Genomic DNA, 143,877 nt, shown 5'->3' on the forward strand with positions numbered 1-143,877 from the left:
AAAGAATTCCCGGCGTTCCCGTCGCATCTCAAGAGGAGGCACTCTCAACAGGAAAGGCGAGAGGAACTCCATGGTCGTACCACCATTCCAAGAGTCCCCCAGATGTCTCAGTCCATTCCAGAGGAACCTCTTTGCCCTGCACTGGCTCATCTTTCACGCCGAGGATCGACTCACACCACGGTGGCACGTGGGACAGCCCTGTGGGAAAGCCTCGAGGGAAAGCCTCGAGGGAAAACCACAGATCCTTTGATCCACGCGACGGGAAGCGTGACATTGCTGCTACAGCCTGGAAGGAAAGTGCACGTGCATGCCCCCTCACGAAACGAGGCCTGTCTCCCCTGGCGAGACTCCAGAAGTATCCAAAGATCCATATCAGCCCCTGAGAGGAATCCTCGGTTCCGGCCCTGACTCCACACAAGGTTTTTGGCCCCGGTATCGACGGGAGAGGAATCCCGAGAGGCCCCCTAGCAACTCGCATGGGGACTGGCCTCTCCTGAGGCCACCAGGGCCGGTCCCTGAGGTCCCCGTCGTAACTCGAGAACACCTGCCGCAACTCGAGAAAATCCAGGAAGTTCTCCCTTCCAGGCGAGATGAGGCCTATTTCCGATGAGGCGTCTGGAGACTAATGACACCTAACCTCTGGAACTTCGAAAGGGTCTTTCACACCCTTGCTGCAACTCAAGAAGTTCACCACCATACCCGTCTCCACTCGAGAGGAAGCACGATGGTCCCGACAACATCCAAAGGAGCCCCGTTTCCCCCTCGTAGCTCGAGATGAGGGATCCTTTCCCTGCTTTCAACGGGAAAGAATTCCCTGCGTTCCCGTCGCATCTCAAGAGGAGGCACTCTCAACAGGAAAGGCGAGAGGAACTCCATGGTGGTACCACCATTCCAAGAGTCCCCCAGATGTCTCAGTCCATTCCAGAGGAACCTCTTTGCCCTGCACTGGCTCATCTTTCACGCCGAGGATCGACTCTCACCACGGTGGCACGTGGGACAGCCCTGTGGGAAAGCCTCGAGGGAAAGCCTCGAGGGAAAACCACAGATCCTTTGATCCACGCGACGGGAAGCGTGACATTGCTGCTACAGCCTGGAAGGAAAGCGCACGTACATGCCCCTACTCGAGACGAGGCCTGACTCCCCTGGGGAGACTCCAGGAGTACCCAAAGATCCATGTCAGCCCCTGAGAGGAATCCTCGGTTCCGGCCCTGACTTAACACAAGGTTTTTGGCCCCGGTATCGACGGGAGAGGAATCCCGAGAGGCCCCCTAGCAACTCGCATGGGGACTGGCCTCTCCTGAGGCCACCAGGGCGGGTCCCTGAGGTCCCCGTCGTAACTCGAGAACACCTGCCGCAACTCGAGAAAATCCAGGAAGTTCTCCCTTCCAGGCGAGATGAGGCCTATTTCCGATGAGGCCTCTGGAGACTAATGACACCAAACCTCTGGAACTTCGAAAGGGTCTTTCACACCCTTGCTGCAACTCAAGAAGTTCACCGCAATACCCGTCTCCACTCGAGAGGAAGCACGATGGTCCCGCCCACATCCAGAGGAGCCCCGTTTCCCCCTCGTAGCTCGAGATGAGGGATCCTTTCCCTGCTTTCAACGGGAAAGAATTCCCGGCGTTCCCGTCGCATCTCAAGAGGAGGCACTCTCAACAGGAAAGGCGAGAGGAACTTCATGGTCGTACCACCATTCCAAGAGTCCCCCAGATGTCTCAGTCCATTCCAGAGGAACCTCTTTGCCCTGCACTGGCTCATCTTTCACGCCGAGGATCGACTCACAACACGGTGGCACGTGGGACAGCCCTGTGGGAAAGCCTCGAGGGAAAGCCTCGAGGGAAAACCACAGATCCTTTGATCCACGCGACGGGAAGCGTGACATTGCTGCTACAGCCTGGAAGGAAAGCGCACGAGCATGCCCCCACTCGAGACGAGGCCTGACTCCCCTGGGGAGACTCCAGAAGTACCCAAAGATCCATGTCAGCCCCTGAGAGGAATCCTCGGTTCCGGCCCTGACTCCACACAAGCTTTTTGGCCCCGGTATCGACGGGAGAGGAATCCCGAGAGACACCCTAGCAACTCGCATGGGGACTGGCCTCTCCTGAGGCCACCAGGGCGGGTCCCTGAGGTCCCCGTCGTAACTCGAGAACACCTGCCCCAACTCGAGAAAATCCAGGAAGTTCTCCCTTCCAGGCGAGATGAGGCCTATTTCCGATGAGGCCTCTGGAGACTAATGACACCAAACCTCTGGAACTTCGAAAGGGTCTTTCACACCCTTGCTGCAACTCAAGAAGTTCACCGCCATACCCGTCTCCACTCGAGAGGAAGCACGATGGTCCCGCCCACATCCAGAGGAGCCCCGTTTCCCCCTCGGAGCTCGAGATGAGGGATCCTTTCCCTGCTTTCAACGGGAAAGAATTCCCGGCGTTCCAGTCGCATCTCAAGAGGAGGCACTCTCAACAGGAAAGGCGAGAGGAACTCCATGGTCGTACCACCATTCCAAGAGTCCCCCAGATGTCTCAGTCCATTCCAGAGAAACCTCTTTGCCCTGCACTGGCACATCTTTCACGCCGAGGATCGACTCACGCCACGGTGGCACGTGGGACAGCCCTGTGGGAAAGCCTCGAGCGAAAGCCTCGAGGGAAAACCACAGATCCTTTGATCCACGCGACGGGAAGCGTGACATTGCTGCTACAGCCTGGAAGGAAAGTGCACGTGCATGCCCCCTCACGAAACGAGGCCTGTCTCCCCTGGCGAGACTCCAGAAGTATCCAAAGATCCATATCAGCCCCTGAGAGGAATCCTCGGTTCCGGCCCTGACTCCACACAAGGTTTTTGGCCCCGGTATCGCCAGGAGAGGAATCCCGAGAGGCCCCCTAGCAACTCGCATGGGGACTGGCCTCTCCTGAGGCCACCAGGGCCGGTCCCTGAGGTCCCCGTCGTAACTCGAGAACACCTGCCGCAACTCGAGAAAATCCAGGAAGTTCTCCCTTCCAGGCGAGATGAGGCCTATTTCCGATGAGGCGTCTGGAGACTAATGACACCTAACCTCTGGAACTTCGAAAGGGTCTTTCACACCCTTGGTGCAACTCAAGAAGTTCACCACCATACCCGTCCCCACTCGAGAGGAAGCACGATGGTCCCGACCACATCCAAAGGAGCCCCGTTTCCCCCTCGTAGCTCGAGATGAGGGATCCTTTCCCTGCTTTCAACGGGAAAGAATTCCCTGCGTTCCCGTCGCATCTCAAGAGGAGGCACTCTCAACAGGAAAGGCGAGAGGAACTCCATGGTCGTACCACCATTCCAAGAGTCCCCCAGATGTCTCAGTCCATTCCAGAGGAACCTCTTTGCCCTGCACTGGCTCATCTTTCACGCCGAGGATCGACTCACACCACGGTGGCACGTGGGACAGCCCTGTGGGAAAGCCTCGAGGGAAAGCCTCGAGGGAAAACCACAGATCCTTTGATCCACGCGACGGGAAGCGTGACATTGCTGCTACAGCCTGGAAGGAAAGCGCACGTGCATGCCCCTACTCGAGACGAGGCCTGACTCCCCTGGGGAGACTCCAGAAGTACCCAATGATCCATGTCAGCCCCTGAGAGGAATCCTCGGTTCCGGCCCTGACTCCACACAAGGTTTTTGGCCCCGGTATCGACGGGAGAGGAATCCCGAGAGGCCCCCTAGCAACTCGCATGGGTACTGGCCTCTCCTGAGGCCACCAGGGCGGGTCCCTGAGGTCCCCGTCGTAACTCGAGAACACCTGCCGCAACTCGAGAAAATCCAGGAAGTTCTCCCTTCCAGGCGAGATGAGGCCTATTTCCGATGAGGCCTCTGGAGACTAATGACACCAAACCTCTGGAACTTCGAAAGGGTCTTTCACACACTTGCTGCAACTCAAGAAGTTCACCGCCATACCCGTCTCCACTCGAGAGGAAGCACGATGGTCCCGCCCACATCCAGAGGAGCCCCGTTTCCCCCTCGTAGCTCGAGATGAGGGATCCTTTCCCTGGTTTCAACGGGAAAGAATTCCCGACGTTCCCGTCGCATCTCAAGAGGAGGCACTCTCAACAGGAAAGGCGAGAGGAACTCCATGGTCGTACCACCATTCCAAGAGTCCCCCAGATGTCTCAGTCCATTCCAGAGGAACCTCTTTGCCCTGCACTGGCTCATCTTTCACGCCGAGGATCGACTCACAACACGGTGGCACGTGGGACAGCCCTGTGGGAAAGCCTCGAGGGAAAGCCTCGAGGGAAAACCACAGATCCTTTGATCCACGCGACGGGAAGCGTGACATTGCTGCTACAGCCTGGAAGGAAAGCGCACGAGCATGCCCCCACTCGAGACGAGGCCTGACTCCCCTGGGGAGACTCCAGAAGTACCCAAAGATCCATGTCAGCCCCTGAGAGGAATCCTCGGTTCCGGCCCTGACTCCACACAAGCTTTTTGGCCCCGGTATCGACGGGAGAGGAATCCCGAGAGACCCCCTAGCAACTCGCATGCGGACTGGCCTCTCCTGAGGCCACCAGGGCGGGTCCCTGAGGTCCCCGTCGTAACTCGAGAACACCTGCCGCAACTCGAGAAAATCCAGGAAGTTCTCCCTTCCAGGCGAGATGAGGCCTATTTCCGATGAGGCGTCTGGAGACTAATGACACCTAACCTCTGGAACTTCGAAATGGTCTTTCACACCCTTGCTGCAACTCAAGAAGTTCACCGCCATACCCGTCTCCACTCGAGAGGAAGCACGATGGTCCCGCCCACATCCAGAGGAGCCCCGTTTCCCCCTCGTAGCTCGAGATGAGGGATCCTTTCCCTGCTTTCAACGGGAAAGAATTCCCGGCGTTCCCGTCGCATCTCAAGAGGAGGCACTCTCAACAGGAAAGGCGAGAGGAACTCCATGGTCGTACCACCATTCCAAGAGTCCCCCAGATGTCTCAGTCCATTCCAGAGGTACCTCTTTGCCCTGCATTGGCTCATCTTTCACGCCGAGGATCGACTCACACCACGGTGGCACGTGGGACAGCCCTGTGGGAAAGCCTCGAGGGAAAGCCTCGAGGGAAAACCACAGATCCTTTGATCCACGTGACGGGAAGCGTGACATTGCTGCTACAGCCTGAAAGGAAAGCGCACGTGCATGCCCCCACTCGAGACGAGGCCTGACTCCACTGGGGAGACTCCAGAAGTACCCAAAGATCCATGTCAGCCCCTGAGAGGAATCCTCGGTTCCGGCCCTGACTCCACACAAGGTTTTTGGACCCGGTATCGACGGGAGAGGAATCCCGAGAGGCCCCCTAGCAACTCGCATGGGGACTGGCCTCTCCGGAGGCCACCAGGGCGGGTCCCTGAGGTCCCCGTCGTAATTCGAGAACACCTGCCGCAACTCGAGAAAATCCAGGAAGTTCTCCCTTCCAGGCGAGATGAGGCCTATTTCCGATGAGGCGTCTGGAGACTAATGACACCGAACCTCTGGAATTTCGAAAGGGTCTTTCACACCCTTGTTGCAACTCAAGAAGTTCACCGCCATACCCGTCTCCACTCGAGAGAAAGCACGATGGTCCCGCCCACATCCAGAGGAGCCCCGTTTCCCCCTCGTAGCTCGAGATGAGGGATCCTTTCCCTGCTTTCAACGGGAAAAAATTCCCGGCGTTCCCGTCGCATCTCAAGAGGAGGCACTCTCAACAGGAAAGGCGAGTAGAACTCCATGGTCGTACCACCATTCCAAGAGTCCCCCAGATGTCTCAGTCCATTCCAGAGGAACCTCTTTGCCCTGCACTGGCTCATCTTTCACGCCGAGGATCGACTCACACCACGGTGGCACGTGGGACAGCCCTGTGGGAAAGCCTCTAGGGAAAACCACACATCATTTGATCCACGCGACGGGAAGCGTGACATTGCTGCTACAGCCTGGAAGGAAAGTGCACGTCCATGCCCCCACTCGAGACGAGGCCTGACTCCCCTGGGGAGACTCCAGAAGTACCCAAAGATCCATGTCAGCCCCTGAGAGGAATCCTCGGTTCCGGCCCTGACTCCACACAAGGTTTTTGGCCCCGGTATCGACGGGAGAGGAATCCCGAGAGGCCCCCTAGCAACTCGCATAGGGACTGGCCTCTCCTGAGGCCACCAGGGCGGGTCCCTGAGGTCCCCGTCGTAAGTCGAGAACACCTGCCGCAACTCGAGAAAATCCAGGAAGTTCTCCCTTCCAGGCGAGATGAGGCCTATTTCCGATGAGGCGTCTGGAGACTAATGACACCTTACCTCTGGAACTTCGAAAGGGTCTTTCACAGCCTTGCTGCAACTCAAGAAGTTCACCACCATACCCGTCTCCACTCGAGAGGAAGCACGATGGTCCCGCCCACATCCAGAGGAGCCCCGTTTCCCCCTCGTAGCTCGAGATGAGGGATCCTTTCCCTGCTTTCAACGGGAAAGAATTCCCGGCGTTCCCGTCGCATCTCAAGAGGAGGCACTCTCAACAGGAAAGGCGAGAGGAACTCCATGGTCGTACCACCATTCCAAGAGTCCCCCAGATGTCTCAGTCCATTCCAGAGGAACCTCTTTGCCCTGCACTGGCTCATCTTTCACGCCGAGGATCGACTCACACCACGGTGGCACGTGGGACAGCCCTGTGGGAAAGCCTCGAGGGAAAGCCTCGAGGGAAAACCACAGATCCTTTGATCCACGCCACGGGAAGCGTGACATTGCTGCTACAGCCTGGAAGGAAAGCGCACGTGCATGCCCCCACTCGAGACGAGGCCTGACTCCCCTGGGGAGACTCCAGAAGTACCCAAAGATCCATGTCAGCCCCTGAGAGGAATCCTCGGTTCCGGCCCTGACTCCACACAAGGTTTTTCGCCCCGGTATCAACGGGAGAGGAATCCCGAGAGGCCCCCTAGCAACACGCCTAGGGACTGGCCTCTCCTGAGGCCACCAGGGCGGGTCCCTGAGGTCCCCGTCGTAACTCGAGAACACCTGCCGCAACTCGAGAAAATCCAGGAAGTTCTCCCTTCCAGGCGAGATGAGGCCTATTTCCGATGAGGCGTCTGGAGACTAATGACACCTAACCTCTGGAACTTCGAAAGGGTCTTTCACACCCTTGCTGCAACTCAAGAAGTTCACCGCCATACCCGTCTCCACTAGAGAGGAAGCACGATGGTCCCGCCCACATCCAGAGGAGCCCCGTTTCCCCCTCGGAGCTCGAGATGAGGGATCCTTTCCCTGGTTTCAACGGGAAAGAATTCCCGGCGTTCCCGTCGCATCTCAAGAGGAGGCACTCTCAACAGGAAAGGCGAGAGGAACTCCATGGTCGTACCACCATTCCAAGAGTCCCCCAGATGTCTCAGTCCATTCCAGAGGAACCTCTTTGCCCTCCATTGGCTCATCTTTCACGCCGAGGATCGACTCACACCACGGTGGCACGTGGGACAGCCCTGTGGGAAAGCCTCGAGGGAAAGCCTCGAGGGAAAACCACAGATCCTTTGATCCACGTGACGGGAAGCGTGACATTGCTGCTACAGCCTGAAAGGAAAGCGCACGTGCATGCCCCCACTCGAGACGAGGCCTGACTCCACTGGGGAGACTCCAGAAGTACCCAAAGATCCATGTCAGCCCCTGAGAGGAATCCTCGGTTCCGGCCCTGACTCCACACAAGCTTTTTGTCCCCGGTATCGACGGGAGAGGAATCCCGAGAGGCCCCCTAGCAACTCGCATGGGGACTGGCCTCTCCTGAGGCCACCAGGGCGGGTCCCTGAGGTCCCCGTCGTAACTCGAGAACACCTGCCTCAACTCGAGAAAATCCAGGAAGTTCTCCCTTCCAGGCGAGATGAGGCCTATTTCCGATGAGGCCTCTGGAGACTAATGACACCAAATCTCTGGAACTTCGAAAGGGTCTTTCACACCCTTGCTGCAACTCAAGAAGTTCACCGCCATACCCGTCTCCACTCGAGAGGAAGCACGATGGTCCCGCCCACATCCAGAGGAGCCCCGTTTCCCCCTCGTAGCTCGAGATGAGGGATCCTTTCCCTGCTTTCAACGGGAAAGTATTCCCGGCGTTCCCGTCGCATCTCAAGAGGAGGCACTCTCAACAGGAAAGGCGAGAGGAACTCCATGGTCGTACCACCATTCCAAGAGTCCCCCAGATGTCTCAGTCCATTCCAGAGGAACCTCTTTGCCCTGCACTGGCTCATCTTTCACGCCGAGGATCGACTCACAACACGGTGGCACGTGGGACAGCCCTGTGGGAAAGCCTCGAGGGAAAGCCTCGAGGGAAAACCACAGATCCTTTGATCCACGCGACGGGAAGCGTGACATTGCTGCTACAGCCTGGAAGGAAAGCGCACGTGCATGCCCCCACTCGAGACGAGGCCTGACTCCCCTGGGGAGACTCCAGAAGTACCCAAAGATCCATGTCAGCCCCTGAGAGGAATCCTCGGTTCCGGCCATGACTCCACACAAGCTTTTTGGCCCCGGTATCGACGGGAGAGGAATCCCGAGAGGCCCCCTAGCAACTCGCATGGGGACTGGCCTCTCCTGAGGTTACCAGGGCGGGTCCCTGAGGTCCCCGTCGAAACTCGAGAACACCTGCCGCAACTCGAGAAAATCCAGGAAGTTCTCCCTTCCAGGCGAGATGAGGCCTATTTCCGATGAGGCGTCTGGAGACTAATGACACCTAACCTCTGGAACTTCGAAAGGGTCTTTCACACCCTTGCTGCAACTCAAGAAGTTCACCGCCATACCCGTCTCCACTCGAGAGGAAGCACGATGGTCCCGCCCACATCCAGAGGAGCCCCGTTTCCCCCTCGTAGCTCGAGATGAGGGATCCTTTCCCTGCTTTCAACGGGAAAGAATTCCCGGCGTTCCCGTCGCATCTCAAGAGGAGGCACTCTCAACAGGAAAGGCGAGAGGAACTCCATGGTCGTACCACCATTCCAAGAGTCCCCCAGATGTCTCAGTCCATTCCAGAGGAACCTCTTTGCCCTGCACTGGCTCATCTTTCACGCCGAGGATCGACTCACACCACGGTGGCACGTGGGACAGCCCTGTGGGAAAGCCTCGAGGGAAAGCCTCGAGGGAAAACCACAGATCCTTTGATCCAAGCGACGGGAAGCGTGACATTGCTGCTAAAGCCTGGAAGGAAAGCGCACGCGCATGCCCCCACTCGAAGCGAGGCCTGACTCCCCTGGGGAGACTCCAGAAGTACCCAAAGATCCATGTCAGCCCCTGAGAGGAATCCTCGGTTCCGGCCCTGACTTCACACAAGGTTTTTGGCCCCAGTATCGACGGGAGAGGAATCCCGAGAGGCCCCCTAACAACTCGCATGGGGACTGGCCTCTCCTGAGGCCACCAGGGCGGGTCCCTGAGGTCCCCGTCGTAACTCGAGAACACCTGCCGCAACTCGAGAAAATCCAGGAAGTTCTCCCTTCCAGGCGAGATGAGGCCTATTTCCGATGAGGCGTCTGGAGACTAATGACACCTAACCTCTGGAACTTCGAAAGGGTCTTTCACACCCTTGCTGCAACTCAAGAAGTTCAACGCCATACCCGTCTCCACTCGAGAGGAAGCACGATGGTCCCGCCCACATCCAGAGGAGCCCCGTTTCCCCCTCGTAGCTCGAGATGAGGGATCCTTTCCCTGCTTTCAACGGGAAAGAATTCCCGGGGTTCCCGTCGCATCTCAAGAGGAGGCATTCTCAACAGGAAAGGCGAGAGGAACTCCATGGTCGTACCACCATTCCAAGAGTCCCCCAGATGTCTCAGTCCATTCCAGAGGAACCTCTTTGCCCTGCACTGGCTCATTTTTCACGCCGAGAATCGACTCACACCACGGTGTCACGTGGGACAGCCCTGTGGGAAAGCCTCGAGGGAAAGCCTCGAGGGAAAACCGCAGATCCTTTGATCCACGCGACGGGAAGCGTGACATTGCTACTACAGCCTGGAAGGAAAGTGCACGTGCATGCCCCCACACGAGACGAGGCCTGTCTCCCCTGGCGAGACTCCAGAAGTACCCAAAGATCCATATCAGTCCCTGAGAGGAATCCTCGGTTCCGGCCCTGACTCCACACAAGGTTTTTGGCCCCGGTATCGACGGGAAAGGAATCCCGACGGGCCCCCTAGCAACACGCCTAGGGACTGGCCTCTCCTGAGGCCACCAGGGCGGGTCCCTGAGGTCCCCGTCGTAACTCGAGAACACCTGCCGCAACTCGAGAAAATCCAGGAAGTTCTCCCTTCCAGGCGAGATGAGGCCTATTTCCGATGAGGCGTCTGGAGACTAATGACACCTAACCTCTGGAACTTCGAAAGGGTCTTTCACACCCTTGCTGCAACTCAAGAAGTTCACCGCCATACCCGTCTCCACTAGAGAGGAAGCACGATGGTCCCGCCCACATCCAGAGGAGCCCCGTTTCCCCCTCGGAGCTCGAGATGAGGGATCCTTTCCCTGGTTTCAACGGGAAAGAATTCCCGGCGTTCCCGTCGCATCTCAAGAGGAGGCACTCTCAACAGGAAAGGCGAGAGGAACTCCATGGTCGTACCACCATTCCAAGAGTCCCCCAGATGTCTCAGTCCATTCCAGAGGAAACTCTTTGCCCTCCATTGGCTCATCTTTCACGCCGAGGATCGACTCACACCACGGTGGCACGTGGGACAGCCCTGTGGGAAAGCCTCGAGGGAAAGCCTCGAGGGAAAACCACAGATCCTTTGATCCACGTGACGGGAAGCGTGACATTGCTGCTACAGCCTGAAAGGAAAGCGCACGTGCATGCCCCCACTCGAGACGAGGCCTGACTCCACTGGGGAGACTCCAGAAGTACCCAAAGATCCATGTCAGCCCCTGAGAGGAATCCTCGGTTCCGGCCCTGACTCCACACAAGGTTTTTGGCCCCAGTATCGACGGGAGAGGAATCCCGAGAGGCCCCCTAGCAACTCGCATGGGGACTGGCCTCTCCGGAGGCCATCAGGGCGGGTCCCTGAGGTCCCCGTCGTAATTTGAGGACACCTGCCGCAACTCGAGAAAATCCAGGAAGTTCTCCCTTCCAGGCGAGATGAGGCCTATTTCCGATGAGGCCTCTGGAGACTAATGACACCAAACCTCTGGAACTTCGAAAGGGTCTTTCACACCCTTGCTGCAACTCAAGAAGTTCACCGCCATACCCGCCTCCACTCGAGAGGAAGCACGATGGTCCCGCCCACATCCAGAGGAGCCCCGTTTCCCCCTCGTAGCTCGAGATGAGGGATCCTTTCCCTGGTTTCAACGGGAAAGAATTCCCGGCGTTCCCGTCGCATCTCAAGAGGAGGCACTCTCAACAGGAAAGGCGAGAGGAACTCCATGGTCGTACCACCATTCCAAGAGTCCCCAAGATGTCTCAGTCCATTCCAGAGGAACCTCTTTGCCCTGCACTGGCTCATCTTTCACGCCGAGGATCGACTCACAACACGGTGGCACTTGGGACAGCCCTGTGGGAAAGCCTCCAGGGAAAGCCTCGAGGGAAAACCACAGATCCTTTGATCCACGGGACGGGAAGCGTGACATTGCTGCTACAGCCTGGAAGGAAAGCGCACGTGCATGCCCCCACTCGAGACGAGGCCTGACTCCCCTGGGGAGACTCCAGAAGTACCCAAAGATCCATGTCAGCCCCTGAGAGGAATCCTCGGTTCCGGCCCTGACTCCACACAAGCTTTTTGTCCCCGGTATCGACGGGAGAGGAATCCCGAGAGGCCCCCTAGCAACTCGCATGGGGACTGGCCTCTTCTGAGGCCACCAGGGCGGGTCCCTGAGGTCCCCGTCGTAACTCGAGAACACCTGCCGCAACTCGAGAAAATCCAGGAAGTTCTCCCTTCCAGGCGAGATGAGGCCTATTTCCGATGAGGCCTCTGGAGACTAATGACACCAAACCTCTGGAACTTCGAAAGGGTCTTTCACACCCTTGCTGCAACTCAAGAAGTTCACCGCCATACCCGTCTCCACTCGAGAGGAAGCACGATGGTCCCGCCCACATCCAGAGGAGCCCCGTTTCCCCCTCGTAGCTCGAGATGAGGGATCCTTTCCCTGCTTTCAACGGGAAAGAATTCCCGGCGTTCCCGTCGCATCTCAAGAGGAGGCACTCTCAACAGGAAAGGCGAGAGGAACTCCATGGTCGTACCACCATTCCAAGAGTCCCCCAGATGTCTCAGTCCATTCCAGAGGAACCTCTTTGCCCTGCACTGGCTCATCTTTCACGCCGAGGATCGACTCACACCACGGTGGCACGTGGGACAGCCCTGTGGGAAAGCCTCGAGGGAAAGCCTCGAGGGAAAACCACAGATCCTTTGATCCACGCGACGGGAAGCGTGACATTGCTGCTACAGCCTGGAAGGAAAGCGCACGTGCATGCCCCCACTCGAGACGAGGCCTGACTCCCCTGGGGAGACTCCAGAAGTACCCAAAGATCCATGTCAGCCCCTGAGAGGAATCCTCGGTTCCGGCCCTGACTCCACACAAGGTTTTTGGCCCCGGTATCAACGGGAGAGGAATCCCGAGAGGCCCCCTAGCAACTCGCCTAGGGACTGGCCTTTCCTGAGGCCACCAGGGCGGGTCCCTGAGGTCCCCGTCGTAACTCGAGAACACCTGCCGCAACTCGAGAAAATCCAGGAAGTTCTCCCTTCCAGGCGAGATGAGGCCTATTTCCGATGAGGCCTCTGGAGACTAATGACACCTAACCTCTGGAAATTCGAAAGGGTCTTTCACACCCTTGCTGCAACTCAAGAAGTTCACCGCCATACCCGTCTCCACTCGAGAGGAAGCACGATGGTCCCGCCCACATCCAGAGGAGCCCCGTTTCCCCCTCGTAGCTCGAGATGAGGGATCCTTTCCCTGCTTTCAACGGGAAAGAATTCCCGGCGTTCCCGTCGCATCTCAAGAGGAGGCACTCTCAACAGGAAAGGCGAGAGGAACTCCATGGTCGTACCACCATTCCAAGAGTCCCCCAGATGTCTCAGTCCATTCCAGAGGAACCTCTTTGCCCTGCACTGGCTCATCTTTCACGCCGAGGATCGACTCACACCACGGTGGCACGTGGGACAGCCCTGTGGGAAAGCCTCGAGGGAAAGCCTCGAGGGAAAACCACAGATCCTTTGATCCACGTGACGGGAAGCGTGACATTGCTGCTACAGCCTGGAAGGAAAGCGCACGTGCATGCCCCCACTCGAGACGAGGCCTGACTCCCCTGGGGAGACTCCAGAAGTACCCAAAGATCCATGTCAGCCCCTGAGAGGAATCCTCGGTTCCGGCCCTGACTCCACACAAGGTTTTTGGCCCCGGTATCAACGGGAGAGGAATCCCGAGAGGCCCCCTAGCAACTCGCCTAGGGACTGGCCTTTCCTGAGGCCACCAGGGCGGGTCCCTGAGGTCCCCGTCGTAACTCGAGAACACCTGCCGCAACTCGAGAAAATCCAGGAAGTTCTCCCTTTCAGGCGAGATGAGGCCTATTTCCGATGAGGCCTCTGGAGACTAATGACACCTAACCTCTGGAACTTCGAAAGGGTCTTTCACACCCTTGCTGCAACTCAAGAAGTTCACCGCCATACCCGTCTCCACTCGAGAGGAAGCACGATGGTCCCGCCCACATCCAGAGGAGCCCCGTTTTCCCCTCGGTGCTCGAGATGAGGGATCCTTTCCCTGCTTTCAACGGGAAAGAATTCCCGGCGTTCCCGTCGCATCTCAATAGGAGGCACTCTCAACAGGAAAGGCGAGAGGATCTCCATGGTCGTACCACCATTCCAAGAGTCCCCCAGATGTCTCAGTCCATTCCAGAGGAACCTCTTTGCCCTGCACTGGCTCATCTTTCACGCCGAGGATCGACTCACACCACGGTGGCACGTGGGACAGCCCTGTGGGAAAGCCTCGAGGGAAAGCCTCGAGGGAAAACCACAGATCCTTTGATCCACGCCACGGGAAGCGTGACATTGCTGCTACAGCCTGGAAGGAAAGCGCACGTGCATGCCCCCACTCGAGACGAGGCCTGACTCCCCTGGGGAGACTCCACAAGTACCCAAAGATCCATGTCAGCCCCTGAGAGGAATCCTCGGTTCCGGCCCTGACTCCACACAAGGTTTTTGGCCCCGGTATCGACGGGAGAGGAATCCCGAGAGGCCCCCTAGCAACTCGCATGGGGACTGGCCTCTCCTGAGGCCACCAGGGCGGGTCCCTGAGGTCCCCGTCGTAACTCGAGAACACCTGCCGCAACTCGAGAAAATCCAGGAAGTTCTCCCTTCCAGGCGAGATGAGGCCTATTTCCGATGAGGCCTCTGGAGACTAATGACACCAAACCTCTGGAACTTCGAAAGGGTCTTTCACACCCTTGGTGCAACTCAAGAAGTTCACCGCCATACCCGTCTCCACTCGAGAGGAAGCACGATGGTCCCGCCCACATCCAGAGGAGCCCCGTTTCCCCCTCGTAGCTCGAGATGAGGGATCCTTTCCCTGCTTTCAATGGGAAAGAATTCCCGGCGTTCCCGTCGCATCTCAAGAGGAGGCACTCTAAACAGGAAAGGCGAGAGGAACTCCATGGTCGTACCACCATTCCAAGAGTCCCCCAGATGTCTCAGTCTATTCCAGAGGAACCTCTTTGCCCTGCACTGGCTCATCTTTCACGCCGAGGATCGACTCACACTACGGTGGCACGTGGGACAGCCCTGTGGGAAAGCCTCGAGGGAAAACCACAGATCCTTTGATCCACGCGACGGGAAGCGTGACATTGCTGCTACAGCCTGGAAGGAAAGTGCACGTGCATGCCCCCACTCGAGACGAGGCCTGACTCCCCTGGGGAGACTCCAGAAGTACCCAAAGATCCATGTCAGCCCCTGAGAGGAATCCTCGGTTCCGGCCCTGACTCCACACAAGGTTTTTGGCCCCGGTATCGACGGGAGAGGAATCCCGAGAGGCCCCCTAGCAACTCGCATGGGGACTGGCCTCTCCTGAGGCCACCAGGGCGGGTCCCTGAGGTCCCCGTCGTAACTCGAGAACACCTGCCGCAACTCGAGAAAATCCAGGAAGTTCTCCCTTCCAGGCGAGATGAGGCCTATTTCCGATGAGGCGTCTGGAGACTAATGACACCTAACCTCTGGAACTTCGAAAGGGTCTTTCACACCCTTGCTGCAACTCAAGAAGTTCACCGCCATACCCGTCTCCACTCGAGAGGAAGCACGATGGTCCCGCCCACATCCAGAGGAGCCCCGTTTCCCCCTCGTAGCTCGAGATGAGGGATCCTTTCCCTGCTTTCAACGGGAAAGAATTCCCGGCGTTCCCGTCGCATATCAAGAGGAGGCACTCTCAACAGGAAAGGCGAGAGGAACTCCATGGTCGTACCACCATTCCAAGAGTCCCCCAGATGTCTCAGTCCATTCCAGAGGAACCTCTTTGCCCTGCACTGGCTCATCTTTCACGCCGAGGATCGAATCACACCACGGTGGCACGTGGGACAGCCCTGTGGGAAAGCCTCGAGGGAAAGCCTCGAGGGAAAACCACAGATCCTTTGATCCACGTGACGGGAAGCGTGACATTGCTGCTACAGCCTGGAAGGAAAGCGCACGTGCATGCCCCCACTCGAGACGAGGCCTGACTCCCCTGGGGAGACTCCAGAAGTACCCAAAGATCCATGTCAGCCCCTGAGAGGAATCCTCGGTTCCGGCCCTGACTCCACTCAAGGTTTTTGGCCCCGGTATCGACGAGAGAGGAATCCCGAGAGGCCCCCTAGCAACTCGCATGGGGACTGGCCTCTCCTGAGGTCACCAGGGCGGGTCCCTGAGTTCCCCGTCGTAACTTAAGAACACCTGCCGCAACTCGAGAAAATCCAGGAAGTTCTCCCTTCCAGGCGAGATGAGGCCTATTTCCGATGAGGCGTCTGGAGACTAATGACACCTAACCTCTGGAACTTCGAAAGGGTCTTTCACAGCCTTGCTGCAACTCAAGAAGTTCACCACCATACCCGTCTCCACTAGAGAGGAAGCACGATGGTCCCGCCCACATCCAGAGGAGCCCCGTTTCCCCCTCGTAGCTCGAGATGAGGGATCCTTTCCCTGCTTTCAACGGGAAAGAATTCCCGGCGTTCCCGTCGCATCTCAAGAGGAGGCACTCTCAACAGGAAAGGCGAGAGGAACTCCATGGTCGTACCACCATTCCAAGAGTCCCCCAGATGTCTCAGTCCATTCCAGAGGAACCTCTTTGCCCTGCACTGGCTCATCTTTCACGCCGAGGATCGACTCACACCACGGTGGCACGTGGGACAGCCCTGTGGGAAAGCCTCGAGGGAAAGCCTCGAGGGAAAACCACAGATCCTTTGATCCACGCGACGGGAAGCGTGACATTGCTGCTACAGCCTGGAAGGAAAGCGCACGTGCATGCCCCCACTCGAGACGAGGCCTGACTCCCCTGGGGAGACTCCAGAAGTACCCAAAGATCCATGTCAGCCCCTGAGAGGAATCCTCGGTTCCGGCCCTGACTCCACACAAGGTTTTTGGCCCCGGTATCAACGGGAGAGGAATCCCGAGAGGCCCCCTAGCAACTCGCCTAGGGACTGGCCTTTCCTGAGGCCACCAGGGCGGGTCCCTGAGGTCCCCGTCGTAACTCGAGAACACCTGCCGCAACTCGAGAAAATCCAGGAAGTTCTCCCTTCCAGGCGAGATGAGGCCTATTTCCGATGAGGCCTCTGGAGACTAATGACACCTAACCTCTGGAACTTCGAAAGGGTCTTTCACACCCTTGCTGCAACTCAAGAAGTTCACCGCCATACCCGTCTCCACTCGAGAGGAAGCACGATGGTCCCGCCCACATCCAGAGGAGCCCCGTTTCCCCCTCGTAGCTCGAGATGAGGGATCCTTTCCCTGCTTTCAACGGGAAAGAATTCCCGGCGTTCCCGTCGCATATCAAGAGGAGGCACTCTCAACAGGAAAGGCGAGAGGAACTCCATGGTCGTACCACCATTCCAAGAGGCCCCCAGATGTCTCAGTCCATTCCAGAGGAACCTCTTTGCCCTGCACTGGCTCATCTTTCACGCCGAGGATTGACTCACACCACGGTGGCACGTGGGACAGCCCTGTGGGAAAGCCTCGAGGGAAAGCCTCGAGGGAAAACCACAGATCCTTTGATCCACGTGACGGGAAGCGTGACATTGCTGCTACAGCCTGGAAGGAAAGCGCACGTGCATGCCCCCACTCGAGACGAGGCCTGACTCCCCTGGGGAGACTCCAGAAGTACCCAAAGATCCATGTCAGCCCCTGAGAGGAATCCTCGGTTCCGGCCCTGACTCCACTCAAGGTTTTCGGCCCCGGTATCGACGAGAGAGGAATCCCGAGAGGCCCCCTAGCAACTCGCATGGGGACTGGCCTCTCCTGAGGTCACCAGGGCGGGTCCCTGAGTTCCCCGTCGAAACTTAAGAACACCTGCCGCAACTCGAGAAAATCCAGGAAGTTCTTCCTTCCAGGCGAGATGAGGCCTATTTCCGATGAGGCGTCTTGAGACTAATGACACCTAACCTCTGGAACTTCGAAAGGGTCTTTCACAGCCTTGCTGCAACTCAAGAAGTTCACCACCATACCCGTCTCCACTAGAGAGGAAGCACGATGGTCCCGCCCACATCCAGAGGAGCCCCGTTTCCCCCTCGTAGCTCGAGATGAGGGATCCTTTCCCTGGTTTCAACGGGAAAGAATTCCCGGTGTTCCCGTCGCATCTCAAGAGGAGGCACTCTCAACAGGAAAGGCGAGAGGAACTCCATGGTCGTACCACCATTCCAAGAGTCCCCCAGATGTCTCAGTCCATTCCAGAGGAACCTCTTTGCCCTGCACTGGCTCATCTTTCACGCCGAGGATCGACTCACACCACGGTGGCACGTGGGACAGCCCTGTGGGAAAGCCTCGAGGGAAAGCCTCGAGGGAAAACCACAGATCCTTTGATCCACGCGACGGGAAGCGTGACATTGCTGCTACAGCCTGGAAGGAAAGCGCACGTGCATGCCCCCACTCGAGACCAGGCCTGACTCCCCTGGGGAGACTCCAGAAGTACCCAAAGATCCATGTCAGCCCCTGAGAGGAATCCTCGGTTCCGGCCCTGACTCCACACAAGGTTTTTGGCCCCGGTATCAACGGGAGAGGAATCCCGAGAGGCCCCCTAGCAACTCGCCTAGGGACTGGCCTTTCCTGAGGCCACCAGGGCGGGTCCCTGAGGTCCCCGTCGTAACTCGAGAACACCTGCCGCAACTCGAGAAAATCCAGGAAGTTCTCCCTTCCAGGCGAGATGAGGCCTATTTCCGATGAGGCCTCTGGAGACTAATGACACCTAACCTCTGGAACTTCGAAAGGGTCTTTCACACCCTTGCTGCAACTCAAGAAGTTCACCGCCATACCCGTCTCCACTCGAGAGGAAGCACGATGGTCCCGCCCACATCCAGAGGAGCCCCGTTTCCCCCTCGTAGCTCGAGATGAGGGATCCTTTCCCTGCTTTCAACGGGAAAGAATTCCCGGCGTTCCCGTCGCATCTCAAGAGGAGGCACTCTCAACAGGAAAGGCGAGAGGAACTCCATGGTCGTACCACCATTCCAAGAGTCCCCCAGATGTCTCAGTCCATTCCAGAGGAACCTCTTTGCCCTGCACTGGCTCATCTTTCACGCCGAGGATCGACTCACAACACGGTGGCACGTGGGACAGCCCTGTGGGAAAGCCTCGAGGGAAAGCCTCGAGGGAAAACCACAGATCCTTTGATCCACGTGACGGGAAGCGTGACATTGCTGCTACAGCCTGGAAGGAAAGCACACGTGCATGCCCCCACTCGAGACGAGGCCTGACTCCCCTGGGGAGACTCCAGAAGTACCCAAAGATCCATGTCAGCCCCTGAGAGGAATCCTCGGTTCCGGCCCTGACTCCACTCAAGGTTTTTGGCCCCGGTATCGACGAGAGAGGAATCCCGAGAGGCCCCCTAGCAACTCGCATGGGGACTGGCCTCTCCTGAGGTCACCAGGGCGGGTCCCTGAGTTCCCCGTCGTAACTTAAGAACACCTGCCGCAACTCGAGAAAATCCAGGAAGTTCTCCCTTCCAGGCGAGATGAGGCCTATTTCCGATGAGGCGTCTTGAGACTAATGACACCTAACCTCTGGAACTTCGAAAGGGTCTTTCACAGCCTTGCTGCAACTCAAGAAGTTCACCACCATACCCGTCTCCACTAGAGAGGAAGCACGATGGTCCCGCCCACATCCAGAGGAGCCCCGTTTCCCCCTCGTAGCTCGAGATGAGGGATCCTTTCCCTGGTTTCAACGGGAAAGAATTCCCGGCGTTCCCGTCGCATCTCAAGAGGAGGCACTCTCAACAGGAAAGGCGAGAGGAACTCCATGGTCGTACCACCATTCCAAGAGTCCCCCAGATGTCTCAGTCCATTCCAGAGGAACCTCTTTGCCCTGCACTGGCTCATCTTTCACGCCGAGGATCGACTCACACCACGGTGGCACGTGGGACAGCCCTGTGGGAAAGCCTCGAGGGAAAGCCTCGAGGGAAAACCACAGATCCTTTGATCCACGCGACGGGAAGCGTGACATTACTGCTACAGCCTGGAAGGAAAGCGCACGTGCATGCCCCCACTCGAGACGAGGCCTGACTCCCCTGGGGAGACTCCAGAAGTACCCAAAGATCCATGTCAGCCCCTGAGAGGAATCCTCGGTTCCGGCCCTGACTCCACACAAGGTTTTTGGCCCCGGTATCAACGGGAGAGGAATCCCGAGAGGCCCCCTAGCAACTCGCCTAGGGACTGGCCTTTCCTGAGGCCACCAGGGCGGGTCCCTGAGGTCCCCGTCGTAACTCGAGAACACCTGCCGCAACTCGAGAAAATCCAGGAAGTTCTCCCTTCCAGGCGAGATGAGGCCTATTTCCGATGAGGCCTCTGGAGACTAATGACACCTAACCTCTGGAACTTCGAAAGGGTCTTTCACACCCTTTCTGCAACTCAAGAAGTTCACCGCCATACCCGTCTCCACTCGAGAGGAAGCACGATGGTCCCGCCCACATCCAGAGGAGCCCCGTTTCCCCCTCGTAGCTCGAGATGAGGGATCCTTTCCCTGCTTTCAACGGGAAAGAATTCCCGGCGTTCCCGTCGCATCTCAAGAGGAGGCACTCTCAACAGGAAAGGCGAGAGGAACTCCATGGTCGTACCACCATTCCAAGAGTCCCCCAGATGTCTCAGTCCATTCCAGAGGAACCTCTTTGCCCTGCACTGGCTCATCTTTCACGCCGAGGATCGACTCACAACACGGTGGCACGTGGGACAGCCCTGTGGGAAAGCCTCGAGGGAAAGCCTCGAGGGAAAACCACAGATCCTTTGATCCACGTGACGGGAAGCGTGACATTGCTGCTACAGCCTGGAAGGAAAGCACACGTGCATGCCCCCACTCGAGACGAGGCCTGACTCCCCTGGGGAGACTCCAGAAGTACCCAAAGATCCATGTCAGCCCCTGAGAGGAATCCTCGGTTCCGGCCCTGACTCCACTCAAGGTTTTTGGCCCCGGTATCGACGGGAGAGGAATCCCGAGAGGCCCCCTAGCAACTCGCATGGGGACTGGCCAATCCTGAGGCCACCAGGGCGGGTCCCTGAGTTCCCCGTCGTAACTTAAGAACACCTGCCGCAACTCGAGAAAATCCAGGAAGTTCTCCCTTCCAGGCGAGATGAGGCCTATTTCCGATGAGGCGTCTTGAGACTAATGACACCTAACCTCTGGAACTTCGAAAGGGTCTTTCACAGCCTTGCTGCAACTCAAGAAGTTCACCACCATACCCGTCTCCACTAGAGAGGAAGCACGATGGTCCCGCCCACATCCAGAGGAGCCCCGTTTCCCCCTCGGAGCTCGAGATGAGGGATCCTTTCCCTGGTTTCAACGGGAAAGAATTCCCGGCGTTCCCGTCGCATCTCAAGAGGAGGCACTCTCAACAGGAAAGGCGAGAGGAACTCCATGGTCGTACCACCATTCCAAGAGTCCCCCAGATGTCTCAGTCCATTCCAGAGGAACCTCTTTGCCCTCCATTGGCTCATCTTTCACGCCGAGGATCGACTCACACCACGGTGGCACGTGGGACAGCCCTGTGGGAAAGCCTCGAGGGAAAGCCTCGAGGGAAAACCACAGATCCTTTGATCCACGTGACGGGAAGCGTGACATTGCTGCTACAGCCTGAAAGGAAAGCGCACGTGCATGCCCCCACTCGAGACGAGGCCTGACTCCACTGGGGAGACTCCAGAAGTACCCAAAGATCCATGTCAGCCCCTGAGAGGAATCCTCGGTTCCGGCCCTGACTCCACACAAGGTTTTTGGCCCCAGTATCGACGGGAGAGGAATCCCGAGAGGCCCCCTAGCAACTCGCATGGGGACTGGCCTCTCCGGAGGCCATCAGGGCGGGTCCCTGAGGTCCCCGTCGTAATTTGAGAACACCTGCCGCAATTCGAGAAAATCCAGGAAGTTCTCCCTTCCAGGCGAGATGAGGCCTATTTCCGATGAGGCGTCTGGAGACTAATGACACCTAACCTCTGGAACTTCGAAAGGGTCTTTCACACCCTTGCTGCAACTCAAGAAGTTCACCGCCATACCCGTCTCCACTCGAGAGGAAGCACGATGGTCCCGCCCACATCCAGAGGAGCCCCGTTTCCCCCTCGTAGCTCGAGATGAGGGATCCTTTCCCTGCTTTCAACGGGAAAGAATTCCCGGCGTTCCCGTCGCATCTCAAGAGGAGGCACTCTCAACAGGAAAGGCGAGAGGAACTCCATGGTCGTACCACCATTCCAAGAGTCCCCCAGATGTCTCAGTCCATTCCAGAGGAACCTCTTTGCCCTGCACTGGCTCATCTTTCACGCCGAGGATCGACTCACACCACGGTGCCACGTGGGACAGCCCTGTGGGAAAGCCTCGACGGAAAGCCTCGAGGGAAAACCACAGATCCTTTGATCCAAGCGACGGGAAGCGTGACATTGCTGCTAAAGCCTGGAAGGAAAGCGCACGCGCATGCCCCCACTCGAGACGAGGCCTGACTCCCCTGGGGAGACTCCAGAAGTACCCAAAGATCCATGTCAGCCCCTGAGAGGAATACTCGGTTCCGGCCCTGACTCCACACAAGGTTTTTGGCCCCAGTATCGACGGGAGAGGAATCTCGAGAGGCCCCCTAACAACTCGCATGGGGACTGGCCTCTCCTGAGGCCACCAGGGCGGGTCCCTGAGGTCCCCGTCATAACTCGAGAACACCTGCCGCAACTCGAGAAAATCCAGGAAGTTCTCCCTTCCAGGCGAGATGAGGCCTATTTCCGATGAGGCGTCTGGAGACTAATGACACCTAACCTCTGGAACTTCGAAAGGGTCTTTCACACCCTTGCTGCAACTCAAGAATTTCAACGCCATACCCGTCTCCACTCGAGAGGAAGCACGATGGTCCCGCCCACATCCAGAGGAGCCCCGTTTCCCCCTCGTAGCTCGAGATGAGGGATCCTTTCCCTGCTTTCAACGGGAAAGAATTCCCGGCGTTCCCGTCGCATCTCAAGAGGAGGCACTCTCAACAGGAAAGGCGAGAGGAACTCCATGGTCGTACCACCATTCCAAGAGTCCCCCAGATGTCTCAGTCCATTCCAGAGGAACCTCTTTGCCATGCACTGGCTCATTTTTCACGCCGAGAATCGACTCACACCACGGTGTCACGTGGGACAGCCCTGTGGGAAAGCCTCGAGGGAAAGCCTCGAGGGAAAACCGCAGATCCTTTGATCCACGCGACGGGAAGCGTGACATTGCTGCTACAGCCTGGAAGGAAAGTGCACGTGCATGCCCCCACACGAGACGAGGCCTGTCTCCCCTGGCGAGACTCCAGAAGTACCCAAAGATCCATATCAGTCCCTGAGAGGAATCCTCGGTTCCGGCCCTGACTCCACACAAGGTTTGTGGCCCCGGTATCGACAGGAAAGGAATCCCGACGGGTCCCCTAGCAACACGCATAGGGACTGGCCTCTCCTGAGGCCAACAGGGCGGGTCCCTGAGGTCCCCGTCGTAACTCGAGAACACCTGCCGCAACTCGAGAAAATCAAGGAAGTTCTCCCTTCCAGGCGAGATGAGGCCTATTTCCGATGAGGCGTCTGGAGACTAATGACACCTAACCTCTGGAACTTCGAAAGGGTCTTTCACACCCTTGCTGCAACTCAAGAAGTTCACCGCCATACCCGTCTCCACTCGAGAGAAAGCACGATGGTCCCGCCCACATCCAGAGGAGCCCCGTTTCCCCCTCGTAGCTCGAGATGAGGGATCCTTTCCCTGCTTTCAACGGGAAAAAATTCCCGGCGTTCCCGTCGCATCTCAAGAGGAGGCACTCTCAACAGGAAAGGCGAGAGGAACTCCATGGTCGTACCACCATTCCAAGAGTCCCCCAGATGTCTCAGTCCATTCCAGAGGAACCTCTTTGCCCTGCACTGGCTCATCTTTCACGCCGAGGATCGACTCACACCACGGTGGCACGTGGGACAGCCCTGTGGGAAAGCCTCGAGGGAAAACCACAGATCCTTTGATCCACGCGACGGGAAGCGTGACATTGCTGCTACAGCCTGGAAGGAAAGCGCACGTGCATGCCCCCACTCGAGACGAGGCCTGACTCCCCTGGGGAGACTCCAGAAGTACCCAAAGATCCATGTCAGCCCCTGAGAGGAATCCTCGGTTCCGGCCCTGACTCCACTCAAGGTTTTTGGCCCCGGTATCGACGGGAGAGGAATCCCGAGAGGCCCCCTAGCAACTCGCATGGGGACTGGCCTCTCCTGAGGCCACCAGGGCGGGTCCCTGAGTTCCCCGTCGTAACTTAAGAACACCTGCCGCAACTCGAGAAAATCCAGGAAGTTCTCCCTTCCAGGCGAGATGAGGCCTATTTCCGATGAGGCGTCTGGAGACTAATGACTCCTAACCTCTGGAACTTCGAAAGGGTCTTTCACAGCCTTGCTGCAACTCAAGAAGTTCACCACCATACCCGTCTCCACTAGAGAGGAAGCACGATGGTCCCGCCCACATCCAGAGGAGCCCCGTTTCCCCCTCGTAGCTCGAGATGAGGGATCCTTTCCCTGCTTTCAACGGGAAAGAATTCCCGGCGTTCCCGTCGCATCTCAAGAGGAGGCACTCTCAACAGGAAAGGCGAGAGGAACTCCATGGTCGTACCACCATTCCAAGAGTCCCCCAGATGTCTCAGTCCATTCCAGAGGAACTTCTTTGCCCTGCACTGGCTCATCTTTCACGCCGAGGATCGACTCACACCACGGTGGCACGTGGGACAGCCCTGTGGGAAAGCCTCGAGGGAAAGCCTCGAGGGAAAACCACAGATCCTTTGATCCAAGCGACGGGAAGCGTGACATTGCTGCTAAAGCCTGGAAGGAAAGCGCACGCGCATGCCCCCACTCGAGACGAGGCCTGACTCCCCTGGGGAGACTCCAGAAGTACCCAAAGATCCATGTCAGCCCCTGAGAGGAATCCTCGGTTGCGGCCCTGACTCCACACAAGCTTTTTGGCCCCGGTATTGACGGGAGAGGAATCCCGAGAGGCCCCCTAGCAACTCGCATGGGGACTGGCCTCTCCTGAGGCCACCAGGGCGGGTCCCTGAGGTCCCCGTCGTAACTCGAGAACACCTGCCGCAACTCGAGAAAATCCAGGAAGTTCTCCCTTCCAGGCGAGATGAGGCCTATTTCCGATGAGGCCTCTGGAGACTAATGACACCAAACCTCTGGAACTTCGAAAGGGTCTTTCACACCCTTGGTGCAACTCAAGAAGTTCACCGCCATACCCGTCTCCACTAGAGAGGAAGCACGATGGTCCCGCCCACATCGAGAGGAGCCCCGTTTCCCCCTCGTACCTCGAGATGAGGGATCCTTTCCCTGCTTTCAACGGGAAAGAATTCCCGGCGTTCCCGTCGCATCTCAAGAGGAGGCACTCTCAACAGGAAAGGCGAGAGGAACTCCATGGTCGTACCACCATTCCAAGAGTCCCCCAGATGTCTCAGTCCATTTCAGAGGAACCTATTTGCCCTGCACTGGCTCATCTTTCACTCCGAGGATCGACTCACAACACGGTGGCACGTGGGACAGCCCTGTGGGAAAGCCTCGAGGGAAAGCCTCGAGGGAAAACCACAGATCCTTTGATCCACGCGACGGGAAGCGTGACATTGCTGCTACAGCCTGGAAGGAAAGCGCACGTGCATGCCCCCACTCGAGACGAGGCCTGACTCACCTGGGGAGACTCCAGAAGTACCCAAAGTTCCATGTCAGCCCCTGAGAGGAATCCTCGGTTCCGGCCCTGACTCCACACAAGGTTTTTGGCCCCGGTATCAACGGGAGAGGAATCCCGAGAGGCCCCCTAGCAACTCGCCTAGGGACTGGCCTTTCCTGAGGCCACCAGGGCGGGTCCCTGAGGTCCCCGTCGTAACTCGAGAACACCTGCCGCAACTCGAGAAAATCCAGGAAGTTCTCCCTTCCAGGCGAGATGAGGCCTATTTCCGATGAGGCCTCTGGAGACTAATGACACCTAACCTCTGGAACTTCGAAAGGGTCTTTCACACCCTTGCTGCAACTCAAGAAGTTCACCGCCATACCCGTCTCCACTCGAGAGGAAGCACGATGGTCCCGCCCACATCCAGAGGAGCCCCGTTTCCCCCTCGTAGCTCGAGATGAGGGATCCTTTCCCTGCTTTCAACAGGAAAGAATTCCCGGCGTTCCCGTCGCATCTCAAGAGGAGGCACTCTCAACAGGAAAGGCGAGAGGAACTCCATGGTCGTACCACCATTCCAAGAGTCCCCCAGATGTCTCAGTCCATTCCAGAGGAACCTCTTTGCCCTGCACTGGCTCATCTTTCAAGCCGAGGATCGACTCACACCACGGTGGCACGTGGGACAGCCCTGTGGGAAAGCCTCGAGGGAAAGCCTCGAGGGAAAACCACAGATCCTTTGATCCAAGCGACGGGAAGCGTGACATTGCTGCTAAAGCCTGGAAGGAAAGCGCACGCGCATGCCCCCACTCGAGACGAGGCCTGACTCCCCTGGGGAGACTCCAGAAGTACCCAAAGATCCATGTCAGCCCCTGAGAGGAATCCTCGGTTCCGGCCCTGACTCCACACAAGCTTTTTGGCCCCGGTATCGACGGGAGAGGAATCCCGAGAGGCCCCCTAGCAACTCGCATGGGGACTGGCCTCTCCTGAGGCCACCAGGGCGGGTCCCTGAGTTCCTCGTCGTAACTTAAGAACACCTGCCGCAACTCGAGAAAATCCAGGAAGTTCTCCCTTCCAGGCGAGATGAGGCCTATTTCCGATGAGGCGTCTGGAGACTAATGACACCTAACCTCTGGAACTTTGAAAGGGTCTTTCACACCCTTGCTGCAACTCAAGAAGTTCTCCGCCATACCCGTCTCCACTCGAGAGGAAGCACGATGGTCCCGCCCACATCCAGAGGAGCCCCGTTTTCCCCTCGGTGCTCGAGATGAGGGAACCTTTCCCTGCTTTCAACGGGAAAGAATTCCCGGCGTTCCCGTCGCATCTCAAGAGGAGGCACTCTCAACAGGAAAGGCGAGAGGATCTCCATGGTCGTACCACCATTCCAAGAGTCCCCCAGATGTCTCAGTCCATTCCAGAGGAACCTCTTTGCCCTGCACTGGCTCATCTTTCACGCCGAGGATCGACTCACAACACGGTGGCACGTGGGACAGCCCTGTGGGAAAGCCTCGAGGGAAAGCCTCGAGGGAAAACCACAGATCCTTTGATCCACGCGACGGGAAGCGTGACATTGCTACTACAGCCTGGAAGGAAAGCGCACGTGCATGCCCCCACTCGAGACGAGGTCTGACTCCACTGGGGAGACTCCAGAAGTACCCAAAGATCCATGTCAGCCCCTGAGAGGAATCCTCGGTTCCGGCCCTGACTCCACACAAGGTTTTTGGCCCCGGTATCGACGGGAGAGGAATCCCGAGAGGCCCCCTAGCAACTCGCATGGGGACTGGCCTCTCCTGAGGCCACCAGGGCGGGTCCCTGAGGTCCCCGTCGTAACTCGAGAACACCTGCCGCAACTCGAGAAAATCCAGGAAGTTCTCCCTTCCAGGCGAGATGAGGCCTATTTCCGATGAGGCCTCTGGAGACTAATGACACCAAACCTCTGGAACTTCGAAAGGGTCTTTCACACCCTTGGTGCAACTCAAGAAGATCACCGCCATACCCGTCTCCACTCGAGAGGAAGCACGATGGTCCCGCCCACATCGAGAGGAGCCCCGTTTCCCCGTCGTAGCTCGAGATGAGGGATCCTTTCCCTGCTTTCAACGGGAAAGAATTCCCGGCGTTCCCGTCGCATCTCAAGAGGAGGCACTCTCAACAGGAAAGGCGAGAGGAACTCCATGGTCGTACCACCATTCCAAGAGTCCCCCAGATGTCTCAGTCCATTCCAGAGGAACCTCTTTGCCCTGCACTGGCTCATCTTTCACGCCGAGGATCGACTCACACCACGGTGGCACGTGGGACAGCCCTGTGGGAAAGCCTCGAGGGAAAGCCTCGAGGGAATACCACAGATAATTTGATCCAAGCGACGGGAAGCGTGACATTGCTGCTCAAGCCTGGAAGGAAAGCGCACGCGCATGCCCCCACTCGAGACGAGGCCTGACTCCCCTGGGGAGACTCCAGAAGTACCCAAAGATCCATGTCAGCCCCTGAGAGGAATCCTCGGTTCCGGCCCTGACTCCACACAAGCTTTTTGGCCCCGGTATCGACGGGAGAGGAATCCCGAGAGGCCCCCTAGCAACTCGCATGGGGACTGGCCTCTCCTGAGGCCACCAGGGCGGGTCCCTGAGGTCCCCGTCGTAACTCGAGAACACCTGCCGCAACTCGAGAAAATCCAGGAAGTTCTCCCTTCCAGGCGAGATGAGGCCTATTTCCGATGAGGCCTCTGGAGACTAATGACACCAAACCTCTGGAACTTCGAAAGGGTCTTTCACACCCTTGGTGCAACTCAAGAAGTTCACCGCCATACCCGTCTCCACTCGAGAGGAAGCACGATGGTCCCGCCCACATCGAGAGGAGCCCCGTTTCCCCCTCGTAGCTCGAGATGAGGGATCCTTTCCCTGCTTTCAACGGGAAAGAATTCCCGGCGTTCCCGTCGCATCTCAAGAGGAGGCACTCTCAACAGGAAAGGCGAGAGGAACTCCATGGTCGTACCACCATTTCAAGAGTCCCCCAGATGTCTCAGTCCATTTCAGAGGAACCTCTTTGCCCTGCACTGGCTCATCTTTCACTCCGAGGATCGACTCACAACACGGTGGCACGTGGGACAGCCCTGTGGGAAAGCCTCGAGGGAAAGCCTCGAGGGAAAACCACAGATCCTTTGATCCACGCGACGGGAAGCGTGACATTGCTGCTACAGCCTGGAAGGAAAGCGCACATGCATTCCCCACTCGAGACGAGGCCTGACTCCCCTGGGGAGACTCCAGAAGTACCCAAAGATCCATGTCAGCCCCTGAGAAGAATCCTCGGTTCCGGCCCTGACTCCACTCAAGCTTTTTGGCCCCGGTATCGACGGGAGAGGAATCCCGAGAGACCCCCTAGCAACTCGCATGGGGACTGGCCTCTCCTGAGGCCACCAGGGCGGGTCCCTGAGGTCCCCGTCGTAACTCGAGAACACCTGCCGCAACTCGAGAAAATCCAGGAAGTTCTCCCTTCCAGGCGAGATGAGGCCTATTTCCGATGAGGCCTCTGGAGACTATTGACACCAAACCTCTGGAACTTCGAAAGGGTCTTTCACACCCTTGCTGCAACTCAAGAAGTTCACCGCCATACCCGTCTCCACTCGAGAGGAAGCACGATGGTCCCGCCCACATCCAGAGGAGCCCCGTTTCCCCCTCGTAGCTCGAGATGAGGGATCCTTTCCCTGGTTTCAACGGGAAAGAATTCCCGGCGTTCCCGTCGCATCTCAAGAGGAGGCACTCTCAACAGGAAAGGCGAGAGGAACTCCATCGTCGTACCACCATTCCAAGAGTCCCCCAGATGTCTCAGTCCATTCCAGAGGAACCTCTTTGCCCTGCACTGGCTCATCTTTCACGCCGAGGATCGACTCACACCACGGTGACACGTGGGACAGCCCTGTGGGAAAGCCTCGAGGGAAAGCCTCGAGGGAAAACCACAGATCCTTTGATCCACGCGACGGGAAGCGTGACATTGCTGCTACAGCATGGAAGGAAAGCGCACGTGCATGCCCCCACTCGAGACGAGGCCTGACTCCCCTGGGGAGACTCCAGAAGTACCCAAAGATCCATGTCAGCCCCTGAGAGGAATCCTCGGTTCCGGCCCTGACTCCACACAAGCTTTTTGGCCCCGGTATCGACGGGAGAGGAATCCCGAGAGGCCCCCTAGCAACTCGCATGGGGACTGGCCTCTCCTGAGGCCACCAGGGCCGGTCCCTGAGGTCCCCGTCGTTACTCGAGAACACCTGCCACAACTCGAGAAAATCCAGGAAGTTCTCCCTTCCAGGCGAGATGAGGCTTATTTCCGATGAGGCGTCTGGAGACTAATGACACCTAACCTCTGGAACTTCGAAAGGGTCTTTCACACCCTTGCTGCAACTCAAGAAGTTCACCGCCATACCCGTCTCCACTCGAGAGGAAGCACGATGGTCCCGCCCACATCCAGAGGAGCCCCGTTTCCCCCTCGTAGCTCGAGATGAGGGATCCTTTCCCTGCTTTCAACGGGAAAGAATTCCCGGCGTTCCCGTCGCATCTCAAGAGGAGGCACTCTCAACAGGAAAGGCGAGAGGAACTCCATGGACGTACCACCATTCCAAGAGTCCCCCAGATGTCTCAGTCCATTCCAGAGGAAGCTCTTTGCCCTGCACTGGCTCATCTTTCACGCCGAGGATCGACTCACACCACGGTGGCACGTGGGACAGCCCTGTGGGAAAGCCTCGAGGGAAAGCCTCGAGGGAAAACCACAGATCCTTTGATCCAAGCGACGGGAAGCGTGACATTGCTGCTAAAGCCTGGAAGGAAAGCGCACGCGCATGCCCCCACTCGAGACGAGGCCTGACTCCCCTGGGGAGACTCCAGAAGTACCCAAAGATCCATGTCAGCCCCTGAGAGGAATCCTCGGTTCCGGCCCTGACTCCACACAAGGTTTTTGGCCCCGGTATCGACGGGAGAGGAATCCCGAGAGGCCCCCTAACAACTCGCATGGGGACTGGCCTCTCCTGAGGCCACCAGGGCGGGTCCCTGAGGTCCCCGTCGTAACTCGAGAACACCTGCCCCAAATCGAGAAAATCCAGGAAGTTCTCCCTTCCAGGCGAGATGAGGCCTATTTCCGATGAGGCGTCTGGAGACTAATGACACCTAACCTCTGGGACTTCGAAAGGGTCTTTCACACCCTTGCTGCAACTCAAGAAGTTCACCGCCATACCCGTGTCCACTCAAGAGGAAGCACGATGGTCCCGCCCACATCCAGAGGAGCCCCGTTTCCCCCTCGTAGCTCGAGATGAGGGATCCTTTCCCTGCTTTCAACGGGAAAGAATTCCCGGCGTTCCCGTCGCATCTCAAGAGGAGGCACTCTCAACAGGAAAGGCGAGAGGAACTCCATGGTCGTACCACCATTCCAAGAGTCCCCCAGCTGTCTCAGTCCATACCAGAGGAACCTCTTTGCCCTGCACTGGCTCATTTTTCACGCCGAGAATCGACTCACACCACGGTGTCACGTGGGACAGCCCTGTGGGAAAGCCTCGAGGGAAAGCCTCGAGGGAAAACCGCAGATCCTTTGATCCACGCGACGGGAAGCGTGACATTGCTGCTACAGCCTGGAAGGAAAGTGCACGTGCATGCCCCCACACGAGACGAGGCCTGTCTCCCCTGGCGAGTCTCCAGAGGTACCCAAAGATCCATATCAGTCCCTGAGAGGAATCCTCGGTTCCGGCCCTGACTCCACACAAGGTTTTTGGCCCCGGTATCGACGGGAGAGGAATCCCGAGGGGCCCCCTAGCAACACGCATAGGGACTGGCCTCTCCTGAGGCCAACAGGGCGGGTCCCTGAGGTCCCCGTCGTAACTCGAGAACACCTGCCGCAACTCGAGAAAATCAAGGAAGTTCTCCCTTCCAGGCGAGATGAGGCCTATTTCCGATGAGGCGTCTGGAGACTAATGACACCTAACCTCTGGAACTTCGAAAGGGTCTTTCACACCCTTGCTGCAACTCAAGAAGTTCACCGCCATACCCGTCTCCACTCGAGAGAAAGCACGATGGTCCCGCCCACATCCAGAGGTGCCCCGTTTCCCCCTCGTAGCTCGAGATGAGGGATCCTTTCCCTGCTTTCAACGGCAAAAAATTCCCGGCGTTCCCGTCGCATCTCAAGAGGAGGCACTCTCAACAGGAAAGGCGAGAGGAACTCCATGGTCGTACCACCATTCCAAGAGTCCCCCAGATGTCTCAGTCCATTCCAGAGGAACCTCTTTGCCCTGCACTGGCTCATCTTTCACGCCGAGGATCGACTCACACCACGGTGGCACGTGGGACAGCCCTGTGGGAAAGCCTCGAGGGAAAACCACACATCATTTGATCCACGCGACGGGAAGCGTGACATTGCTGCTACAGCCTGGAAGGAAAGTGCACGTGCATGCCCCCACTCGAGACGAGGCCTGACTCCCCTGGGGAGACTCCAGAAGTACCCAAAGATCCATGTCAGCCCCTGAGAGGAATCCTCGGTTCCGGCCCTGACTCCACACAAGGTTTTTGGCCCCGGTATCGACGGGAGAGGAATCCCGAGAGGCCCCCTAGCAACTCGCATAGGGACTGGCCTCTCCTGAGGCCACCAGGGCGGGTCCCTGAGGTCCCCGTCGTAACTCGAGAACACCTGCCGCAACTCGAGAAAATCCAGGAAGTTCTCCCTTCCAGGCGAAATGAGGCCTATTTCCGATGAGGCGTCTGGAGACTAATGACACCTTACCTCTGGAACTTCGAAAGGGTCTTTCACAGCCTTGCTGCAACTCAAGAAGTTCACCACCATACCCGTCTCCACTAGAGAGGAAGCACGATGGTCCCGCCCACATCCAGAGGAGCCCCGTTTCCCCCTCGTAGCTCGAGATGAGGGATCCTTTCCCTGCTTTAAACGGGAAAGAATTCCCGGCGTTCCCGTCGCATCTCAAGAGGAGGCACTCTCAACAGGAAAGGCGAGAGGAACTCCATGGTCGTACCACCATTCCAAGAGTCCCCCAGATGTCTCAGTCCATTCCAGAGGAACCTCTTTGCCCTGCACTGGCTCATCTTTCACGCCCAGGATTGACTCACACCACGGTGGCACGTGGGACAGCCCTGTGGGAAAGCCTCGAGGGAAAGCCTCGAGGGAAAACCACAGATCCTTTGATCCACGCGACGGGAAGCGTGACATTGCTGCTACAGCCTGGAAGGAAAGTGCACGTGCATGCCCCCACTCGAGACGAGGCCTGACTCCCCTGGGGAGACTCCAGAAGTACCCAAAGATCCATGTCAGCCCCTGAGAGGAATCCTCGGTTCCGGCCCTGACTCCACACAAGGTTTTTGGCCCCGGTATCGACGGGAGAGGAATCCCGAGAGGCCCCCTAGCAACTCGCATAGGGACTGGCCTCTCCTGAGGCCACCAGGGCGGGTCCCTGAGGTCCCCGTCGTAACTCGAGAACACCTGCCGCAACTCGAGAAAATCCAGGAAGTTCTCCCTTCCAGGCGAGATGAGGCCTATTTCCGATGAGGCCTCTGGAGACTAATGACACCTAACCTCTGGAACTTCGAAAGGGTCTTTCACACCCTTGCTGCAACTCAAGAAGTTCACCGCCATACCCGTCTCCACTAGAGAGGAAGCACGATGGTCCCGCCCACATCCAGAGGAGCCCCGTTTCCCCCTCGTAGCTCGAGATGAGGGATCCTTTCCCTGCTTTCCACGGGAAAGAATTCCCGGCGTTCCCGTCGCATCTCAAGAGGAGGCACTCTCAACAGGAAAGGCGAGAGGAACTCCATGGTCGTACCACCATTCCAAGAGTCCCCCAGATGTCTCAGTCCATTCCAGAGGAACCTCTTTGCCCTGCACTGGCTCATCTTTCACGCCGAGGATCGACTCACACCACGGTGGCACGTGGGACAGCCCTGTGGGAAAGCCTCGAGGGAAAACCACAGATCCTTTGATCCACGCGACGGGAAGCGTGACATTGCTGCTACAGCCTGGAAGGAAGGTGCACGTGCATGCCCCCACTCGAGACGAGGCCTGACTCCCCTGGGGAGACTCCAGAAGTACCCAAAGATCCATGTCAGCCCCTGAGAGGAATCCTCGGTTCCGGCCCTGACTCCACACAAGCTTTTTGGCCCCGGTATCGACGGGAGAGGAATTCCGAGAGGCCCCCTAGCAACTCGCATGGGGACTGGCCTCTCCTGAGGCCACCAGGGCGGGTCCCTGAGGTCCCCGTCGTAACTCGAGAACACCTGCCGCAACTCGAGAAAATCCAGGAAGTTCTCCCTTCCAGGCGAGATGAGGCCTATTTCCGATGAGGCGTCTGGAGACTAATGACACCTAACCTCTGGAACTTCGAAAGGGTCTTTCACACCCTTGCTGCAACTCAAGAAGTTCACCGCCATACCCGTCTCCACTAGAGAGGAAGCACGATGGTCCCGCCCACATCCAGAGGAGCCCCGTTTCCCCCTCGTAGCTCGAGATGAGGGATCCTTTCCCTGCTTTCAACGGGAAAGAATTCCCGGCGTTCCCGTCGCATATCAAGAGGAGGCACTCTCAACAGGAAAGGCGAGAGGAACTCCATGGTCGTACCACCATTCCAAGAGTCCCCCAGATGTCTCAGTCCATTCCAGAGGAACATCTTTGCCCTGCACTGGCTCATCTTTCACGCCGAGGATCGACTCACACCACGGTGGCACGTGGGACAGCCCTGTGGGAATGCCTCGAGGGAAAACCTCGAGGGAAAACCACAGATCCTTTGATCCACGCGACGGGAAGCGTGACATTGCTGCTACAGCCTGGAAGGAAAGCGCACGTGCATGCCCCCACTCGAGACGAGGCCTGACTCCCCTGGGGAGACTCCAGAAGTACCCAAAGATCCATGTCAGCCCCTGAGAAGAATCCTCGGTTCCGGCCCTGACTCCAGACAAGCTTTTTGGCCCCGGTAGCGACGGGAGAGGAATCCCGAGAGACCCCCTAGCAACTCGCATGGGGACTGGCCTCTCCTGAGGCCACCAGGGCGGGTCCCTGAGGTCCCCGTCGTAACTCGAGAACACCTGCCGCAACTCGAGAAAATCCAGGAAGTTCTCCCTTCCAGGCGAGATGAGGCCTATTTCCGATGAGGCCTCTGGAGACTATTGACACCAAACCTCTGGAACTTCGAAAGGGTCTTTCACACCCTTGCTGCAACTCAAGAAGTTCACCGCCATACCCGTCTCCACTCGAGAGGAAGCACGATGGTCCCGCCCACATCCAGAGTAGCCCCGTTTCCCCCTCGTAGCTCGAGATGAGGGATCCTTTCCCTGGTTTCAACGGGAAAGAATTCCCGGCGTTCCCGTCGCATCTCAAGAGGAGGCACTCTCAACAGGAAAGGCGAGAGGAACTCCATGGTCGTACCACCATTCCAAGAGTCCCCCAGATGTCTCAGTCCATTCCGGAGGAACCTCTTTGCCCTGCACTGGCTCATTTTTCACGCCGAGGATCGACTCACACCACGGTGGCACGTGGGACAGCCCTGTGGGAAAGCCTCGAGGGAAAGCCTCGAGGGAAAACCACAGATCCTTTGATCCACGCGACGGGAAGCGTGACATTGCTGCTACAGCCTGGAAGGAAAGCGCACGTGCATGCCCCCACTCGAGACGAGGCCTGACTCCCCTGGGGAGACTCCAGAAGTACCCAAAGATCCATGTCAGCCCCTGAGAGGAATCCTCGGTTCCGGCCCTGACTCCACACAAGCTTTTTGGCCCCGGTATCGACGGGAGAGGAATCCCGAGAGGCCCCCTAGCAACTCGCATGGGGACTGGCCTCTCCTGAGGCCACCAGGGCCGGTCCCTGAGGTCCCCGTCGTTACTCGAGAACACCTGCCACAACTCGATAAAATCCAGGAAGTTCTCCCTTCCAGGCGAGATGAGGCTTATTTCCGATGAGGCGTCTGGAGACTAATGACACCTAACCTCTGGAACTTCGAAAGGGTCTTTCACACCCTTGCTGCAACTCAAGAAGTTCACCACCATACCCGTCTCCACTCGAGAGGAAGCACGATGGTCCCGACCACATCCAAAGGAGCCCCGTTTCCCCCTCGTAGCTCGAGATGAGGGATCCTTTCCCTGCTTTCAACGGGAAAGAATTCCCTGCGTTCCCGTCGCATCTCAAGAGGAAGCACTCTCAACAGGAAATGCGAGAGGAACTCCATGGTCGTACCACCATTCCAAGAGTCCCCCAGATGTCTCAGTCCATTCCAGAGGAAGCTCTTTGCCCTGCACTGGCTCATCTTTCACGCCGAGGATCGACTCACACCACGGTGGCACGTGGGACAGCCCTGTGGGAAAGCCTCGAGGGAAAGCCTCGAGGGAAAACCACAGATCCTTTGATCCACGTGACGGGAAGCGTGACATTGCTGCTACAGCCTGGAAGGAAAGTGCACGTGCATGCCCCCACTCGAGACGAGGCCTGACTCCCCTGGGGAGACTCCAGAAGTAACCAAAGATCCATGTCAGCCCCTGAGAGGAATCCTCGGTTCCGGCCCTGACTCCACTCAAGGTTTTTGGCCCCGGTATCGACGGGAGAGGAATCCCGAGAGGCCCCCTAGCAACTCGCATGGGGACTGGCCTCTCCTGAGGCCACCAGGGCGGGTCCCTGAGTTCCCCGTCGTAACTTAAGAACACCTGCCGCAACTCGAGAAAATCCAGGAAGTTCTCCCTTCCAGGCGAGATGAGGCCTATTTCCGATGAGGCGTCTGGAGACTAATGACACCTAACCTCTGGAACTTCGAAAGGGTCTTTCACAGCCTTGCTGCAACTCAAGAAGTTCACCACCATACCCGTCTCCACTAGAGAGGAAGCACGATGGTCCCGCCCACATCCAGAGGAGCCCCGTTTCCCCCTCGTAGCTCGAGATGAGGGATCCTTTCCCTGCTTTCAACGGGAAAGAATTCCCGGCGTTCCCGTCGCATCTCAAGAGGAGGCACTCTCAACAGGAAAGGCGAGAGGAACTCCATGGTCGTACCACCATTCCAAGAGTCCCCCAGATGTCTCAGTCCATTCCAGAGGAACCTCTTTGCCCTGCACTGGCTCATCTTTCACGCCGAGGATCGACTCACACCACGGTGGCACGTGGGACAGCCCTGTGGGAAAGCCTCGAGGGAAAGCCTAGAGGGAAAACCACAGATCCTTTGATCCACGTGACGGGAAGCGTGACATTGCTGCTACAGCCTGGAAGGAAAGCGCACGTGCATGCCCCCACTCGAGACGAGGCCTGACTCCACTGGGGAGACTCCAGAAGTACCCAAAGATCCATGTCAGCCCCTGAGAGGAATCCTCGGTTCCGGCCCTGACTCCACACAAGCATTTTGGCCCCGGTATCGACGGGAGAGGAATCCCGAGAGGCCCCCTAGCAACTCGCATGGGGACTGGCCTCTCCTGAGGCCACCAGGGCGGGTCCCTGAGGTCCCCGTCGAAACTCGAGAACACCTGCCGCAACTCGAGAAAATCCAGGAAGTTCTCCCTTCCAGGCGAGATGAGGCCTATTTCCGATGAGGCGTCTGGAGACTAATGACACCTAACCTCTGGAACTGCGAAAAGGTCTTTCACACCCTTGCTGCAACTCAAGAAGTTCACCGCCATACCCGTCTCCACTCGAGAGGAAGCACGATGGTCCCGCCCACATCCAGAGGAGCCCCGTTTCCCCCTCGTAGCTCGAGATGAGGGATCCTTTCCCTGCTTTCAACGGGAACGAATTCCCGGCGTTCCCGTCGCATCTCAAGAGGAGGCACTCTCAACAGGAAAGGTGAGAGGAACTCCATGGTCGTACCACCATTCCAAGAGTCCCCCAGATGTCTCAGTCCATTCCAGAGGAACCTCTTTGCCCTGCACTGGCTCATTTTTCACGCCGAGAATCGACTCACACCACGGTGTCACGTGGGACAGCCCTGTGGGAAAGCCTCGAGGGAAAGCCTCGAGGGAAAACCGCAGATCCTTTGATCCACGCGACGGGAAGCGTGACATTGCTGCTACAGCCTGGAAGGAAAGTGCACGTGCATGCCCCCACACGAGACGAGACCTGTCTCCCCTGGCGAGACTCCAGAAGTACCCAAAGATCCATATCAGTCCCTGAGAGGAATCCTCGGTTCCGGCCCTGACTCCACACAAGGTTTTTGGCCCCGGTATCGACGGGAGAGGAATCCCGAGGGGCCCCCTAGCAACACGCATAGGGACTGGCCTCTCCTGAGGCCAACAGGGCGGGTCCCTGAGGTCCCCGTCGTAACTCGAGAACACCTGCCGCAACTCGAGAAAATCAAGGAAGTTCTCCCTTCCAGGCGAGATGAGGCCTATTTCCGATGAGGCGTCTGGAGACTAATGACACCTAACCTCTGGAACTTCGAAAGGGTCTTTCACACCCTTGCTGCAACTCAAGAAGTTCACCGCCATACCCGTCTCCACTCGAGAGAAAGCACGATGGTCCCGCCCACATCCAGAGGAGCCCCGTTTCCCCTCGTAGCTCGAGATGAGGGATCCTTTCCCTGCTTTCAACGGCAAAAAATTCCCGGCGTTCCCGTCGCATCTCAAGAGGAGGCACTCTCAACAGGAAAGGCGAGAGGAACTCCATGGTCGTACCACCATTCCAAGAGTCACCCAGATGTCTCAGTCCATTCCAGAGGAACCTCTTTGCCCTGCACTGGCTCATCTTTCACGCCGAGGATCGACTCACACCACGGTGGCACGTGGGACAGCCCTGTGGGAAAGCCTCGAGGGAAAACCACAGATCCTTTGATCCACGCGACGGGAAGCGTGACATTGCTGCTACAGCCTGGAAGGAAAGTGCACGTGCATGCCCCCACTCGAGACGAGGCCTGACTCCCCTGGGGAGACTCCAGAAGTACCCAAAGATCCATGTCAGCCCCTGAGAGGAATCCTCGGTTCCGGCCCTGACTCCACACAAGGTTTTTGGCCCCGGTATCGACGGGAGAGGAATCCCGAGAGGCCCCCTAGCAACTCGCATAGGGACTGGCCTCTCCTGAGGCCACCAGGGCGGGTCCCTGAGGTCCCCGTCGTAACTCGAGAACACCTGCCGCAACTCGAGAAAATCCAGGAAGTTCTCCCTTCCAGGCGAGATGAGGCCTATTTCCGATGAGGCGTCTGGAGACTAATGACACCTTACCTCTGGAACTTCGAAAGGGTCTTTCACACCCTTGGTGCAACTCAAGAAGTTCACCGCCATACCCGTCTCCACTCGAGAGGAAGCACGATGGTCCCGCCCACATCCAGAGGAGCCCCGTTTTCCCCTCGTAGCTCTAGATGAGGGATCCTTTCCCTGCTTTCAACGGGAAAGAATTCCCGGCGTTCCCGTCGCATCTCAAGAGGAGGCACTCTCAACAGGAAAGGCGAGAGGAACTCCATGGTCGTACCACCATTCCAAGAGTCCCCCAGATGTCTCAGTCCATTTCAGAGGAACCTCTTTGCCCTGCACTGGCTCATCTTTCACGCCGAGGATCGACTCACAACACGGTGGCACGTGGGACAGCCCTGTGGGAAAGCCTCGAGGGAAAGCCTCGAGGGAAAACCACAGATCCTTTGATCCACGCGACGGGAAGCGTGACATTGCTGCTACAGCCTGGAAGGAAAGCGCACATGCATGCCCCCACTCGAGACGAGGCCTGACTCCCCTGGGGAGACTCCAGAAGTACCCAAAGATCCTTGTCAGCCCCTGAGAAGAATCCTCGGTTCCGGCCCTGACTCCACACAAGCTTTTTGGCCCCGGTATCGACGGGAGAGGAATCCCGAGAGACCCCCTAGCAACTCGCATGGGAACTGGCCTCTCCTGAGGCCACCAGGGCGGGTCCCTGAGGTCCCCGTCGTAACTCGAGAACACCTGCCGCAACTGGAGAAAATCCAGGTAGTTCTCCCTTCCAGGCGAGATGAGGCCTATTTCCGATGAGGCCTCTGGAGACTATTGACACCAAACCTCTGGAACTTCGAAAGGGTCTTTCACACCCTTGCTGCAACTCAAGAAGTTCACCGCCATACCCGTCTCCACTCGAGAGGAAGCACGATGGTCCCGCCCACATCCAGAGGAGCCCCGTTTCCCCCTCGTAGCTCGAGATGAGGGATCCTTTCCCTGCTTTCAACGGGAAAGAATTCCCGGCGTTCCCGTCGCATCTCAAGAGGAGGCACTCTCAACAGGAAAGGCGAGAGGAACTCCATGGTCGTACCACCATTCCAAGAGTCCCCCAGATGTCTCAGTCCATTCCAGAGGAACCTCTTTGCCCTGCACTGGCTCATCTTTCACGCCGAGGATCGACTCACACCACGGTGGCACGTGGGACAGCCCTGTGGGAAAACCTCGAGGGAAAGCCTCGAGGGAAAACCACAGATCCTTTGATCCACGCGATGGGAAGCGTGACATTGCTGCTACAGCCTGGAAGGAAAGCGCTCGTGCATGCCCCCACTCGAGACGAGGCCTGACTCCCCTGGGGAGACTCCAGAAGTACCCAAAGATCCATGTCAGCCCCTGAGAGGAATCCTCGGTTCCGGCCCTGACTCCACACAAGCTTTTTGGCCCCGGTATCGACGGGAGAGGAATCCCGAGAGGCCCCCTAGCAACTCGCATGGGGACTGGCCTCTCCTGAGGCCACCAGGGCCGGTCCCTGAGGTCCCCGTCGTTACTCGAGAACACCTGCCACAACTCGAGAAAATCCAGGAAGTTCTCCCTTCCAGGCGAGATGAGGCTTATTTCCGATGAGGCGTCTGGAGACTAATGACACTTAACCTCTGGAACTTCGAAAGGGTCTTTCACACCCTTGCTGCAACTCAAGAAGTTCACCACCATACCCGTCTCCACTCGAGAGGAAGCACGATGGTCCCGACCACATCCAAAGGAGCCCCGTTTCCCCCTCGTAGCTCGAGATGAGGGATCCTTTCCCTGCTTTCAACGGGAAAGAATTCCCTGCGTTCCCGTCGCATCTCAAGAGGAGGCACTCTCAACAGGAAAGGCGAGAGGAACTCCATGGTCGTACCACCATTCCAAGAGTCCCCCAGATGTCTCAGTCCATTCCAGAGGAAGCTCTTTGCCCTGCACTGGCTCATCTTTCACGCCGAGGATCGACTCACACCACGGTGGCACGTGGGACAGCCCTGTGGGAAAGCCTCGAGGGAAAACCACACATCATTTGATCCACGCGACGGGAAGCGTGACATTGCTGCTACAGCCTGAAAGGAAAGCGCACGTGCATGCCCCCACTCGAGACGAGGCCTGACTCCACTGGGGAGACTCCAGAAGTACCCAAAGATCCATGTCAGCCCCTGAGAGGAATCCTCGGTTCCGGCCCTGACTCCACACAAGCTTTTTGGCCCCGGTATCGACGGGAGAGGAATCCCGAGAGGCCCCCTAGCAACTCGCATGGGGACTGGCCTCTCCTGAGGCCACCAGGGCGGGTTCCTGAGGTCCCCGTCGAAACTCGAGAACACCTGCCGCAACTCGAGAAAATCCAGGAAGTTCTCCCTTCCAGGCGAGATGAGGCCTATTTCCGATGAGGCGTCTGGAGTCTAATGACACCTAACCTCTGGAACTTCGAAAGGGTCTTTCACACCCTTGCTGCAACTCAAGAAGTTCACCGCCATACCCGTCTCCACTCGAGAGGAAGCACGATGGTCCCGCCCACATCCAGAGGAGCCCCGTTTCCCCCTCGTAGCTCGAGATGAGGGATCCTTTCCCTGCTTTCAACGGGAAAGAATTCCCGGCGTTCCCGTCGCATCTCAAGAGGAGGCACTCTCAACAGGAAAGGCGAGAGAAACTCCATGGTCGTACCACCATTCCAAGAGTCCCCCAGATGTCTCAGTCCATTCCTGAGGAACCTCTTTGCCCTGCACTGGCTCATCTTTCACGCCGAGGATCGACTCACACCACGGTGGCACGTGGGACAGCCCTGTGGGAAAGCCTCGAGGGAAAGCCTCGAGGGAAAACCACAGATCCATTGATACAAGCGACGGGAAGCGTGACATTGCTGCTAAAGCCTGGAAGGATGGCGCACGCGCATGCCCCCACTCGAGACGAGGCCTGACTCCCCTGGGGAGACTCCAGAAGTACCCAAAGATCCATGTCAGCCCCTGAGAGGAATCCTCGGTTCCGGCCCTGACTCCACACAAGGTTTTTGGCCCCGGTATCGACGGGAGAGGAATCCCGAGAGGGCCCCTAACAACTCGCATGGGGACTGGCCTCTCCTGAGGCCACCAGGGCGGGTCCCTGAGGTCCCCGTCGTAACTCGAGAACACCTGCCGCAAATCGAGAAAATCCAGGAAGTTCTCCCTTCCAGGCGAGATGAGGCCTATTTCCGATGAGGCGTCTGGAGACTAATGACACCTAACCTCTGGAACTTCGAAAGGGTCTTTCACACCCTTGCTGCAACTCAAGAAGTTCACCGCCATACCCGTGTCCACTCAAGAGGAAGCACGATGGTCCCGCCCACATCCAGAGGAGCCCCGTTTCCCCCTCGTAGCTCGAGATGAGGGATCCTTTCCCTGCTTTCAACGGGAAAGAATTCCCGGCGTTCCCGTCGCATCTCAAGAGGAGGCACTCTCAACAGGAAAGGCGAGAGGAACTCCATGGTCGTACCACCATTCCAAGAGTCCCCCAGATGTCTCAGTCCATTCCAGAGGAACCTCTTTGCCCTGCACTGGCTCATTTTTCACGCCGAGAATCGACTCACACCACGGTGTCACGTGGGACAGCACTGTGGGAAAGCCTCGAGGGAAAGCCTCGAGCAAAAACCGCAGATCCTTTGATCCACGCGACGGGAAGCCTGACATTGCTGCTACAGCCTGGAAGGAAAGTGCACGTGCATGCCCCCACACGAGACGAGGCCTGTCTCCCCTGGCGAGTCTCCAGAAGTACCCAAAGATCCATATCAGTCCCTGAGAGGAATCCTCGGTTCCGGCCCTGACTCCACACAAGGTTTTTGGCCCCGGTATCGACGGGAGAGGAATCCCGAGGGGCCCCCTAGCAACACGCATAGGGACTGGCCTCTCCTGAGGCCAACAGGGCGGGTCCCTGAGGTCCCCGTCGTAACTCGAGAACACCTGCCGCAACTCGAGAAAATCAAGGAAGTTCTCCCTTCCAGGCGAGATGAGGCCTATTTCCGATGAGGCGTCTGGAGACTAATGACACCTACCTCTGGAACTTCGAAAGGGTCTTTCACACCCTTGCTGCAACTCAAGAAGTTCACCGCCATACCCGTCTCCACTCGAGAGAAAGCACGATGGTCCCGCCCACATCCAGAGGAGCCCCGTTTCCCCCTCGTAGCTCGAGATGAGGGATCCTTTCCCTGCTTTCAACGGCAAAAAATTCCCGGCGTTCACGTCGCATCTCAAGAGGAGGCACTCTCAACAGGAAAGGCGAGAGGAACTCCATGGTCGTACCACCATTCCAAGAGTCCCCCAGATGTCTCAGTCCATTCCAGAGGAACCTCTTTGCCCTGCACTGGCTCATCTTTCACGCCGAGGATCGACTCACACCACGGTGGCACGTGGGACAGCCCTGTGGGAAAGCCTCGAGGGAAAACCACACATCATTTGATCCACGCGACGGGAAGCGTGACATTGCTGCTACAGCCTGGAAGGAAAGTGCACGTGCATGCCCCCACTCGAGACGAGGCCTGACTCCCCTGGGGAGACTCCAGAAGTACCCAAAGATCCATGTCAGCCCCTGAGAGGAATCCTCGGTTCCGGCACTGACTCCACACAAGTGTTTTGGCCCCGGTATCGACGGGAGAGGAATCCCGAGAGGCCCCCTAGCAACTCGCATAGGGACTGGCCTCTCCTGAGGCCACGAGGGCGGGTCCCTGAGGTCCCCGTCGTAACTCGAGAACACCTGCCGCAACTCGAAAAAATCCAGGAAGTTCTCCCTTCCAGGCGAAATGAGGCCTATTTCCGATGAGGCGTCTGGAGACTAATGACACCTTACCTCTGGAACTTCGAAAGGGTCTTTCACAGCCTTGCTGCAACTCAAGAAGTTCACCACCATACCCGTCTCCACTAAAGAGGAAGCACGATGGTTCCGCCCACATCCAGAGGAGCCCCGTTTCCCCCTCGTAGCTCGAGATGAGGGATCCTTTCCCTGCTTTAAACGGAAAAGAATTCCCGGCGTTCCCGTCGCATCTCAAGAGGAGGCACTCTCAACAGGAAAGGCGAGAGGAACTCCATGGTCGTACCACCATTCCAAGAGTCCCCCAGATGTCTCAGTCCATTCCAGAGGAACCTCTTTGCCCTGCACTGGCTCATCTTTCACGCCCAGGATTGACTCACACCACGGTGGCACGTGGGACAGCCCTGTGGGAAAGCCTCGAGGGAAAGCCTCGAGGGAAAACCACAGATCCTTTGATCCACGCGACGGGAAGCGTGACATTGCTGCTACAGCCTGGAAGGAAAGCGCACGTGCATGCCCCCACTCGAGACGAGGCCTGACTCCCCTGGGGAGACTCCAGAAGTACCCAAAGATCCATGTCAGCCCCTGAGAGGAATCCTCGGTTCCGGCCCTGACTCCACACAAGGTTTTTGGCCCCGGTATCAACGGGAGAGGAATCCGAGAGGCCCCCTAGCAACTCGCCTAGGGACTGGCCTCTCCTGAGGCCACCAGGGCGGGTCCCTGAGGTCCCCGTCGTAACTCGAGAACACCTGCCGCAACTCGAGAAAATCCAGGAAGTTCTCCCTTCCAGGCGAGATGAGGCCTATTTCCGATGAGGCCTCTGGAGACTAATGACACCTAACCTCTGGAAATTCGAAAGGGTCTTTCACACCCTTGCTGCAACTCAAGAAGTTCACCGCCATACCCGTCTCCACTCGAGAGGAAGCACGATGGTCCCGCCCACATCCAGAGGAGCCCCGTTTCCCCCTCGTAGCTCGAGATGAGGGATCCTTTCCCTGCTTTCAACGGGAAAGAATTCCCGGCGTTCCCGTCGCATCTCAAGAGGAGGCACTCTCAACAGGAAAGGCGAGAGGAACTCCATGGTCGTACCACCATTCTAAGAGTCCCCCAGATGTCTCAGTCCATTCCAGAGGAACCTCTTTGCCCTGCACTGGCTCATCTTTCACGCCGAGGATCGACTCACACCACGGTGGCACGTGGGACAGCCCTGTGGGAAAGCCTCGAGGGAAAACCACAGATCCTTTGATCCACGCGACGGGAAGCGTGACATTGCTGCTACAGCCTGGAAGGAAAGTGCACGTGCATTCCCCCACTGGAGACGAGGCCTGACTCCCCTGGGGAGACTCCAGAAGTACCCAAAGATCCATGTCAGCCCCTGAGAGGAATCCTCGGTTCCGGCCCTGACTCCACACAAGGTTTTTGGCCCCGGTATCGACGGGAGAGGAATCCCGAGAGGCCAACTAGCAACTCGCATGGGGACTGGCCTCTCCTGAGGCCACCAGGGCGGGTCCCTGAGGTCCCCGTCGTAACTCGAGAACACCTGCCGCAACTCGAGAAAATCCAGGAAGTTCTCCCTTCCAGGCGAGATGAGGCCTATTTCCGATGAGGCGTCTGGAGACTAATGACACCTAACCTCTGGAACTTCGAAAGGGTCTTTCACACCCTTGCTGCAACTCAAGAAGTTCACCGCCATACCCGTCTCCACTCGAGAGGAAGCACGATGGTCCCGCCCACATCCAGAGGAGCCCCGTTTCCCCCTCGTAGCTCGAGATGAGGGATCCTTTCCCTGCTTTCAACGGGAAAGAATTCCCGGCGTTCCCGTCGCATCTCAAGAGGAGGCACTCTCAACAGGAAAGGCGAGAGGAACTCCATGGTCGTACCACCATTCCAAGAGTCCCCCAGATGTCTCAGTCCATTCCAGAGGAAACTCTTTGCCCTGCACTGGCTCATCTTTCACGCCGAGGATCGACTCACACCACGGTGGCACGTGGGACAGCCCTGTGGGAAAGTCTCGAGGAAAAGCCTCGAGGGAAAACCACAGATCCTTTGATGCACGTGACGGGAAGCGTGACATTGCTGCTACAGCCTGGAAGGATAGCGCACGTGCATGCCCCCACTCGAGACGAGGCCTGACTCCCCTGGGGAGACTCCAGAAGTACCCAAAGATCCATGTCAGCCCCTGAGAGGAATCCTCGGTTCCGGCCCTGACTCCACTCAAGGTTTTTGGCCCCGGTATCGACGGGAGAGAAATCCCGAGAGGCCCCTTAGCAACTCGCATGGGGACTGGCCTCTCCTGAGGCCACCAGGGCGGGTCCCTGAGTTCCCCGTCGTAACTTTAGAACACCTGCCGCAACTCGAGAAAATCCAGGAAGTTCTCCCTTCCAGGCGAGATGAGGCCTATTTCCGATGAGGCGTCTGGAGACTAATGACACCTAACCTCTGGAACTTTGAAAGGGTCTTTCACACCCTTGCTGCAACTCAAGAAGTTCTCCGCCATACCCGTCTCCACTCGAGAGGAAGCACGATGGTCCCGCCCACATCCAGAGGAGCCCCGTTTTCCCCTCGGTGCTCGAGATGAGGGATCCTTTCCCTGCTTTCAACGGGAAAGAATTCCCGGTGTTCCCGTCGCATCTCAAGAGGAGGCACTCTCAACAGGAAAGGCGAGAGGAACTCCATGGTCGTACCACCATTCCAAGAGTCCCCCAGATGTCTCAGTCCATTCCTGAGGAACCTCTTTGCCCTGCACTGGCTCATCTTTCACGCCGAGGATCGACTCACACCACGGTGGCACGTGGGACAGCCCTGTGGGAAAGCCTCGAGGGAAAGCCTCGAGGGAAAACCACAGATCCTTTGATCCACGCGACGGGAAGCGTGACATTGCTGCTACAGCCTGGAAGGAAAGCGCACGTGCATGCCCCCACTCGAGACGAGGTCTGACTCCACTGGGGAGACTCCAGAAGTACCCAAAGATCCATGTCAGCCCCTGAGAGGAATCCTCGGTTCCGGCCCTGACTCCACACAAGCTTTTTGGCCCCGGTATCGACGGGAGAGGAATCCCGAGAGGCCCCCTAGCAACTCGCATGGGGACTGGCCTCTCCTGAGGCCACCAGGGCGGGTCCCTGAGGTCCCCGTCGTAACTCGAGAACACCTGCCGCAACTCGAGAAAATCCAGGAAGTTCTCCCTTCCAGGCGAGATGAGGCCTATTTCCGATGAGGCCTCTGGAGACTAATGACACCAAACCTCTGGAACTTCGAAAGGGTCTTTCACACCCTTGGTGCAACTCAAGAAGTTCACCGCCATACCCGTCTCCACTCGAGAGGAAGCACGATGGTCCCGCCCACATCCAGAGGAGCCCCGTTTCCCCCTCGTAGCTCGAGATGAGGGATCCTTTCCCTGCTTTCAACGGGAAAGAATTCCCGGCGTTCCCGTCGCATCTCAAGAGGAGGCACTCTCAACAGGAAAGGCGAGAGGAACTCCATGGTCGTACCACCATTCCAAGAGTCCCCCAGATGTCTCAGTCCATTCCAGAGGAACCTCTTTGCCCTGCACTGGCTCATCTTTCACGCCCAGGATTGACTCACACCACGGTGGCACGTGGGACAGCCCTGTGGGAAAGCCTCGAGGGAAAGCCTCGAGGGAAAACCACAGATCCTTTGATCCACGCGACGGGAAGCGTGACATTGCTGCTACAGCCTGGAAGGAAAGCGCACGTGCATGCCCCCACTCGAGACGAGGCCTGACTCCCCTGGGGAGACTCCAGAAGTACCCAAAGATCCATGTCAGCCCCTGAGAGGAATCCTCGGTTCCGGCCCTGACTCCACACAAGGTTTTTGGCCCCGGTATCAACGGGAGAGGAATCCCGAGAGGCCCCCTAGCAACTCGCTTAGGGACTGGCCTCTCCTGAGGCCACCAGGGCGGGTCCCTGAGGTCCCCGTCGTAACTCGAGAACACCTGCCGCAACTCGAAAAAATCCAGGAAGTTCTCCCTTCCAGGCGAGATGAGGCCTATTTCCGATGAGGCCTCTGGAGACTAATGACACCTAACCTCTGGAACTTCGAAAGGGTCTTTCACACCCTTGCTGCAACTCAAGAAGTTCACCGCCATACCCGTCTCCACTAGAGAGGAAGCACGATGGTCCCGCCCACATCCAGAGGAGCCCCGTTTCCCCCTCGTAGCTCGAGATGAGGGATCCTTTCCCTGCTTTCAACGGGAAAGAATTCCCGGCGTTCCTGTCGCATCTCAAGAGGAGGCACTCTCAACAGGAAAGGCGAGAGGAACTCCATGGTCGTACCACCATTCCAAGAGTCCCCCAGATGTCTCAGTCCATTCCAGAGGAAACTCTTTGCCCTGCACTGGCTCATCTTTCACGCCGAGGATCGACTCACACCACGGTGGCACGTGGGACAGCCCTGTGGGAAAGCCTCGAGGGAAAACCACAGATCCTTTGATCCACGCGACGGGAAGCGTGACATTGCTGCTACAGCCTGGAAGGAAAGTGCACGTGCATGCCCCCACTCGAGACGAGGCCTGACTCCCCTGGGGAGACTCCAGAAGTACCCAAAGATCCATGTCAGCCCCTGAGAGGAATCCTCGGTTCCGGCCCTGACTCCACACAAGGTTTTTGGCCCCGGTATCGACGGGAGAGGAATCCCGAGAGGCCCCTTAGCAACTCGCATTGGGACTGGCCTCTCCTGAGGCCACCAGGGCGGGTCCCTGAGGTCCCCGTCGTAACTCGAGAACACCTGCCGCAACTCGAGAAAATCCAGGAAGTTCTCCCTTCCAGGCGAGATGAGGCCTATTTCCGATGAGGCGTCTGGAGACTAATGACACCTAACCTCTGGAACTTTGAAAGGGTCTTTCACACCCTTGCTGCAACTCAAGAAGTTCTCCGCCATACCCGTCTCCACTCGAGAGGAAGCACGATGGTCCCGCCCACATCCAGAGGAGCCCCGTTTTCCCCTCGGTGCTCGAGATGAGGGATCCTTTCCCTGCTTTCAACGGGAAAGAATTCCCGGCGTTCCCGTCGCATCTCAAGAGGAGGCACTCTCAACAGGAAAGGCGAGAGGAACTCCATGGTCGTACCACCATTCCAAGAGTCCCCCAGATGTCTCAGTCCATTCCTGAGGAACCTCTTTGCCCTGCACTGGCTCATCTTTCACGCCGAGGATCGACTCACACCACGGTGGCACGTGGGACAGCCCTGTGGGAAAGCCTCGAGGGAAAGCCTCGAGGGAAAACCACAGATCCTTTGATCCACGCGACGGGAAGCGTGACATTGCTGCTACAGCCTGGAAGGAAAGCGCACGTGCATGCCCCCACTCGAGACGAGGTCTGACTCCACTGGGGAGACTCCAGAAGTACCCAAAGATCCATGTCAGCCCCTGAGAGGAATCCTCGGTTCCGGCCCTGACTCCACACAAGCTTTTTGGCCCCGGTATCGACGGGAGAGGAATCCCGAGAGGCCCCCTAGCAACTCGCATGGGGACTGGCCTCTCCTGAGGCCACCAGGGCGGGTCCCTGAGGTCCCCGTCGTAACTCGAGAACACCTGCCGCAACTCGAGAAAATCCAGGAAGTTCTCCCTTCCAGGCGAGATGAGGCCTATTTCCGATGAGGCCTCTGGAGACTAATGACACCAAACCTCTGGAACTTCGAAAGGGTCTTTCACACCCTTGGTGCAACTCAAGAAGTTCACCGCCATACCCGTCTCCACTCGAGAGGAAGCACGATGGTCCCGCCCACATCCAGAGGAGCCCCGTTTCCCCCTCGTAGCTCGAGATGAGGGATCCTTTCCCTGCTTTCAACGGGAAAGAATTCCCGGCGTTCCCGTCGCATCTCAAGAGGAGGCACTCTCAACAGGAAAGGCGAGAGGAACTCCATGGTCGTACCACCATTCCAAGAGTCCCCCAGATGTCTCAGTCCATTCCAGAGGAACCTCTTTGCCCTGCACTGGCTCATCTTTCACGCCCAGGATTGACTCACACCACGGTGGCACGTGGGACAGCCCTGTGGGAAAGCCTCGAGGGAAAGCCTCGAGGGAAAACCACAGATCCTTTGATCCACGCGACGGGAAGCGAGACATTGCTGCTACAGCCTGGAAGGAAAGCGCACGTGCATGCCCCCACTCGAGACGAGGCCTGACTCCCCTGGGGAGACTCCAGAAGTACCCAAAGATCCATGTCAGCCCCTGAGAGGAATCCTCGGTTCCGGCCCTGACTCCACACAAGGTTTTTGGCCCCGGTATCAACGGGAGAGGAATCCCGAGAGGCCCCCTAGCAACTCGCTTAGGGACTGGCCTCTCCTGAGGCCACCAGGGCGGGTCCCTGAGGTCCCCGTCGTAACTCGAGAACACCTGCCGCAACCCGAAAAAATCCAGGAAGTTCTCCCTTCCAGGCGAGATGAGGCCTATTTCCGATGAGGCCTCTGGAGACTAATGACACCTAACCTCTGGAACTTCGAAAGGGTCTTTCACACCCTTGCTGCAACTCAAGAAGTTCACCGCCATACCCGTCTCCACTAGAGAGGAAGCACGATGGTCCCGCCCACATCCAGAGGAGCCCCGTTTCCCCCTCGTAGCTCGAGATGAGGGATCCTTTCCCTGCTTTCAACGGGAAAGAATTCCCGGCGTTCCCGTCGCATCTCAAGAGGAGGCACTCTCAACAGGAAAGGCGAGAGGAACTCCATGGTCGTACCACCATTCCAAGAGTCCCCCAGATGTCTCAGTCCATTCCAGAGGAAACTCTTTGCCCTGCACTGGCTCATCTTTCACGCCGAGGATCGACTCACACCACGGTGGCACGTGGGACAGCCCTGTGGGAAAGCCTCGAGGGAAAACCACAGATCCTTTGATCCACGCGACGGGAAGCGTGACATTGCTGCTACAGCCTGGAAGGAAAGTGCACGTGCATGCCCCCACTCGAGACGAGGCCTGACTCCCCTGGGGAGACTCCAGAAGTACCCAAAGATCCATGTCAGCCCCTGAGAGGAATCCTCGGTTCCGGCCCTGACTCCACACAAGGTTTTTGGCCCCGGTATCGACGGGAGAGGAATCCCGAGAGGCCCCTTAGCAACTCGCATTGGGACTGGCCTCTCCTGAGGCCACCAGGGCGGGTCCCTGAGGTCCCCGTCGTAACTCGAGAACACCTGCCGCAACTCGAGAAAATCCAGGAAGTTCTCCCTTCCAGGCGAGATGAGGCCTATTTCCGATGAGGCGTCTGGAGACTAATGACACCTAACCTCTGGAACTTTGAAAGGGTCTTTCACACCCTTGCTGCAACTCAAGAAGTTCTCCGCCATACCCGTCTCCACTCGAGAGGAAGCACGATGGTCCCGCCCACATCCAGAGGAGTCCCGTTTTCCCCTCGGTGCTCGAGATGAGGGATCCTTTCCCTGCTTTCAACGGGAAAGAATTCCCGGCGTTCCCGTCGCATCTCAAGCGGAGGCACTCTCAACAGGAAAGGCGAGAGGATCTCCATGGTCGTACCACCATTCCAAGAGTCCCCCAGATGTCTCAGTCCATTCCAGAGGAAGCTCTTTGCCCTGCACTGGCTCATCTTTCACGCCGAGGATCGACTCACACCACGTTGGCACGTGGGACAGCCCTGTGGGAAAGCCTCGAGGGAAAGCCTCGAGGGAAAACCACAGATCCTTTGATCCACGCGACGGGAAGCGTGACATTGCTGCTACAGCATGGAAGGAAAGCGCACGTGCATGCCCCCACTCGAGACGAGGTCTGACTCCACTGGGGAGACTCCAGAAGTACCCAAAGATCCATGTCAGCCCCTGAGAGGAATCCTCGGTTCCGGCCCTGACTCCACACAAAGTTTTTGGCCCCGGTATCGAAGGGAGAGGAATCCCGAGAGGCCCCCTAGCAACTCGCATGGGGACTGGCCTCTCCTGAGGCCACCAGGGCGGGTCCCTGAGGTCCCCGTCGTAACTCGAGAACACCTGCCGCAACTCGAGAAAATCCAGGAAGTTCTCCCTTCCAGGCGAGATGAGGCCTATTTCCGATGAGGCGTCTGGAGACTAATGACACCTAACCTCTGGAACTTCGAAAGGGTCTTTCACACCCTTGCTGCAACTCAAGAAGTTCACCGCCATACCCGTCTCCACTCGAGAGGAAGCACGATGGTCCCGCCCACATCCAGAGGTGCCCCGTTTCCCCCTCGTAGCTCGAGATGAGGGATCCTTTCCCTGCTTTCAACGGGAAAGAATTCCCGGCGTTCCCGTCGCATCTCAAGAGGAGGCACTCTCAACAGGAAAGGCGAGAGGAACTCCATGGTCGTACCACCATTCCAAGAGTCCCCCAGATGTCTCAGTCCATTCCAGAGGAAACTCTTTGCCCTGCACTGGCTCATCTTTCACGCCGAGGATCGACTCACACCACGGTGGCACGTGGGACAGCCCTGTGGGAAAGCCTCGAGGGAAAGCCTCGAGGGAAAACCACAGATCCTTTGATGCACGTGACGGGAAGCGTGACATTGCTGCTACAGCCTGGAAGGAAAGCGCACGTGCATGCCCCCACTCGAGACGAGGTCTGACTCCCCTGGGGAGACTCCAGAAGTACCCAAAGATCCATGTCAGCCCCTGAGAGGAATCCTCTGTTCCGGCCCTGACTCCACTCAAGGTTTTTGGCCCCGGTATCGACGGGAGAGAAATCCCGAGAGGCCCCCTAGCAACTCGCATGGGGACTGGCCTCTCCTGAGGCCACCAGGGCGGGTCCCTGAGTTCCCCGTCGTAACTTTAGAACACCTGCCGCAACTCGAGAAAATCCAGGAAGTTCTCCCTTCCAGGCGAGATGAGGCCTATTTCCGATGAGGCGTCTGGAGACTAATGACACCTAACCTCTGGAACTTTGAAAGGGTCTTTCACACCCTTGCTGCAACTCAAGAAGTTCTCCGCCATACCCGTCTCCACTCGAGAGGAAGCACGATGGTCCCGCCCACATCCAGAGGAGCCCCGTTTTCCCCTCGGTGCTCGAGATGAGGGAACCTTTCCCTGCTTTCAACGGGAAAGAATTCCCGGCGTTCCCGTCGTATCTCAAGAGGAGGCACTCTCAACAGGAAAGGCGAGAGGAACTCCATGGTCGTACCACCATTCCAAGAGTCCCCCAGATGTCTCAGTCCATTCCTGAGGAACCTCTTTGCCCTGCACTGGCTCATCTTTCACGCCGAGGATCGACTCACACCACGGTGGCACGTGGGACAGCCCTGTGGGAAAGCCTCGAGGGAAAGCCTCGAGGGAAAACCACAGATCCTTTGATCCACGCGACGGGAAGCGTGACATTGCTGCTACAGCCTGGAAGGAAAGCGCACGTGCATGCCCCCACTCGAGACGAGGTCTGATTCCACTGGGGAGACTCCAGAAGTACCCAAAGATCCATGTCAGCCCCTGAGAGGAATCCTCGGTTCCGGCCCTGACTCCACACAAGGTTTTTGGCCCCGGTATCGACGGGAGAGGAATCCCGAGAGGCCCCCTAGCAACTCGCATGGGGACTGGCCTCTCCTGAGGCCACCAGGGCGGGTCCCTGAGGTCCCCGTCGTAACTCGAGAACACCTGCCGCAACTCGAGAAAATCCAGGAAGTTCTCCCTTCCAGGCGAGATGAGGCCTATTTCCGATGAGGCGTCTGGAGACTAATGACACCTAACCTCTGGAACTTCGAAAGGGTCTTTCACACCCTTGCTGCGACTCAAGAAGTTCACCGCCATACCCGTCTCCACTCGAGAGGAAGCACGATGGTCCCGCCCACATCCAGAGGAGCCCCGTTTCCCCCTCGTAGCTCGAGATGAGGGATCCTTTGCCTGCTTTCAACGGGAAAGAATTCCCGGCGTTCCCGTCGCATCTCAAGAGGAGGCACTCTCAACAGGAAAGGCGAGAGGAACTCCATGGTCGTACCACCATTCCAAGAGTCCCCCAGATGTCTCAGTCCATTCCAGAGGAAACTCTTTGCCCTGCACTGGCTCATCTTTCACGCCGAGGATCGACTCACACCACGGTGGCACGTGGGACAGCCCTGTGGGAAAGCCTCGAGGGAAAGCCTCGAGGGAAAACCACAGATCCTTTGATGCACGTGACGGGAAGCGTGACATTGCTGCTACAGCCTGGAAGGAAAGCGCACGTGCATGCCCCCACTCGAGACGAGGCCTGACTCCCCTGGGGAGACTCCAGAAGTACCCAAAGATCCATGTCAGCCCCTGAGAGGAATTCTCGGTTCCGGCCCTGACTCCACTCAAGGTTTTTGGCCCCGGTATCGACGGGAGAGAAATCCCGAGAGGCCCCCTAGCAACTCGCATGGGGACTGGCCTCTCCTGAGGCCACCAGGGCGGGTCCCTGAGTTCCCCGTCGTAACTTTAGAACACCTGCCGCAACTCGAGAAAATCCAGGAAGTTCTCCCTTCCAGGCGAGATGAGGCCTATTTCCGATGAGGCGTCTGGAGACTAATGACACCTAACCTCTGGAACTTTGAAAGGGTCTTTCACACCCTTGCTGCAACTCAAGAAGTTCTCCGCCATTCCCGTCTCCACTCGAGAGGAAGCACGATGGTCCCGCCCACATCCAGAGGAGCCCCGTTTTCCCCTCGGTGCTCGAGATGAGGGAACCTTTCCCTGCTTTCAACGGGAAAGAATTCCCGGCGTTCCCGTCGCATCTCAAGAGGAGGCACTCTCAACAGGAAAGGCGAGAGGAACTCCATGGTCGTACCACCATTCCAAGAGTCCCCCAGATGTCTCAGTCCATTCCTGAGGAACCTCTTTGCCCTGCACTGGCTCATCTTTCACGCCGAGGATCGACTCACACCACGGTGGCACGTGGGACAGCCCTGTGGGAAAGCCTCGAGGGAAAGCCTCGAGGGAAAACCACAGATCCTTTGATCCACGCGACGGGAAGCGTGACATTGCTGCTACAGCCTGGAAGGAAAGCGCACGTGCATGCCCCCACTCGAGACGAGGTCTGACTCCACTGGGGAGACTCCAGAAGTACCCAAAGATCCATGTCAGCCCCTGAGAGGAATCCTCGGTTCCGGCCCTGACTCCACACAAGGTTTTTGGCCCCGGTATCGACGGGAGAGGAATCCCGAGAGGCCCCGTAGCAACTCGCATGGGGACTGGCCTCTCCTGAGGCCACCAGGGCGGGTCCCTGAGGTCCCCGTCGTAACTCGAGAACACCAGCCGCAACTCGAGAAAATCCAGGAAGTTCTCCCTTCCAGGCGAGATGAGGCCTATTTCCGATGAGGCCTCTGGAGACTAATGACACCAAACCTCTGGAACTTCGAAAGGGTCTTTCACACCCTTGGTGCAACTCAAGAAGTTCACCGCCATACCCGTCTCCACTCGAGAGGAAGCACGATGGTCCCGCCCACATCCAGAGGAGCCCCGTTTCCCCCTCGTAGCTCGAGATGAGGGATCCTTTCCCTGCTTTCAACGGGAAAGAATTCCCGGCGTTCCCGTCGCATCTCAAGAGGAGGCACTCTCAACAGGAAAGGCGAGAGGAACTCCATGGTCGTACCACCATTCCAAGAGTCCCCCAGATGTCTCAGTCCATTTCAGAGGAACCTCTTTGCCCTGCACTGGCTCATCTTTCACGCCGAGGATCGACTCACAACACGGTGGCACGTGGGATAGCCCTGTGGGAAAGCCTCGAGGGAAAGCCTCGAGGGAAAACCACAGATCCTTTGATCCACGCGACGGGAAGCATGACATTGCTGCTACAGCCTGGAAGGAAAGCGCACATGCATGCCCCCACTCGAGACGAGGCCTGACTCCCCTGGGGAGACTCCAGAAGTACCCAAAGATCCATGTCAGCCCCTGAGAAGAATCCTCGGTTCCGGCCCTGACTCCACACAAGCTTTTTGGCCCCGGTATCGACGGGAGAGGAATCCCGAGAGACCCCCTAGCAACTCGCATGGGGACTGGCCTCTCCTGAGGCCACCAGGGCGGGTCCCTGAGGTCCCCGTCGTAACTCGAGAACACCTGCCGCAACTCGAGAAAATCCAGGAAGTTCTCCCTTCCAGGCGAGATGAGGCCTATTTCCGATGAGGCGTCTGGAGACTAATGACACCTAACCTCTGGAACTTCGAAAGGGTCTTTCACACCCTTGCTGCAACTCAAGAAGTTCACCACCATACCCGTTTCCACTCGAGAGGAAGCACGATGGTCCCGACCACATCCAAAGGAGCCCCGTTTCCCCCTCGTAGCTCGAGATGAGGGATCCCATCCCTGCTTTCAACGGGAAAGAATTCCCTGCGTTCCCGTCGCATCTCAAGAGGAGGCACTCTCAACAGGAAAGGCGAGAGGAACTCCATGGTCGTACCACCATTCCAAGAGTCCCGCAGATGTCTCAGTCCATTCCAGAGGAACCTCTTTGCCCTGCACTGGCTCATCTTTCACGCCGAGGATCGACTCACACCACGGTGGCACGTGGGACAGCCCTGTGGGAAAGCCTCGAGGGAAAGCCTCGAGGGAAAACCACAGATCCTTTGATCCAAGCGACGGGAAGCGTGACATTGCTGCTACAGCCTGGAAGGAAAGCGCACGTGCATGCCCCCACTCGAGACGAGGCCTGACTCCACTGGGGAGACTCCAGAAGTACCCAAAGATCCATGTCAGCCCCTGAGAGGAATCCTCGGTTTCGGCCCTGACTCCACACAAGGTTTTTGGCCCCGGTATCGACGGGAGAGGAATCCCGAGAGGCCCCCTAGCAACTCGCATGTGGACTGGCCTCTCCGGAGGCCACCAGGGCGGGTCCCTGAGGTCCCCGTCGTAACTCGAGAACACCTGCCGCAACTCGAGAAAATCCAGGAAGTTCTCCCTTCCAGGCGAGATGAGGCCTATTTCCGATGAGGCCTCTGGAGACTAATGACACCAAACCTCTGGAACTTCGAAAGGGTCTTTCACACCCTTGCTGCAACTCAAGAAGTTCACCGCCATACCCGTCTCCACTCGAGAGGAAGCACGGTGGTCCCGCCCACATCCAGAGGAGCCCCGTTTCCCCCTCGTAGCTCGAGATGAGGGATCCTTTCCCTGGTTTCAACGGGAAAGAATTCCCGGCGTTCCCGTCGCATCTCAAGAGGAGGCACTCTAAACAGGAAAGGCGAGAGGAACTCCATGGTCGTACCACCATTCCAAGAGTCCCCCAGATGTCTCAGTCCATTCCAGAGGAACCTCTTTGGCCTGCACTGGCTCAACTTTCACGCCGAGGATCGACTCACAACACGGTGGCACGTGGGACAGCCCTGTGGGAAAGCCTCGAGGGAAAGCCTCGAGGGAAAACCACAGATCCTTTGATCCACGCGACGGGAAGCGTGACATTGCTGCTACAGCCTGGAAGGAAAGCGCACGTGCATGCCCCCACTCGAGACGAGGTCTGACTCCACTGGGGAGACTCCAGAAGTACCCAAAGATCCATGTCAGCCCCTGAGAGGAATCCTCGGTTCCGGCCCTGACTCCACACAAGGTTTTTGGCCCCGGTATCGACGGGAGAGGAATCCCGAGAGGCCCCCTAGCAACTCGCATGGGGACTGGCCTCTCCTGAGGCCACCAGGGCGGGTCCCTGAGGTCCCCGTCGTAACTCGAGAACACCTGCCGCAACTCGAGAAAATCCAGGAAGTTCTCCCTTCCAGGCGAGATGAGGCCTATTTCCGATGAGGCCTCTGGAGACTAATGACACCAAACCTCTGGAACTTCGAAAGGGTCTTTCACACCCTTGGTGCAACTCAAGAAGTTCACCGCCATACCCGTCTCCACTCGAGAGGAAGCACGATGGTCCCGCCCACATCCAGAGGAGCCCCGTTTCCCCCTCGTAGCTCGAGATGAGGGATCCTTTCCCTGCTTTCAACGGGAAAGAATTCCCGGCGTTCCCGTCGCATCTCAAGAGGAGGCACTCTCAACAGGAAAGGCGAGAGGAACTCCATGGTCGTACCACCATTCCAAGAGTCCCCCAGATGTCTCAGTCCATTTCAGAGGAACCTCTTTGCCCTGCACTGGCTCATCTTTCACGCCGAGGATCGACTCACAACACGGTGGCACGTGGGATAGCCCTGTGGGAAAGCCTCGAGGGAAAGCCTCGAGGGAAAACCACAGATCCTTTGATCCACGCGACGGGAAGCATGACATTGCTGCTACAGCCTGGAAGGAAAGCGCACATGCATGCCCCCACTCGAGACGAGGCCTGACTCCCCTGGGGAGACTCCAGAAGTACCCAAAGATCCATGTCAGCCCCTGAGAAGAATCCTCGGTTCCGGCCCTGACTCCACACAAGCTTTTTGGCCCCGGTATCGACGGGAGAGGAATCCCGAGAGACCCCCTAGCAACTCGCATGGGGACTGGCCTCTCCTGAGGCCACCAGGGCGGGTCCCTGAGGTCCCCGTCGTAACTCGAGAACACCTGCCGCAACTCGAGAAAATCCAGGAAGTTCTCCCTTCCAGGCGAGATGAGGCCTATTTCCGATGAGGCGTCTGGAGACTAATGACACCTAACCTCTGGAACTTCGAAAGGGTCTTTCACACCCTTGCTGCAACTCAAGAAGTTCACCACCATACCCGTTTCCACTCGAGAGGAAGCACGATGGTCCCGACCACATCCAAAGGAGCCCCGTTTCCCCCTCGTAGCTCGAGATGAGGGATCCCATCCCTGCTTTCAACGGGAAAGAATTCCCTGCGTTCCCGTCGCATCTCAAGAGGAGGCACTCTCAACAGGAAAGGCGAGAGGAACTCCATGGTCGTACCACCATTCCAAGAGTCCCGCAGATGTCTCAGTCCATTCCAGAGGAACCTCTTTGCCCTGCACTGGCTCATCTTTCACGCCGAGGATCGACTCACACCACGGTGGCACGTGGGACAGCCCTGTGGGAAAGCCTCGAGGGAAAGCCTCGAGGGAAAACCACAGATCCTTTGATCCAAGCGACGGGAAGCGTGACATTGCTGCTACAGCCTGGAAGGAAAGCGCACGTGCATGCCCCCACTCGAGACGAGGCCTGACTCCACTGGGGAGACTCCAGAAGTACCCAAAGATCCATGTCAGCCCCTGAGAGGAATCCTCGGTTTCGGCCCTGACTCCACACAAGGTTTTTGGCCCCGGTATCGACGGGAGAGGAATCCCGAGAGGCCCCCTAGCAACTCGCATGTGGACTGGCCTCTCCGGAGGCCACCAGGGCGGGTCCCTGAGGTCCCCGTCGTAACTCGAGAACACCTGCCGCAACTCGAGAAAATCCAGGAAGTTCTCCCTTCCAGGCGAGATGAGGCCTATTTCCGATGAGGCCTCTGGAGACTAATGACACCAAACCTCTGGAACTTCGAAAGGGTCTTTCACACCCTTGCTGCAACTCAAGAAGTTCACCGCCATACCCGTCTCCACTCGAGAGGAAGCACGGTGGTCCCGCCCACATCCAGAGGAGCCCCGTTTCCCCCTCGTAGCTCGAGATGAGGGATCCTTTCCCTGGTTTCAACGGGAAAGAATTCCCGGCGTTCCCGTCGCATCTCAAGAGGAGGCACTCTAAACAGGAAAGGCGAGAGGAACTCCATGGTCGTACCACCATTCCAAGAGTCCCCCAGATGTCTCAGTCCATTCCAGAGGAACCTCTTTGGCCTGCACTGGCTCAACTTTCACGCCGAGGATCGACTCACAACACGGTGGCACGTGGGACAGCCCTGTGGGAAAGCCTCGAGGGAAAGCCTCGAGGGAAAACCACAGATCCTTTGATCCACGCGACGGGAAGCGTGACATTGCTGCTACAGCCTGGAAGGAAAGCGCACGTGCATGCCCCCACTCGAGACGAGGCCTGACTCCCCTGGGGAGACTCCAGAAGTACCCAAAGATCCATGTCAGCCCCTGAGAGGAATCCTCGGTTCCGGCCCTGACTCCACACAAGCTTTTTGGCCCCGGTATCGATGGGAGAGGAATCCCGAGAGGCCCCCTAGCAACTCGCATGGGGACTGGCCTCTCCTGAGGCCACCAGGGCGGGTCCCTGAGGTCCCCGTCGTAACTCGAGAACACCTGCCGCAACTCGAGAAAGTCCAGGAAGTTCTCCCTTCCAGGCGAGATGAGGCCTATTTCCAATGAGGCCTCTGGAGACTAATGACACCTAACCTCTGGAACTTCGAAAGGGTCTTTCACACCCTTGCTGCAACTCAAGAAGTTCACCGCCATACCCGTCTCCACTCGAGAGGAAGCACGATGGTCCCGCCCACATCCAGAGGAGCCCCGTTTCCCCCTCGTAGCTCGAGATGAGGGATCCTTTCCTTGCTTTCAACGGCAAAAAATTCCCGGCATTCCCGTCGCATCTCAAGAGGAGGCACTCTCAACAGGAAAGGCGAGAGGAACTCCATGGTCGTACCACCATTCCAAGAGTCCCCCAGATGTCTCAGTCCATTCCAGAGGAACCTCTTTGCCCTGCACTGGCTCATCTTTCACGCCGAGGATCGACTCACACCACGGTGGCACGTGGGACAGCCCTGTGGGAAAGCCTCGAGGGAAAGCCTCGAGGGAAAACCACAGATCCTTTGATCCAAGCGACGGGAAGCGTGACATTGCTGCTAAAGCCTGGAAGGAAAGCGCACGCGCATGCCCCCACTCAAGACGAGGCCTGACTCCCCTGGGGAGACTCCAGAAGTACCCAAAGATCCATGTCAGCCCCTGAGAGGAATCCTCGGTTCCGGCCCTGACTCCACACAAGGTTTTTGGCCCCGGTATCGACGGGAGAGGAATCCCGAGAGGCCCCCTAACAACTCGCATGGGGACTGGCCTCTCCTGAGGCCACCAGGGCGGGTCCCTGAGGTCCCCGTCGTAACTCGAGAACACCTGCCGCAAATCGAGAAAATCCAGGAAGTTCTCCCTTCCAGGCGAGATGAGGCCTATTTCCGATGAGGCGTCTGGAGACTAATGACACCTAACCTCTGGAACTTCGAAAGGGTCTTTCACACCCTTGCTGCAACTCAAGAAGTTCACCGCCATACCCGTGTCCACTCAAGAGGAAGCAGGATGGTCCCGCCCACATCCAGAGGAGCCCCGTTTCCCCCTCGTAGCTCGAGATGAGGGATCCTTTCCCTGCTTTCAACGGGAAAGAATTCCCGGCGTTCCCGTCGCATCTCAAGAGGAGGCACTCTCAACAGGAAAGGCGAGAGGAACTCCATGGTCGTACCACCATTCCAAGAGTCCCCCAGATGTCTCAGTCCATTCCAGAGGAACCTCTTTGCCCTGCACTGGCTCATTTTTCACGCCGAGAATCGACTCACACTACGGTGTCACGTGGGACAGCCCTGTGGGAAAGCCTCGAGGGAAAGCCTCGAGCGAAAACCACAGATCCTTTGATCCACGCGACGGGAAGCGTGACATTGCTGCTACAGCCTGGAAGGAAAGTGCACGTGCATGCCCCCACACGAGACGAGGCCTGTCTCCCCTGGCGACACTCCAGAAGTACCCAAAGATCCATATCAGTCCCTGAGAGGAATCCTCGGTTCCGGCCCTGACTCCACACAAGGTTTTTGGCCCCGGTATCGACGGGAGAGGAATCCCGAGGGGCCCCCTAGCAACACGCATAGGGACTGGCCTCTCCTGAGGCCACCAGGGCGGGTCCCTGAGGTCCCCGTCGTAACTCGAGAACACCTGCCGCAACTCGAGAAAATCCAGGAAGTTCTCCCTTCCAGGCGAGATGAGGCCTATTTCCGATGAGGCGTCTGGAGACTAATGACACCTAACCTCTGGAACTTTGAAAGGGTCTTTCACACCCTTGCTGCAACTCAAGAAGTTCTCCGCCATACCCGTCTCCACTCGAGAGGAAGCACGATGGTCCCGCCCACATCCAGAGGAGTCCCGTTTTCCCCTCGGTGCTCGAGATGAGGGATCCTTTCCCTGCTTTCAACGGGAAAGAATTCCCGGCGTTCCCGTCGCATCTCAAGCGGAGGCACTCTCAACAGGAAAGGCGAGAGGATCTCCATGGTCGTACCACCATTCCAAGAGTCCCCCAGATGTCTCAGTCCATTCCAGAGGAAGCTCTTTGCCCTGCACTGGCTCATCTTTCACGCCGAGGATCGACTCACACCACGTTGGCACGTGGGACAGCCCTGTGGGAAAGCCTCGAGGGAAAGCCTCGAGGGAAAACCACAGATCCTTTGATCCACGCGACGGGAAGCGTGACATTGCTGCTACAGCATGGAAGGAAAGCGCACGTGCATGCCCCCACTCGAGACGAGGTCTGACTCCACTGGGGAGACTCCAGAAGTACCCAAAGATCCATGTCAGCCCCTGAGAGGAATCCTCGGTTCCGGCCCTGACTCCACACAAGGTTTTTGGCCCCGGTATCGACGGGAGAGGAATCCCGAGAGGCCCCCTAGCAACTCGCATGGGGACTGGCCTCTCCTGAGGCCACCAGGGCGGGTCCCTGAGGTCCCCGTCGTAACTCGAGAACACCTGCCGCAACTCGAGAAAATCCAGGAAGTTCTCCCTTCCAGGCGAGATGAGGCCTATTTCCGATGAGGCGTCTGGAGACTAATGACACCTAACCTCTGGAACTTCGAAAGGGTCTTTCACACCCTTGCTGCAACTCAAGAAGTTCACCGCCATACCCGTCTCCACTCGAGAGGAAGCACGATGGTCCCGCCCACATCCAGAGGTGCCCCGTTTCCCCCTCGTAGCTCGAGATGAGGGATCCTTTCCCTGCTTTCAACGGGAAAGAATTCCCGGCGTTCCCGTCGCATCTCAAGAGGAGGCACTCTCAACAGGAAAGGCGAGAGGAACTCCATGGTCGTACCACCATTCCAAGAGTCCCCCAGATGACTCAGTCCATTCCAGAGGAAACTCTTTGCCCTGCACTGGCTCATCTTTCACGCCGAGGATCGACTCACACCACGGTGGCACGTGGGACAGCCCTGTGGGAAAGCCTCGAGGGAAAGCCTCGAGGGAAAACCACAGATCCTTTGATGCACGTGACGGGAAGCGTGACATTGCTGCTACAGCCTGGAAGGAAAGCGCACGTGCATGCCCCCACTCGAGACGAGGTCTGACTCCCCTGGGGAGACTCCAGAAGTACCCAAAGATCCATGTCAGCCCCTGAGAGGAATCCTCGGTTCCGGCCCTGACTCCACTCAAGGTTTTTGGCCCCGGTATCGACGGGAGAGAAATCCCGAGAGGCCCCCTAGCAACTCGCATGGGGACTGGCCTCTCCTGAGGCCACCAGGGCGGGTCCCTGAGTTCCCCGTCGTAACTTTAGAACACCTGCCGCAACTCGAGAAAATCCAGGAAGTTCTCCCTTCCAGGCGAGATGAGGCCTATTTCCGATGAGGCGTCTGGAGACTAATGACACCTAACCTCTGGAACTTTGAAAGGGTCTTTCACACCCTTGCTGCAACTCAAGAAGTTCTCCGCCATACCCGTCTCCACTCGAGAGGAAGCACGATGGTCCCGCCCACATCCAGAGGAGCCCCGTTTTCCCCTCGGTGCTCGAGATGAGGGAACCTTTCCCTGCTTTCAACGGGAAAGAATTCCCGGCGTTCCCGTCGTATCTCAAGAGGAGGCACTCTCAACAGGAAAGGCGAGAGGAACTCCATGGTCGTACCACCATTCCAAGAGTCCCCCAGATGTCTCAGTCCATTCCTGAGGAACCTCTTTGCCCTGCACTGGCTCATCTTTCACGCCGAGGATCGACTCACACCACGGTGGCACGTGGGACAGCCCTGTGGGAAAGCCTCGAGGGAAAGCCTCGAGGGAAAACCACAGATCCTTTGATCCACGCGACGGGAAGCGTGACATTGCTGCTACAGCCTGGAAGGAAAGCGCACGTGCATGCCCCCACTCGAGACGAGGTCTGATTCCACTGGGGAGACTCCAGAAGTACCCAAAGATCCATGTCAGCCCCTGAGAGGAATCCTCGGTTCCGGCCCTGACTCCACACAAGGTTTTTGGCCCCGGTATCGACGGGAGAGGAATCCCGAGAGGCCCCCTAGCAACTCGCATGGGGACTGGCCTCTCCTGAGGCCACCAGGGCGGGTCCCTGAGGTCCCCGTCGTAACTCGAGAACACCTGCCGCAACTCGAGAAAATCCAGGAAGTTCTCCCTTCCAGGCGAGATGAGGCCTATTTCCGATGAGGCGTCTGGAGACTAATGACACCTAACCTCTGGAACTTCGAAAGGGTCTTTCACACCCTTGCTGCGACTCAAGAAGTTCACCGCCATACCCGTCTCCACTCGAGAGGAAGCACGATGGTCCCGCCCACATCCAGAGGAGCCCCGTTTCCCCCTCGTAGCTCGAGATGAGGGATCCTTTGCCTGCTTTCAACGGGAAAGAATTCCCGGCGTTCCCGTCGCATCTCAAGAGGAGGCACTCTCAACAGGAAAGGCGAGAGGAACTCCATGGTCGTACCACCATTCCAAGAGTCCCCCAGATGTCTCAGTCCATTCCAGAGGAAACTCTTTGCCCTGCACTGGCTCATCTTTCACGCCGAGGATCGACTCACACCACGGTGGCACGTGGGACAGCCCTGTGGGAAAGCCTCGAGGGAAAGCCTCGAGGGAAAACCACAGATCCTTTGATGCACGTGACGGGAAGCGTGACATTGCTGCTACAGCCTGGAAGGAAAGCGCACGTGCATGCCCCCACTCGAGACGAGGCCTGACTCCCCTGGGGAGACTCCAGAAGTACCCAAAGATCCATGTCAGCCCCTGAGAGGAATCCTCGGTTCCGGCCCTGACTCCACACAAGGTTTTTGGCCCCGGTATCGACGGGAGAGGAATCCCGAGAGGCCCCCTAGCAACTCGCATGGGGACTGGCCTCTCCTGAGGCCACCAGGGCGGGTCCCTGAGGTCCCCGTCGTAACTCGAGAACACCTGCCGCAACTCGAGAAAATCCAGGAAGTTCTCCCTTCCAGGCGAGATGAGGCCTATTTCCGATGAGGCCTCTGGAGACTAATGACACCAAACCTCTGGAACTTCGAAAGGGTCTTTCACACCCTTGGTGCAACTCAAGAAGTTCACCGCCATACCCGTCTCCACTCGAGAGGAAGCACGATGGTCCCGCCCACATCCAGAGGAGCCCCGTTTCCCCCTCGTAGCTCGAGATGAGGGATCCTTTCCCTGCTTTCAACGGGAAAGAATTCCCGGCGTTCCCGTCGCATCTCAAGAGGAGGCACTCTCAACAGGAAAGGCGAGAGGAACTCCATGGTCGTACCACCATTCCAAGAGTCCCCCAGATGTCTCAGTCCATTTCAGAGGAACCTCTTTGCCCTGCACTGGCTCATCTTTCACGCCGAGGATCGACTCACAACACGGTGGCACGTGGGATAGCCCTGTGGGAAAGCCTCGAGGGAAAGCCTCGAGGGAAAACCACAGATCCTTTGATCCACGCGACGGGAAGCATGACATTGCTGCTACAGCCTGGAAGGAAAGCGCACATGCATGCCCCCACTCGAGACGAGGCCTGACTCCCCTGGGGAGACTCCAGAAGTACCCAAAGGTCCATGTCAGCCCCTGAGAAGAATCCTCGGTTCCGGCCCTGACTCCACACAAGCTTTTTGGCCCCGGTATCGACGGGAGAGGAATCCCGAGAGACCCCCTAGCAACTCGCATGGGGACTGGCCTCTCCTGAGGCCACCAGGGCGGGTCCCTGAGGTCCCCGTCGTAACTCGAGAACACCTGCCGCAACTCGAGAAAATCCAGGAAGTTCTCCCTTCCAGGCGAGATGAGGCCTATTTCCGATGAGGCGTCTGGAGACTAATGACACCTAACCTCTGGAACTTCGAAAGGGTCTTTCACACCCTTGCTGCAACTCAAGAAGTTCACCACCATACCCGTTTCCACTCGAGAGGAAGCACGATGGTCCCGACCACATCCAAAGGAGCCCCGTTTCCCCCTCGTAGCTCGAGATGAGGGATCCCATCCCTGCTTTCAACGGGAAAGAATTCCCTGCGTTCCCGTCGCATCTCAAGAGGAGGCACTCTCAACAGGAAAGGCGAGAGGAACTCCATGGTCGTACCACCATTCCAAGAGTCCCGCAGATGTCTCAGTCCATTCCAGAGGAACCTCTTTGCCCTGCACTGGCTCATCTTTCACGCCGAGGATCGACTCACACCACGGTGGCACGTGGGACAGCCCTGTGGGAAAGCCTCGAGGGAAAGCCTCGAGGGAAAACCACAGATCCTTTGATCCAAGCGACGGGAAGCGTGACATTGCTGCTACAGCCTGGAAGGAAAGCGCACGTGCATGCCCCCACTCGAGACGAGGCCTGACTCCACTGGGGAGACTCCAGAAGTACCCAAAGATCCATGTCAGCCCCTGAGAGGAATCCTCGGTTTCGGCCCTGACTCCACACAAGGTTTTTGGCCCCGGTATCGACGGGAGAGGAATCCCGAGAGGCCCCCTAGCAACTCGCATGTGGACTGGCCTCTCCGGAGGCCACCAGGGCGGGTCCCTGAGGTCCCCGTCGTAACTCGAGAACACCTGCCGCAACTCGAGAAAATCCAGGAAGTTCTCCCTTCCAGGCGAGATGAGGCCTATTTCCGATGAGGCCTCTGGAGACTAATGACACCAAACCTCTGGAACTTCGAAAGGGTCTTTCACACCCTTGCTGCAACTCAAGAAGTTCACCGCCATACCCGTCTCCACTCGAGAGGAAGCACGGTGGTCCCGCCCACATCCAGAGGAGCCCCGTTTCCCCCTCGTAGCTCGAGATGAGGGATCCTTTCCCTGGTTTCAACGGGAAAGAATTCCCGGCGTTCCCGTCGCATCTCAAGAGGAGGCACTCTAAACAGGAAAGGCGAGAGGAACTCCATGGTCGTACCACCATTCCAAGAGTCCCCCAGATGTCTCAGTCCATTCCAGAGGAACCTCTTTGGCCTGCACTGGCTCAACTTTCACGCCGAGGATCGACTCACAACACGGTGGCACGTGGGACAGCCCTGTGGGAAAGCCTCGAGGGAAAGCCTCGAGGGAAAACCACAGATCCTTTGATCCACGCGACGGGAAGCGTGACATTGCTGCTACAGCCTGGAAGGAAAGCGCACGTGCATGCCCCCACTCGAGACGAGGCCTGACTCCCCTGGGGAGACTCCAGAAGTACCCAAAGATCCATGTCAGCCCCTGAGAGGAATCCTCGGTTCCGGCCCTGACTCCACACAAGCTTTTTGGCCCCGGTATCGATGGGAGAGGAATCCCGAGAGGCCCCCTAGCAACTCGCATGGGGACTGGCCTCTCCTGAGGCCACCAGGGCGGGTCCCTGAGGTCCCCGTCGTAACTCGAGAACACCTGCCGCAACTCGAGAAAGTCCAGGAAGTTCTCCCTTCCAGGCGAGATGAGGCCTATTTCCAATGAGGCCTCTGGAGACTAATGACACCTAACCTCTGGAACTTCGAAAGGGTCTTTCACACCCTTGCTGCAACTCAAGAAGTTCACCGCCATACCCGTCTCCACTCGAGAGGAAGCACGATGGTCCCGCCCACATCCAGAGGAGCCCCGTTTCCCCCTCGTAGCTCGAGATGAGGGATCCTTTCCTTGCTTTCAACGGCAAAAAATTCCCGGCATTCCCGTCGCATCTCAAGAGGAGGCACTCTCAACAGGAAAGGCGAGAGGAACTCCATGGTCGTACCACCATTCCAAGAGTCCCCCAGATGTCTCAGTCCATTCCAGAGGAACCTCTTTGCCCTGCACTGGCTCATCTTTCACGCCGAGGATCGACTCACACCACGGTGGCACGTGGGACAGCCCTGTGGGAAAGCCTCGAGGGAAAGCCTCGAGGGAAAACCACAGATCCTTTGATCCAAGCGACGGGAAGCGTGACATTGCTGCTAAAGCCTGGAAGGAAAGCGCACGCGCATGCCCCCACTCAAGACGAGGCCTGACTCCCCTGGGGAGACTCCAGAAGTACCCAAAGATCCATGTCAGCCCCTGAGAGGAATCCTCGGTTCCGGCCCTGACTCCACACAAGGTTTTTGGCCCCGGTATCGACGGGAGAGGAATCCCGAGAGGCCCCCTAACAACTCGCATGGGGACTGGCCTCTCCTGAGGCCACCAGGGCGGGTCCCTGAGGTCCCCGTCGTAACTCGAGAACACCTGCCGCAAATCGAGAAAATCCAGGAAGTTCTCCCTTCCAGGCGAGATGAGGCCTATTTCCGATGAGGCGTCTGGAGACTAATGACACCTAACCTCTGGAACTTCGAAAGGGTCTTTCACACCCTTGCTGCAACTCAAGAAGTTCACCGCCATACCCGTGTCCACTCAAGAGGAAGCAGGATGGTCCCGCCCACATCCAGAGGAGCCCCGTTTCCCCCTCGTAGCTCGAGATGAGGGATCCTTTCCCTGCTTTCAACGGGAAAGAATTCCCGGCGTTCCCGTCGCATCTCAAGAGGAGGCACTCTCAACAGGAAAGGCGAGAGGAACTCCATGGTCGTACCACCATTCCAAGAGTCCCCCAGATGTCTCAGTCCATTCCAGAGGAACCTCTTTGCCCTGCACTGGCTCATTTTTCACGCCGAGAATCGACTCACACTACGGTGTCACGTGGGACAGCCCTGTGGGAAAGCCTCGAGGGAAAGCCTCGAGCGAAAACCACAGATCCTTTGATCCACGCGACGGGAAGCGTGACATTGCTGCTACAGCCTGGAAGGAAAGTGCACGTGCATGCCCCCACACGAGACGAGGCCTGTCTCCCCTGGCGACACTCCAGAAGTACCCAAAGATCCATATCAGTCCCTGAGAGGAATCCTCGGTTCCGGCCCTGACTCCACACAAGGTTTTTGGCCCCGGTATCGACGGGAGAGGAATCCCGAGGGGCCCCCTAGCAACACGCATAGGGACTGGCCTCTCCTGAGGCCAACAGGGCGGGTCCCTGAGGTCCCCGTCGTAACTCGAGAACACCTGCCGCAACTCGAGAAAATCAAGGAAGTTCTCCCTTCCAGGCGAGATGAGGCCTATTTCCGATGAGGCGTCTGGAGACTAATGACACCTAACCTCTGGAACTTCGAAAGGGTCTTTCACACCCTTGCTGCAACTCAAGAAGTTCACCGCCATACCCGTCTCCACTCGAGAGAAAGCACGATGGTCCCGCCCACATCCAGAGGAGCCCCGTTTCCCCCTCGTAGCTCGAGATGAGGGATCCTTTCCCTGCTTTCAACGGGAAAGAATTCCCGGCGTTCCCGTCGCATCTCAAGAGGAGGCACTCTCAACAGGAAAGGCGAGAGGAACTCCATGGTCGTACCACCATTCCAAGAGTCCCCCAGATGTCTCAGTCCATTCCAGAGGAACCTCTTTGCCCTGCACTGGCTCATCTTTCACGCCGAGGATCGACTCACATCACGGTGGCACGTGGGACAGCCCTGTGGGAAAGCCTCGAGGGAAAACCACAGATCCTTTGATCCACGCGACGGGAAGCGTGACATTGCTGCTACAGCCTGGAAGGAAAGTGCACGTGCATGCCCCCACTCGAGACGAGGCCTGACTCCCCTGGGGAGACTCCAGAAGTACCCAAAGATCCATGTCAGCCCCTGAGAGGAATCCTCGGTTCCGGCCCTGACTCCACACAAGGTTTTTGGCCCCGGGATCGACGGGAGAGGAATCCCGAGAGGCCCCCTAGCAACTCGCATGGGGACTGGCCTCTCCTGAGGCCACCAGGGCGGGTCCCTGAGGTCCCCGTCGTAACTCGAGAACACCTGCCGCAACTCGAGAAAATCCAGGAAGTTCTCCCTTCCAGGCGAGATGAGGCCTATTTCCGATGAGGCCTCTGGAGACTAATGACACCTAACCTCTGGAACTTCGAAAGGGTCTTTCACACCCTTGCTGCAACTCAAGAAGTTCACCGCCATACCCGTCTCCACTCGAGAGGAAGCACGATGGTCCCGCCCACATCCAGAGGATCCCCGTTTCCCCCTCGTAGCTCGAGATGAGGGATCCTTTCCCTGCTTTCAACGGCAAAAAATTCCCGGCGTTCCCGTCGCATCTCAAGAGGAGGCACTCTCAACAGGAAAGGCGAGAGGAACTCCATGGTCGTACCACCATTCCAAGAGTCCCCCAGATGTCTCAGTCCATTCCAGAGGAACCTCTTTGCCCTGCACTGGCTCATCTTTCACGCCGAGGATCGACTCACACCACGGTGGCACGTGGGACAGCCCTGTGGGAAAGCCTCGAGGGAAAGCCTCGAGGGAAAACCACAGATCCTTTGATCCAAGCGACGGGAAGCGTGACATTGCTGCTAAAGCCTGGATGGAAAGCGCACGCGCATGCCCACACTTGAGTCGAGGCCTGACTCCCCTGGGGAGACTCCAGAAGTACCCAAAGATCCATGTCAGCCCCTGAGAGGAATCCTCGGTTCCGGCCCTGACTCCACACAAGGTTTTTGGCCCCGGTATCGACGGGAGAGGAATCCCGAGAGGCCCCCTAACAACTCGCATGGGGACTGGCCTCTCCTGAGGCCACCAGGGCGGGTCCCTGAGGTCCCCGTCGTAACTCGAGAACACCAGCCGCAAATCGAGAAAATCCAGGAAGTTCTCCCTTCCAGGCGAGATGAGGCCTATTTCCGATGAGGCATCTGGAGACTAATGACACCTAACCTCTGGAACTTCGAAAGGGTCTTTCACACCCTTGCTGCAACTCAAGAAGTTCACCGCCATACCCGTGTCCACTCAAGAGGAAGCACGATGGTCCCGCCCACATCCAGAGGAGCCCCGTTTCCCCCTCGTAGCTCGAGATGAGGGATCCTTTCCCTGCTTTCAACGGGAAAGAATTCCCGGCGTTCCCGTCGCATCTCAAGAGGAGGCACTCTCAACAGGAAAGGCGAGAGGAACTCCATGGTCGTACCACCATTCCAAGAGTCCCCCAGATGTCTCAGTCCATTTCAGAGGAACCTCTTTGCCCTGCACTGGCTCATCTTTCACGCCGAGGATCGACTCACAACACGGTGGCACGTGGGATAGCCCTGTGGGAAAGCCTCGAGGGAAAGCCTCGAGGGAAAACCACAGATCCTTTGATCCACGCGACGGGAAGCATGACATTGCTGCTACAGCCTGGAAGGAAAGCGCACATGCATGCCCCCACTCGAGACGAGGCCTGACTCCCCTGGGGAGACTCCAGAAGTACCCAAAGATCCATGTCAGCCCCTGAGAAGAATCCTCGGTTCCGGCCCTGACTCCACACAAGCTTTTTGGCCCCGGTATCGACGGGAGAGGAATCCCGAGAGACCCCCTAGCAACTCGCATGGGGACTGGCCTCTCCTGAGGCCACCAGGGCGGGTCCCTGAGGTCCCCGTCGTAACTCGAGAACACCTGCCGCAACTCGAGAAAATCCAGGAAGTTCTCCCTTCCAGGCGAGATGAGGCCTATTTCCGATGAGGCGTCTGGAGACTAATGACACCTAACCTCTGGAACTTCGAAAGGGTCTTTCACACCCTTGCTGCAACTCAAGAAGTTCACCACCATACCCGTTTCCACTCGAGAGGAAGCACGATGGTCCCGACCACATCCAAAGGAGCCCCGTTTCCCCCTCGTAGCTCGAGATGAGGGATCCCATCCCTGCTTTCAACGGGAAAGAATTCCCTGCGTTCCCGTCGCATCTCAAGAGGAGGCACTCTCAACAGGAAAGGCGAGAGGAACTCCATGGTCGTACCACCATTCCAAGAGTCCCGCAGATGTCTCAGTCCATTCCAGAGGAACCTCTTTGCCCTGCACTGGCTCATCTTTCACGCCGAGGATCGACTCACACCACGGTGGCACGTGGGACAGCCCTGTGGGAAAGCCTCGAGGGAAAGCCTCGAGGGAAAACCACAGATCCTTTGATCCAAGCGACGGGAAGCGTGACATTGCTGCTACAGCCTGGAAGGAAAGCGCACGTGCATGCCCCCACTCGAGACGAGGCCTGACTCCACTGGGGAGACTCCAGAAGTACCCAAAGATCCATGTCAGCCCCTGAGAGGAATCCTCGGTTTCGGCCCTGACTCCACACAAGGTTTTTGGCCCCGGTATCGACGGGAGAGGAATCCCGAGAGGCCCCCTAGCAACTCGCATGTGGACTGGCCTCTCCGGAGGCCACCAGGGCGGGTCCCTGAGGTCCCCGTCGTAACTCGAGAACACCTGCCGCAACTCGAGAAAATCCAGGAAGTTCTCCCTTCCAGGCGAGATGAGGCCTATTTCCGATGAGGCCTCTGGAGACTAATGACACCAAACCTCTGGAACTTCGAAAGGGTCTTTCACACCCTTGCTGCAACTCAAGAAGTTCACCGCCATACCCGTCTCCACTCGAGAGGAAGCACGGTGGTCCCGCCCACATCCAGAGGAGCCCCGTTTCCCCCTCGTAGCTCGAGATGAGGGATCCTTTCCCTGGTTTCAACGGGAAAGAATTCCCGGCGTTCCCGTCGCATCTCAAGAGGAGGCACTCTAAACAGGAAAGGCGAGAGGAACTCCATGGTCGTACCACCATTCCAAGAGTCCCCCAGATGTCTCAGTCCATTCCAGAGGAACCTCTTTGGCCTGCACTGGCTCATCTTTCACGCCGAGGATCGACTCACAACACGGTGGCACGTGGGACAGCCCTGTGGGAAAGCCTCGAGGGAAAGCCTCGAGGGAAAACCACAGATCCTTTGATCCACGCGACGGGAAGCGTGACATTGCTGCTACAGCCTGGAAGGAAAGCGCACGTGCATGCCCCCACTCGAGACGAGGCCTGACTCCCCTGGGGAGACTCCAGAAGTACCCAAAGATCCATGTCAGCCCCTGAGAGGAATCCTCGGTTCCGGCCCTGACTCCACACAAGCTTTTTGGCCCCGGTATCGATGGGAGAGGAATCCCGAGAGGCCCCCTAGCAACTCGCATGGGGACTGGCCTCTCCTGAGGCCACCAGGGCGGGTCCCTGAGGTCCCCGTCGTAACTCGAGAACACCTGCCGCAACTCGAGAAAGTCCAGGAAGTTCTCCCTTCCAGGCGAGATGAGGCCTATTTCCAATAAGGCCTCTGGAGACTAATGACACCTAACCTCTGGAACTTCGAAAGGGTCTTTCACACCCTTGCTGCAACTCAAGAAGTTCACCGCCATACCCGTCTCCACTCGAGAGGAAGCACGATGGTCCCGCCCACATCCAGAGGAGCCCCGTTTCCCCCTCGTAGCTCGAGATGAGGGATCCTTTCCTTGCTTTCAACGGCAAAAAATTCCCGGCGTTCCCGTCGCATCTCAAGAGGAGGCACTCTCAACAGGAAAGGCGAGAGGAACTCCATGGTCGTACCACCATTCCAAGAGTCCCCCAGATGTCTCAGTCCATTCCAGAGGAACCTCTTTGCCCTGCACTGGCTCATCTTTCACGCCGAGGATCGACTCACACCACGGTGGCACGTGGGACAGCCCTGTGGGAAAGCCTCGAGGGAAAGCCTCGAGGGAAAACCACAGATCCTTTGATCCAAGCGACGGGAAGCGTGACATTGCTGCTAAAGCCTGGAAGGAAAGCGCACGCGCATGCCCCCACTCAAGACGAGGCCTGACTCCCCTGGGGAGACTCCAGAAGTACCCAAAGATCCATGTCAGCCCCTGAGAGGAATCCTCGGTTCCGGCCCTGACTCCACACAAGGTTTTTGGCCCCGGTATCGACGGGAGAGGAATCCCGAGAGGCCCCCTAACAACTCGCATGGGGACTGGCCTCTCCTGAGGCCACCAGGGCGGGTCCCTGAGGTCCCCGTCGTAACTCGAGAACACCTGCCGCAAATCGAGAAAATCCAGGAAGTTCTCCCTTCCAGGCGAGATGAGGCCTATTTCCGATGAGGCGTCTGGAGACTAATGACACCTAACCTCTGGAACTTCGAAAGGGTCTTTCACACCCTTGCTGCAACTCAAGAAGTTCACCGCCATACCCGTGTCCACTCAAGAGGAAGCAGGATGGTCCCGCCCACATCCAGAGGAGCCCCGTTTCCCCCTCGTAGCTCGAGATGAGGGATCCTTTCCCTGCTTTCAACGGGAAAGAATTCCCGGCGTTCCCGTCGCATCTCAAGAGGAGGCACTCTCAACAGGAAAGGCGAGAGGAACTCCATGGTCGTACCACCATTCCAAGAGTCCCCCAGATGTCTCAGTCCATTCCAGAGGAACCTCTTTGCCCTGCACTGGCTCATTTTTCACGCCGAGAATCGACTCACACTACGGTGTCACGTGGGACAGCCCTGTGGGAAAGCCTCGAGGGAAAGCCTCGAGCGAAAACCGCAGATCCTTTGATCCACGCGACGGGAAGCGTGACATTGCTGCTACAGCCTGGAAGGAAAGTGCACGTGCATGCCCCCACACGAGATGAGGCCTGTCTCCCCTGGCGAGACTCCAGAAGTACCCAAAGATCCATATCAGTCCCTGAGAGGAATCCTCGGTTCCGGCCCTGACTCCACACAAGGTTTTTGGCCCCGGTATCGACGGGAGAGGAATCCCGAGGGGCCCCCTAGCAACACGCATAGGGACTGGCCTCTCCTGAGGCCAACAGGGCGGGTCCCTGAGGTCCCCGTCGTAACTCGAGAACACCTGCCGCAACTCGAGAAAATCAAGGAAGTTCTCCCTTCCAGGCGAGATGAGGCCTATTTCCGATGAGGCGTCTGGAGACTAATGACACCTAACCTCTGGAACTTCGAAAGGGTCTTTCACACCCTTGCTGCAACTCAAGAAGTTCACCGCCATACCCGTCTCCACTCGAGAGAAAGCACGATGGTCCCGCCCACATCCAGAGGAGCCCCGTTTCCCCCTTGTAGCTCGAGATGAGGGATCCTTTCCCTGCTTTCAACGGGAAAGAATTCCCGGCGTTCCCGTCGCATCTCAAGAGGAGGCACTCTCAACAGGAAAGGCGAGAGGAACTCCATGGTCGTACCACCATTCCAAGAGTCCCCCAGATGTCTCAGTCCATTCCAGAGGAACCTCTTTGCCCTGCACTGGCTCATCTTTCACGCCGAGGATCGACTCACATCACGGTGGCACGTGGGACAGCCCTGTGGGAAAGCCTCGAGGGAAAACCACAGATCCTTTGATCCACGCGACGGGAAGCGTGACATTGCTGCTACAGCCTGGAAGGAAAGTGCACGTGCATGCCCCCACTCGAGACGAGGCCTGACTCCCCTGGGGAGACTCCAGAAGTACCCAAAGATCCATGTCAGCCCCTGAGAGGAATCCTCGGTTCCGGCCCTGACTCCACACAAGGTTTTTGGCCCCGGTATCGACGGGAGAGGAATCCCGAGAGGCCCCCTAGCAACTCGCATGGGGACTGGCCTCTCCTGAGGCCACCAGGGCGGGTCCCTGAGGTCCCCGTCGTAACTCGAGAACACCTGCCGCAACTCGAGAAAATCCAGGAAGTTCTCCCTTCCAGGCGAGATGAGGCCTATTTCCGATGAGGCCTCTGGAGACTAATGACACCTAACCTCTGGAACTTCGAAAGGGTCTTTCACACCCTTGCTGCAACTCAAGAAGTTCACCGCCATACCCGTCTCCACTCGAGAGGAAGCACGATGGTCCCGCCCACATCCAGAGGATCCCCGTTTCCCCCTCGTAGCTCGAGATGAGGGATCCTTTCCCTGCTTTCAACGGCAAAAAATTCCCGGCGTTCCCGTCGCATCTCAAGAGGAGGCACTCTCAACAGGAAAGGCGAGAGGAACTCCATGGTCGTACCACCATTCCAAGAGTCCCCCAGATGTCTCAGTCCATTCCAGAGGAACCTCTTTGCCCTGCACTGGCTCATCTTTCACGCCGAGGATCGACTCACACCACGGTGGCACGTGGGACAGCCCTGTGGGAAAGCCTCGAGGGAAAGCCTCGAGGGAAAACCACAGATCCTTTGATCCACGCGACGGGAAGCGTGACATTGCTGCTACAGCCTGGAAGGAAAGCGCACGTGCATGCCCCCACTCGAGACGAGGTCTGATTCCACTGGGGAGACTCCAGAAGTACCCAAAGATCCATGTCAGCCCCTGAGAGGAATCCTCGGTTCCGGCCCTGACTCCACACAAGGTTTTTGGCCCCGGTATCGACGGGAGAGGAATCCCGAGAGGCCCCCTAGCAACTCGCATGGGGACTGGCCTCTCCTGAGGCCACCAGGGCGGGTCCCTGAGGTCCCCGTCGTAACTCGAGAACACCTGCCGCAACTCGAGAAAATCCAGGAAGTTCTCCCTTCCAGGCGAGATGAGGCCTATTTCCGATGAGGCGTCTGGAGACTAATGACACCTAACCTCTGGAACTTCGAAAGGGTCTTTCACACCCTTGCTGCGACTCAAGAAGTTCACCGCCATACCCGTCTCCACTCGAGAGGAAGCACGATGGTCCCGCCCACATCCAGAGGAGCCCCGTTTCCCCCTCGTAGCTCGAGATGAGGGATCCTTTGCCTGCTTTCAACGGGAAAGAATTCCCGGCGTTCCCGTCGCATCTCAAGAGGAGGCACTCTCAACAGGAAAGGCGAGAGGAACTCCATGGTCGTACCACCATTCCAAGAGTCCCCCAGATGTCTCAGTCCATTCCAGAGGAAACTCTTTGCCCTGCACTGGCTCATCTTTCACGCCGAGGATCGACTCACACCACGGTGGCACGTGGGACAGCCCTGTGGGAAAGCCTCGAGGGAAAGCCTCGAGGGAAAACCACAGATCCTTTGATGCACGTGACGGGAAGCGTGACATTGCTGCTACAGCCTGGAAGGAAAGCGCACGTGCATGCCCCCACTCGAGACGAGGCCTGACTCCCCTGGGGAGACTCCAGAAGTACCCAAAGATCCATGTCAGCCCCTGAGAGGAATTCTCGGTTCCGGCCCTGACTCCACTCAAGGTTTTTGGCCCCGGTATCGACGGGAGAGAAATCCCGAGAGGCCCCCTAGCAACTCGCATGGGGACTGGCCTCTCCTGAGGCCACCAGGGCGGGTCCCTGAGTTCCCCGTCGTAACTTTAGAACACCTGCCGCAACTCGAGAAAATCCAGGAAGTTCTCCCTTCCAGGCGAGATGAGGCCTATTTCCGATGAGGCGTCTGGAGACTAATGACACCTAACCTCTGGAACTTTGAAAGGGTCTTTCACACCCTTGCTGCAACTCAAGAAGTTCTCCGCCATTCCCGTCTCCACTCGAGAGGAAGCACGATGGTCCCGCCCACATCCAGAGGAGCCCCGTTTTCCCCTCGGTGCTCGAGATGAGGGAACCTTTCCCTGCTTTCAACGGGAAAGAATTCCCGGCGTTCCCGTCGCATCTCAAGAGGAGGCACTCTCAACAGGAAAGGCGAGAGGAACTCCATGGTCGTACCACCATTCCAAGAGTCCCCCAGATGTCTCAGTCCATTCCTGAGGAACCTCTTTGCCCTGCACTGGCTCATCTTTCACGCCGAGGATCGACTCACACCACGGTGGCACGTGGGACAGCCCTGTGGGAAAGCCTCGAGGGAAAGCCTCGAGGGAAAACCACAGATCCTTTGATCCACGCGACGGGAAGCGTGACATTGCTGCTACAGCCTGGAAGGAAAGCGCACGTGCATGCCCCCACTCGAGACGAGGTCTGACTCCACTGGGGAGACTCCAGAAGTACCCAAAGATCCATGTCAGCCCCTGAGAGGAATCCTCGGTTCCGGCCCTGACTCCACACAAGGTTTTTGGCCCCGGTATCGACGGGAGAGGAATCCCGAGAGGCCCCCTAGCAACTCGCATGGGGACTGGCCTCTCCTGAGGCCACCAGGGCGGGTCCCTGAGGTCCCCGTCGTAACTCGAGAACACCTGCCGCAACTCGAGAAAATCCAGGAAGTTCTCCCTTCCAGGCGAGATGAGGCCTATTTCCGATGAGGCCTCTGGAGACTAATGACACCAAACCTCTGGAACTTCGAAAGGGTCTTTCACACCCTTGGTGCAACTCAAGAAGTTCACCGCCATACCCGTCTCCACTCGAGAGGAAGCACGATGGTCCCGCCCACATCCAGAGGAGCCCCGTTTCCCCCTCGTAGCTCGAGATGAGGGATCCTTTCCCTGCTTTCAACGGGAAAGAATTCCCGGCGTTCCCGTCGCATCTCAAGAGGAGGCACTCTCAACAGGAAAGGCGAGAGGAACTCCATGGTCGTACCACCATTCCAAGAGTCCCCCAGATGTCTCAGTCCATTTCAGAGGAACCTCTTTGCCCTGCACTGGCTCATCTTTCACGCCGAGGATCGACTCACAACACGGTGGCACGTGGGATAGCCCTGTGGGAAAGCCTCGAGGGAAAGCCTCGAGGGAAAACCACAGATCCTTTGATCCACGCGACGGGAAGCATGACATTGCTGCTACAGCCTGGAAGGAAAGCGCACATGCATGCCCCCACTCGAGACGAGGCCTGACTCCCCTGGGGAGACTCCAGAAGTACCCAAAGATCCATGTCAGCCCCTGAGAAGAATCCTCGGTTCCGGCCCTGACTCCACACAAGCTTTTTGGCCCCGGTATCGACGGGAGAGGAATCCCGAGAGACCCCCTAGCAACTCGCATGGGGACTGGCCTCTCCTGAGGCCACCAGGGCGGGTCCCTGAGGTCCCCGTCGTAACTCGAGAACACCTGCCGCAACTCGAGAAAATCCAGGAAGTTCTCCCTTCCAGGCGAGATGAGGCCTATTTCCGATGAGGCGTCTGGAGACTAATGACACCTAACCTCTGGAACTTCGAAAGGGTCTTTCACACCCTTGCTGCAACTCAAGAAGTTCACCACCATACCCGTTTCCACTCGAGAGGAAGCACGATGGTCCCGACCACATCCAAAGGAGCCCCGTTTCCCCCTCGTAGCTCGAGATGAGGGATCCCATCCCTGCTTTCAACGGGAAAGAATTCCCTGCGTTCCCGTCGCATCTCAAGAGGAGGCACTCTCAACAGGAAAGGCGAGAGGAACTCCATGGTCGTACCACCATTCCAAGAGTCCCGCAGATGTCTCAGTCCATTCCAGAGGAACCTCTTTGCCCTGCACTGGCTCATCTTTCACGCCGAGGATCGACTCACACCACGGTGGCACGTGGGACAGCCCTGTGGGAAAGCCTCGAGGGAAAGCCTCGAGGGAAAACCACAGATCCTTTGATCCAAGCGACGGGAAGCGTGACATTGCTGCTACAGCCTGGAAGGAAAGCGCACGTGCATGCCCCCACTCGAGACGAGGCCTGACTCCACTGGGGAGACTCCAGAAGTACCCAAAGATCCATGTCAGCCCCTGAGAGGAATCCTCGGTTTCGGCCCTGACTCCACACAAGGTTTTTGGCCCCGGTATCGACGGGAGAGGAATCCCGAGAGGCCCCCTAGCAACTCGCATGTGGACTGGCCTCTCCGGAGGCCACCAGGGCGGGTCCCTGAGGTCCCCGTCGTAACTCGAGAACACCTGCCGCAACTCGAGAAAATCCAGGAAGTTCTCCCTTCCAGGCGAGATGAGGCCTATTTCCGATGAGGCCTCTGGAGACTAATGACACCAAACCTCTGGAACTTCGAAAGGGTCTTTCACACCCTTGCTGCAACTCAAGAAGTTCACCGCCATACCCGTCTCCACTCGAGAGGAAGCACGGTGGTCCCGCCCACATCCAGAGGAGCCCCGTTTCCCCCTCGTAGCTCGAGATGAGGGATCCTTTCCCTGGTTTCAACGGGAAAGAATTCCCGGCGTTCCCGTCGCATCTCAAGAGGAGGCACTCTAAACAGGAAAGGCGAGAGGAACTCCATGGTCGTACCACCATTCCAAGAGTCCCCCAGATGTCTCAGTCCATTCCAGAGGAACCTCTTTGGCCTGCACTGGCTCAACTTTCACGCCGAGGATCGACTCACAACACGGTGGCACGTGGGACAGCCCTGTGGGAAAGCCTCGAGGGAAAGCCTCGAGGGAAAACCACAGATCCTTTGATCCACGCGACGGGAAGCGTGACATTGCTGCTACAGCCTGGAAGGAAAGCGCACGTGCATGCCCCCACTCGAGACGAGGCCTGACTCCCCTGGGGAGACTCCAGAAGTACCCAAAGATCCATGTCAGCCCCTGAGAGGAATCCTCGGTTCCGGCCCTGACTCCACACAAGCTTTTTGGCCCCGGTATCGATGGGAGAGGAATCCCGAGAGGCCCCCTAGCAACTCGCATGGGGACTGGCCTCTCCTGAGGCCACCAGGGCGGGTCCCTGAGGTCCCCGTCGTAACTCGAGAACACCTGCCGCAACTCGAGAAAGTCCAGGAAGTTCTCCCTTCCAGGCGAGATGAGGCCTATTTCCAATGAGGCCTCTGGAGACTAATGACACCTAACCTCTGGAACTTCGAAAGGGTCTTTCACACCCTTGCTGCAACTCAAGAAGTTCACCGCCATACCCGTCTCCACTCGAGAGGAAGCACGATGGTCCCGCCCACATCCAGAGGAGCCCCGTTTCCCCCTCGTAGCTCGAGATGAGGGATCCTTTCCTTGCTTTCAACGGCAAAAAATTCCCGGCATTCCCGTCGCATCTCAAGAGGAGGCACTCTCAACAGGAAAGGCGAGAGGAACTCCATGGTCGTACCACCATTCCAAGAGTCCCCCAGATGTCTCAGTCCATTCCAGAGGAACCTCTTTGCCCTGCACTGGCTCATCTTTCACGCCGAGGATCGACTCACACCACGGTGGCACGTGGGACAGCCCTGTGGGAAAGCCTCGAGGGAAAGCCTCGAGGGAAAACCACAGATCCTTTGATCCAAGCGACGGGAAGCGTGACATTGCTGCTAAAGCCTGGAAGGAAAGCGCACGCGCATGCCCCCACTCAAGACGAGGCCTGACTCCCCTGGGGAGACTCCAGAAGTACCCAAAGATCCATGTCAGCCCCTGAGAGGAATCCTCGGTTCCGGCCCTGACTCCACACAAGGTTTTTGGCCCCGGTATCGACGGGAGAGGAATCCCGAGAGGCCCCCTAACAACTCGCATGGGGACTGGCCTCTCCTGAGGCCACCAGGGCGGGTCCCTGAGGTCCCCGTCGTAACTCGAGAACACCTGCCGCAAATCGAGAAAATCCAGGAAGTTCTCCCTTCCAGGCGAGATGAGGCCTATTTCCGATGAGGCGTCTGGAGACTAATGACACCTAACCTCTGGAACTTCGAAAGGGTCTTTCACACCCTTGCTGCAACTCAAGAAGTTCACCGCCATACCCGTGTCCACTCAAGAGGAAGCAGGATGGTCCCGCCCACATCCAGAGGAGCCCCGTTTCCCCCTCGTAGCTCGAGATGAGGGATCCTTTCCCTGCTTTCAACGGGAAAGAATTCCCGGCGTTCCCGTCGCATCTCAAGAGGAGGCACTCTCAACAGGAAAGGCGAGAGGAACTCCATGGTCGTACCACCATTCCAAGAGTCCCCCAGATGTCTCAGTCCATTCCAGAGGAACCTCTTTGCCCTGCACTGGCTCATTTTTCACGCCGAGAATCGACTCACACTACGGTGTCACGTGGGACAGCCCTGTGGGAAAGCCTCGAGGGAAAGCCTCGAGCGAAAACCACAGATCCTTTGATCCACGCGACGGGAAGCGTGACATTGCTGCTACAGCCTGGAAGGAAAGTGCACGTGCATGCCCCCACACGAGACGAGGCCTGTCTCCCCTGGCGACACTCCAGAAGTACCCAAAGATCCATATCAGTCCCTGAGAGGAATCCTCGGTTCCGGCCCTGACTCCACACAAGGTTTTTGGCCCCGGTATCGACGGGAGAGGAATCCCGAGGGGCCCCCTAGCAACACGCATAGGGACTGGCCTCTCCTGAGGCCAACAGGGCGGGTCCCTGAGGTCCCCGTCGTAACTCGAGAACACCTGCCGCAACTCGAGAAAATCAAGGAAGTTCTCCCTTCCAGGCGAGATGAGGCCTATTTCCGATGAGGCGTCTGGAGACTAATGACACCTAACCTCTGGAACTTCGAAAGGGTCTTTCACACCCTTGCTGCAACTCAAGAAGTTCACCGCCATACCCGTCTCCACTCGAGAGAAAGCACGATGGTCCCGCCCACATCCAGAGGAGCCCCGTTTCCCCCTCGTAGCTCGAGATGAGGGATCCTTTCCCTGCTTTCAACGGGAAAGAATTCCCGGCGTTCCCGTCGCATCTCAAGAGGAGGCACTCTCAACAGGAAAGGCGAGAGGAACTCCATGGTCGTACCACCATTCCAAGAGTCCCCCAGATGTCTCAGTCCATTCCAGAGGAACCTCTTTGCCCTGCACTGGCTCATCTTTCACGCCGAGGATCGACTCACATCACGGTGGCACGTGGGACAGCCCTGTGGGAAAGCCTCGAGGGAAAACCACAGATCCTTTGATCCACGCGACGGGAAGCGTGACATTGCTGCTACAGCCTGGAAGGAAAGTGCACGTGCATGCCCCCACTCGAGACGAGGCCTGACTCCCCTGGGGAGACTCCAGAAGTACCCAAAGATCCATGTCAGCCCCTGAGAGGAATCCTCGGTTCCGGCCCTGACTCCACACAAGGTTTTTGGCCCCGGGATCGACGGGAGAGGAATCCCGAGAGGCCCCCTAGCAACTCGCATGGGGACTGGCCTCTCCTGAGGCCACCAGGGCGGGTCCCTGAGGTCCCCGTCGTAACTCGAGAACACCTGCCGCAACTCGAGAAAATCCAGGAAGTTCTCCCTTCCAGGCGAGATGAGGCCTATTTCCGATGAGGCCTCTGGAGACTAATGACACCTAACCTCTGGAACTTCGAAAGGGTCTTTCACACCCTTGCTGCAACTCAAGAAGTTCACCGCCATACCCGTCTCCACTCGAGAGGAAGCACGATGGTCCCGCCCACATCCAGAGGATCCCCGTTTCCCCCTCGTAGCTCGAGATGAGGGATCCTTTCCCTGCTTTCAACGGCAAAAAATTCCCGGCGTTCCCGTCGCATCTCAAGAGGAGGCACTCTCAACAGGAAAGGCGAGAGGAACTCCATGGTCGTACCACCATTCCAAGAGTCCCCCAGATGTCTCAGTCCATTCCAGAGGAACCTCTTTGCCCTGCACTGGCTCATCTTTCACGCCGAGGATCGACTCACACCACGGTGGCACGTGGGACAGCCCTGTGGGAAAGCCTCGAGGGAAAGCCTCGAGGGAAAACCACAGATCCTTTGATCCAAGCGACGGGAAGCGTGACATTGCTGCTAAAGCCTGGATGGAAAGCGCACGCGCATGCCCACACTTGAGTCGAGGCCTGACTCCCCTGGGGAGACTCCAGAAGTACCCAAAGATCCATGTCAGCCCCTGAGAGGAATCCTCGGTTCCGGCCCTGACTCCACACAAGGTTTTTGGCCCCGGTATCGACGGGAGAGGAATCCCGAGAGGCCCCCTAACAACTCGCATGGGGACTGGCCTCTCCTGAGGCCACCAGGGCGGGTCCCTGAGGTCCCCGTCGTAACTCGAGAACACCAGCCGCAAATCGAGAAAATCCAGGAAGTTCTCCCTTCCAGGCGAGATGAGGCCTATTTCCGATGAGGCATCTGGAGACTAATGACACCTAACCTCTGGAACTTCGAAAGGGTCTTTCACACCCTTGCTGCAACTCAAGAAGTTCACCGCCATACCCGTGTCCACTCAAGAGGAAGCACGATGGTCCCGCCCACATCCAGAGGAGCCCCGTTTCCCCCTCGTAGCTCGAGATGAGGGATCCTTTCCCTGCTTTCAACGGGAAAGAATTCCCGGCGTTCCCGTCGCATCTCAAGAGGAGGCACTCTCAACAGGAAAGGCGAGAGGAACTCCATGGTCGTACCACCATTCCAAGAGTCCCCCAGATGTCTCAGTCCATTTCAGAGGAACCTCTTTGCCCTGCACTGGCTCATCTTTCACGCCGAGGATCGACTCACAACACGGTGGCACGTGGGATAGCCCTGTGGGAAAGCCTCGAGGGAAAGCCTCGAGGGAAAACCACAGATCCTTTGATCCACGCGACGGGAAGCATGACATTGCTGCTACAGCCTGGAAGGAAAGCGCACATGCATGCCCCCACTCGAGACGAGGCCTGACTCCCCTGGGGAGACTCCAGAAGTACCCAAAGATCCATGTCAGCCCCTGAGAAGAATCCTCGGTTCCGGCCCTGACTCCACACAAGCTTTTTGGCCCCGGTATCGACGGGAGAGGAATCCCGAGAGACCCCCTAGCAACTCGCATGGGGACTGGCCTCTCCTGAGGCCACCAGGGCGGGTCCCTGAGGTCCCCGTCGTAACTCGAGAACACCTGCCGCAACTCGAGAAAATCCAGGAAGTTCTCCCTTCCAGGCGAGATGAGGCCTATTTCCGATGAGGCGTCTGGAGACTAATGACACCTAACCTCTGGAACTTCGAAAGGGTCTTTCACACCCTTGCTGCAACTCAAGAAGTTCACCACCATACCCGTTTCCACTCGAGAGGAAGCACGATGGTCCCGACCACATCCAAAGGAGCCCCGTTTCCCCCTCGTAGCTCGAGATGAGGGATCCCATCCCTGCTTTCAACGGGAAAGAATTCCCTGCGTTCCCGTCGCATCTCAAGAGGAGGCACTCTCAACAGGAAAGGCGAGAGGAACTCCATGGTCGTACCACCATTCCAAGAGTCCCGCAGATGTCTCAGTCCATTCCAGAGGAACCTCTTTGCCCTGCACTGGCTCATCTTTCACGCCGAGGATCGACTCACACCACGGTGGCACGTGGGACAGCCCTGTGGGAAAGCCTCGAGGGAAAGCCTCGAGGGAAAACCACAGATCCTTTGATCCAAGCGACGGGAAGCGTGACATTGCTGCTACAGCCTGGAAGGAAAGCGCACGTGCATGCCCCCACTCGAGACGAGGCCTGACTCCACTGGGGAGACTCCAGAAGTACCCAAAGATCCATGTCAGCCCCTGAGAGGAATCCTCGGTTTCGGCCCTGACTCCACACAAGGTTTTTGGCCCCGGTATCGACGGGAGAGGAATCCCGAGAGGCCCCCTAGCAACTCGCATGTGGACTGGCCTCTCCGGAGGCCACCAGGGCGGGTCCCTGAGGTCCCCGTCGTAACTCGAGAACACCTGCCGCAACTCGAGAAAATCCAGGAAGTTCTCCCTTCCAGGCGAGATGAGGCCTATTTCCGATGAGGCCTCTGGAGACTAATGACACCAAACCTCTGGAACTTCGAAAGGGTCTTTCACACCCTTGCTGCAACTCAAGAAGTTCACCGCCATACCCGTCTCCACTCGAGAGGAAGCACGGTGGTCCCGCCCACATCCAGAGGAGCCCCGTTTCCCCCTCGTAGCTCGAGATGAGGGATCCTTTCCCTGGTTTCAACGGGAAAGAATTCCCGGCGTTCCCGTCGCATCTCAAGAGGAGGCACTCTAAACAGGAAAGGCGAGAGGAACTCCATGGTCGTACCACCATTCCAAGAGTCCCCCAGATGTCTCAGTCCATTCCAGAGGAACCTCTTTGGCCTGCACTGGCTCATCTTTCACGCCGAGGATCGACTCACAACACGGTGGCACGTGGGACAGCCCTGTGGGAAAGCCTCGAGGGAAAGCCTCGAGGGAAAACCACAGATCCTTTGATCCACGCGACGGGAAGCGTGACATTGCTGCTACAGCCTGGAAGGAAAGCGCACGTGCATGCCCCCACTCGAGACGAGGCCTGACTCCCCTGGGGAGACTCCAGAAGTACCCAAAGATCCATGTCAGCCCCTGAGAGGAATCCTCGGTTCCGGCCCTGACTCCACACAAGCTTTTTGGCCCCGGTATCGATGGGAGAGGAATCCCGAGAGGCCCCCTAGCAACTCGCATGGGGACTGGCCTCTCCTGAGGCCACCAGGGCGGGTCCCTGAGGTCCCCGTCGTAACTCGAGAACACCTGCCGCAACTCGAGAAAGTCCAGGAAGTTCTCCCTTCCAGGCGAGATGAGGCCTATTTCCAATAAGGCCTCTGGAGACTAATGACACCTAACCTCTGGAACTTCGAAAGGGTCTTTCACACCCTTGCTGCAACTCAAGAAGTTCACCGCCATACCCGTCTCCACTCGAGAGGAAGCACGATGGTCCCGCCCACATCCAGAGGAGCCCCGTTTCCCCCTCGTAGCTCGAGATGAGGGATCCTTTCCTTGCTTTCAACGGCAAAAAATTCCCGGCGTTCCCGTCGCATCTCAAGAGGAGGCACTCTCAACAGGAAAGGCGAGAGGAACTCCATGGTCGTACCACCATTCCAAGAGTCCCCCAGATGTCTCAGTCCATTCCAGAGGAACCTCTTTGCCCTGCACTGGCTCATCTTTCACGCCGAGGATCGACTCACACCACGGTGGCACGTGGGACAGCCCTGTGGGAAAGCCTCGAGGGAAAGCCTCGAGGGAAAACCACAGATCCTTTGATCCAAGCGACGGGAAGCGTGACATTGCTGCTAAAGCCTGGAAGGAAAGCGCACGCGCATGCCCCCACTCAAGACGAGGCCTGACTCCCCTGGGGAGACTCCAGAAGTACCCAAAGATCCATGTCAGCCCCTGAGAGGAATCCTCGGTTCCGGCCCTGACTCCACACAAGGTTTTTGGCCCCGGTATCGACGGGAGAGGAATCCCGAGAGGCCCCCTAACAACTCGCATGGGGACTGGCCTCTCCTGAGGCCACCAGGGCGGGTCCCTGAGGTCCCCGTCGTAACTCGAGAACACCTGCCGCAAATCGAGAAAATCCAGGAAGTTCTCCCTTCCAGGCGAGATGAGGCCTATTTCCGATGAGGCGTCTGGAGACTAATGACACCTAACCTCTGGAACTTCGAAAGGGTCTTTCACACCCTTGCTGCAACTCAAGAAGTTCACCGCCATACCCGTGTCCACTCAAGAGGAAGCAGGATGGTCCCGCCCACATCCAGAGGAGCCCCGTTTCCCCCTCGTAGCTCGAGATGAGGGATCCTTTCCCTGCTTTCAACGGGAAAGAATTCCCGGCGTTCCCGTCGCATCTCAAGAGGAGGCACTCTCAACAGGAAAGGCGAGAGGAACTCCATGGTCGTACCACCATTCCAAGAGTCCCCCAGATGTCTCAGTCCATTCCAGAGGAACCTCTTTGCCCTGCACTGGCTCATTTTTCACGCCGAGAATCGACTCACACTACGGTGTCACGTGGGACAGCCCTGTGGGAAAGCCTCGAGGGAAAGCCTCGAGCGAAAACCGCAGATCCTTTGATCCACGCGACGGGAAGCGTGACATTGCTGCTACAGCCTGGAAGGAAAGTGCACGTGCATGCCCCCACACGAGATGAGGCCTGTCTCCCCTGGCGAGACTCCAGAAGTACCCAAAGATCCATATCAGTCCCTGAGAGGAATCCTCGGTTCCGGCCCTGACTCCACACAAGGTTTTTGGCCCCGGTATCGACGGGAGAGGAATCCCGAGGGGCCCCCTAGCAACACGCATAGGGACTGGCCTCTCCTGAGGCCAACAGGGCGGGTCCCTGAGGTCCCCGTCGTAACTCGAGAACACCTGCCGCAACTCGAGAAAATCAAGGAAGTTCTCCCTTCCAGGCGAGATGAGGCCTATTTCCGATGAGGCGTCTGGAGACTAATGACACCTAACCTCTGGAACTTCGAAAGGGTCTTTCACACCCTTGCTGCAACTCAAGAAGTTCACCGCCATACCCGTCTCCACTCGAGAGAAAGCACGATGGTCCCGCCCACATCCAGAGGAGCCCCGTTTCCCCCTTGTAGCTCGAGATGAGGGATCCTTTCCCTGCTTTCAACGGGAAAGAATTCCCGGCGTTCCCGTCGCATCTCAAGAGGAGGCACTCTCAACAGGAAAGGCGAGAGGAACTCCATGGTCGTACCACCATTCCAAGAGTCCCCCAGATGTCTCAGTCCATTCCAGAGGAACCTCTTTGCCCTGCACTGGCTCATCTTTCACGCCGAGGATCGACTCACATCACGGTGGCACGTGGGACAGCCCTGTGGGAAAGCCTCGAGGGAAAACCACAGATCCTTTGATCCACGCGACGGGAAGCGTGACATTGCTGCTACAGCCTGGAAGGAAAGTGCACGTGCATGCCCCCACTCGAGACGAGGCCTGACTCCCCTGGGGAGACTCCAGAAGTACCCAAAGATCCATGTCAGCCCCTGAGAGGAATCCTCGGTTCCGGCCCTGACTCCACACAAGGTTTTTGGCCCCGGTATCGACGGGAGAGGAATCCCGAGAGGCCCCCTAGCAACTCGCATGGGGACTGGCCTCTCCTGAGGCCACCAGGGCGGGTCCCTGAGGTCCCCGTCGTAACTCGAGAACACCTGCCGCAACTCGAGAAAATCCAGGAAGTTCTCCCTTCCAGGCGAGATGAGGCCTATTTCCGATGAGGCCTCTGGAGACTAATGACACCTAACCTCTGGAACTTCGAAAGGGTCTTTCACACCCTTGCTGCAACTCAAGAAGTTCACCGCCATACCCGTCTCCACTCGAGAGGAAGCACGATGGTCCCGCCCACATCCAGAGGATCCCCGTTTCCCCCTCGTAGCTCGAGATGAGGGATCCTTTCCCTGCTTTCAACGGCAAAAAATTCCCGGCGTTCCCGTCGCATCTCAAGAGGAGGCACTCTCAACAGGAAAGGCGAGAGGAACTCCATGGTCGTACCACCATTCCAAGAGTCCCCCAGATGTCTCAGTCCATTCCAGAGGAACCTCTTTGCCCTGCACTGGCTCATCTTTCACGCCGAGGATCGACTCACACCACGGTGGCACGTGGGACAGCCCTGTGGGAAAGCCTCGAGGGAAAGCCTCGAGGGAAAACCACAGATCCTTTGATCCAAGCGACGGGAAGCGTGACATTGCTGCTAAAGCCTGGAAGGAAAGCGCACGCGCATGCCCCCACTTGAGTCGAGGCCTGACTCCCCTGGGGAGACTCCAGAAGTACCCAAAGATCCATGTCAGCCCCTGAGAGGAATCCTCGGTTCCGGCCCTGACTCCACACAAGGTTTTTGGCCCCGGTATCGACGGGAGAGGAATCCCGAGAGGCCCCCTAACAACTCGCATGGGGACTGGCCTCTCCTGAGGCCACCAGGGCGGGTCCCTGAGGTCCCCGTCGTAACTCGAGAACACCAGCCGCAAATCGAGAAAATCCAGGAAGTTCTCCCTTCCAGGCGAGATGAGGCCTATTTCCGATGAGGCCTCTGGAGACTAATGACACCTAACCTCTGGAACTTCGAAAGGGTCTTTCACACCCTTGCTGCAACTCAAGAAGATCACCGCCATACCCGTGTCCACTCAAGAGGAAGCACGATGGTCCCGCCCACATCCAGAGGAGCCCCGTTTCCCCCTCGTAGCTCGAGATGAGGGATCCTTTCCCTGCTTTCAACGGGAAAGAATTCCCGGCGTTCCCGTCGCATCTCAAGAGGAGGCACTCTCAACAGGAAAGGCGAGAGGAACTCCATGGTCGTACCACCATTCCAAGAGTCCCCCAGATGTCTCAGTCCATTCCAGAGGAACCTCTTTGCCCTGCACTGGCTCATTTTTCACGCCGAGAATCGACTCACACCACGGTGTCACGTGGGACAGCCCTGTGGGAAAGCCTCGAGGGAAAGCCTCGAGCGAAAACCGCAGATCCTTTGATCCACGCGACGGGAAGCGTGACATTGCTGCTACAGCCTGGAAGGAAAGTGCACGTGCATGCCCCCACACGAGACAAGGCCTGTCTCCCCTGGCGAGACTCCAGAAGTACCCAAAGATCCATATCAGTCCCTGAGAGGAATCCTCGGTTCCGGCCCTGACTCCACACAAGGTTTTTGGCCCCGGTATCGACGGGAGAGGAATCCCGAGGGGCCCCCTAGCAACACGCATAGGGACTGGCCTCTCCTGAGGCCAACAATGCGGGTCCCTGAGGTCCCCGTCGTAACTCGAGAACACCTGCCGCAACTCGAGAAAATCAAGGAAGTTCTCCCTTCCAGGCGAGATGAGGCCTATTTCCGATGAGGCGTCTGGAGACTAATGACACCTAACCTCTGGAACTTCGAAAGGGTCTTTCACACCCTTGCTGCAACTCAAGAAGTTCACCGCCATACCCGTCTCCACTCGAGAGAAAGCACGATGGTCCCGCCCACATCCAGAGGAGCCCCGTTTCCCCCTCGTAGCTCGAGATGAGGGATCCTTTCCCTGCTTTCAACGGCAAAAAATTCCCGGCGTTCCCGTCGCATCTCAAGAGGAGGCACTCTCAACAGGAAAGGCGAGAGGAACTCCATGGTCGTACCACCATTCCAAGAGTCCCCCAGATGTCTCAGTCCATTCCAGAGGAACCTCTTTGCCCTGCACTGGCTCATCTTTCACGCCGAGGATCGACTCACACCACGGTGGCACGTGGGACAGCCCTGTGGGAAAGCCTCTAGGGAAAACCACACATCATTTGATCCACGCGACGGGAAGCGTGACATTGCTGCTACAGCCTGGAAGGAAAGTGCACGTGCATGCCCCCACTCGAGACGAGGCCTGACTCCCCTGGGGAGACTCCAGAAGTACCCAAAGATCCATGTCAGCCCCTGAGAGGAATCCTCGGTTCCGGCCCTGACTCCACACAAGGTTTTTGGCCCCGGTATCGACGGGAGAGGAATCCCGAGAGGCCCCCTAGCAACTCGCATAGGGACTGGCCTCTCCTGAGGCCACCAGGGCGGGTCCCTGAGGTCCCCGTCGTAACTCGAGAACACCTGCCGCAACTGGAGAAAATCCAGGAAGTTCTCCCTTCCAGGCGAAATGAGGCCTATTTCCGATGAGGCGTCTGGAGACTAATGACACCTTACCTCTGGAACTTCGAAAGGGTCTTTCACAGCCTTGCTGCAACTCAAGAAGTTCACCACCATACCCGTCTCCACTAGAGAGGAAGCACGATGGTCCCGCCCACATCCAGAGGAGCCCCGTTTCCCCCTCGTAGCTCGAGATGAGGGATCCTTTCCCTGCTTTAAACGGGAAAGAATTCCCGGCGTTCCCGTCGCATCTCAAGAGGAGGCACTCTCAACAGGAAAGGCGAGAGGAACTCCATGGTCGTACCACCATTCCAAGAGTCCCCCAGATGTCTCAGTCCATTCCAGAGGAACCTCTTTGCCCTGCACTGGCTCATCTTTCACGCCCAGGATTGACTCACACCACGGTGGCACGTGGGACAGCCCTGTGGGAAAGCCTCGAGGGAAAGCCTCGAGGGAAAACCACAGATCCTTTGATCCACGCGACGGGAAGCGTGACATTGCTGCTACAGCCTGGAAGGAAAGCGCACGTGCATGCCCCCACTCGAGACGAGGCCTGACTCCCCTGGGGAGACTCCAGAAGTACCCAAAGATCCATGTCAGCCCCTGAGAGGAATCCTCGGTTCCGGCCCTGACTCCACACAAGGTTTTTGGCCCCGGTATCAACGGGAGAGGAATCCCGAGAGGCCCCCTAGCAACTCGCCTAGGGACTGGCCTCTCCTGAGGCCACCAGGGCGGGTCCCTGAGGTCCCCGTCGTAACTCGAGAACACCTGCCGCAACTCGAGAAAATCCAGGAAGTTCTCCCTTCCAGGCGAGATGAGGCCTATTTCCGATGAGGCCTCTGGAGACTAATGACACCTAACCTCTGGAACTTCGAAAGGGTCTTTCACACCCTTGCTGCAACTCAAGAAGTTCACCGCCATACCCGTCTCCACTAGAGAGGAAGCACGATGGTCCCGCCCACATCCAGAGGAGCCCCGTTTCCCCCTCGTAGCTCGAGATGAGGGATCCTTTCCCTGCTTTCAACGGGAAAGAATTCCCGGCGTTCCCGTCGCATCTCAAGAGGAGGCACTCTCAACAGGAAAGGCGAGAGGAACTCCATGGTCGTACCACCATTCCAAGAGTCCCCCAGATGTCTCAGTCCATTCCAGAGGAACCTCTTTGCCCTGCACTGGCTCATCTTTCACGCCGAGGATCGACTCACACCACGGTGGCACGTGGGACAGCCCTGTGGGAAAGCCTCGAGGGAAAACCACAGATCCTTTGATCCACGCGACGGGAAGCGTGACATTGCTGCTACAGCCTGGAAGGAAAGCGCACGTGCATGCCCCCACTCGAGACGAGGCCTGACTCCACTGGGGAGACTCCAGAAGTACCCAAAGATCCATGTCAGCCCCTGAGAGGAATCCTCGGTTTCGGCCCTGACTCCACACAAGGTTTTTGGCCCCGGTATCGACGGGAGAGGAATCCCGAGAGGCCCCCTAGCAACTCGCATGTGGACTGGCCTCTCCGGAGGCCACCAGGGCGGGTCCCTGAGGTCCCCGTCGTAACTCGAGAACACCTGCCGCAACTCGAGAAAATCCAGGAAGTTCTCCCTTCCAGGCGAGATGAGGCCTATTTCCGATGAGGCCTCTGGAGACTAATGACACCAAACCTCTGGAACTTCGAAAGGGTCTTTCACACCCTTGCTGCAACTCAAGAAGTTCACCGCCATACCCGTCTCCACTCGAGAGGAAGCACGGTGGTCCCGCCCACATCCAGAGGAGCCCCGTTTCCCCCTCGTAGCTCGAGATGAGGGATCCTTTCCCTGGTTTCAACGGGAAAGAATTCCCGGCGTTCCCGTCGCATCTCAAGAGGAGGCACTCTCAACAGGAAAGGCGAGAGGAACTCCATGGTCGTACCACCATTCCAAGAGTCCCCCAGATGTCTCAGTCCATTCCAGAGGAACCTCTTTGGCCTGCACTGGCTCATCTTTCACGCCGAGGATCGACTCACAACACGGTGGCACGTGGGACAGCCCTGTGGGAAAGCCTCGAGGGAAAGCCTCGAGGGAAAACCACAGATCCTTTGATCCACGCGACGGGAAGCGTGACATTGCTGCTACAGCCTGGAAGGAAAGCGCACGTGCATGCCCCCACTCGAGACGAGGCCTGACTCCCCTGGGGAGACTCCAGAAGTACCCAAAGATCCATGTCAGCCCCTGAGAGGAATCCTCGGTTCCGGCCCTGACTCCACACAAGCTTTTTGGCCCCGGTATCGATGGGAGAGGAATCCCGAGAGGCCCCCTAGCAACTCGCATGGGGACTGGCCTCTCCTGAGGCCACCAGGGCGGGTCCCTGAGGTCCTCGTCGTAACTCGAGAACACCTGCCGCAACTCGAGAAAGTCCAGGAAGTTCTCCCTTCCAGGCGAGATGAGGCCTATTTCCAATGAGGCCTCTGGAGACTAATGACACCTAACCTCTGGAACTTCGAAAGGGTCTTTCACACCCTTGCTGCAACTCAAGAAGTTCACCGCCATACCCGTCTCCACTCGAGAGGAAGCACGATGGTCCCGCCCACATCCAGAGGAGCCCCGTTTCCCCCTCGTAGCTCGAGATGAGGGATCCTTTCCTTGCTTTCAACGGCAAAAAATTCCCGGCGTTCCCGTCGCATCTCAAGAGGAGGCACTCTCAACAGGAAAGGCGAGAGGAACTCCATGGTCGTACCACCATTCCAAGAGTCCCCCAGATGTCTCAGTCCATTCCAGAGGAACCTCTTTGCCCTGCACTGGCTCATCTTTCACGCCGAGGATCGACTCACACCACGGTGGCACGTGGGACAGCCCTGTGGGAAAGCCTCGAGGGAAAGCCTCGAGGGAAAACCACAGATCCTTTGATCCAAGCGACGGGAAGCGTGACATTGCTGCTAAAGCCTGGAAGGAAAGCGCACGCGCATGCCCCCACTCAAGACGAGGCCTGACTCCCCTGGGGAGACTCCAGAAATACCCAAAGATCCATGTCAGCCCCTGAGAGGAATCCTCGGTTCCGGCCCTGACTCCACACAAGGTTTTTGGCCCCGGTATCGACGGGAGAGGAATCCCGAGAGGCCCCCTAGCAACTCGCATGGGGACTGGCCTCTCCTGAGGCCACCAGGGCGGGTCCCTGAGGTCCCCGTCGTAACTCGAGAACACCTGCCGCAACTCGAGAAAATCCAGGAAGTTCTCCCTTCCAGGCGAGATGAGGCCTATTTCCGATGAGGCCTCTGGAGACTAATGACACCTAACCTCTGGAACTTCGAAAGGGTCTTTCACACCCTTGCTGCAACTCAAGAAGTTCACCGCCATACCCGTCTCCACTCGAGAGGAAGCACGATGGTCCCGCCCACATCCAGAGGAGCCCCGTTTCCCCCTCGTAGCTCGAGATGAGGGATCCTTTCCCTGCTTTCAACGGCAAAAAATTCCCGGCGTTCCCGTCGCATCTCAAGAGGAGGCACTCTCAACAGGAAAGGCGAGAGGAACTCCATGGTCGTACCACCATTCCAAGAGTCCCCCAGATGTCTCAGTCCATTCCAGAGGAACCTCTTTGCCCTGCACTGGCTCATCTTTCACGCCGAGGATCGACTCACACCACGGTGGCACGTGGGACAGCCCTGTGGGAAAGCCTCGAGGGAAAGCCTCGAGGGAAAACCACAGATCCTTTGATCCAAGCGACGGGAAGCGTGACATTGCTGCTAAAGCCTGGAAGGAAAGCGCACGCGCATGCCCCCACTTGAGTCGAGGCCTGACTCCCCTGGGGAGACTCCAGAAGTACCCAAAGATCCATGTCAGCCCCTGAGAGGAATCCTCGGTTCCGGCCCTGACTCCACACAAGGTTTTTGGCCCCGGTATCGACGGGAGAGGAATCCCGAGAGGCCCCCTAACAACTCGCATGGGGACTGGCCTCTCCTGAGGCCACCAGGGCGGGTCCCTGAGGTCCCCGTCGTAACTCGAGAACACCAGCCGCAACTCGAGAAAATCCAGGAAGTTCTCCCTTCCAGGCGAGATGAGGCCTATTTCCGATGAGGCATCTGGAGACTAATGACACCTAACCTCTGGAACTTCGAAAGGGTCTTTCACACCCTTGCTGCAACTCAAGAAGTTCACCGCCATACCCGTGTCCACTCAAGAGGAAGCACGATGGTCCCGCCCACATCCAGAGGAGCCCCGTTTCCCCCTCGTAGCTCGAGATGAGGGATCCTTTCCCTGCTTTCAACGGGAAAGAATTCCCGGCGTTCCCGTCGCATCTCAAGAGGAGGCACTCTCAACAGGAAAGGCGAGAGGAACTCCATGGTCGTACCACCATTCCAAGAGTCCCCCAGATGTCTCAGTCCATTCCAGAGGAACCTCTTTGCCCTGCACTGGCTCATTTTTCACGCCGAGAATCGACTCACACCACGGTGTCACGTGGGACAGCCCTGTGGGAAAGCCTCGAGGGAAAGCCTCGAGCGAAAACCGCAGATCCTTTGATCCACGCGACGGGAAGCGTGACATTGCTGCTACAGCCTGGAAGGAAAGTGCACGTGCATGCCCCCACACGAGACAAGGCCTGTCTCCCCTGGCGAGACTCCAGAAGTACCCAAAGATCCATATCAGTCCCTGAGAGGAATCCTCGGTTCCGGCCCTGACTCCACACAAGGTTTTTGGCCCCGGTATCGACGGGAGAGGAATCCCGAGGGGCCCCCTAGCAACACGCATAGGGACTGGCCTCTCCTGAGGCCAACAATGCGGGTCCCTGAGGTCCCCGTCGTAACTCGAGAACACCTGCCGCAACTCGAGAAAATCAAGGAAGTTCTCCCTTCCAGGCGAGATGAGGCCTATTTCCGATGAGGCGTCTGGAGACTAATGACACCTAACCTCTGGAACTTCGAAAGGGTCTTTCACACCCTTGCTGCAACTCAAGAAGTTCACCGCCATACCCGTCTCCACTCGAGAGAAAGCACGATGGTCCCGCCCACATCCAGAGGAGCCCCGTTTCCCCCTCGTAGCTCGAGATGAGGGATCCTTTCCCTGGTTTCAACGCGAAAGAATTCCCGGCGTTCCCGTCGCATCTCAAGAAGAGGCACTCTCAACAGGAAAGGCGAGAGGAACTCCATGGTCGTACCACCATTCCAAGAGTCCCCCAGATGTCTCAGTCCATTCCAGAGGAACCTCTTTGCCCTGCACTGGCTCATCTTTCACGCCGAGGATCGACTCACACCACGGTGGCACGTGGGACAGCCCTGTGGGAAAGCCTCGAGGGAAAACCACACATCATTTGATCCACGCGATGGGAAGCGTGACATTGCTGCTACAGCCTGGAAGGAAAGTGCACGTGCATGCCCCCACTCGAGACGAGGCCTGACTCCCCTGGGGAGACTCCAGAAGTACCCAAAGATCCATGTCAGCCCCTGAGAGGAATCCTCGGTTCCGGCCCTGACTCCACACAAGGTTTTTGGCCCCGGTATCGAAGGGAGAGGAATCCCGAGAGGCCCCCTAGCAACTCGCATAGGGACTGGCCTCTCCTGAGGCCACCAGGGCGGGTCCCTGAGGTCCCCGTTGTAACTCGAGAACACCTGCCGCAACTCGAGAAAATCCAGGAAGTTCTCCCTTCCAGGCGAAATGAGGCCTATTTCCGATGAGGCGTCTGGAGACTAATGACACCTTACCTCTGGAACTTCGAAAGGGTCTTTCACAGCCTTGCTGCAACTCAAGAAGTTCACCACCATAACCGTCTCCACTAGAGAGGAAGCACGATGGTCCCGCCCACATCCAGAGGAGCCCCGTTTCCCCCTCGTAGCTCGAGATGAGGGATCCTTTCCCTGCTTTAAACGGGAAAGAATTCCCGGCGTTCCCGTCGCATCTCAAGAGGAGGCACTCTCAACAGGAAAGGCGAGAGGAACTCCATGGTCGTACCACCATTCCAAGAGTCCCCCAGATGTCTCAGTCCATTCCAGAGGAACCTCTTTGCCCTGCACTGGCTCATCTTTCACGCCCAGGATTGACTCACACCACGGTGGCACGTGGGACAGCCCTGTGGGAAAGCCTCGAGGGAAAGCCTCGTGGGAAAACCACAGATCCTTTGATCCACGCGACGGGAAGCGTGACATTGCTGCTACAGCCTGGAAGGAAAGCGCACGTGCATGCCCCCACTCGTGACGAGGCCTGACTCCCCTGGGGAGACTCCAGAAGTACCCAAAGATCCATGTCAGCCCCTGAGAGGAATCCTCGGTTCCGGCCCTGACTCCACACAAGGTTTTTGGCCCCGGTATCGACGGGAGAGGAATCCCGAGAGGCCCCCTAACAACTCGCATGGGGACTGGCCTCTCCTGAGGCCACCAGGGCGGGTCCCTGAGGTCCCCGTCGTAACTCGAGAACACCAGCCGCAAATCGAGAAAATCCAGGAAGTTCTCCCTTCCAGGCGAGATGAGGCCTATTTCCGATGAGGCGTCTGGAGACTAATGACACCTAACCTCTGGAACTTCGAAAGGGTCTTTCACACCCTTGCTGCAACTCAAGAAGTTCACCGCCATACCCGTCTCCACTCGAGAGAAAGCACGATGGTCCCGCCCACATCCAGAGGAGCCCCGTTTCCCCCTCGTAGCTCGAGATGAGGGATCCTTTCCCTGCTTTCAACGGCAAAAAATTCCCGGCGTTCCCGTCGCATCTCAAGAGGAGGCACTCTCTACAGGAAAGGCGAGAGGAACTCCATGGTCGTACCACCATTCCAAGAGTCCCCCAGATGTCTCAGTCCATTCCAGAGGAACCTCTTTGCCCTGCACTGGCTCATCTTTCACGCCGAGGATCGACTCACACCACGGTGGCACGTGGGACAGCCCTGTGGGAAAGCCTCGAGGGAAAACCACACATCATTTGATCCACGCGACGGGAAGCGTGACATTGCTGCTACAGCCTGGAAGGAAAGTGCACGTGCATGCCCCCACTCGAGACGAGGCCTGACTCCCCTGGGGAGACTCCAGAAGTACCCAAAGATCCATGTCAGCCCCTGAGAGGAATCCTCGGTTCCGGCCCTGACTCCACACAAGGTTTTTGGCCCCGGTATCGACGGGAGAGGAATCCCGAGAGGCCCCCTAGCAACTCGCATAGGGACTGGCCTCTCCTGAGGCCACCAGGGCGGGTCCCTGAGGTCCCCGTCGTAACTCGAGAACACCTGCCGCAACTGGAGAAAATCCAGGAAGTTCTCCCTTCCAGGCGAAATGAGGCCTATTTCCGATGAGGCGTCTGGAGACTAATGACACCTTACCTCTGGAACTTCGAAAGGGTCTTTCACACCCTTGCTGCAACTCAAGAAGTTCACCACCATACCCGTCTCCACTAGAGAGGAAGCACGATGGTCCCGCCCACATCCAGAGGAGCCCCGTTTCCCCCTCGTAGCTCGAGATGAGGGATCCTTTCCCTGCTTTAAACGGGAAAGAATTCCCGGCGTTCCCGTCGCATCTCAAGAGGAGGCACTCTCAACAGGAAAGGCGAGAGGAACTCCATGGTCGTACCACCATTCCAAGAGTCCCCCAGATGTCTCAGTCCATTCCAGAGGAACCTCTTTGCCCTGCACTGGCTCATCTTTCACGCCCAGGATTGACTCACACCACGGTGGCACGTGGGACAGCCCTGTGGGAAAGGCTCGAGGGAAAGCCTCGAGGGAAAACCACAGATCCTTTGATCCACGCGACGGGAAGCGTGACATTGTTGCTACAGCCTGGAAGGAAAGCGCACGTGCATGCCCCCACTCGAGACGAGGCCTGACTCCCCTGGGGAGACTCCAGAAGTACCCAAAGATCCATGTCAGCCCCTGAGAGGAATCCTCGGTTCCGGCCCTGACTCCACACAAGGTTTTTGGCCCCGGTATCAACGGGAGAGGAATCCCGAGAGGCCCCCTAGCAACTCGCCTAGGGACTGGCCTCTCCTGAGGCCACCAGGGCGGGTCCCTGAGGTCCCCGTCGTAACTCGAGAACACCTGCCGCAACTCGAGAAAATCCAGGAAGTTCTCCCTTCCAGGCGAGATGAGGCCTATTTCCGATGAGGCCTCTGGAGACTAATGACACCTAACCTCTGGAACTTCGAAAGGGTCTTTCACACCCTTGCTGCAACTCAAGAAGTTCTCCGCCATACCCGTCTCCACTCGAGAGGAAGCACGATGGTCCCGCCCACATCCAGAGGAGCCCCGTTTTCCCCTCGGTGCTCGAGATGAGGGATCCTTTCCCTGCTTTCAACGGGAAAGAATTCCCGGCGTTCCCGTCGCATCTCAAGAGGAGGCACTCTCAACAGGAAAGGCGAGAGGATCTCCATGGTCGTACCACCATTCCAAGAGTCCCCCAGATGTCTCAGTCCATTCCAGAGGAACCTCTTTGCCCTGCACTGGCTCATCTTTCACGCCGAGGATCGACTCACACCACGGTGGCACGTGGGACAGCCCTGTGGGAAAGCCTCGAGGGAAAGCCTCGAGGGAAAACCACAGATCCTTTGATCCACGCGACGGGAAGCGTGACATTGCTGCTACAGCCTGGAAGGAAAGCGCACGTGCATGCCCCCACTCGAGACGAGGTCTGACTCCACTGGGGAGACTCCAGAAGTACCCAAAGATCCATGTCAGCCCCTGAGAGGAATCCTCGGTTCCGGCCCTGACTCCACACAAGGTTTTTGGCCCCGGTATCGACGGGAGAGGAATCCCGAGAGGCCCCCTAGCAACTCGCATGGGGACTGGCCTCTCCGGAGGCCACCAGGTCGGGTCCCTGAGGTCCCCGTCGTAACTCGAGAACACCTGCCGCAACTCGAGAAAATCCAGGAAGTTCTCCCTTCCAGGCGAGATGAGGCCTATTTCCGATGAGGCCTCTGGAGACTAATGACACCAAACCTCTTGAACTTCGAAAGGGTCTTTCACACCCTTGCTGCAACTCAAGAAGTTCACCGCCATACCCGTCTCCACTCGAGAGGAAGCACGATGGTCCCGCCCACATCTAGAGGAGCCCCGTTTCCCCCTCGTAGCTCGAGATGAGGGATCCTTTCCCTGCTTTCAACGGGAAAGAATTCCCGGCGTTCCCGTCGCATCTCAAGAGGAGGCACTCTCAACAGGAAAGGCGAGAGGAACTCCATGGTCGTACCACCATTCCAAGAGTCCCCCAGATGTCTCAGTCCATTTCAGAGAAACCTCTTTGCCCTGCACTGGCTCATCTTTCACGCCGAGGATCGACTCACAACACGGTGGCTCGTGGGACAGCCCTGTGGGAAAGCCTCGAGGGAAAGCCTCGAGGGAAAACCACAGATCCTTTGATCCACGCGACGGGAAGCATGACATTGCTGGAACAGCCTGGAAGGAAAGCGCACATGCATGCCCCCACTCGAGACGAGGCCTGACTCCCCTGGGGAGACTCCAGAAGTACCCAATGATCCATGTCAGTCCCTGAGAAGAATCCTCGGTTCCGGCCCTGACTCCACACAAGCTTTTTGGCCCCGGTATCGACGGGAGAGGAATCCCGAGAGACCCCCTAGCAACTCGCATGGGGACTGGCCTCTCCTGAGGCCACCAGGGCGGGTCCCTGAGGTCCCCGTCGTAACTCGAGAACACCTGCCGCAACTCGATAAAATCCAGGAAGTTCTCCCTTCCAGGCGAGATGAGGCCTATTTCCGATGAGGCCTCTGGAGACTAATGACACCAAACCTCTGGAACTTCGAAAGGGTCTTTCACACCCTTGCTGCAACTCAAGAAGTTCACCGCCATACCCGTCTCCACTCGAGAGGAAGCACGATGGTCCCGCCCACATCCAGAGGAGCCCCGTTTCCCCCTCGTAGCTCGAGATGAGGGATCCTTTCCCTGGTTTCAACGGGAAAGAATTCCCTGCGTTCCCGTCTCATCTCAAGAGGAGGCACTCTCAACAGGAAAGGCGAGAGGAACTCCATGGTCGTACCACCATTCCAAGAGTCCCCCAGATGTCTCAGTCCATTCCAGAGGAAGCTCTTTGCCCTGCACTGGCTCATCTTTCACGCCGAGGATCGACTCACACCACGGTGGCACGTGGGACAGCCCTGTGGGAAAGCCTCTAGGGAAAGCCTCGAGGGAAAACCACAGATCCTTTGATCCAAGCGACGGGAAGCGTGACATTGCTGCTACAGCCTGGAAGGAAAGCGCACGTGCATGCCCCCACTCGAGACGTGGCCTGACTCCACTGGGGAGACTCCAGAAGTACCCAAAGATCCATGTCAGCCCCTGAGAGGAATCCTCGGTTCCGGCCCTGACTCCACACAAGGTTTTTGGCCCCGGTATCGACGGGAGAGGAATCCCGAGAGGGCCCCTAGCAACTCGCATGCGGACTGGCCTCTCCGGAGGCCACCAGGGCGGGTCCCTGAGGTCCCCGTCGTAATTCGAGAACACCTGCCGCAACTCGAGAAAATCCAGGAAGTTCTCCCTTCCAGGCGAGATGAGGCCTATTTCCGATGAGGCCTCTGGAGACTAATGACACCTAACCTCTGGAACTTCGAAAGGGTCTTTCACACCTTGCTGCAACTCAAGAAGTTCACCGCCATACCCGTCTCCACTCGAAAGGAAGCACGATGGTCCCGCCCACATCCAGAGGAGCCCCGTTTCCCCCTCGTAGCTCGAGATGAGGGATCCTTTCCCTGGTTTCAACGGGAAAGAATTCCCGGCGTTCCCGTCGCATCTCAAGAGGAGGCACTCTCAACAGGAAAGGCGAGAGGAACTCCATGGTCGTACCACCATTCCAAGAGTCCCCCAGATGTCTCAGTCCATTCCAGAGGAACCTCTTTGCCCTGCACTGGATCATCTTTCACGCCGAGGATCGACTCACAACACGGTGGCACGTGGGACAGCCCTGTGGGAAAGCCTCGAGGGAAAGCCTCGAGGGAAAACCACAGATCCTTTGATCCAAGCGACGGGAAGCGTGACATTGCTGCTACAGCCTGGAAGGAATGCGCACGTGCATGCCCCCACACGAGACGAGGCCTGACTCCCCTGGGGAGACTCCAGAAATACCCAAAGATCCATGTCAGCCCCTGAGAGGAATCCTCGGTTCCGGCCTTGACTCCACACAAGCTTTTTGGCCCCGGTATCGACGGGAGAGGAATCCCGAGAGGCCCCCTAGCAACTCGCATGGGGACTGGCCTCTCCTGAGGCCACCAGGGCGGGTCCCTGAGGTCCCCGTCGTAACTCGAGAACACCTGCCGCAATTCGAGAAAATCCAGGAAGTTCTCCCTTCCAGGCGAGATGAGGCCTATTTCCGATGAGGCCTCTGGAGACTAATGACACCTAACCTCTGGAACTTCGAAAGGGTCTTTCACACCCTTGCTGCAACTCAAGAAGTTCACCGCCATATCCGTCTCCACTCGAGAGGAAGCACGATTGTCCCGCCCACATCCAGAGGAGCCCCGTTTCCCCCTCGTAGCTCGAGATGAGAGATCCTTTCCATGCTTTCAACGGCAAAAAATTCCCGGCGTTCCCGTCGCATCTCAAGAGGAGGCACTCTCAACAGGAAAGGCGAGAGGAAATCCATGGTCGTACCGCCAATCCAAGAGTCCCCCAGATGTCTCAGTCCATTCCAGAGGAACCTCTTTGCCCTGCACTGGCTCATCTTTCACGCCGAGGATCGACTCACACCACGGTGGCACGTGGGACAGCCCTGTGGGAAAGCCTCGAGGGAAAACCACACATCATTTGATCCACGCGACGGGAAGCGTGACATTGCTGCCACAGCCTGGAAGGAAAGTGAACGTGCATGCCCCCACTCGAGACGAGGCCTGACTCCCCTGGGGAGACTCCAGAAGTACCCAAAGATCCATGTCAGCCCCTGAGAGGAATCCTCGGTTCCGGCCCTGACTCCACACAAGGATTTTGGCCCCGGTATCGACGGGAGAGGAATCCCGAGAGGCCCCCTAGCAACTCGCATAGGGACTGGCCTCTCCTGAGGCCACCAGGGCGGGTCCCTGAGGTCCCCGTCGTAACTCGAGAACACCTGCCGCAACTCGAGAAAATCCAGGAAGTTCTCCCTTCCAGGCGAGATGAGGCCTATTTCCGATGAGGCGTCTGGAGACTAATGACACCTAACCTCTGGAACTTCGAAAGGGTCTTTCACACCCTTGCTGCAACTCAAGAAGTTCACCACCATACCCGTCTCCACTAGAGAGGAAGCACGATGGTCCCGCCCACATCCAGAGGAGCCCCGTTTCCCCCTCGTAGCTCGAGATGAGGGATCCTTTCCCTGCTTTCAACGGGAAAGAATTCCCGGCGTTCCCGTCGCATCTCAAGAGGAGGCACTCTCAACAGGAAAGGCGAGAGGAACTCCATGGTCGTACCACCATTCCAAGAGTCCCCCAGATGTCTCAGTCCATTCCAGAGGAACCTCTTTGCCCTGCACTGGCTCATCTTTCACGCCGAGGATCGACTCACACCACGGTGGCACGTGGGACAGCCCTGTGGGAAAGGCTCGAGGGAAAGCCTCGAGGGAAAACCACAGATCCTTTGATCCACGCGACGGGAAGCGTGACATTGCTGCTACAGCCTGGAAGGAAAGCGCACGTGCATGCCCCCACTCGAGACGAGGCCTGACTCCCCTGGGGAGACTCCACAAGTACCCAAAGATCCATGTCAGCCCCTGAGAGGAATCCTCGGTTCCGGCCTTAACTCCACACAAGGTTTTTGGCCCCGGTATCAACGGGAGAGGAATCCCGAGAGGCCCCCTAGCAACTCACCTAGGGACTGGCCTCTCCTGAGGCCACCAGGGCGGGTCCCTGAGGTCCCCGTCGTAACTCGAGAACACCTGCCGCAACTCGAGAAAATCCAGGAAGTTCTCCCTTCCAGGCGAGATGAGGCCTATTTCCGATGAGGCCTCTGGAGACTAATGACACCTAACCTCTGGAACTTCGAAAGGGTCTTTCACACCCTTGCTGCAACTCAAGAAGTTCACCGCCATACCCGTCTCCACTCGAGAGGAAGCACGATGGTCCCGCCCACATCCAGAGGAGCCCCGTTTCCCCCTCGTAGCTCGAGATGAGGGATCCTTTCCCTGCTTTCAACGGGAAAGAATTCCCGGCGTTCCCGTCGCATCTCAAGAGGAGGCACTCTCAACAGGAAAGGCGAGAGGAACTCCATGGTCGTACCACCATTCCAAGAGTCCCCCAGATGTCTCAGTCCATTCCAGAGGAACCTCTTTGCCCTGCACTGGCTCATCTTTCACGCCGAGGATCGACTCACACCACGGTGGCACGTGGGACAGCCCTGTGGGAAAGCCTCGAGGGAAAGCCTCGAGGGAAAACCACAGATACTTTGATCCACGTGACGGGAAGCGTGACATTGCTGCTACAGCCTGAAAGGAAAGCGCACGTGCATGCCCCTACTCGAGACGAGGCCTGACTCCACTGGGGTGACTCCAGAAGTACCCAAAGATCCATGTCAGCCCCTGAGAGGAATCCTCGGTTCCGGCCCTGACTCCACACAAGGTTTTTGGCCCCGGTATCGACGGGAGAGGAATCCCGAGAGGCCCCCTAGCAACTCGCATGGGGACTGGCCTCTCCGGAGGCCACCAGGGCGGGTCCCTGAGGTCCCCGTCGTAATTCGAGAACACCTGCCGCAACTCGAGAAAATCCAGGAAGTTCTCCCTTCCAGGCGAGATGAGGCCTATTTCCGATGAGGCCTCTGGAGACTAATGACACCAAAACTCTGGAACTTCGAAAGGGTCTTTCACACCCTTGCTGCAACTCAAGAAGTTCACCGCCATACCCGTCTCCACTCGAGAGGAAGCACGATGGTCCCGCCCACATCCAGAGGAGCCCCGTTTCCCCCTCGTAGCTCGAGATGCGGGATCCTTTCCCTGGTTTCAACGGGAAAGAATTCCCGGCGTTCCCGTCGCATCTCAAGAGGAGGCACTCTCAACAGGAAAGGCGAGAGGAACTCCATGGTCGTACCACCATTCCAAGAGTCCCCCAGATGTCTCAGTCCATTCCAGAGGAACCTCTTTGCCCTGCACTGGCTCATCTTTCACGCCGAGGATCGACTCACAACACGGTGGCACGTTGGACAGCCCTGTGGGAAAGCCTCGAGGGAAAGCCTCGAGGGAAAACCACAGATCCTTTGATCCACGTGACGGGAAGCGTGACATTGCTGCTACAGCCTGGAAGGAAAGCGCACGTGCATGCCCCCACTTGAGACGAGGCCTGACTCCCCTGGGGAGACTCCAGAAGTACCCAAAGATCCATGTCAGCCCCTGAGAGGAATCCTCGGTTCCGGCCCTGACTCCACACAAGCTTTTTGGCCCCGGTATCGAAGGGAGAGGAATCCCGAGAGGCCCCCTAGCAACACGCATGGGGACTGGCCTCTCCTGAGGCCACCAGGGCGGGTCCCTGAGGTCCCCGTCGTAACTCGAGAACACCTGCCTCAACTCGAGAAAATCCAGGAAGTTCTCCCTTCCAGGCGAGATGAGGCCTCTTTCCGATGAGGCGTCTGGAGACTAATGACACCTAACCTCTGGGACTTCGAAAGGGTCTTTCACACCCTTGCTGCAACTCAAGAAGTTCACCGCCATACCCGTCTCCACTCGAGAGGAAGCACGATGGTCCCGCCCACATCCAGAGGAGCCCCGTTTCCCCCTCGTAGCTCGAGATGAGGGATCCTTTTCCTGCTTTCAACGGGAAAGAATTCCCGGCGTTCCCGTCGCATCTCAAGAGGAGGCACTCTCAACAGGAAAGGCGAGAGGAACTCCATGGTCGTACCACCATTCCAAGAGTCCCCCAGATGTCTCAGTCCATTCTAGAGGAAGCTCTTTGCCCTGCACTGGCTCATCTTTCACGCCGAGGATCGACTCACACCACGGTGGCACGTGGGACAGCCCTGTGGGAAAGCCTCGAGGGAAAGCCTCGAGGGAAAACCACAGATCCTTTGATCCACGCGACGGGAAGCGTGACATTGCTGCTACAGCCTGGAAGGAAAGTGCACGTGCATGCCCCCACTCGAGACGAGGCCTGACTCCCCTGGGGAGACTCCAGAAGTACCCAAAGATCCATGTCAGCCCCTGAGAGGAATCCTCGGTTCCGGCCCTGACTCCACACAAGGTTTTTGGCCCCGGTATCGACGGGAGAGGAATCCCGAGAGGCCCCCTAGCAACTCGCATGGGGACTGGCCTCTCCTGAGGCCACCAGGGCGGGTCCCTGAGGTCCCCGTCGTAACTCGAGAACACCTGCCGCAACTCGAGAAAATCCAGGAAGTTCTCCCTTCCAGGCGAGATGAGGCCTATTTCCGATGAGGCGTCTGGAGACTAATGACACCTAACCTCTGGAACTTCGAAAGGGTCTTTCACACCCTTGCTGCAACTCAAGAAGTTCACCGCCATACCCGTCTCCACTCGAGAGGATGCACGATGGTCCCGCCCACATCCAGAGGAGCCCCGTTTCCCCCTCGTAGCTCGAGATGAGGGATCCTTTCCCTGCTTTCAACGGCAAAAAATTCCCGGCGTTCCCGTCGCATCTCAAGAGGAGGCACTCTCAACAGGAAAGGCGAGAGGAACTCCATGGTCGTACCACCATTCCAAGAGTCCCCCAGATGTCTCAGTCCATTCCAGAGGAACCTCTTTGCCCTGCACTGGCTCATTTTTCACGCCGAGAATCGACTCACACCACGGTGTCACGTGGGACAGCCCTGTGGGAAAGCCTCGAGGGAAAGCCTTGAGCGAAAACCGCAGATCCTTTGATCCACGCGACGGGAAGCGTGACATTGCTGCTACAGCATGGAAGGAAAGTGCACGTGCATGCCCCCACACGAGACGAGGCCTGTCTCCCCTGGCGAGACTCCAGAAGTACCCAAAGATCCATATCAGTCCCTGAGAGGAATCCTCGGTTCCGGCCCTGACTCCACACAAGGTTTTTGGCCCCGGTATCGACGGGAGAGGAATCCCGAGGGGCCCCCTAGCAACACGCATAGGGACTGGCCTCTCCTGATGCCAACAGGGCGGGTCCCTGAGGTCCCCGTCGTAACTCGAGAACACCTGCCGCAACTCGAGAAAATCAAGGAAGTTCTCCCTTCCAGGCGAGATGAGGCCTATTTCCGATGAGGCGTCTGGAGACTAATGACACCTAACCTCTGGAACTTCGAAAGGGTCTTTCACACCCTTGCTGCAACTCAAGAAGTTCACCGCCATACCCGTCTCCACTCGAGAGAAAGCACGATGGTCCCGCCCACATCCAGAGGAGCCCCGTTTACCCCTCGTAGCTCGAGATGAGGGATCCTTTCCCTGCTTTCAACGGCAAAAAATTCCCGGCGTTCCCGTCGCATCTCAAGAGGAGGCACTCTAAACAGGAAAGGCGAGAGGAACTCCATGGTCGTACCACCATTCCAAGAGTCCCCCAGATGTCTCAGTCCATTCCAGAGGAACCTCTTTGCCCTGCACTGGCTCATCTTTCACGCCGAGGATCGACTCACACCACGGTGGCACGTGGGACAGCCCTTTGGGAAAGCCTCTAGGGAAAACCACACATCATTTGATCCACGCGACGGGAAGCGTGACATTGCTGCTACAGCCTGGAAGGAAAGTGCACGTGCATGCCCCCACTCGATACGAGGCCTGACTCCCCTGGGGAGACTCCAGAAGTACCCAAAGATCCATGTCAGCCCCTGAGAGGAATCCTCGGTTCCGGCCCTGACTCCACACAAGGTTTTTGGCCCCGGTATCGACGGGAGAGGAATCCCGAGAGGCCCCCTAGCAACTCGCATAGGGACTGGCCTCTCCTGAGGCCACCAGGGCGGGTCCCTGAGGTCCCCGTCGTAACTCGAGAACACCTGCCGCAACTGGAGAAAATCCAGGAAGTTCTCCCTTCCAGGCGAAATGAGGCCTATTTCCGATGAGGCGTCTGGAGACTAATGACACCTTACCTCTGGAACTTCGAAAGGGTCTTTCACAGCCTTGCTGCAACTCAAGAAGTTCACCACCATACCCGTCTCCACTAGAGAGGAAGCACGATGGTCCCGCCCACATCCAGAGGAGCCCCGTTTCCCCCTCGTAGATCGAGATGAGGGATCCTTTCCCTGCTTTCAACGGGAAAGAATTCCCGGCGTTCCCGTCGCATCTCAAGAGGAGGCACTCTCAACAGGAAAGGCGAGAGGAACTCCATGGTCGTACCACCATTCCAAGAGTCCCCCAGATGTCTCAGTCCATTCCAGAGGAACCTCTTTGCCCTGCACTGGCTCATCTTTCACGCCCAGGATTGACTCACACCACGGTGGCACGTGGGACAGCCCTGTGGGAAAGCCTCGAGGGAAAGCCTCGAGGGAAAACCACAGATCCTTTAATCCACGCGACGGGAAGCGTGACATTGCTGCTACAGCCTGGAAGGAAAGCGCACGTGCATGCCCCCACTCGAGACGAGGCCTGACTCCCCTGGGGAGACTCCAGAAGTACCCAAAGATCCATGTCAGCCCCTGAGAGGAATCCTCGGTTCCGGCCCTGACTCCACACAAGCTTTTTGGCCCCGGTATCAACGGGAGAGGAATCCCGAGAGGCCCCCTAGCAACTCGCCTAGGGACTGGCCTCTCCTGAGGCCACCAGGGCGGGTCCCTGAGGTCCCCGTCGTAACTCGAGAACACCTGCCGCAACTCGAGAAAATCCAGGAAGTTCTCCCTTCCAGGCGAGATGAGGCCTATTTCCGATGAGGCCTCTGGAGACTAATGACACCTAACCTCTGGAACTTCGAAAGGGTCTTTCACCCCCTTGCTGCAACTCAAGAAGTTCACCGCCATACCCGTCTCCACTAGAGAGGAAGCACGATGGTCCCGCCCACATCCAGAGGAGCCCCGTTTCCCCCTCGTAGCTCGAGATGAGGGATCCTTTCCCTGCTTTCAACGGGAAAGAATTCCCGGCGTTCCCGTCGCATCTCAAGAGGAGGCACTCTCAACAGGAAAGGCGAGAGGAACTCCATGGTCGTACCACCATTCCAAGAGTCCCCCAGATGTCTCAGTCCATTCCAGAGGAACCTCTTTGCCCTGCACTGGCTCATCTTTCACGCCGAGGATCGACTCACACCACGGTGGCACGTGGGACAGCCCTGTGGGAAAGCCTCGAGGGAAAACCACAGATCCTTTGATCCACGCGACGGGAAGCGTGACATTGCTGCTACAGCCTGGAAGGAAAGTGCACGTGCATGCCCCCACTCGAGACGAGGCCTGACTCCCCTGGGGAGACTCCAGAAGTACCCAAAGATCCATGTCAGCCCCTGAGAGGAATCCTCGGTTCCGGCCCTGAATCCACACAAGGTTTTTGGCCCCGGTATCGACGGGAGAGGAATCCCGAAAGGCCCCCTAGCAACTCGCATGGGGACTGGCCTCTCCTGAGGCCACCAGGGCGGGTCCCTGAGTTCCCCGTCGTAACTTAAGAACACCTGCCGCAACTCGAGAAAATCCAGGAAGTTCTCCCTTCCAGGCGAGATGAGGCCTATTTCCGATGAGGCGTCTGGAGACTAATGACACCTAACCTCTGGAACTTTGAAAGGGTCTTTCACACCCTTGCTGCAACTCAAGAAGTTCTCCGCCATACCCGTCTCCACTCGAGAGGAAGCACGATGATCCCGCCCACATCCAGAGGAGCCCCGTTTTCCCCTCGGTGCTCGAGATGAGGGATCCTTTCCCTGCTTTCAACGGGAAAGAATTCCCGGCGTTCCCGTCGCATCTCAAGAGGAGGCACTCTCAACAGGAAAGGCGAGAGGATCTCCATGGTCGTACCACCATTCCAAGAGTCCCCCAGATGTCTCAGTCCATTCCAGAGGAACCTCTTTGCCCTGCACTGGCTCATCTTTCACGCCGAGGATCGACTCACACCACGGTGGCACGTGGGACAGCCCTGTGGGAAAGCCTCGAGGGAAAGCCTCGAGGGAAAACCACAGATCCTTTGATCCACGCGACGGGAAGCGTGACATTGCTGCTACAGCCTGGAAGGAAAGCGCACGTGCATGCCCCCACTCGAGACGAGGTCTGACTCCACTGGGGAGACTCCAGAAGTACCCAAAGATCCATGTCAGCCCCTGAGAGGAATCCTCGGTTCCGGCCCTGACTCCACACAAGGTTTTTGGCCCCGGTATCGACGGGAGAGGAATCCCGAGAGGCCCCCTAGCAACTCGCATGGGGACTGGCCTCTCCGGAGGCCACAAGGGCGGGTCCCTGAGGTCCCCGTCGTAACTCGAGAACACCTGCCGCATCTCGAGAAAATCCAGGAAGTTCTCCCTTCCAGGCGAGATGAGGCCTATTTCCGATGAGGCCTCTGGAGACTAATGACACCAAACCTCTTGAACTTCGAAAGGGTCTTTCACACCCTTGGTGCAAATCAAGAAGTTCACCGCCATACCCGTCTCCACTCGAGAGGAAGCACGATGGTCCCGCCCACATCCAGAGGAGCCCCGTTTCCCCCTCGTAGCTCGAGATGAGGGATCCTTTCCCTGCTTTCAACGGGAAAGAATTCCCGGCGTTCCCGTCGCATCTCAAGAGGAGGCACTCTCAACAGGAAAGGCGAGAGGAACTCCATGGTCGTACCACCATTCCAAGAGTCCCCCAGATGTCTCAGTCCATTTCAGAGGAACCTCTTTGCCCTGCACTGGCTCATCTTTCACACCGAGGATCGACTCACACCACGGTGGCACGTGGGACAGCCCTGTGGGAAAGCCTCGAGGGAAAGCCTCGAGGGAAAACCACAGATCCTTTGATCCACGCGACGGGAAGCATGACATTGCTGGAACAGCCTGGAAGGAAAGCGCACATGCATGCCCCCACTCGAGACGAGGCCTGACTCCCCTGGGGAGACTCCAGAAGTACCCAAAGATCCATTTCAGCCCCTGAGAAGAATCCTCGGTTCCGGCCCTGACTCCACACAAGCTTTTTGGCCCCGGTATCGACGGGATAGGAATCCCGAGAGACCCCCTAGCAACTCGCATGGGGACTGGCCTCTCCTGAGGCCACCAGGGCGGGTCCCTGAGGTCCCCGTCGTAACTCGAGAACACCTGCCGCAACTCGAGAAAATCCAGGAAGTTCTCCCTTCCAGGCGAGATGAGGCCTATTTCCGATGAGGCCTCTGGAGACTCATGACACCAAACCTCTGGAACTTCGAAAGGGTCTTTCACACCCTTGCTGCAACTCAAGAAGTTCACCGCCATACCCGTCTCCACTCGAGAGGAAGCACGATGGTCCCGCCCACATCCAGAGGAGCCCCGTTTCCCCTTCGTAGCTCGAGATGAGGGATCCTTTCCCTGCTTTCAACGGGAAAGAATTCCCGGCGTTCCCGTCGCATCTCAAGAGGAGGCACTCTCAACAGGAAAGGCGAGAGGAACTCCATGGTCGTACCACCATTCCAAGAGTCCCCCAGATGTCTCAGTCCATTCCAGAGGAACCTCTTTGCCCTGCACTGGCTCATCTTTCACGCCGAGGATCGACTAACAACACGGTGGCACGTGGGACAGCCCTGTGGGAAAGCCTCGAGGGAATGCCTCGAGGGAAAACCACAGATCCTTTGATCCACGCGACGGGAAGCGTGACATTGCTGCTACAGCCTGGAAGGAAAGCGCACGTGCATGCCCCCACTCGAGACGAGGCCTGACTCCCCTGGGGAGACTCCAGAAGTACCCAAAGATCCATGTCAGCCCCTGAGAGGAATCCTCGGTTCCGGCCCTGACTCCACACAAGGTTTTTGGCCCCGGTATCGACGGGAGAGGAATCCCGAGAGGCCCCCTAGCAACTCGCATAGGGACTGGCCTCTCCTGAGGCCACCAGGGCGGGTCCCTGAGGTCCCCGTCGTAACTCGAGAACACCTGCCGCAACTCGAGAAAATCCAGGAAGTTCTCCCTTCCAGGCGAGATGAGGCCTATTTCCGATGAGGCGTCTGGAGACTAATGACACCTAACCTCTGGAACTTCGAAAGGGTCTTTCACACCCTTGCTGCAACTCAAGAAGTTCACCACCTTACCCGTCTCCACTAGAGAGGAAGCACGATGGTCCCGCCCACATCCAGAGGAGCCCCGTTTCCCCCTCTTAGCTCGAGATGAGGGATCCTTTCCCTGCTTTCAACGGGAAAGAATTCCCGGCGTTCCCGTCGCATCTCAAGAGGAGGCACTCTCAGCAGGAAAGGCGAGAGGAACTCCATGGTCGTACCACCATTCCAAGAGTCCCCCAGATGTCTCAGTCCATTCCAGAGGAACCTCTTTGCCCTGCACTGGCTCATCTTTCACGCCGAGGATCGACTCACACCACGGTGGCACGTGGGACAGCCCTGTGGGAAAGGCTCGAGGGAAAGCCTCGAGGGAAAACCACAGATCCTTTGATCCACGCGACGGGAAGCGTGACAATGCTGCTACAGCCTGGAAGGAAAGCGCACGTGCATGCCCCCACTCGAGACGAGGCCTGACTCCCCTGGGGAGACTCCAGAAGTACCCAAAGATCCATGTCAGCCCCTGAGAGGAATCCTCGGTTCCGGCCTTGACTCCACACAAGGTTTTTGGCCCCGGTATCAACGGGAGAGGAATCCCGAGAGGCCCCCTAGCAACTCGCCTAGGGACTGGCCTCTCCTGAGGCCACCAGGGCGGGTCCCTGAGGTCCCCGTCGTAACTCGAGAACACCTGCCGCAACTCGAGAAAATCCAGGAAGTTCTCCCTTCCAGGCGAGATGAGGCCTATTTCCGATGAGGCCTCTGGAGACTAATGACACCTAACCTCTGGAACTTCGAAAGGGTCTTTCACACCCTTGCTGCAACTCAAGAAGTTCACCGCCATACCCGTCTCCACTAGAGAGGAAGCACGATGGTCCCGCCCACATCCAGAGGAGCCCCGTTTCCCCCTCGTAGCTCGAGATGAGGGATCCTTTCCCTGCTTTCAACGGGAAAGAATTCCCGGCGTTTCCGTCGCATCTCAAAGGAGGCACTCTCAACAGGAAAGGCGAGAGGAACTCCATGGTCGTACCACCATTCCAAGAGTCCCCCAGATGTCTCAGTCCATTCCAGAGGAACCTCTTTGCCCTGCACTGGCTCATCTTTCACGCCGAGGATCGACTCACACCACGGTGGCACGTGGGACAGCCCTGTGGGAAAGCCTCGAGGGAAAGCCTCGAGGGAAAACCACAGATCCTTTGATCCACGTGACGGGAACCGTGACATTGCTGCTACAGCCTGGAAGGAAAGCGCACGTGCATGCCCCTACTCGAGACGAGGCCTGACTCCACTGGGGTGACTCCAGAAGTACCCAAAGATCCATGTCAGCCCCTGAGAGGAATCCTCGGTTCCGGCCCTGACTCCACACAAGGTTTTTGGCCCCGGTATCGACGGGAGAGGAATCCCGAGAGGCCCCCTAGTAACTCGCATGGGGACTGGCCTCTCCGGAGGCCACCAGGGCGGGTCCCTGAGGTCCCCGTCGTAATTCGAGAACACCTGCCGCAACTCGAGAAAATCCAGGAAGTTCTCCCTTCCAGGCGAGATGAGGCCTATTTCCGATGAGGCCTCTGGAGACTAATGACACCAAACCTCTGGAACTTCGAAAGGGTCTTTCACACCCTTGCTGCAACTCAAGAAGTTCACCGCCATACCCGTCTCCACTCGAGAGGAAGCACGATGGTCCCGCCCACATCCAGAGGAGCCCCGTTTCCCCCTCGTAGCTCGAGATGAGGGATCCTTTCCATGGTTTCAACGGGAAAGAATTCCCGGCGTTCCCGTCGCATCTCAAGAGGAGGCACTCTCAACAGGAAAGGCGAGAGGAACTCCATGGTCGTACCACCATTCCAAGAGTCCCCCAGATGTCTCAGTCCATTCCAGAGGAACCTCTTTGCCCTGCACTGGCTCATCTTTCACGCCGAGGAACGACTCACAACACGGTGGCACGTGGGACAGCCCTGTGGGAAAGCCTCGAGGGAAAGCCTCGAGGGAAAACCACAGATCCTTTGATCCACGCGACGGGAAGCGTGACATTGCTGCTACAGCCTGGAAGGAAAGCGCACGTGCATGCCCCCACTCGAGACGAGGCCTGACTCCCCTGGGGAGACTCCAGAAGTACCCAAAGATCCATGTCAGCCCCTGAGAGGAATCCTCGGTTCCGGCCCTGACTCCATACAAGCTTTTTGGCCCCGGTATCGATGGGAGAGGAATCCCGAGAGGACCCCTAACAACTCGCATGGGGACTGGCCTCTCCTGAGGCCACCAGGGCGGGTCCCTGAGATCCCCGTCGTAACTCGAGAACACCTGCCGCAACTCGAGAAAATCCAGGAAGTTCTCCCTTCCAGGCGAGATGAGGCCTATTTCCGATGAGGCGTCTGGAGACTAATGACACCTAACCTCTGGAACTTCGAAAGGGTCTTTCACACCCTTGCTGCAACTCAAGAAGTTCACCGCCATACCCGTCTCCACTCGAGAGGAAGCACGATGGTCCCGCCCACATCCAGAGGAGCCCCGTTTCCCCCTCGTAGCTCGAGATGAGGGATCCTTTCCCTGCTTTCAACGGGAAAGAATTCCCGGCGTTCCCGTCGCAACTCAAGAGGAGGCACTCTCAACAGGAAAGGCGAGAGGAACTCCATGGTCGTACCACCATTCCAAGAGTCCCCCAGATGTCTCAGTCCATTCCAGAGGAACCTCTTTGCCCTGCACTGGCTCATCTTTCACGCCGAGGATCGACTCACACCACGGTGGCACGTGGGACAGCCCTGTGGGAAAGCCTCGAGGGAAAACCACAGATCCTTTGATCCACGCGACGGGAAGCGTGACATTGCTGCTACAGCCTGGAAGGAAAGTGCACGTGCATGCCCCCACTCGAGACGAGGCCTGACTCCCCTGGGGAGACTCCAGAAGTACCCAAAGATCCATGTCAGCCCCTGAGAGGAATCCTCGGTTCCGGCCCTGACTCCACACAAGGTTTTTGGCCCCGGTATCGACTGGAGAGGAATCCCGAGAGGCCCCCTAGCAACTCGCATGGGGACTGGCCTCTCCTGAGGCCACCAGGGCGGGTCCCTGAGGTCCCCGTCGTAACTCGAGAACACCTGCCGCAACTCGAGAAAATCCAGGAAGTTCTCCCTTCCAGGCGAGATGAGGCCTATTTCCGATGAGGCGTCTGGAGACTAATGACACCTAACCTCTGGAACTTCGAAAGGGTCTTTCACACCCTTGCTGCAACTCAAGAAGTTCACCGCCATACCCGTCTCCACTCGAGAGGAAGCACGATGGTCCCGCCCACATCCAGAGGAGCCCCGTTTCCCCCTCGTAGCTCGAGATGAGGGATCCTTTCCCTGCTTTCAACGGGAAAGAATTCCCGGCGTTCCCTTCGCATTTCAAGAGGAGGCACTCTCAACAGGAAAGGCGAGAGGAACTCCATGGTCGTACCACCATTCCAAGAGTCCCCCAGATGTCTCAGTCCATTCCAGAGGAACCTCTTTGCCCTGCACTGGCTCATCTTTCACGCCGAGGATCGACTCACAACACGGTGGCACGTGGGACAGCCCTGTGGGAAAGCCTCGAGGGAAAGCCTCGAGGGAAAACCACAGATCCTTTGATCCACGCGACGGGAAGCGTGACATTGCTGCTACAGCCTGGAAGGAAAGTGCACGTGCATGCCCCCACTTGAGACGAGGCCTGACTCCCCTGGGGAGACTCCAGAAGTACCCAAAGATCCATGTCAGCCCCTGAGAGGAATCCTCGGTTCCGGCCCTGACTCCACACAAGGTTTTTGGCCCCGGTATCGACGGGAGAGGAATCCCGAGAGGCCCCCTAGCAACTCGCATGGGGACTGACCTCTCCTGAGGCCACCAGGGCGGGTCCCTGAGGTCCCCGTCGTAACTCGAGAACACGTGCCGCAACTCGAGAAAATCCAGGAAGTTCTCCCTTCCAGGCGAGATGAGGCCTATTTCCGATGAGGCGTCTGGAGACTAATGACACCTAACCTCTGGAACTTCGAAAGGGTCTTTCACACCCTTGCTGCAACTCAAGAAGTTCACCGCCATACCCGTCTCCTCTCGAGAGGAAGCACGATGGTCCCGCCCACATCCAGAGGAGCCCCGTTTCCCCCTCGGAGCTCGAGATGAGGGATCCTTTCCCTGCTTTCAACGGGAAAGAATTCCCGGCGTTCCCGTCGCATCTCAAGAGGAGGCACTCTCAACAGGAAAGGCGAGAGGAACTCCATGGTCGTATCACCATTCCAAGAGTCCCCCAGATGTCTCAGTCCATTCCAGAGGAACCTCTTTGCCCTGCACTGGCTCATCTTTCACGCCGAGGATCGACTCACACCACGGTGGCACGTGGGACAGCCCTGTGGGAAAGCCTCGAGGGAAAACCACAGATCCTTTGATCCACGCGACGGGAAGCGTGACATTGCTGCTACAGCCTGGAAGGAAAGTGCACGTGCATGCCCCCACTCGAGACGAGGCCTGACTCCCCTGGGGAGACTCCAGAAGTACCCAAAGATCCATGTCAGCCCCTGAGAGGAATCCTCGGTTCCGGCCCTGACTCCACACAAGGTTTTTGGCCCCGGTATCGACGGGAGAGGAATCCCGAGAGGCCCCCTAGCAACTCGCATAGGGACTGGCCTCTCCTGAGGCCACCAGGGCGGGTCCCTGAGGTCCCCGTCGTAACTCGAGAACACCTGCCGCAACTCGAGAAAATCCAGGAAGTTCTCCCTTCCAGGCGAGATGAGGCCTATTTCCGATGAGGCGTCTGGAGACTAATGACACCTTACCTCTGGAACTTCGAAAGGGTCTTTCACAGCCTTGCTGCAACTCAAGAAGTTCACCACCATACCCTGCCGGAAGCCAGTGTGAGGAATCCCGCCCGTGACAAGGTCATGAGGAAGGAAGCTGACATACGCAAGGCGTGCTCAGACTTCAGGGACCCCTCTGGATATTCCTAAGCATGTACCCCAGCAAAAATCTGCTGGCTTTTGTGCTCTGCTTTTCCACTTTTCTGATATTCTCTGGAAAAAAGTCAATTCAGGGTTTTAGTCTTCTGCATTTGAAAGGGATGTTTCAGTTAAACCCCTCTGATAGCTCTCTAGTCTGCCTAACAGGTTCCCCAGACCTCTTACAGCTTGTGAATTGCTTACAGCCCCCCAACCGCGAGAGGCACAAAGCTTACAGCTTGTGAATTGCTTACAGCCCCCCAACCGCGGGAGGCACAAAGCTTAAAAGCATCTTAAAGATACAGAGCCTTTTCTAAAGAGTTAAAAATTATATTGGTAGAGGGTTTTCACTGTTGACTCAAGGATTGCTGCCAGACCTCCTTATTCTTTATCTTTTAGGCACCTGGAAGGATGTTAATGTAAGCAGGATGTAGAAAAAGATACATAGTAGTTTTGATGTTAGCAACACTAGACTTTTGAGTTAATTGCTTCTCTTTTGCTATAAATCACTGCACTCCCTCTACTTGTTATAAGTTGCTGTATCCTTGCTGTCTAAGAATGTAACTTTCTTTAGTGCTTTCCGAGAGTGGCACCAGACCTTGGGAAGATCAACACAAATAAGTCTTGTGGTTGACAAACCCTTATCAGAAAAAAGGCTGTAAAATGTTAATTGGCCCTTTTGGTTGGAAGATGATGTAAATTACCTAAGACTTGTGTATACAATTAGGTATGCAGAGAGAAAAGCCTGGTTTTGATAAGAGTCTGGACTGCTAACGCTGCATAACTTTGTGTTACCCATTGATCTCCATGTTTTATCAAAAGTATAAAAGGCCTTCTGAACAATAAAGGACGGGACCAGATTCTCAGACCAGTTTCTCGGACTAGTCTCGGCCTGGTTTCTTGGGAATCTGGCTCCCCCCGTGTCTCTCTCTCTCTCTCTTTTTCTCTCCCTTTTCTTCCCTCTGCTCTTTACTTTAATTTCAGGCTGAATTTCCATCTGGGGCGCGGAGGCTCGCCAGGTCTACTTATTTGCCCTGGTTATTAAGATCCGCGAGAAAGGGAGCTTAAGGCGAGGCACCCTTAGATATTCAAGCGGGCACCGGTGGCCCAACGTAGATGGTGCAAATTCCTTGTCTGGAATTTTATTGGTCTTCCGCGTAAACCAAGCTATTCAGCCCTCTTTCTCCACTTAATCTTCCTACTGCACTACAGTTTCTTAATCTAATCTTATATTAATAAATAAACAAGTCTTTCCACGCCAACGCCGTCCACCCTTCGAATTCCCTGGATCCACCGGGGCTGGACCCCGGCAAGTGGCGCCCGGAACAGGCTATTCGAAGGTAGGTTCCTCGGAGCAAAAGCTCCCCCCGGAGCACTCTCTGTAGCTCCCCCCGGAGCACTCTCTGTTGCTCCCCCCCGGAGTGACTTAATCACTCCCCCCGGAGTACTTTCGGGTACTCCCCCAGTGTTGAGTGTTCGGGACGGCTAGGACCCCACTCAGGGTGCCGCGGACCCCCCTGTAGGATAGACAGGGTGAGGAGGAGTGGGAAGTGTTCAAGGGTTTAAGAGAAACCTGGTGCTCTAGAGGTTGAAAAGAAACCTGCTATCTTAGGGTTGAAAACAAAACCCCCCTCGCCAAAGGTAAAACCTTTTTGTTGAGGTAGACTTTTCTATAAGACTTAATTTTCTGACATGGGTAACAGTGAATCAAAAGAAAGACAGCTTTTTACAGGAGTAATCTTGCAGTTACTAACTAAACGAGGAATTAAAGTTAAAAAATCCAATATTCATTCATTTTTTTCCTTTGTACAAGAACAGTGTCCCTGGTTTCCAGAAGAAGGCACTGTTAACTTAGACACCTGGGAGAGAGTAGGAAAACAACTAAAAACTTACCATGCTGAACATGGCTCACCAAAGGTGCCTACTGACGCCTTTTCCTTATGGAATATAATTAGGGACGCTCTAGACCCTGCCCCTGAATCTGAAAAGGTACATCTTAAAGAGGAAAGTGCAGAGAAAAAGGTATCTATCGAAGAGGAGAGTGATGAAAAGGAGGCTACACCTAACTATCGGCAGTTGAGTCAAATGATAGCTGCAATGACTGCCCAAGAAAAGGTAATAGATAGAGATGACAAAAAAGAGCAGCTTTCAGATGAGGAAGATTTGGAAGAGGAAGTAAGTCAAGATCATTCTGATGAGGACTGGTCTTTATTAAATAAAGATGCTCCAAGGAGTTTAAGAGAAACTTCTCCAATTAGATTATCTGCTCCAAAGAGCTTAATAAAAACTTCCCCAACCAGACCACCTGCTTCCACAAATTCAAGAGAAATTTCCTTAATTAAGCCTTCTGCTTCCAGAGGCTCAAGACAAATGTCCCCCATCAGATTATATGCACCTGAGAGTTTAAGGCCAGATTCCCCAGATAAAACATCCGTAAGACCTAAACACAGAACGGATAAAAAATTCCCAAAGTACGAAGAAAGTGACATAGGACACCCCTTGCCCCCCCCTCCCTATAAGGGTGAGGGGCCTCCACTAGAAGCTCCCCGAAGAAGAGTTTTCTCTAGCCCAGATGATGAACTTGATCCCCACCTTGAGGCTTGTTTCCCCATAATATTTGGTGGAAGTGGTGGGAGAACAGCCCCCCACTGGGAACCCATTCCAATGAAAATGATTAAAGAACTCAAACAGGCTTGTGCTTTGTATGGGCCTAAAGCCCCGTACACTGTATCATTGGTGGAAGCTTTAGCGGGCAGATGGATGACACCCCATGACTGGAAGACAGTCGCTAAAGCTTGTCTGTCTGGAGGTCAATATGTACTTTGGAGAACTGAATATGAAGATCTAGCCCCAAAACAGGCTGATGCTAACCAAAAATATGGCCCAAGATATATTATAAAAAATATGTTGGCAGGGACTAATGATTTTGGAACACTTAGAGATCAAATGGGATTAGATAAAACCACTTTAGATCAAGTAACCGCCTGCGCCCTTGGGGCTTGGCGTTTGTTGCCTGAAGGGAAAGAATCTACCTCTTCCTTCTCAAATGTTAAACAAAAACCAGAAGAGCCATATGAAGACTTTATATCAAGACTTGCAGAGGCAGTCAACAGAGTAATTTCCAACACTGAGGCAGCTAGTATATTGATAAAACAACTGGCATTTGAAAATGCTAATTCTACCTGCCAGGCCATTTTACGTCCTATTAAAAAAACTGGGGAAATAATAGATTATATCAGGCAATGTGCAGATGTAGGACCAGCGATGATGCAGGGCGTTGCCATAGCTGCAGCCATAAAGGGAAATTCTTACCAGCAGGCAGTACAGTCCTTTTTTACAAATAGAAATAACCCGTCAAAGAGTCATTCCAGTAGTCCAGGCCAGAATATTGGTTTATCCAAGGCCTGCTTCTCTTGCGGACGGGAAGGGCACCTTATGCGAGCTTGTCCCCAAAAAGCAGCCGGTTCTTCTCTGCCGAATTCTCCCTCCCCGGCTGTGCCTACTAATCTCCCTAGATCTCTCTGCCCTCGTTGTCAAAAAGGATATCACTGGGCAAAAGAATGTAGGTCACAATTCCATAGAAATGGAGCCTTTTTGGGCCCCGACCAGCAGTCGGGAAACGGATTGAGGGGCCAGCCTCAGGCCCCGACAACAATTGGGGCAGCCTCACTGAACCCATTCATTCCCTTCGTCCCATCGCAGAACTCATCAGAGCAACCCCAGGCAGCGCAGGACTGGACCTCAGTTCCACCACCTCAGCAATATTAACACCAGATAGCCCCACTGTAAAAATACCTACAGGAGTTAAAGGCCCATTACCAACAGGTTTAGTAGGAATTATACTAGGCAGAAGTTCCTTAGCTATGCAAGGTCTCACAATCATCCCTGGAGTAATTGACTCAGATTATACAGGAGAAATCCAGATAATGATTTCACCCCCAACTAAAACTTTCCAAATACATCAGGGACAAAGAATAGCCCAACTTTTGCTTTTGCCTTACCACACTGCAATTGGGCGCACAGCTACTCAAAATGAAAGGCAGGATAAAGGATTTGGGTCTAGTGATATGGTTTTTTGGATAACAGAAATTACTCAGAAACGTCCTATGAAGACTATCCTGATTAATGGCAAGTCTATTGTGGGGTTATTAGACACAGGAGCAGATGTTTCTTGCATTTCAGGAAAAGACTGGCCCAGCTCCTGGCCCACACATACTACTGAAAATAACTTGGTGGGGATAGGAAGAGCCCCCACAATAGCCAAAAGTGCAAAAATTTTAGATTGGCAATTTGAGGATACCCGTGGAACTTTCCAACCTTATGTCGTTCCTTCGCTCCCCCTTACCCTGTGGGGGAGGGACGTGCTATCTCAAATGGGAGTGTTACTTTTTAGCCCTGATGATAAAGTGACCTCTCAGATGTTGCAGATGGGCTATGATCCATCAAAAGGATTGGGTAAACAACAGACAGGAATAATTGAGCCAATTTGCCCAACTCCTCGCAAGCTACGTGCTGGATTGGGATATCCAAATTTATAATTGAGGCCATTGTTTTTGCTGCCGACCCCATCACATGGAAATCTCAAGATCCGGTGTGGGTAGAACAGTGGCCTCTGCATAAGGAAAAATTATTGGCAGCTAAAGCATTAATCTTTGAACAATTAGAATTGGGACATATTGAGCCCTCCAATAGCCCCTGGAACACTCCTATTTTTGTCATTAAGAAAAAATCTGGTAAATGGCGACTTTTACAGGATTTGAGAGCTATTAATGCCACCATGGAGGACATGGGGGCCTTACAGCCTGGGCTCCCTTCCCCAGTAGCCGTTCCAGAGGGATATAATATAATTGTTATTGATTTACAAGATTGTTTTTTCACTATTCCCTTAAATCCTGAGGATAAAAAGCGATTTGCCTTTAGTCTGCCATCAGAAAATCTTAAACAGCCTTATTTACGGTTTCAGTGGAAGGTTCTGCCTCAGGGAATGAAAAATAGCCCTACTTTATGCCAAAAATTTGTTAATGCCGCTCTAGAAGATACTAGGGCTAAATATGAACACGTGTATATGATTCACTATATGGATGATATTTTAATAGCTCATCCTGATAGAGTTCACCTGCAGACTGTGCTCCAGGACCTGACCCAGGCATTGACAGACAGAGGCCTAAAAATTGCCCCAGAAAAAATTCAAATCAATCCGCCCATAACTTACTTAGGAAGAGTCATAAATTCGGAAACGGTGACTCATACCCCGCTGCAATTGAGAAAAGACCATCTTATTACTTTAAATGATTATCAAAAACTCTTAGGTGATATTAATTGGATTAGACCATATTTAAAATTAACCACTGCCGAATTAAAACCTCTTTTTAACACTTTACGCGGGGATCCTGATCCAACCTCAAAAAGACAATTAACAGCTGAGGCTCAAGAAGCCCTAGGCAAAGTAGAAGCAGCCTTATCAAATAGCTATGTAAAAAGAATTGATTTGACGATGACGTGGCAGTTCCTTTGCCTAGCTACTCCAACGGCGCCTACGGGAGTTCTGTGGCAACGCGGCCCTTTAGAATGGATCCATCTTCCTACCCAAGCTAAAAAAGTCGTGGCTTCTTATCCTGGTTTAATTGCCACATTAATGCTAAAAGGAAGGAAGCGGAGCATTGAATTGTTTGGTAAAGAGCCATCAGAGATTGTAATTCCATATAATAAGGAGCAGCTTGATGCTCTTTTAATGTTTGATGAAGACTGGCAGATTGCCATAGGGAATTACTGTGGTCAAATTTTGCATCATTTACCCTCGCATGTTTTACTAAATTTTATGTCTAACCATCCAGTTATTTTTCCTGTCCGGTGTAAACAGTTCCCTATTTCAGATGCTCAGGTAGTCTTTACTGATGGATCGGCTAACGGTAGAGCCTCTATAGTCACAAGAGATCATCAAAAACTTTTGGAAACACAAGAAACTTCAGCTCAAAGGGCTGAAATCACAGCTGTTATTGAGGCCTTTGTTATGTTTGCGGAGAAAGAATTTAACCTTTATTCTGACTCTCAGTATGTGGTCAGGCTGTTTCCACACATTGAGACTGCAGTTTTGCCTGAAAACAAAACTGCTATCTTCCATTTGTTAACTAAACTGCAGCAGCAAATATGGAAAAGAAATCAGGCGTTCTTAATCGGCCACATTCGGGCTCATTCCGGCCTGCCTGGCCCTTTAAATGCTCTCAATGAATTGGCAGATTCGTTAACCAGGATTTCAGTGGCTTCTGTTTTTGAAGAAGCTCGAGCTTCTCACTCACTTCATCACCAAAATGCCACTGCCTTACGATACCAGTTTCAAATTCCTCGAGAATCTGCCCGAGAGATTGTTCGTTCTTGTTCACATTGTCCTACTACCGTGAATGCTTTGCCTCTGGGAGTTAACCCTCGCGGTCTCAAACCTAATGCACTCTGGCAAATGGATGTAACCCATGTCTCTTCATTTGGAAAACTGTCTTTTGTTCATGTAACTGTAGATACCTTCTCTCATGTTATTATTGCCACTGCTCGTACAGGGGAAGCAGTTAAAGATGTAATACAACATCTTTTTACATGCTTTTCCTATCTGGGCTTGCCAAAAGCTTTAAAAACTGATAATGCTCCTGCTTACACTTCTAAATCTTTTCAGCAATTCTGTACAAGATTTCAAATTAAACATAACACCGGCATCCCTTATAACCCACAAGGACAAGCCATTGTGGAAAGAGCACATCAAACACTGAAAATCCATATTCAAAAACTAAAAGAAGGGGAATTTAAATATAGTTCCCCCCATCAGATTTTGCAACATGCTCTTTTCGTAATAAATAACTTAAATGCTGATTCATCCGGAAACACTGCAATGCTTCGCCATTGGTGCCCAGAGCAATTGAATGCAAAACCATTAGTAAAATGGAGGGACCTTCTTTCCGGACAATGGAAAGGTCCTGACCCCTTATTAACCAATGGGCGAGGGTATGCTTGTGTTTTTCCACAGGACGCGGACGCTCCGATTTGGGTTCCAGACAGACTAATTCGCCATGTCTCAGCTCCCCGGATACCAGAATCCCCCGCCACCGCGATCTCTAAAAAGGAAGAAACTCCCTCTTCCCCCGCTCCCTCCGCCAGCACGGGAAACGCCGCTGACCCCAGGACAGCTGACATTGGAGATCCCGGATAGGCGCGGATCGGAGCCACCCACTGGACAGATGTCACGACTTCAGATACAGGATATTGCACCCCCTGATTTTTTGCCTCGCAGGAATCCATTAGGACGCCCAGCTCAGTCAACCCAACAAGCCTCCTTGCCCACCTGGGGACAGATTAAAGCTCTCTGTCGCCAGGCACAGGGGATAGCTACCCTACAGGGATCGTCAGTCTCTCCTGAAAAGGTGTTTATTGCCATGCTTGCCTTGCTCTCTTGCCAGGTAAGCGCTGCTCCCATTCCAACCAAATATTGGGCGTTTCTCCCGGATCCTCCAACTTTCCAAGTTGTTACTTGGAACAGTGACCCCATACGAGTTAGTACAGACCAGCCTCGCCTTTTGGGAGGATCTTATACTTCCTATACAAAAGACCAATACCCTATTAATTTCAATTATACCTTTAAAGGACTAGCAGATGATTTTCCTGTCTGCTTTAATTTTCCTCCTGGCCTTACAGGAGACTTCTTTACCAAGACAGGATGCATTGGAGCCTCCACAAAAGCAGTTATGACAGATTCCCCAACCTCTAAATTTGCATCTATAGGGGATCGGTCTGCTTGGATATTACGAGCCCGTATGCCTGGGGTCCTTGGCCCCTATAAGTCTTTGTCTCTCAAAACTCCATCAGAATATCCAAATTGTGATGATGTTGCTCCCTCAGATGTTATTTGGAAAACTATAGATGATCATTCAGGATATCCGATTTGGAAATCTTGTATTTATAATTCGAGAGTAGATTACAATATGCCGGGAGGAAGAAATTGTGCGATTCAGGACTGGAGCAACCCAAATCCAGGTCAAGACCCTGAGTCTGACGATGACTTTATCAATAGATTGGATAATTGGAAAGAATATTCAATTTCTTGGCCGTTAGTTGCCACCAGACGGCATCATAACCAATTTGTTCCCCCTATGCTGTCTTATATAACTAGAGGTAAAACCTTTTGGCAGCCAGAAATTTGGAGAGCCCTTGCGGCTACCGCCCCTATTATTTTAATCCGACCAAAAAATACCTCTATTTACTCTATTTTAGCTTGTCTACCCTCTCCTTATGTTTTTCTTTTCACTAATGATTCTGAAAGACTTAACATACAATTGAATTATACAGGTGGACCCCATGTAGTGTCTTGTGAACAATGTATGCTTTCATCCTGTTTAACTCCTCAATATAAAGTTTGCTCTTTCATGGTTTTAAAACGTCCGCCCTATCTCATGGTACCTGTAACTGTAGCCACGTATTGGTATGATAACCATGGCCTAGCTGTACTGCAACAGCTACAAGATTTAATGCGAACACGACGGTTTGTGGGCTTACTTGTTTTGGGAATATCAGCTTTGATAACCGCAATTACTTCTGTTACTGTGGCGGCATTATCATTGTCTCAACAAGTGTATACTGCCCAATATGTTGACACCGTATCCAAAAATGTTTCTCTAACGCTGGCAACCCAGGAAATTATAGATAGGAAGCTAGAAATAAGGATTGATGCCTTAGAAGAAGCAGTAATGCATATTGGGAATGAATTACAGAGTCTGAAAATGAAATTGGCTCTTTCATGTCATGCCGATTACCGGTGGATATGTGTTACATCCCTGAAAGTAAATGAGACAGATTTTAAATGGGAGAGGGTCAAAAATCATATTTTAGGTGTCTGGAACAGCTCAGATATTAGTTTAGATTTAGGGAAACTTCATAATCAGATTCAGACCTTGGAACACTCCCGATTAGATTTTACCGCCGCAGGAGAAGCCAATGACTTTTTCCACACCTTCTCTGACTTCATTTCTGGAAAAACTCTTCTGACTACTGTCTCTAGCTATGCTGCTGTGGGTGCCATAATCCTGCTCCTTGTAATCGTGCTTCCTTGTGTTGTCAGGACTCTTCGGCAGAGCATTCGGAATCTCGCGACTGAACTGCACCTAATTTTTTTAAAAAACTAATAAAGAAGGGGGAGTTGCCGGAAGCCAGTGTGAGGAATCCCGCCCGTGACAAGGTCATGAGGAAGGAAGCTGACATACGCAAGGCGTGCTCAGACTTCAGGGACCCCTCTGGATATTCCTAAGCATGTACCCCAGCAAAAATCTGCCGGCTTTTGTGCTCTGCTTTTCCACTTTTCTGATATTCTCTGGAAAAAAGTCAATTCAGGGTTTTAGTCTTCTGCATTTGAAAGGGATGTTTCAGTTAAACCCCTCTGATAGCTCTCTAGTCTGCCTAACAGGTTCCCCAGTCCTCTTACAGCTTGTGAATTGCTTACAGCCCCCCAACCGCGAGAGGCACAAAGCTTACAGCTTGTGAATTGCTTACAGCCCCCCAACCGCGGGAGGCACAAAGCTTAAAAGCATCTTAAAGATACAGAGCCTTTTCTAAAGAGTTAAAAATTATATTGGTAGAGGGTTTTCACTGTTGACTCAAGGATTGCTGCCAGACCTCCTTATTCTTTATCTTTTAGGCACCTGGAAGGATGTTAATGTAAGCAGGATGTAGAAAAAGATACATAGTAGTTTTGATGTTAGCAACACTAGACTTTTGAGTTAATTGCTTCTCTTTTGCTATAAATCACTGCACTCCCTCTACTTGTTATAAGTTGCTGTATCCTTGCTGTCTAAGAATGTAACTTTCTTTAGTGCTTTCCGAGAGTGGCACCAGACCTTGGGAAGATCAACACAAATAAGTCTTGTGGTTGACATACCCTTATCAGAAAAAAGGCTGTAAAATGTTAATTGGCCCTTTTGGTTGGAAGATGATGTAAATTACCTAAGACTTGTGTATACAATTAGGTATGCAGAGAGAAAAGCCTGGTTTTGATAAGAGTCTGGACTGCTAACGCTGCATAACTTTGTGTTACCCATTGATCTCCATGTTTTATCAAAAGTATAAAAGGCCTTCTGAACAATAAAGGACGGGACCAGATTCTCAGACCAGTTTCTCGGACTAGTCTCGGCCTGGTGTCTTGGGAATATGGCTCCCCCCGTGTCTCTCTCTCTCTCTCTTTTTCTCTCCCTTTTCTTCCCTCTGCTCTTTACTTTAATTTCAGGCTGAATTTCCATCTGGGGCGCGGAGGCTCGCCAGGTCTACTTATTTGCCCTGGTTATTAAGATCCGCGAGAAAGGGAGCTTAAGGCGAGGCACCCTTAGATATTCAAGCGGGCACCGGTGGCCCAACGTAGATGGTGCAAATTCCTTGTCTGGAATTTTATTGGTCTTCCGCGTAAACCAAGCTATTCAGCCCTCTTTCTCCACTTAATCTTCCTACTGCACTACAGTTTCTTAATCTAATCTTATATTAATAAATAAACAAGTCTTTCCACGCCAACGCCGTCCACCCTTCGAATTCCCTGGATCCACCGGGGCTGGACCCCGGCAATACCCGTCTCCACTAGAGAGGAAGCACGATGGTCCCGCCCACATCCAGAGGAGCCCCGTTTCCCCCTCGGAGCTCGAGATGAGGGATCCTTTCCCTGCTTTCAACGGGAAAGAATTCCAGGCGTTCCCGTCGCATCTCAAGAGGAGGCACTCTCAACAGGAAAGGCGAGAGGAACTCCATGATCGTACCACCATTCCAAGAGTCCCCCAGATGTATCAGTCCATTCCAGAGGAACCTCTTTGCCCTGCACTGGCTCATCTTTCACGCCGAAGATCGACTCACACCACGGTGGCACGTGGGACAGCCCTGTGGGAAAGCCTGGAGGGAAAACCACAGATCCTTTGATCCATGGGTCGAGAAGCGTGACATTGCTGCTACAGCTTGGAAGGATAGCGCACGTGCATGCCCCCACTCGAGACGAGGCCTGACTCCCCTGCGGAGACTCCAGAAGTACCCAAAGATCCATGTCAGCCCCTGAGAGGAATCCTCGGTTCCGGCCCTGACTCCACACAAGCTTTTTGGCCCCGGTATCGACGGGAGAGGAATTCCGAGAGGCCCCCTAGCAACTCGCATGTGGACTGGCCTCTCCTGAGGCCACCAGGGCGGGTCCCTGAGGTCCCCGTCGAAACTCGAGAACACCTGCCGCATCTCGAGAAAATCCAGGAAGTTCTCTCTTCCAGGCGAGAAGAATCCTATTTCCGATGAGGCGTCTGGAGACTAATGACACCTAACCTCTGGAATTTCGAAAGGGTCTTTCACACCCTTGCTGCAACTCAAGAAGTTCACTTCCATACCCGTCTCCACTCGAGAGGAAGCAGGATAGTCCCGCCCACATCCAGAGGAGCCCCGTTTCCCCCTCGTAGCTCGAGATGAGGGATCCTTTGCCTGCTTTCAACGGGAAAGTATTCCCGGCGTTCCCATCGCATCTCAAGAGGAGGCACTCTCAACAGGAAAGGCGAGAGGAACTCCATGGTGGTACCACCATTCCAAGAGTTCCCCAGATGTCTCAGTACATTCCAGAGGAAGCTCTTTGCCCTGCACTGGCTCATCTTTCACGCCGAGGATCGACTCACACCACGGTGGCACGTGGGACAGCCCTGTGGGAAAGCCTCGAGGGAAAGCCTCGAGGGAAAACCACAGATCCTATGATCCACGCGACGGGAAGCGTGACATTGCTGCTACAGCCTGGAAGGAAAGTGCACGTGCATGCCCCCTCACGAGACGAGGCCTGTCTCCCCTGGCGAGACTCCAGAAGTACCCAAACATCCATATCAGCCCCTGAGAGGAATCCTCGGTTCTGGCCCTGACTCCACACAAGGTTTTTGGCCCCGGTATCGACGGGAGAGGAATCCCGAGAGGCCCCCTAGCAACTCGCATGGTGACTGGCCACTCCTGAGGCCACCAGGGCGGGTCCCTGAGGTCCCCGTCGTAACTCGAGAACACCTGCCGCAACTCGAGAAAATCCAGGAAGTTCTCCCTTCCAGGCGAGATGAGGCCTATTTCCGATGAGGCGTCTGGAGACTAATGACACCTAACCTCTGGAACTTCGAAAGGGTGTTTCACACCCTTGCTGCAACTCAAGAAGTTCACTGCCATACCCGTCTGCACTCGAGAGGAAGCACGATGGTCCCGCCCACATCCAGAGGAGCCCCGTTTCCCCCTCGTAGCTCGAGATGAGGGATCCTTTGCCTGCTTTCTACGGGAAAGAATTCCCGGAGTTCCCGTCGCATCTCAAGAGGAGGCACTCTCAACAGGAAAGGCGAGAGGAACTCCATGGTCGTACCACCATTCCAAGAGTCCCCCAGATGTCTCAGTCCATTCCAGAGGAACCTCTTTGCCCTGCACTGGCTCATCTTTCACGCCGAGGATCGACTCACACCACGGTGGCACGTGGGACAGCCCTGTGGGAAAGCCTCGAGGGAAAACCACAGAACCTTTGATCCACGCGAAGGGAAGCGTGACATTGCTGCTACAGCCTGGAAAGAAAACGCACGTGCATGCCCCCACTCGAGACGAGGCCTGACTCCCCTGCGGAGACTCCAGAAGTACCCAAAGATCCATGTCAGCCCCTGAGAGGAATCCTCGTTTCCGGCCCTGACTCCACACAAGGTTTTTGGCCCCGGTATCGACGGGAGAGGAATCCCGCGAGGCCCCCTAGCAACTCGCTTGTGGACTGGCCTCTCCTGAGGCCACCAGGGCGGGTCCCTGAGGTCCCCGTCGTAACTCGAGAACACCTGCCGCATCTCGAGAAAATCCAGGAAGTTCTCCCTTCCAGGCGAGATGAGGCCTATTTCCGATGAGGCGTCTGGAGACTAATGACACCTAACCTCTGGAACTTCGAAAGGGTCTTTCACACCCTTGCTGCAACTCAAGAAGTTCACTTCCATACCCGTCTCCACTCGAGAGGAAGCAGGGTGGTCCCGCCCACATCCAGAGGAGCCCCGTTTCCCCCTCGTAGCTCGAAATGAGGGATCCTTTGCCTGCTTTCAACGGGAAAGAATTCCCGGCGTTCCCGTCGCATCTCAAGTGGAGGCACTCTCAACAGGAAAGGCGAGAGGAACTCCATGGTCGTACCACCATTCCAACAGTCCCCCAGATGTCTCAGTCCATTCCAGAGGAAGCTCTTTGCCCTGCACTGGCTCATCTTTCACGCAGAGGATCGACTCACACCACGGAGGCACGTGGGACAGCCCTGTGGGAAAGCCTCGAGGGAAAGCCTCGAGGGAAAACCACAGATCCTTTGATCCACGCGACGGGAAGCGTGACATTGCTGCTACAGCCTGGAAGGAAAGCACACGTGCATGCCCCCACTCGAGACGAGGCCTGACTCCCCTGGGGAGACTCCAGAAGTACCCAAAGATCCATGTCAGCCCCTGAGAGGAATCCTCGGTTCCGGCCCTGACTCCACACAAGGTATTTGGCACCGGTATCGACGGGAGAGGAATCCCGAGAGGCCCCCTAGCAACTCGCATGGGGACTGGCCTTTCCTGAGGCCACCAGGGAGGGTCCCTGAGGTCCACGTCGTAACTCGAGAACACCTGCTGCAACTCGAGAAAATCCAGGAAGTTCTCCCTTCCAGGCGAGATGAGGCCTATTTCCGATGAGGCTTCTGGAGACTAATGACACCTAACCTCTGGAACTTCGAAAGGGTCTTTCACACCCTTGCTGCAACTCAAGAAGTTCACCGCCATACCCGTCTCCACTCGAGAGGAAGCACGATGGTCCCGCCCACATCCAGAGGAGCCCCGTTTCCCCCTCGTAGCTCGAGATGAGGGATCCTTTCCCTGCTTTCAACGGGAAAGAATTCCAGGCGTTCCCGTCGCATCTCAAGAGGAGGCACTCTCAACAGGAAAGGCGAGAGGAACTCCATGATCGTACCACCATTCCAAGAGTCCCCCAGATGTATCAGTCCATTCCAGAGGAACCTCTTTGCCCTGCACTGGCTCATCTTTCACGCCGAAGATCGACTCACACCACGGTGGCACGTGGGACAGCCCTGTGGGAAAGCCTGGAGGGAAAACCACAGATCCTTTGATCCATGGGTCGAGAAGCGTGACATTGCTGCTACAGCTTGGGAGGATAGCGCACGTGCATGCCCCCACTCGAGACGAGGCCTGACTCCCCTGCGGAGACTCCAGAAGTACCCAAAGATCCATGTCAGCCCCTGAGAGGAATCCTCGGTTCCGGCCCTGACTCCACACAAGCTTTTTGGCCCCGGTATCGACGGGAGAGGAATTCCGAGAGGCCCCCTAGCAACTCGCATGTGGACTGGCCTCTCCTGAGGCCACCAGGGCGGGTCCCTGAGGTCCCCGTCGTAACTCGAGAACACCTGCCGCATCTCGAGAAAATCCAGGAAGTTCTCCCTTCCAGGCGAGAAGAATCCTATTTCCGATGAGGCGTCTGGAGACTAATGACACCTAACCTCTGGAATTTCGAAAGGGTCTTTCACACCCTTGCTGCAACTCAAGAAGTTCACTTCCATACCCGTCTCCACTCGAGAGGAAGCAGGATGGTCCCGCCCACATCCAGAGGAGCCCCGTTTCCCCCTCGTAGCTCGAGATGAGGGATCCTTTGCCTGCTTTCAACGGGAAAGAATTCCCGGCGTTCCCATCGCATCTCAAGAGGAGGCACTCTCAACAGGAAAGGCGAGAGGAACTCCATGGTGGTACCACCATTCCAAGAGTCCCCCAGATGTCTCAGTACATTCCAGAGGAAGCTCTTTGCCCTGCACTGGCTCATCTTTCACGCCGAGGATCGACTCACACCACGGTGGCACGTGGGACAGCCCTGTGGGAAAGCCTCGAGGGAAAGCCTCGAGGGAAAACCACAGATCCTATGATCCACGCGACGGGAAGCGTGACATTGCTGCTACAGCCTGGAAGGAAAGTGCACGTGCATGCCCCCTCACGAGACGAGGCCTGTCTCCCCTGGCGAGACTCCAGAAGTACCCAAAGATCCATATCAGCCCCTGAGAGGAATCCTCGGTTCTGGCCCTGACTCCACACAAGGTTTTTGGCCCCGGTATCGACGGGAGAGGAATCCCGAGAGGCCCCCTAGCAACTCGCATGGTGACTGGCCACTCCTGAGGCCACCAGGGCGGGTCCCTGAGGTCCCCGTCGTAACTCGAGAACACCTGCCGCAACTCAAGAAAATCCAGGAAGTTCTCCCTTCCAGGCGAGATGAGGCCTATTTCCGATGAGGCGTCTGGAGACTAATGACACCTAACCTCTGGAACTTCGAAAGGGTCTTTCACACCCTTGCTGCAACTCAAGAAGTTCACTGCCATACCCGTCTGCACTCGAGAGGAAGCACGATGGTCCCGCCCACATCCAGAGGAGCCCCGTTTCCCCCTCGTAGCTCGAGATGAGGGATCCTTTGCCTGCTTTCTACGGGAAAGAATTCCCGGAGTTCCCGTCGCATCTCAAGAGGAGGCACTCTCAACAGGAAAGGCGAGAGGAACTCCATGGTCGTACCACCATTCCAAGAGTCCCCCAGATGTCTCAGTCCATTCCAGAGGAACCTCTTTGCCCTACACTGGCTCATCTTTCACGCCGAGGATCGACTCACACCACGGTGGCACGTGGGACAGCCCTGTGGGAAAGACTCGAGGGAAAACCACAGAACCTTTGATCCACGCGAAGGGAAGCGTGACATTGCTGCTACAGCCTGGAAAGAAAACGCACGTGCATGCCCCCACTCGAGACGAGGCCTGACTCCCCTGCGGAGACTCCAGAAGTACCCAAAGATCCATGTCAGCCCCTGAGAGGAATCCTCGTTTCCGGCCCGGACTCCACACAAGGTTTTTGGCCCCGGTATCGACGGGATAGGAATCCCGCGAGGCCCCCTAGCAACTCGCATGGGGACTGGCCTCTCCTGAGGCCACCAGGGCGGGTCCCTGAGGTCCCCGTCGTAACTCGAGAACACCTGCCGCATCTCGAGAAAATCCAGGAAGTTCTCACTTCCAGGCGAGATGAGGCCTATTTCCGATGAGGCGTCTGGAGACTAATGACACCTAACCTCTGGAACTTCGAAAGGGTCTTTCACACCCTTGCTGCAACTCAAGAAGTTCACTTCCATACCCGTCTCCACTCGAGGGGAAGCAGGATGGTCCCGCCCACATTCAGAGGAGCCCCGTTTCCCCCTCGTAGCTCGAGATGAGGGATCCTTTGCCTGCTTTCAACGGGAAAGGATTCCCGGCGTTCCCATCGCATCTCAAGAGGAGGCACTCTCAACAGGAAAGGCGAGAGGAACTCCATGGTGGTACCACCATTCCAAGAGTCCCCCAGATGTCTCAGTCCATTCCAGAGGAACCTCTTTGCCCTGCACTGGCTCATCTTTCACGCCGAGGATCGACTCACACCACGGTGGCACGTGGGACAGCCCTGTGGGAAAGCCTCGAGGGAAAGCCTCGAGGGAAAACCACAGATCCTTTGATCCACGCGACGGGAAGCGTGACATTGCTGCTACAGCCTGGAAGGAAAGTGCACGTGCATGCCCCCTCACGAGACGAGGTCTGTCTCCCCTGGCGAGACTCCAGAAGTACCCAAAGATCCATATCAGCCCCTGAAAGGAATCCTCGGTTCTGGCCCTGACTCCACACAAGGTTTTTGGCCCCGGTATCGACGGGAGAGGAATCCCGAGAGGCCCCCTAGCAACTCGCATGGTGACTGGCCACTCCTGAGGCCACCAGGGCGGGTCCCTGAGGTCCCCGTCGTAACTCGAGAACACCTGCCGCAACTCGAGAAAATCCAGGAAGTTCTCCCTTCCAGGCGAGATGAGGCCTATTTCCGATGAGGCGTCTGGAGACTAATGACACCTAACCTCTGGAACTTCGAAAGGGTCTTTCACACCCTTGCTGCAACTCAAGAAGTTCACCGCCATACCCGTCTCCACTCGAGAGGAAGCACGATGGTCCCGCCCACATCCAGAGGAGCCCCGTTTCCCCCTCGTAGCTCGAGATGAGGGATCCTTTGCCTGCTTTCAACGGGAAAGAATTCCCGGAGTTCCCGTCGCATCTCAAGAGGAGGCACTCTCAACAGGAAAGGCGAGAGGAACTCCATGGTCGTACCACCATTCCAAGAGTCCCCCAGATGTCTCAGTCCATTCCAGAGGAACCTCTTTGCCCTGCACTGGCTCATCTTTCACGCCGAGGATCGACTCACACCACGGTGGCACGTGGGACAGCCCTGTGGGAAAGCCTCGAGGGAAAACCACAGATCCTTTGATCCACGCGACGGGAAGCGTGACATTGCTGCTACAGCATGGAAAGAAAACGCACGTGCATGCCCCCACTCGAGACGAGGCCTGACTCCCCTACGGAGACTCCAGAAGTACCCAAAGATCCATGTCAGCCCCTGAGAGGAATCCTCGTTTCCGGCCCTGACTCCACACAAGGTTTTTGGCCCCGGTATCGACGGGAGAGGAATCCCGAGAGGCCCCCTAGCAACTCGCATGTGGACTGGCCTCTCCTGAGGCCACCAGGGCGGGTCCCTGAGGTCCCCGTCGTAACTCGAGAACACCTGCCGCATCTCGAGAAAATCCAGGAAGTTCTCCCTTCCAGGCGAGATGAGGCCTATTTCCGATGAGGCGTCTGGAGACTAATGACACCTAACCTCTGGAACTTCGAAAGGGTCTTTCACACCCTTGCTGCAACTCAAGAAGTTCACCGCCATACCCATCTCCACTCGAGAGGAAGCACGATGGTCCCGCCCACATCCAGAGGAGCCCCGTTTCCCCCTCGTAGCTCGAGATGAGGGATCCTTTGCCTGCTTTCAACGGGAAAGAATTCCCGGCGTTCCCGTCGCATCTCAAGAGGAGGCACTCTCAACAGGAAAGGCGAGAGGAACTCCATGGTCGTACCACCATTCCAAGAGTCCCCCAGATGTCTCAGTCCATTCCAGAGGAACCTCTTTGCCCTGCACTGGCTCATCTTTCACGCCGAGGATCCACTCACACCACGGTGGCACGTGGGACAGCCCTGTGGGAAAGCCTCGAGGGAAAGCCTCGAGGGAAAACCACAGATCCTATGATCCACGCTTCGGGAAGCGTGACATTGCTGCTACACCCTGGAAGGAAAGCGCACGTGCATGCCCCCACTCGAGACGAGGCCTGACTCCCCTGGGGAGACTCCAGAAGTACCCAAAGATCCATGTCAGCCCCTGAGAGGAATCCTCGGTTCCGGCCCTGACTCCACACAAGGTTTTTGGCCCCGGTATCGACGGGAGAGGAATCCCGAGAGGCCCCCTAGCAACTCGCATGGGGACTGGCCTTTCCTGAGGCCACCAGGGCGGGTCCCTGAGGTCCCCGTCATAACTCGAGAACACCTGCCGCAACTCGAGAAAATCCAGGAAGTTCTCCCTTCCAGGCGAGATGAGGCCTATTTCCGATGAGGCGTCTGGAGACTAATGACACCTAACCTCTGGAACTTCGAAAGGGTCTTTCACACCCTTGCTGCAACTCAAGAAGTTCACCGCCATACCCGTCTCCACTCGAGAGGAAGCACGATGGTCCCGCCCACCTCCAGAGGAGCCCCGTTTCCCCCTCGTAGCTCGAGATGAGGGATCCTTTCCCTGCTTTCAACGGGAAAGTATTCCCGTCATTCCCGTCGCATCTCAAGAGGAGGCACTCTCAACAGGAAAGGCGAGAGGAACTCCATGGTCGTACCACCATTCCAAGAGTCCCCCAGATGTCTCAGTCCATTCCAGAGGAAAATCTTTGCCCTGCACTGGCTCATCTTTCATGCCGAGGATCGACTCACACCACGGTGGCACGTGGGACAGCCCTGAGGGAAAGCCTCGAGGGAAAGCCTCGAGGGAAAACCACAGATCCTTTGATCCACGCGAAGGGAAGCGTGACATTGCTGCTACAGCCTGGAAGGAAAGCGCACGTGCATGCCCCCACTCGAGACAAGGCCTGACTCCCCTGGGGAGACTCCAGAAGTACCCAAAGATCCATGTCAGACCATGAGAGGAATCCTCGGTTCCGGCCCTGACTCCACACAAGGTTTTTGGCCCCGGTATCGACGGGAGAGGAATCCCGAGAGGCCCCCTAGCAACTCGCATGGGGACTGGCCTCTACTGAGGCCACCAGGGCGGGTCCCTGAGGTCCCCGTCGTAACTCGAGAACACCTGCCCCAACTCGAGAAAATCCAGGAAGTTCTCCCTTTCAGGCGAGATGAGGCCTATTTCTGATGAGGCGTCTGGAGACTAATGACACCTAACCTCTGGAACTTCGAAAGGGTCTTTCACACCCTTGCTGCAACTCAAGAAGTTCACCGCCATACCCGTCTCCACTCGAGAGGAAGCACGATGGTCCCGCCCACATCCAGAGGAGCCCCGTTTCCCCCTCGTAGCTCGAGATGAGGGATCCTTTTCCTGCTTTCAACGGGAAAAAATTCCCGGCGTTCCCGTCGTATCTCAAGAGGAGGCACTCTCAACAGGAAAGGCGAGAGGAACTCCATGGTCGTACCACCATTCCAAGAGTCCCCAGATGTCTCAGTCCATTCCAGAGGAAACTCTTTGCCCTGCACTGGCTCATCTTTCACGCCGAGGATCGACTCACACCACGGTGGCACGTGGGACAGCCATGTGGGAAAGTCTCGAGGGAAAGCCTCGAGGGAAAACCACAGATCCTTTGATCCACGCGACGGGAAGCGTGACATTGCTGTTACAGCCTGGAAGGAAAGTGCACGTGCATGCCCCCTCACGAGACGAGGCCTGTCTCCCCTGGGGAGACTCCAGAAGTACCCAAAGATCCATATCAGCCCCTGAGAGGAATCCTCGGTTCTGGCCCTGACTCCACACAAGGTTTTTGGCCCCGGTATCGACGGGAGAGGAATCCCGAGAGGCCCCCTAGCAACTCGCATGGTGAGTGGCCACTCCTGAGGCCACCAGGGCGGGTCCCTGAGGTCCCCGTCGTAACTCGAGAACACCTGCCGCAACTCGAGAAAATCCAGGAAGTTCTCCCTTCCAGGCGAGATGAGGCCTATTTCCGATGAGGCGTCTGGAGACTAATGACACCTAACCTCTGGAACTTCGAAAGGGTCTTTCACACCCTTGCTGCAACTCAAGAAGTTCACTGCCATACCCGTCTGCACTCGAGAGGAAGCACGATGGTCCCGCCCACATCCAGAGGAGCCCCGTTTCCCCCTCGTAGCTCGAGATGAGGGATCCTTTGCCTGCTTTCAACGGGAAAGAATTCCCGGAGTTCCCGTCGCATCTCAAGAGGAGGCACTCTCAACAGGAAAGGCGAGAGGAACTCCATGGTCGTACCACCATTCCAAGAGTCCCCCAGATGTCTCAGTCCATTCCAGAGGAACCTCTTTGCCCTGCACTGGCTCATCTTTCACGCCGAGGATCGAGTCACACCACGGTGGCACGTGGGACAGCCCTGTGGGAAAGCCTCGAGGGAAAACCACAGAACCTTTGATCCACGCGAAGGGAAGCGTGACATTGCTGCTACAGCCTGGAAAGAAAACGCACATGCATGCCCCCACTCGAGACGAGGCCTGACTCCCCTGCGGAGACTCCAGAAGTACCCAAAGATCCATGTCAGCCCCTGAGAGGAATCCTCGTTTCCGGCCCTGACTCCACACAAGGTTTTTGGCCCCGGTATCGACGGGAGAGGAATCCCGCGAGGCCCCCTAGCAACTCGCATGTGGACTGGCCTCTCCTGAGGCCACCAGGGCGGGTCCCTGAGGTCCCCGTCGTAACTCGAGAACACCTGCCGCATCTCGAGAAAATCCAGGAAGTTCTCCCTTCCAGGCGAGATGAGGCCTATTTCCGATGAGGCGTCTGGAGACTAATGACACCTAACCTCTGGAACTTCAAAAGGGTCTTTCACACCCTTGCTGCAACTCAAGAAGTTCACTTCCATACCCGTCTCCACTCGAGAGGAAGCAGGATGGTCCCGCCCACATCCAGAGGAGCCCCGTTTCCCCCTCGTAGCTCGAGATGAGGGATCCTTTGCCTGCTTTCAACGGGAAAGAATTCCAGGCGTTCCCGTCGCATCTCAAGAGGAGGCACTCTCAACAGGAAAGGCGAGAGGAACTCCATGGTCGTACCACCATTCCAAGAGTCCCCCAGATGTCTCAGTCCATTCCAGAGGAAGCTCTTTGCCCTGCACTGGCTCATCTTTCACGCAGAGGATCGACTCACACCACGGAGGCACGTGGGACAGCCCTGTGGGAAAGCCTCGAGGGAAAGCCTCGAGGGAAAACCACAGATCCTTTGATCCACGCGACGGGAAGCGTGACATTGCTGCTACAGCCTGGAAGGAAAGCACACGTGCATGCCCCCACTCGAGACGAGGCCTGACTCCCCTGGGGAGACTCCAGAAGTACTCAAAGATCCATGTCAGCCCCTGAGAGGAATCCTCGGTTCCGGCCCTGACTCCACACAAGGTATTTGGCACCGGTATCGACGGGAGAGGAATCCCGAGAGGCCCCCTAGCAACTCGCATGGGGACTGGCCTTTCCTGAGGCCACCAGGGAGGGTCCCTGAGGTCCACGTCGTAACTCGAGAACACCTGCTGCAACTCGAGAAAATCCAGGAAGTTCTCCCTTCCAGGCGAGATGAGGCCTATTTCCGATGAGGCTTCTGGAGACTAATGACACCTAACCTCTGGAACTTCGAAAGGGTCTTTCACACCCTTGCTGCAACTCAAGAAGTTCACCGCCATACCCGTCTCCACTCGAGAGGAAGCACGATGGTCCCGCCCACATCCAGAGGAGCCCCGTTTCCCCCTCGTAGCTCGAGATGAGGGATCCTTTCCCTGCTTTCAACGGGAAAGAATTCCAGGCGTTCCCGTCGCATCTCAAGAGGAGGCACTCTCAACAGGAAAGGCGAGAGGAACTCCATGATCGTACCACCATTCCAAGAGTCCCCCAGATGTATCAGTCCATTCCAGAGGAACCTCTTTGCCCTGCACTGGCTCATCTTTCACGCCGAAGATCGACTCACACCACGGTGGCACGTGGGACAGCCCTGTGGGAAAGCCTGGAGGGAAAACCACAGATCCTTTGATCCATGGGTCGAGAAGCGTGACATTGCTGCTACAGCTTGGAAGGATAGCGCACGTGCATGCCCCCACTCGAGACGAGGCCTGACTCCCCTGCGGAGACTCCAGAAGTACCCAAAGATCCATGTCAGCCCCTGAGAGGAATCCTCGGTTCCGGCCCTGACTCCACACAAGCTTTTTGGCCCCGGTATCGACGGGAGAGGAATTCCGAGAGGCCCCCTAGCAACTCGCATGTGGACTGGCCTCTCCTGAGGCCACCAGGGCGGGTCCCTGAGGTCCCCGTCGTAACTCGAGAAGACCTGCCGCATCTCGAGAAAATCCAGGAAGTTCTCCCTTCCAGGCGAGAAGAATCCTATTTCCGATGAGGCGTCTGGAGACTAATGACACCTAACCTCTGGAATTTCGAAAGGGTCTTTCACACCCTTGCTGCAACTCAAGAAGTTCACCGCCATACCCGTCTCCACTCGAGAGGAAGCAGGATGGTCCCGCCCACATCCAGAGGAGCCCCGTTTCCCCCTCGTAGCTCGAGATGAGGGATCCTTTGCCTGCTTTCAACGGGAAAGAATTCCCGGCGTTCCCATCGCATCTCAAGAGGAGGCACTCTCAACAGGAAAGGCGAGAGGAACTCCATGGTGGTACCACCATTCCAAGAGTCCCCCAGATGTCTCAGTACATTCCAGAGGAAGCTTTTTGCCCTGCACTGGCTCATCTTTCACGCCGAGGATCGACTCACACCACGGTGGCACGTGGGACAGCCCTGTGGGAAAGCCTCGAGGGAAAGCCTCGAGGGAAAACCACAGATCCTATGATCCACGCGACGGGAAGCGTGACATTGCTGCTACAGCCTGGAAGGAAAGTGCACGTGCATGCCCCCTCACGAGACGAGGCCTGTCTCCCCTGGCGAGACTACAGAAGTACCCAAAGATCTATATCAGCCCCTGAGAGGAATCCTCGGTTCTGGCCCTGACTCCACACAAGGTTTTTGGCCCCGGTATCGACGGGAGAGGAATCCCGAGAGGCCCCCTAGCAACTCGCATGGTGACTGGCCACTCCTGAGGCCACCAGGGCGGGTCCCTGAGGTCCCCGTCGTAACTCGAGAACACCTGCCGCAACTCGAGAAAATCCAGGAAGTTCTCCCTTCCAGGCGAGATGAGGCCTATTTCCGATGAGGCGTCTGGAGACTAATGACACCTAACTTCTGGAACTTCGAAAGGGTCTTTCACACCCTTGCTGCAACTCAAGAAGTTCACTGCCATACCCGTCTGCACTCGAGAGGAAGCACGATGGTCCCGCCCACATCCACAGGAGCCCCGTTTCCCCCTCGTAGCTCGAGATGAGGGATCCTTTGCCTGCTTTCAACGGGAAAGAATTCCCGGAGTTCCCGTCGCATCTCAAGAGGAGGCACTCTCAACAGGAAAGGCGAGAGGAACTCCATGGTCGTACCACCATTCCAAGAGTCCCCCAGATGTCTCAGTCCATTCCAGAGGAACCTCTTTGCCCTGCACTGGCTCATCTTTCACACCGAGGATCGACTCACACCACGGTGGCACGTGGGACAGCCCTGTGGGAAAGCCTCGAGGGAAAACCACAGAACCTTTGATCCACGCGACGGGAAGCGTGACATTGCTGCTACAGCATGGAAAGAAAACGCACGTGCATGCCCCCACTCGAGACGAGGCCTGACTCCCCTGCGGAGACTCCAGAAGTACCCAAAGATCCATGTCAGCCCCTGAGAGGAATCCTCGTTTCCGGCCCTGACTCCACACAAGGTTTTTGGCCCCGGTATCGACGGGAGAGGAATCCCGAGAGGCCCCCTAGCAACTTGCATGGGGACTGGCCTCTACTGAGGCCACCAGGGCGGGTCCCTGAGGTCCCCGTCGTAACTCGAGAACACCTGCCGCATCTCGAGAAAATCCAGGAAGTTCTCCCTTCCAGGCGAGATGAGGCCTATTTCCGATGAGGCGTCTGGAGACTAATGACACCTAACCTCTGGAACTTCGAAAGGGTCTTTCACACCCTTGCTGCAACTCAAGAAGTTCACCGCCATACCCGTCTCCACTCGAGAGGAAGCACGATGGTCCCGCCAACATCCAGAGGAGCCCCGTTTCCGCCTCGTAGCTCGACATGAGGGATCCTTTGCCTGCTTTCAACGGGAAAGAATTCCCGGCGTTCCCGTCGCATCTCAAGAGGAGGCACTCTCAACAGGAAAGGCGAGAGGAACTCCATGGTCGTACCACCATTCCAAGAGTCCCCCAGATGTCTCAGTCCATTCCAGAGGAACCTCTTTGCCCTGCACTGGCTCATCTTTCACGCCGAGGATCCACTCACACCACGGTGGCACGTGGGACAGCCCTGTGGGAAAGCCTCGAGGGAAAGCCTCGAGGGAAAACCACAGATCCTATGATCCACGCTTCGGGAAGCGTGACATTGCTGCTACAGCCTGGAAGGAAAGCGCACGTGCATGCCCCCACTCGAGACGAGGCCTGACTCCCCTGGGGAGACTCCAGAAGTACCCAAAGATCCATGTCAGCCCCTGAGAGGAATCCTCGGTTCCGGCCCTGACTCCACACAAGGTTTTTGGCCCCGGTATCGACGGGAGAGGAATCCCGAGAGGCCCCCTAGCAACTTGCATGGGGACTGGCCTCTACTGAGGCCACCAGGGCGGGTCCCTGAGGTCCCCGTCGTAACTCGAGAACACCTGCCCCAACTCGAGAAAATCCAGGAAGTTCTCCCTTCCAGGCAAGATGAGGCCTATTTCCGATGAGGCGTCTGGAGACTAATGACACCTAACCTCTGGAACTTCGAAAGAGTCTTTCACACCCTTGCTGCAACTCAAGAAGTTCACCGCCATACCCGTCTCCACTCGAGAGGAAGCACGATGGTCCCGCCCACATCCAGAGGAGCCCCGTTTCCCCCTCGTAGCTCGAGATGAGGGATCCTTTGCCTGCTTTCAACGGGAAAGAATTCCCGGCGTTCCCGTCGCATCTCAAGAGGAGGCACTCTCAACAGGAAAGGCGAGAGGAACTCCATGGTCGTACCACCATTCCAAGAGTCCCCCAGATGTCTCAGTCCATTCCAGAGGAACCTCTTTGCCCTGCACTGGCTCATCTTTCACGCCGAGGATCGACTCACACCACGGTGGCACGTGGGACAGCCCTGTGGGAAAGCCTCGAGGGAAAGCCTCGAGGGAAAACCACAGATCCTTTGATCCAAGCGACGGGAAGCGTGACATTGCTGCTACAGCCTGGAAGGAAAGCGCACGTGCATGCCCCCACTGGAGACGAGGCCTGACTCCACTGGGGAGTCTCCAGACGTACCCAAAGATCCATGTCAGCCCATGAGAGGAATCCTCGGTTACTGCCCTGACTCCACACAAGGTTGTTGGCCCCGGCATCGACGGGAGAGGAATCCCGAGAGGCCCGCTAGCAACTCGCATAGGGACTGGCCTCTCCTGAGGCCACCAGGGCGGGTCCCTGAGGTCCCCGTCGTAACTCGAGAACACCTGCCGCAACTCGAGAAAATCCAGGAAGTTCTCCCTTCCAGGCGAGATGAGGCCTATTTCCGATGAGGCCTCTGGAGACTAATGACACCTAACCTCTGGAACTTCGAAAGGGTCTTTCACACCCTTGCTGCAACTCAAGAAGTTCACCGCCATACCCGTCTCCACTCGAGATGAAGCACGATGGTCCCGCCCACATCCAGAGGAGCCCCGTTTTCCCCTCGTAGCTCGAGATGAGGGATCCTTTCCCTGGTTTCAAAGGGAAAGAGTTCCCGGCGTTCCCGTCGCATCTCAAGAGGAGGCACTCTCAACAGGAAAGGCGAGAGGAACTCCATGGTCGTACCACCATTCCAAAAGTCCCCCAGATATCTCAGTCCATTCCAGAGGAACCTCTTTGTCCTGCACTGGCTCATCTTTCACGCCGAGGATCGTCTCACACCACGGTGGCACGTGGGACAGCCCTGTGGGAAAGCCTCGAGGGAAAACCACAGATCCTTTGATCCATGCGACGGGAAGCGTGACATTGCTGCTACAGCCTGGAAGGAAAGTGCACGTGCATGCCCCCACTCGAGACGAGGCCTGACTCCCCTGGGGAGACTCCAGAAGTACCCAAAGATCCATGTCAGCCCCTGAGAGGAATCCTCGGTTCCGGCCCTGACTCCATACAAGGTTTTTGGCCCCGGTATCGACCGGAGAGGAATCCCGAGAGGCCCCCTAGCAACTCGCATAGGGACTGGCCTCTCCTGAGGCCACCAGGGCGGGTTCCTGAGGTCCCCGTCATAACTCGAGAACACCTGCCGCAACTCGAGAAAATCCAGGAAGTTCTCCCTTCCAGGCGAGATGAGGCCTATTTCCTATGAGGCGTCTGGAGACTAATGACACCTAACCTCTGGAACTTCGAAAGGGTCTTTCACACCCTTGCTGCAACTCAAGAAGTTCACCACCATACCTGTCTCCACTAGAGAGGAAGCACGATGGTCCCGCCCACATCCAGAGGAGCCCCGTTTCCCCCTCGTAGCTCGAGATGAGGGATCCTTTTCCTGCTTTCAACGGGAAAGAATTCCCGGCGTTCCCGTCGCATCTCAAGTGGAGGCACTCTCAACAGGAAAGGCGAGAGGAACTCCATGGTCGTACCACCATTCCAAGAGTCCCCCAGATGTCTCAGTCCATTCCAGAGGAACCTCTTTGCCCTGCACTGGCTCATCTTTCACGCCGAGGATCGACTCACACCACGGTGGCACGTGGGACAGCCCTGTGGGAAAGCCTCGAGGGAAAGCCTCGAGGGAAAACCACAGATCCTTTGATCCACGCGACGGGAAGCGTGACATTGCTGCTACAGCCTGGAAGGAAAGCGCACGTGCATGCCCCCACTCGAGACGAGGCCTGACTCCCCTGGGGGGACTCCAGAAGAACCCAAAGATCCATGTCAGCCCCTGAGAGGAATCCTCGGTTCCGGCCCTGACTCCATACAAAGTTTTTGGCCCCGGTATCGACGGGAAAGGAATCCCGAGAGGCCCCCTAGCAACTCGCATGGGGACTGGCCTCTCCTGAGGCCACCAGGGCGGGTCCCTGAGGTCCCCGTCGTAACTCGAGAACACCTGCCCCAACTCGAGAAAATCCAGGAAGTTCTCGCTTCCAGGCGAGATGAGGCCTATTTCCGATGAGGCGTCTGGAGACTAATGACACCTAACCTCTGGAACTTCGAAAGGGTCTTTCACACCCTTGCTGCAACTCAAGAAGTTCACCGCCATACCCGTCTCCACTCGAGAGGAAGCATGATGGTCCCGCCCACATCCAAAGGAGCCCCGTTTCCCCCTCGGAGCTCGAGATGATGGATCCTTTCCCTGCTTTCAACGGGGAAGAATTCCCGGCGTTCCCGTCGCATCTCAAGAGGAGGCACTCTCAACAGGAAAGGCGAGAGGAACTCCATGGTCGTACCACCATTCCAAGAGTCCCCCAGATGTCTCAGTCGATTCCAGAGGAACCTCTTTGCCCTGCACTGGCTGATCTTTCACGCCGAGGATCGACTCACACCACGGTGGCACGTGGGACAGCCCTGTGGGAAAGCCTGGAGGGAAAACCACAGATCCTTTGATCCACGCGACGGGAAGCGTGACATTGCTGCTACAGCCGGGAAGGAAAGCGCACGTGCATGCCCCCACTCGAGAAGAGTCCTAACTCCCCTGGGGAGACTCCAGAAGTACCCAAAGATCCATGTCAGCCCCTGAGAGGAATCCTCGGTTCCGGCCCTGACTCCACACAAGGTTTTTGGCCCCGGTATCGACGGGAGAGGAATCCCGAGAGGCCCCCTAGCACCTCGCATGGGGACTGGCCTCTCCTGAGGCCACCAGGGCGGGTCCCTGAGGTCCCCGTCGTAACTCGAGAACACCTGCCGCAACTCGAGAAAATCCAGGAAGTTCTCCCTTTCAGGCGAGATGAGGCCTATTTCCGATGAGGCGTCTGGAGACTAATGACACCTAACCTCTGGAACTTAGAAAGGGTCTTTCACACCCTTGCTGCAACTCAAGAAGTTCACCGTCATACCCGTCTCCACTCGAGAGGAAGCACGATGGTCCCGCCCACATCCAGAGGAGCCCCGTTTCCCCCTCGTATCTCGAGATGAGGGAACCTTTCCCTGCTTTAGACGGGAAAGAATTCCCGGCGTTCCCGTCGCATCTCAAGAGGAGGCACTCTCAACAGGAAAGGCGAGAGGAACTCCATGGTCGTACCACCATTCCAGGAGTCCCCCAGATGTCTCAGTCCATTCCAGAGGAACCTCTTTGCCCTGCACTGGCTCATCTTTCACGCCGAGGATCGACTCACACCA

Source organism: Capricornis sumatraensis, chromosome 17 (genome assembly GCF_032405125.1).
Source record: "Capricornis sumatraensis isolate serow.1 chromosome 17, serow.2, whole genome shotgun sequence".
Taxonomy (NCBI): domain Eukaryota; kingdom Metazoa; phylum Chordata; class Mammalia; order Artiodactyla; family Bovidae; genus Capricornis; species Capricornis sumatraensis.